This window comes from Leopardus geoffroyi, chromosome A1 (assembly GCF_018350155.1).
Source record: "Leopardus geoffroyi isolate Oge1 chromosome A1, O.geoffroyi_Oge1_pat1.0, whole genome shotgun sequence".
Classification (NCBI taxonomy): domain Eukaryota; kingdom Metazoa; phylum Chordata; class Mammalia; order Carnivora; family Felidae; genus Leopardus; species Leopardus geoffroyi.
This window is the reverse complement of record NC_059326.1, coordinates 231,183,023-231,304,432: the sequence shown is the minus strand read 5'-3', so window position 1 is coordinate 231,304,432 and position 121,410 is coordinate 231,183,023. Positions and strand designations below refer to the sequence as shown.

The 121,410-nt window shown below is 49.4% G+C and overlaps 1 protein-coding gene and 1 long non-coding RNA gene across 2 annotated transcripts; one reads left to right on the top strand and one right to left on the bottom strand.

Annotated features, from left to right (window-relative positions):
* Window positions 1-16,525: 16,525 nt before the first annotated feature.
* On the bottom strand, window positions 16,526-19,492 carry LOC123578802. The gene is made up of 2 exons (XR_006702516.1): window positions 17,956-19,492; window positions 16,526-17,507 (listed from the first exon to the last, which is right to left on the bottom strand). It is a non-coding gene; the product is annotated as an uncharacterized LOC123578802 (long non-coding RNA).
* Window position 19,493: 1 nt separating this feature from the next.
* Window positions 19,494-104,402, top strand: ANKRD33B (ankyrin repeat domain 33B). The gene is given in 5 exon segments (XM_045442002.1): window positions 19,494-20,049; window positions 71,440-71,569; window positions 89,457-89,597; window positions 98,400-98,552; window positions 98,555-104,402. Coding segments are annotated over 5 exon segments (1,455 nt in total). The 5' UTR covers window positions 19,494-19,695; the 3' UTR covers window positions 99,232-104,402.
* Window positions 104,403-121,410: the final 17,008 nt, after the last annotated feature.

Genomic DNA, 121,410 nt, shown 5'->3' with positions numbered 1-121,410 from the left:
CCGTCAGGGCACAGTGGAAGCGGGGGAAAGGTAGCGTTGTATGGGAAAAGCCTGGCCGATGCCACCTTGGCCAAACAATCAAGGTCAACACCAGCAGCGATGAGTCCCGTGGAAAATGTGGCCCCTCGATAGGGTGTGATGAATATGGAACTTAACCTCTATGGTCTTTCTGTCAAAACCGATCGTCTTCATCTATTTGTGAGAAAAACACCAGGCGTATTCCGATGGAAGAGCGTTCTACAATATTCCTGACACTCTCCTGAAGACTGTCAAGGTCATCGGAAGCAAGGAAAGCCTGAGAAACTGTCACAGCCAAGAGGAGCCTACAAAGACATGACGACTAAATGCCATGTGGAGTCCTGGATGGGATCCTGTGACAGAAGAGGAATATTAGGTAAAGGCTAAAGAAATCTGAATAATCTTTGGGCTTCAGTTAATAATAATGTATCCGTACTGCTTCATTATTTGTAGCAAATGTACCGCACTAATGATAGCTATTAATAATAGCAGAATCTAGGTGCAAGGCACGTAGGAACTCTCTGTACTACCCAAAATTGTTCTAAACACATAACATCTATTTAAAAATAAATTTAAAAATCCACCTGCGGCAGTGAGATTTGAGACGGCCGGCCCGAGAGCCAGAATCTCTAGTTCTCCATTTTGGCGAGTTATTCAATGTCTTTCCTACATCCATTTTCTGCTTAAGCCAGCTGCTGAGAGAGTTCTGCAGTCCTGTGCCTAGGCCAGGACGCGCAGCCCCATGTTTACATGCAACATTAAAAAAAAAAAGAGCGGCAAGAGATCTGGTGTCATTTTTGATTTCGAGTTACAGTCATTTTAGAAAGGCAGGATAATGTGTTTGAAGCATCTGGGGACAGAATCGGGGCTAATGAGATAATATCTGCAAAATGCTTTGGGTTCCCTGGAGCTACGGAAAGGCAAGGTACACGTATTATCATTATTAGAAAAAACATGCTTTGAAATTTTGGCAGGAAGGCGGATATAAGTGGAAATCCGTTCAATTACTCTTGCTTTTCAAAATAGAAAAGTTCTATAAAAGTTAAAGTGATTTTTTTTTTTTTTTTTTTTTTTTTTTTTTGTAAATCAAATTCCTCCTTCCTTCCTGTGTCAAACATTACTTTTCTACCATCTCTCAATTATTTTTGGTCGGGCACCCTTTGACAATATATCCAAGTAGCTTTAGCTTCTCTGCTTTCAGATTCTCTGGCTGGATATTCTCATACTTCAAAATCTATCCTCATTTTGAGAAAAAAAAAATCATATGCTTTCCTTGAACGTTATTTGAAATTTCAAAACAACACGATTACAAACAAAGCAATGCAATGGTAATAATAACAGAAAATGATTATTTCTTTTCCTTTAAAGATACATTTAGGGGTGCCTGGGTGGCTCGGTCAGTTAAACGTCCAACTTCAGCTCAGGTCATGATCTCACAGTTCAGGAGTTCAAGTCCTCCATGGGGCTGTCTGCTGTCAGTACAGAGCTGGCTTGGGATCCTGGGTCCACCACCCCCTCCCCTCCCTCTCTCTTTCTCTCTCTCAAAAATAAATAAACATTAAAAAAGTAAAGATACATGTAAAAATATTGTCAACTCATACAAAAACACTGGGTGAGCTTGGGGTTTACGTTTGACCCCCTGTATTAGAGGATGAAAATGGTCCCTCCCCTCAACATCAGCCCGATGTGCTGTTTGGTTTTCAGAGTCCATCATGAGGAAAAACCAAGCACATGTGGTTAAAAGTTGCATAACTCTAAGAATGCCTTCCTTCTCATTTGGTAGAGAGATATTTTACCTGGAAATTCTCCAAAGTGATTGTATCAGTTAAGACCCTGTTTGAATTAAGGAACTGTCAGTTCTGATCGCACTTCAACCCAAGCTAGGTTTTTGGGGTTTTGTTTTTAGTTTTTTGTTTTAAATCTTACAAAAGATCACAAGAATTAGCTAACACGTCTGGAACATTTTGTACCAAGACCTAATACTATCTTGGTAGACACATGGCCTATTTCCTAAGATGTAACTGAAGACAATTTAATTAACCATTTTGCAAACATGTAGCAAGATTTGCCAGTTTCAAAACTGCGCCAATGGTGTCCTCACTGTTCTCCAGGCACTTCAGAATTTTAGGGTTTTTTTTATTTGCCACACCCACGCCCTGGCCTCAAATTCAGTTCAGCAAAGATACCTGATGCGGCAAGTAATTAGAAATCCAATTTAAATGACAAAGGGGATTCGCTGGCTCCCATAACGGAAGCCAGAGGTGGGCAGATTTCCCAGAAGGCTGATGGATGGCTGAGTTATGCGATGTAGAAACTCGGGTTCCTTTTGTATAGGTACTTTTATTGTGGACCTGTAGAGGTCAAAGCCACCTACTTCCTCCTCAACATCCAGCAGGAGATAGACAGCTGGTCTGTCTACAAATCCCCAAGTGTGAGGGTCACTTGATTGGACAGTTCGCACCACATGGTCATCCCTGGACCAGTGATGTGAAGGCCACTGGGCACCAGTCAGCAGCAGCTCAGCCCCTGGAATAGGGAGGTGGTATCACCTTCCCCCCAAACTCTGGGCTTCCCCAGGCAGTGGGGGGTGCACCCAAAGGAAAATCTGGTTACCCTTAGGAAGGGGGAAATGTCAACAGATCCTTCCAGCAGACCCCCTATAGGAGGGACCTCTGCTCTGCAGTGATTTTCTGAAAGTTACCTTTGGTAAAAGTTCAATTGTCAAAATTTCTTCTTGGGCACAGCTGGAATATTAGGGAGAGAGGGGATTTATTGATAAGCTCTGAAAAGAGATTTTTCAGTCATGACATCTAGAAAATAGTTCCTAAATTCAGCCTATACACACACTAGATACAAATTTATTTTTTGAAATTCTTGAAATAAACGAAATTCTTTTTTTTTTTTTTAAGTTTTAATGTTTATTTTTGTGAGAAAGAGAGAGACAGAGCATGAGCGGGGGAGGGGCAGAGAGAGGGAGACACAGAATCCGAATTAGGCTCCAGGCTCTGAGCTGTCAGCACAGAGCCCAACAAGGGGATCGAACCCATGAACTGTGAGATCATGACCTGAGCCGAAGTCGGATGCTTAACCGACTGAGCCACCCAGGTCCCCCGAAATTCATGAAACTTGTTTCAAGACCTTTGTCCTTGAACGTTTCAATTAAAAAAAAAAAAGTATAAAATGACAATTTTAGCAAATGATTGCCAGCATCCATGGCTTGATTTGGGCGCTAAATGTCTTCGTAATAAGGGGAAGTGTATATTCAAACTTCCAAATATAGTTGTCAAATATGATAGGCTTTGCTGAAACACATAATTTTAAGAAATTTACAGCTGTAGATCTTTTCTCCAGTATTTCAAAAATAGGACACCTGCCTCTTGCAAGAAGAGAAGATGTTTATTTCACTTTGCCAGTCAACAAACCTCAGTGGAGCAGAAACTTCTGACTGGCGTTCAGATCTTCACGCAGAGCAGAGTGAATCATCTGGGGGCTGACGCATAGCTTTTCATGTAATTGATTACCGTTAGTTGTGGTTTTCTTATCAATTCCTGGACAGTGTGCTGAAAGGTATTGCTGATGATGCATGACACAATGTGTTCCAGAAATGAGTGTCTCCCTTTGATTTTCACTCGGTATCTGCAAAGCCCAGCATCTCTGGAGCGTCACCAGGGCAGAAACCCGTTATTACTTTTTTTTTCTATTTGGCCAATTTACTTTGAAGAATTTTCACACTGCTTCAAAAATATCATCAGCTTCCTCTAAGACCTGAGAAAACCACAGTTCTTTCCCAACAGTGTCTTGAGCCATTGTGCCTCATCGGATTATGAAGCTGCATTTCCTCCATGGGTCTCTTTATCACAAGTAGTCGGGAAAAGAGGGGCATTAAGTCAGTCTTTTGCAAATATGAAGTTTGATGTCCTAAGCAAATCCAGCTAATCATTATTTGATTGAAAAACTGGACTGGCTTAAACCACAATATCTAGTTTTTTTGTTTTTGTTTTTTAATTGTCTCTCAGGTTCTTCTCCAAAGAAAACTTTGGCAGTTTTCAGAATGCAAATGTTCACGTAAGTTTCTCCACCACGAAAGGGTGACTTTGCCGTTACTGCTGTTCCTCCAGTGTTGTGATGTTGCAAAAGCTGAATCATGCAAAACCTTCAGCACTTTGTAGATTCCTGATATGGTGTTCTAGTTCTGTCCAATCTTACGGGCAGCCGAAAATTCTCTTTTCCAGGAAAAAAACGAGTGTATAAACGTACAGAAAGTCCTCTTGAAAAATTTTGGCCAAAGTATCATTTAAATCAAGAATTTCTGACACAATTACGGATTTATGGAACTCCAACATACCGGGGCAAAAATACTGCATCTTTTCACCTGAATCCTTATAGGACGTTGCCAAACATTTGTGATGCCAGCTTCAACTACCCGAAAGAAAAAAAAAATGTGAGTCAAAATGAAAGGTTTGGACATACACTTCTGGTCCTGCATTTGTAGAGTGATGAAGGGTGTGGTGTGGTGGCTGGTCCAGACACCTGTGATGCTGAGACCGCCTTCGGTTTCCCAGTCCCGTCCTTGGCCCGAGCCCACCACGTCTAATGGCACTGTGGCAAGATGCAAATCCTCTCTCTCAGTAGTAGTCTAATGTCATCCTTGCAGGGTCAGGACACGTGCTAACCTGTACAGACCAAAGATGCTCCCAGCGTCTATTTTATAACTTTATTACAGTATATGATTATAATGATATAGTCCAATGTTATTTTAAGGATATATGTATCTTTGTATTTAAACAGAAAGCTCAAACACTGTGTAGTAGGAAACAGCAGAATGAGTTACATTTTATAGACCAGGTGAACACAACACGTTATATGAACACGTGAGTTTCCTCTAAAGGCTTTCTTGCTTGGTTTTCTGCTTATCCCCACCGTTCAGGAATCTTGTTATTTACCCTTTGTAGTTTCTATGTAAAATACATAGGCATCTTTGGGGCGCCGCGGTGGCTCAGTCAGTTAAGTGTCTCACTCTTGATTTCAGCTCAGGTCATGATCCCAGGGTTGTGAGATTAAGCCCCGTGTCAGGCTCGGCACTGAGCATGGGGCTTACTTAAGATTCTCTCTCTCAGGGCAACTGGGTGGCTTAGTTGGTTAAGTGTCTGACTCCCAATTTTGGCTCAGGTCATGATCTTGCAGTTTGTGGGATCAAGCCCCAAGTCGGGCTCTGCACTGACAGCTCAGAGTCTGCTTGGGATTCTCTCTCTCCCTCTCTCTCTGCCCCTCCCCATGCATGCTCTCTCTCTCTCAAAATAGGTAAATAAACTTAAAAAAAAAAAAAAAGATTCTCTCTCTCTGCCCCTTTCCCCTATTTGTGCGCTCTCTCAAATAAATAAATAAATAAATAAATAAGCAAGCATTTTTAATTTTCCAAATATAACTTTAGATTAGGATACTTACTGTGTTTCACTCCTGCCATCCATATTCTGACATCCTCTCCTACCAAATCCTTCCACACGAAGTACGTAACGTAAAATGACCCAGCAATGAATCTCCGAGAAGCAAGAGTGATTTTGTGAAACTCAACTACACTGAGTTGCTCGAGCGGGCGTGAAACCAAAACACTAAAGTAGGCAGTCCTCAGGTTACGAACGGAGGTGTGTATTAAAATGCCGCGTGTCAGTCATTTATTTGGAATCTGGAATCACGTCTCCATCAAACAAAATGTTCCAAATGGTGGCTCAGCCATGTCCCGTATCTGTAAATTGGACCAAGTGACTTACGACGGATGTCAACGTGCCACAAACCGAGCGGCTTAGAGCCACAAAAAATTTATTGTCTCATAGTTGTAGAGGCCAGTAGTCTGAAATCAGGGGGTCAACGGGGCTGTGCTCTCTCTAAGGTCCTCGAGGAGAGGATGCTTTCTCACCTCTGCCAGCTTTTGTAGGTGTATCAGCTGCGTGCTTACTGCTGGGCTTGTAGTTTCTCAGCCCAGTCCTCGTGTGGACTTCTCCCCGTGTCTGTGTCCAAATGTCCATCTTCCTATAGGGACACCAGTCACATTGGATTCAGGGCCCACCCTCGTCCAGGATGGATGACCTCATACAAAGATCCTACTTCCAAAGAAGGTCATATTCACAGGTTCTGGATGGACACAGATTTTTGGTGGTCACTACTCAGCCCAGTACAATAACTGATAACAACACAAAAGAATTCTGTCCTGTTCAGGAGAGGTCCAACTGACTTTCTCCTTCTGCCCTTGGCCTTTATTGGCACAGTGTGGCCTTTACTGGCACATTCATCTCAATATGTTTTTTTTTTTTTTTAATGTTTATTTATTCTGAGGGGTGGGGGAAAAGCAGAGAGAGAGGGGGACAGAGCATCCGAAGCAGGCTCCGTGCTGACAGCTGCGAGCCTGATGTGGGGCTCGTACCCACGAACCACAAGATCGTGACCTGAGCGGAAGTCGGACACTCAACCGACTGAGCCACCCAGGCGCCCCTACAAGTGTTCATTTTTATATCTGTATGAGAGTCATTATTTTACTTTAAAAAATAATTATCTTTGGACAGTGAAAAGGAAAACACAAGGAAAGAAAAGGAATGCACAGAGACTTCCCTTCCCCTTCCATGGGCCTTGGGTGAGCCCTGAGCAAACTGCTGAAGTAGGTCAAGGCTACCTTGAACCACCTCTGCCTTCCACTCAGCACCTGCCCGGTCTCCCAGGAGATGTCTTCTTAGGTTTGTCCTGCACCCCAAGTGGTTGGGAACCCTCACATGGGGCCGAGCACCTGATACAAATGTTTGCTCATAAACCCAACCCACCTTCCCCATCCAAAGGTCTACTGTCCTCAGTGGCTCCTGTGTGAGCTAGCTCCCAGGGAGTAACTAACCTCCTGTGCCCCCCAAACACCTCACCTTCTTCTGCTTTTTAATTTTTTTCTAATGTTTCTTTATTTTTGAGAGAGAGAGAAAGAGAAAACAAGCAGGGGAGGGGCAGAGAGAGAGAGGGAGACATGGAATGTGAAGCAGGCTCCAGGCTCTGAGCCGTCAGCACAGAGCCCGACATGGGGCTCGAACTCACAAACTGTGAGATCAAGACCTGAGCTGAAGTCGGTTGCCTAACCAACTGAGCCACCAAGGCGCCCCAAAACATTTTTTTTTTTAAATTTTTTTTTAATGTTTATTTCTGAGACAGAGAGAGACAGAGCATGAGCCGGGGAGGGGCAGAGAGCGAGGGAGACACAGAATCGGAAACAGGCTCCAGGCTCTGAGCTGTCAGCACGTGGCCTGACGCGGGGCTCAGACTCACGAACCGTGAGATCCTGACCTGAGCCGAAGTCGGTCGCTCAACCGACTGAGCCACCCAGGCGCCCCCCAAATCATTTCTTTTTAATCTTAACGTGCTTATTTTTTGGAAATGGGCAATTGCTTTAAAAAATTTTTTTATTTATAAATTTTTCTATTCCCCCCTTGGTAGGTGATTTAGTCTAAATTTTCAAAAGCGTAGAAACAAGCATATAAATAATTCCACTTATAGTAATAATTTAAGGATTTAAAGATATTTTTATGCAAGGGTGTGCATTGCACTCTCCCACAGGAGATAAATTAAGGGCTCATCAACATTGGATCGTTGACGTAAATTATGATGTGACTGTGTCATTCAATGCTATATAACCATTAAGGAATTTGTAGATTAGGGGATGCCTGGGTAGCTCAGTGGGTTAAGCATCGGCCTTCGGCTCAGGTCGTGACCTCATGAAACGTGAGCTCGAGCCCTGCTTAGGGTGAGCCCTAATTCTCTCTCCTTCTCTCCCTCTCTGCCCCTCATGGGACTCTCTCTCTCTGCCCCTGGCTCACCTGTGTCCTCTCTCTCTTAAAAAAAAAAAAAAAGACATTTGTAAATTAGATTAGTATTTGTTTCCATTTTGCTGTGGCTGGTATAACAAGGTACCACAAACCAAGTAGCTTAAAAGAACAAAAATTTGTTTTGTCACAGTTGGGAGGCTGGAAGTGTGAAGCCAGGGTGTCGGTCAGGCCGTGCTGTCTCTGAAACCTGAGGGAGAGGACCCTTTCTCACCTCTTCCAGCTTATGGTGGTTGCTGGCCAGTCTGCCTCCGTCTTCGCACGGCCTTCTCCGTGTTGTTTCTCTTCTTTTCATCCTTTTTTGTTTTTTGGGTTTTTTTTGTTTTTTGGTTCTTTGTTTCTCTTCTCTTCTTAAAAGGACACCAGCCGTACTGGATCAAGGTCCAGCCTACTCCAATACAACCTCATTTAATTTAACTAATTATATCTACAATGACCCTATTTCCAAATAAGGTCACATTCTGAGGCTCTGGGAGTTAGGACGGCAACATATCTCCTTGGGGGACGGAGCTCAACCCACAACAGCATGTGAAGATATCTACAACATATTCTTTTTTTTTTTTTTTTTTTTTTAATTTTTTTTTTTTCAACATTTATTTTTGGGACAGAGAGAGACAGAGCATGAACGGGGGAGGGGCAGAGAGAGAGGGAGACACAGAATCGGAAACAGGCGCCAGGCTCTGAGCCATCAGCCCAGAGCCCGACGCGGGGCTCAAACTCACGGACCGCGAGATCGTGACCTGGCTGAAGTCGGACGCTTAACCGACTGCGCCACCCAGGCGCCCCTACAACATATTCTTAAGTAGAAAGAACGGATGAAAAGATATCATGCATAGGACTGTCTCATTTAATTATGGAGCAGGTTCTGATGGAATTCCACAGGTTGGTAGGGAAGTATGTGTCAACTTCCAAGGTCAACCAGAAGCAAAGCTGTACTTTTTTGTCTTAAACAAATTTTTTTTCTAATGTTTATTTATTTTTGAGAGAGAGAGAGAGAGAGAGAGTGCAAGCGGGGAGGAACAGAGAGAGAGGGAGACACAGAATGCGAAGCAGGCTCCGGGCCCTGAGCTGTCAGACACGGCCCGACCTGGGGCTTGAACTCACGAACTGTGAGATCATGACCTGAGCTGAAGTTGGATGCTTAACTGACTGAGGCACTCAGGAGCCCCACACAGCTATACTTCTTAAGAACTGGTTCTGACTGAAGAGGAGCCATGAGCCATTGAAAGTTAGGTTTTCAACGTTTTGTGGCATTCACCCAAAAGAGTTGAAGTCAGATAAATGGATTTCAGGTTTGGCAGGTTTCAAAGATTTAAATAGTCACTCGAGACCAGGGAATATCCATGGCTGTACCTTGGTGGCTCTTCTAGCTTCAGGATTGGGAAGTAGCCCCTCTGGCAGGAAAGATTAGGCTTGTCCCAGGAAGGGATTGGCAGGGGGAAGAGGAAGATTCCAGGAGACCAAAGTGTCCTCCTAGAAGCCGAGTGTGAAAGTTCAGTGGAGCTTTGACATATCATGGCAGAAGGAAGTTGGCAATTCCAGATCAGGACAGTCTGTAAATTTCTGGGAGTTTTCTGTGCTTGTTATTCCCTCGTTCCTGTCCCAGGAGGGAAGGCAGGCTAATGGGCGGTGACCGTGTTTCACCGCATAACTGGAGAAGGGCCTTCGGCGCGGAAGGGCTACTAGTTGTTGTGTTAAAGGAGGACTTGCTCAAAGAAGAAGGACATGGTTGCCACAGCTGGTGGGAGGCTGGGCAGTGACCTGGGAGATGGCCCAGGATGGGTCCACCAATGCCTCGGCTTTGTGGCACCTAGTGGCCCTGGGGCTTTGGAGAGTATGACAATCATATCCTTGCCCGTCGTCTTTACCCTCTTCACTGCTTCACTTTTTAATCTTCCAGAGTGACACCAGGTCTCAGGTGGCTGGTAGTCTCCCGTGTTCCACCCTGCTTCTCCTGTGTGTTTTTCTGGAACCTGGTATAACCGGAGGCTAGTTAGAGCAGAGGAAGATGAGGGCTCAGACTTCAGGACAGTTAAACTGAAGAAACAGTGTGCTTGTGTTCTAAAGAACAACGGTGATGCCAATCCCAACACTTACGTAATGCGTATTATGTGCCAGGCTCTGTTTTAAGCATTTTACATAAACTAGCTCATTTAATCCTCATTAACAACACTGTGAGGAAGACACGATTACTATTGTCATCTTTATAGACAGAGAAAGTGGAGTGCAAAGAGGTTAAACAGTAGCTGAAAGACTATTCTACTCGTCAAGGAAAGCTCACGTCTTTCTGAGAATTACATTAATCATGTCCCCCAGAGAAGGCTGATCTTGAAGAATGGTGGGTATTCTGGTGAGCTAGTTGGGGACTGGGAGATCCTGGCACATTCTTCATCTTCAATGTCATTCTTTGGGTTAAAATGTGCAACCGTAGATCTGAGGGGCACACTGGGTAGCCATTCCAGTCGGTGATCTGGCCATTGGGAATTCGGGGGTAAACAATGACGTTAGTAATGGTTAATTAAGTTCCTGAGCCAACCAGAAATGTCTAAAACATGAGTAAGCCTAGAAAGGATCCCAGATTCCAGATCCTGAGGGGATCTGGAGCCTGGACAAGCCCCTCCTCGCTCCACTCGGTGGGGTGGGGGCAGAAATTCCATTCTCAGAGGGGGGTTGGAAAGGGGTGGGTGCCCCTCCAGAGGGTTTTCCTTTGTAGAAGCAGGGCCTCCAGCTACAGAGATGAAGAGAATTTTGGGGGTGGGGGGAGAGTTGGGCTTTTGTTTATCTTTCCCTCCAGGCAGGTTCACTGAGTGCTAATGAATAAGAATAGCTAATATTAATCCAGTGTTTATTCAGTTAGTTTCCATGTTAAACCTCTTTGTAAAGTTTTCCTGTCTTCCCTCATCCTTAGCGAGGGATATTTAGTATTAGAGGGGTTAAATAAGTTGCCCAAGCTAAAGAGAGTTTTAAGAAATTTATCGAAGTGTGGTCAACATTGGGAAAAATCGTAAGGGTATAGATTGATGAATCATCTGCAGTCATCTCTCAGGATTATGGATGGGACAGGACATTCCACATGCCCCGAACACCTCCCTGGCTCCTTTCCAATCACTGCCCCTCCTCCTCCCCAAAGGTAAACATTATTCGGATTTCTAGCAAAAGAGCTTAGTGTTCACAGAACAAAATCCAACCAAGTACATTTGAAGACCTAACTGGCTTCATTAAGTGGTTCATGAATCCAGAGGCCTTCCATGGAACAGGCAGAAGAGAGCTTTAGAAGTCCCGCAAAATGGAAGGTATTGTTTTTTTGAAGTTTATTTATTTTGAGGTGGGGGAGGGACACAGAGAGAGAGAATCCCAAGCAGGCTCTGCACAGTCAGCACGGAGCCCGAGGCAGGGCTTGAACCCACGAACCGTGAGATCATGACCTGAGCCGAAGTGGGGTGTCCAAATGACTGAGCCACACAGGCGCCCCCAAATGGAAGGTTTTTATAGAAAGTTATTAGCAAAAGGATAGAAAGGAGAAAGGATTGATTTAGGTAATATCACTTTACCTTAAGGGGGACTGCAGGGGTCTTATTATGCCAGATTATCTCATCTTCCTTGTGATGGGGGTGGGGGGTTGACCAATGGAGAAGACTCGGGTGACATATTCCTCATGGGTGCTGATCCGACGATTCCTAATTGACCCCATAAGACTGCATTTCAAGGCGAGGTTGAAACTACAAGGAGGCTAGGTATTAAGTCCGGATTTAGTGACTTGGCTTAAATGACACCACTTAGGGCCTGTGTGTGTGTGTGTGTGTGTGTGTGTGTGTGTGTGTGCATTTAAACATTAGTTTTGCCCTATGTTCAACTTCCTATAAATGGAACCATACACCGTGTGTTCTTTTGTGTTTGGCTTCCTTTGGTCAACATTCTGCTGGTGACATTTATCCCTGTTGCCCCGCGGAGCCAAGGTCATGCATTTCCACGGCACTGTGATGCTCCACTCCATGATTGGAGCGCCAAATAGGCCATAGCAAATGGATCCAATCCCTTCTTGGCCAACATTTGTTTCCTCTTCTTCTAGTTCTCGCTTTCTCTTTCTCTCCTCCTTCTTCCTCCTCTTCCCCATGATGAATGAAGCTCCTGGGAGTGGCCCGCCCCACATCTTACTGGACACGCATATACATTTGTGCGAATGACTGAGTCGTAAGGTTGGTGCCAAGTGGGATCTTGAACCACACGTGTCAACTTTACCCCTAACAGTTGTGCCATATGCCAACATGTGCCACGGTCGGCGTCAGGCTGGAGATGTGGAGGCAAAGCCGCAGACAGGCATCCTGGGGAGACACCTGATGTGGCAGTGGAAATTGACAGGGAATGGGGGGGAGTAGCAGAGCTAGGAGACCTGGAGGTGATGAGGAGAAGGATCTTGTCTCAGGGGTGATGCTGACGTCAATCAACTTAAGGAGGGCAGAGAGGGGAGCCAACTTGTAGGAGAAAAACGTGCGCTCCGTCTGGCCGACCGGAGTCCCAAGATGCTGGAGGGATCTTCAGGTGGCGTTGTCTCGGGCGCAGTATGGCTGTGCTCCTGACGCTTCCCTCAGGAGCCCTTGGTGTGGGGCCAGCCTGGGAGGTGAGCTTGCCAGGGGAGGGTGGTCACAGAGTGAAGAGCCTGGTGGCCCCTGACACTGGAGGGTCAGGTGGTCTTCTATGACCAAGTGTGGTCAGGGGAAGACAAAGTGGTAAGCGTCTGGATAGCAAGAACCAAGAATGGGCCCAAGAACTGGCCAGTGGCTCTGAGCACCTCCCAGGGTGGGGACCACACCCACTTTTTTAGGACCCTTCTCTTTTAGTAGGGTGGGCTGGAGTAGGGTACGTTGAGAGAACGCCTACAGCCGAGAGCCCTAGGAGTGCTGGTTCGGGGAAGAAAGAAACTCAGTTCGGTATGAGGTATTTTGGGGCTGATAGAGTTCAGAAATGGTGCCATTCCCCTGACGACCTGGAGAAGGGCCCAAGCATCTGGGGCTCAAAGAGCAGAGTCCGACATGGTGAGCGGTGACAGGCCGTTGGTAACAGAGAGCCAGAGAATTAGGTGACGTCGAAAAAGCCGCCATGCTATGTCCTCCTAGGTATGTGTTGGGGGACACGATCCTGCCAGGGAGAATGGGGACCACCGGAGCCGCTTGGCCCTACGTGACAAGACAACAGTGACACGGGCAACCTCACTGCACCTCTCACCCGACACACGCACCCCGTTAGGTTTGAGTGGCCGAACGTGCTGGCACATCCCCTCAGCTGACCACCCCGCGTAAGGACTCTGGTCAAGCTGCTCCCCTCAACAGAGGAAGCCTTTCAGCTTGCCTCCCCAAATTCAAGGACGTTGTCGCGGGCCTGCTCTCTGTGGGGACATCGTGCAACCCTCCGGCTGGAGTGACCCCCGGCCCCGGATGGTGGCTCTCGGGGACACTGACCGCCTATCTGGTGAGCACGTGGGCCGGCACCCGCGTCTCCTCCCCAAGTCTAGCGGCTGCTTCACAGAGGGGGACCAAGCTGGAGTGCTTTTCTATCTATCCCTCCCATTAAACCAGCGCTAAACTTACAAACACTGTCCTAGGATACCTGCTGAGGGACGGGAGTGTGTGCTAATAAGGAAGAAAGCAGAAGCCAGGTCTCAAAGGGGAGCCTCTCCCTGAAATGTCCTTGCAGTCCGGTGAGGGGGACCAGCTGCCACCGCAGGGAATGTGGGCATGAGTCACTGGTGGCGGGGGGGGGGGGCGGGGAGGGCTCCGTGGAGGAAATCTATGATGAAATGTGCATATTGAGACATTGATTGTACATCTGCTTTGCTCAGTAAACCAGTTGACTGAATAACTCCAGATTGGGGGGAGGGGGGGAAGAATAGAACTTTGCGATTTTATCATCTTAAACTGGGGGATATGTTTGGTCCAAGAATGGAATACCAGAGTGCTCTGGTGAACTCTGGAGGGAACTCAGTTCACTGTCCTTCAGCCTTGCCCCTCTCCCACTGCCTTCCCCTTCCTGGAGTCCTGGGGGCCGCGAGTAAGGGGCATCCCTGCTTCCCGGCTCTGCCTTGAGGAGCCGCGGGGACTACCCTGTGGGCAGCCAGAGGGAGTCCAGGCGACCCTGTCTGTGTCTCCTCTCGGGGGCCACTGTTCAGGCAAAGAGCCGTGTGGAGACGTTGACTTTGGGTCAGAGCTGGAAATGTCCATGAAGAAGCCTCTGCAGGTCCCTTGGGGAAGCAGGGGAGGGGAAGAAGCAGATGACAGACATTCAAACAGTAACAATGGCAACCGAGAGGGGAGACATCGTCCTCCCACTCTGTGGACTCAGAGTGCTTGGAGGCTTTTCCAAAACAACATGTGACTTTTGTAATCTTCAAAAACACGTTTTTAGGGCGGCTCGGTCGGTTGAGCTTCTGAGTCTGGCTCTTGATTTCAGCTCGGGTCATGATCCCAGGGTCGTGGGATAGAGCTCCTTGTCGGGCTCCCGTGCTGAGCATGGAGTCTGCTTAAGATTCTCTCTCCCGCCCTCTCTCTCTTTCTCTCTCTCTCTGTCTAAAAAACAAAGAAAAAAAGCCACATTTTTTAAACGAGTAACTGAAACATGAACACTGGGGCTTGGTGAAGATTTATCTTGCAGAAAGTTCGTTTGTGAAAACACAGCAGAATGGGGGAGGCGGAGGGGGAGCAGAATCTGTTTTCAGATGCAGATCCGAAACGGGTTGTTGATGGCCGGGGACAGGTGCCGCGTGACATACGAGGACCCTGACAGGGAGGTCTTAAGAGTCCCCAGGGAGGAGGGCGCTGGATCTGGCTGTGGGGGAGGGAGCCTCCTCCACTGGCAACTGAGAGGTGACAAAGGCCAGAGAGGCAGACGAGTGTCAGCGAAGGTGACTGTGAGTCCAGAGGAGATTGGTTTCATCTTCTGTGTGGAGCAGGAGGCGAGGGCTCTGAGGAGGGCGGTGGGTTGGGCTTGAGGGCAGTGAGGAAGGTCTGAGAAGGCCCCTCAGGTCAGGTTGTGGGTTTGAGCCCCACGTAGGACTCTGTGCTGACAGCATGGAACCTGCTTGGGATTCTCTCTCTCCCTCTCTTTCTGCCCCTCCACCGTTCCTTCTGTCTCTCACACACACACAAAATAAATAAATAAACGTAACAAAAATTCCTGATATTAATCTGGCTTTACGGGAAACCACAGAAGGTCAGAAGCTGGCACATTGCCCTGGACGTTGCTCAGGGTCCCAAGTCCTCCCACCCAGGTGGGAATCCCAAGTGCACTGTTTTTGTTTTTGTTTTTGTTTTTGAATTCCGGAAGAAACCGAGACTTGGAAGTAGAAACGGCTTAAGAAAGTTCCGGTTCCTGTGCTCGATCGCGTATAAATCCAGAACGTTCCCAGACACAGCTGGGGCTGGCCTAGCAGCCCTGCCTGCCCTCTCCTCTAACAAGGACCCATTGAGCATCACTCAAGACGGCGAGGTACCCGCTTAGCTGCCGGACATCAAAAATACTAAGACTTGATTTGAATTTGGTGAACCCTCGGGTTTTAAGGAGGAGAGTTCTGCAAAAATTACTTGAGAACGGGGCTGTAAGAGCTATTCCAGGGGCGTGAACAAAGAAGCAGTGATGGCAGAAGGGCAGGGGTGGGGGCTGGGGGGGCCTTTGCCCTGTACTTGGGGTGGGAGGCCAGGGGTCATGGAGAAGCCTTCTGTTGTGTAAGTTGCTTGACAGCTTTTGACATCAGACGTCACTCCTCGAATTGGCCTTCAGAATCATAACCTCGGTCTTAGAAAAGAACCAACTTTATTCAGATGAAGCCCCAAGGCCTTTTGTCCTTGAGTCAACATGGCGTCCCTCGCTATGCCCCGTTACTGCTAATTCCTTGTCAAGAGCAGGAAAAAGGAAGAACTGGTATGAGGTGCCCTTGCACAAACGTCTTCCACATATTTACCCTCCAAGGCAGAAATCCTCCCTAAAAGCAAACGAAGCTGTTAAACGGTTAGACCCACTCAGGTCACGGCGAGAGCGGGCTCTTGTGTCCGTCAGTTGAAAGGCGTTAGGGCCAAACAGCAGGTAATCTCTTCAATAAGGAGATCCAGAAATACACACAGAGACTCTTCTACTTCTAAGCAGCTCAGGAAGGTAAGCTGGTCTCGTCATTCTATAGATTGATTTCAGGATACTCTAGGTTGCTTCCCTCCTTGTCATCAACCCAGGGAAATTTCCCAAAACTCCAGATCAAAGGGTTCTGGTTTGCTTAAACTGTTTTCAAAAAACGACTGACTGAAAGGTGTCCTGTGTCCCGTCACTTCTTCCTCTTCCCACACAGGCAGAGGGGAGCTTGCTGGAGCCCGCTGCTGACCTTAGAAGGCCATGTGCATCTCCAAGCTCCGTCTGGAAGTTGCGTTCCGAGGGGAAGGCGGGAACAAGAACAGGCAGCTTCTCAGCCTTTTCGCGAAGCCAAGCCTATGGGCTCCTCCACGGCCCCAGACCCACCCCGAGACCCCGTTTTCTTCCTTTGACACCAACCACAGGGACTGGCCTTATTCCCCCTTTTCTTTTAACTGTGCCTGTCATTCAGTCCGGACCCCAAGAAAGCAAGACGCAGGCCAGCCCTCGAAGCTCCCTCCCAAAGCCCAAAGCCCAGCCAAGAAACGTTTTCATGTTAATGAGCTTTATTGCTACCGGCCCGGGGAGGGGGAAGGGCAACAGGGTTAACAAAATTGATAAACACACTGCTTTTTCTTCTTTATTTGCAAGCATCTCTCTCGATTCTAGTGGGGAATCGTTTGTAACGGGCAGCAAAATTAATGCGTTCCCTATAATTAGTGTTTTTCTCCCATTGGGTTTAAAAAACCTTCTCCCCCCCGAATTAAGGTTATACCCACAGTATGCCTGAGTATATCCACAGTAATACACATTCAAAATGTACAACCTTTGGCTTCCAATTCAGCAGTGGTGGAGTCATAACAAGAAGCCGGGTCTGGTATCAGAATCTGCTCTTTACCCCAAACCACAATGCCTTTCCTACGAGAAAATAAAAAATAAGAAGCATTTTTCATTCCCCTCACATGGGCTAGCTCTCTGTGCCCACGGGGCAACATATTTGGAGAAGCAGATCCTTCAGAGCCGTTTATATCATCAAGACTTACGGTTATCTTAATTTTAATAACAGGGTAACTTCACAGTAATTGTGTGCTGAATTCCAGACGGACGTGCAAAGGTTTAAAACCACTCTCCCAGTCCATCCTCCCTCCAGCCCTGGTTCTGAACGGTGGGGTGGGCTTCGTCGTGGATCCGATACAGTTTCTCAAAATGTTGATTTACAGTTATCCTGGGCGTGTTGGCAGTTTTCATAAGCCACTTTCTCCTTGCTCTGCAGATCTTGTACACGTAACTTGTAAGTGTTGACTTTATTAAAAATACATATGCCTCATTTTGTGTTCTTTTGGCGACACTGAGAATCCATTGTCTTTGTGGTAAAAGGGGTGCGTTTCTAAAAGGGTTTGAAAACGGTCAGCCCGGGTTTGGAGTCTGGTCACTGGCAAATGGCCAGATAGTTCTTATTTGGAGTAAACGGCTCCACAAATTTATCTTTCAAGGGAAAACCCCATCCCGGTGCTATTTGGATCCAAATTTCTAAGAAAAGGAGGAAGTGGTGAACTCTGAACACAGGGCCTAAGTTATGTTGCTCAGTAGTGGGGAGACGAGGGCCACGGGGCTGCCAGACTCCAGAAAAGGGTGCGTGGGTTCTGGGGCTCCTTCCATCAGGGACCCCGCCGCAGCCCGCTAGAGTTCTTTCTTTGAAACCACACGCTGCCTTACAAGGTTGGGAGGGGAGGGCTAGCCAACTCAACCCTGACCTGGGATGGGGGTGGGAGGGCGGCATTTCAACTTGTAAATCCCCTGACTGTATTTGACGGGCCTCTGGAAACGCTACCACCACCGGCGACCCTGAAAAGGGGGAAATTCCCAGTGGGAATTTATGTAAATTTGGCCAGTTACAGAAAAAGGTGAGAAGCAAACCATGACTTGGGTATTTTTGACGTCGGAAAGAAAGTCCCGAGTACAGAAGGGAGCAGGGCACCTGAGTTCACTGCTAGCTCAGGGAGCGCTCAGGCGTGGATGCGTCTTCGCCAGAAGTCGCTGTCCGCCGCCCCCCGCACCCTCGTGAGCCCTGCGGACGCTGGGTTCTGAGCCGGCTCCGATGACACTGGAGGTCCGCGTGATCGCCACGGAGGGTCTCGCCCAGTGAGACAGGCTCACGAGGTCTCGCAGGTCAACCTGGCTCCGGCCCCACCGCGCACCCAGGGCATTTTTGACCGTGTTCCCCTACTGAGCCCCTCCGCTCGCCCTCCCAAGCCAGGGGTCCTTAAGCTAGCCGCCCCCCCCCCCCCCCGCGTGGTTTCGTCTGCCTGGTCGCGTCCACCTTGGGACCCCGGGGGCCTTGCCCGGGCCGGCCCCGGGTGGGCACGCTGTCAACAGCGGTGGAAAGGGAAAGGAGGGAGCGGGGGCAGAGAGACGCGTGGTCGTGCCCCTCGCGGGACCCGCATCGCCCCCACGACCCAAACGGTTTCTTCTGTCAAAGGGGCAACTCTTCCAACCCGGGCTCACCGCAGCGCCCTCCGCGCACAGCCTCTTCCGCGAGGCTGTTGCCCGCCGCACACCGTCTTCCCCGAGGTCGGGGGCTCTCCGCGGCAGACCTCCACCCCCAGGCCGGGGCGGCGGCGCCGGACCGGACCGCGGCAGTCTCCCGCGGCCCCGCTCTCTGCGTTTGGCAGCCGGCCGCCGTGTCAGCGCCCGGTCGCGGCCTCACGCGGTTCTCTGTCTTGACTCCGCAGATCCAGGCGCGGTGACATTGGCTAGGAGTGGGGGAGGAGGGAAGCCTCACAGCCCCGGCCTGGAGCCCCCCCCCCCCGCCGCCCCCCAGTTTCCACCAAGGCCCTGAGACGCCGCCCTAGGGTGGCTCTTTTAGGAGCAGCCTGCCAGCCACAGTGGGCCCGGGGGCTGCGCGACCGGGGGACTCTGCGGCCCCTCCCCTCCGGGAGCTCCCAGTTCAGGGGGGCGCGACCCGCCGGGCAGCCCCGGCCCCGCCGCCCGTGCACCCACTAGTCCTCCGCGCCCCGCGGCGACTCCCCGCTTTGAGCTCGGAGGGGAGTCGGCCCCCACCCCGAGCCCCGGCTCCCGGGGACGCGGAAAAGCGAGCTCAGTGGCTCCGACGCCGGGAAACTTCCAACCCCGACCGGGAGGCCTGACGCCCCGGGCGGTGCCGGGCCACGGCGGGTGGGAGGGGGGGGGCGCGGGGGAGGGGTGTTGGAGGCTCCCGGGGCGGGAAGCAGGCTCGGCTCGCGGGGTCCCCCGGCCCCCACCCTCGCCCTCCTCCCCGGGGCCGCCGAAGGAGAGGGCGGGGCCGCTCGCCGCCCGAGGCGCCGGCGTCCGGGCTCCCGGGGCCTTGCCGCTAGTTGTCGGGCGCGTGCGTTGCCGCGCTCCGGCGCCGGGGAGCCCTCGCTGCGCTCCGAACTTTTGCCGGGCGCCGGGGCGGGGGACCCGGGGCGCGCGCCTCCGCCCGCGCGGCCGCCCCGCCCTCCTCCCCCCCGCGCGGTCCCCGCCCGCCGCGCCCGGAAAGCCCCCGCGGCTCCTCCCACCCCCGAGGGGCTTTTCTCCCGCCTGCGGCGACTTTAGTCTTCGAGCGCGGCCGCCGGGCGCTCGTTTCCGCCGGGCCGGGGCCCGCGGAGCACGGCTCTTCTGGGGCCGCGGGGGACGAGGGGCGGTGACCTCGGAGCACGCCCCGCGCCCCGGTCTCCCGGCCCGCGCCCCGGCCGCCGGCATGGTGTTGCTGGCCGGGCCCGGGCCGGAGGGCGGCGGGGCGCGCCGCGTATCTCCGCAGCCGCCGTCCCCACCCCGGGACGCTCAGGCCGGGGAGGACCCTGCCGACTACGAGGAGTACGAGGACTTCTCGTGTCTGCCCGACACCCGCAGCATCGCCTCGGACGACTCCTTCTACCCTTTCGGAGGCGAGGAGGAATACGGCACCGCGAGCGCGGAGAGCGTCCCAGAGGGCGTCCCGGAGGAGGCGACCCTCCTGCGCGCCGCCTGCGCCAACGACGTGGGGCTGCTGAGGGCGCTGGTGCGGCGGGGGCCGAGCGCCGAGGAGGTGCAGGAGACCGACCGCAACGGCCGGGTAAGTTGGCTTCTCCGCAGGGTTCGGATCCCTCCCTGCCATGCCGCGCCACCCCGATCCCGGCTCTGCCCAGGCTCCCGCGGCGCCTCTGCCGCCGCCTAGAGCGCCTCTTCGTCGCTCTCTGGGCGTGCGGCGCGTGCGGCGCCGGGGGTGGCCTGCGCATCCCGGGCCGGGGTCACGGGCGGGGGTGTGGGGGGCGCTGCCCGAGGTCACAGCGCCGCGGGAGACGCCGCTAATCTCGCGTCCTCGCCGCCTCCTGGTCGCTTCCCGCCCCCGGAGTCCTCCTGCCCTTGAATTCCCCCCCCCACCCCCGCCCCCGCCCCCGGGGGCCCGCGCTCGGATCCAGGTTGGACACCTCTCGTCGGGGCTGTTCGATCTGGGCTCCCCTCGACCGTTACCCTTCCTCGCCTGCAGGGAAAACGGTTCTGCCCGGAGCACCACTGGCGCCCCTCGGTGACCTTGCCCTTTCCCTTCTACGCCCGAGCACGGGCGGGCGCCTCCAGGCCCCAGGGATTCGGAGTTGCTTCCCGGAGTGCCTGCCGCCCACCTCCCCCGCACCCAGCCCCCGGCCCTGCTGCCCCTGGTGACCCGCGTGGCGACCTGCGAGCGTGATCTGCATGGTCACCGTCAGGAGCCAGGGCCAGCCGGGGTCCCCGGAGGCAGGTTCTGGAAGGGCAGTGGAGGGGCAGACACCCACCAAATAGGGCCGGCAGAGGTGGAGGTGGAGAGAGGCACGGGGTATCCATTAATCACGTCAAGACTCACAGATGGCAGGGCGCATCTAGAAATGGAAAGAAAAAGTTGGCTTTCCAAGACTTGAGAATGACTAGAACAACCCAACACACGGAGGGAAAAACCGCACAGCGACCAAGTGCCCGTTAGCCTGCGCTGGGTGGAGAGCCGCAGCTTCTCACCTGTCACAGTCTCCAGGGGCGTCTGCAGCCTCAGCCTCGCACAACTCTGGAGTGCAGGTGCACCTGCTCCCCTGCCCTAGCTGACAGAAAGGCCGCGATTGTACTTGTGAGCAGTGACCCTGTGTCTTTGGCTCATCTCTGGAGCAGGGTGGTTTGTCTCTGCCTGTGTTAGGGGCTCGGCTCAGTCAAGTTGGGACCCGCTGGTGTCACTTTCTGCCACTGGGGCGGCTCGCTTGACACAGCGTGTGAAATGGCAGAAGGGACTGTGCTTGGTGCAGCCCTGAGCCCTCCGTGGCCTTGTGACTCAGGACAGTGCCTGTATCCCAGCTTCCCTCCCCCCTCTCTGGGAAGGTGCGTGGGCCGCTGGGGCCCTTTCGGCACCTCTGCTTTTGCTATTACTCAGGTGAGTTTTCACACACAGATGTGTACAGGAGAACTCTCTTTCCTGAAGGAGGCATCAGGCCCTGCTTTTAAGGAAGCCCCACCGGGATCTGGAAGAACATGGTGGGGGGCCGGTAGGTCCTGTGTCCTGGGCAGCCTGGGGTCTCCAGTGGGCCCGGGTGGGCAGAGGCCCAGCCTGGCTTGTCCAGCCCCCACTTCGAGGCTCCCCTGGGCTCAGCTTTATTATGTTCCCTTCGAGGGCAAAAAATAAAAGTTTGGGAACGGCCGCCTTCAAGCCAACTGAGAACGATAAGCCGATGCCAGGGGAGTTGGGCCTGACCAACTGGGTTTCTGGGCTACTTTTGAAAGCCACTCCCTCAGCATAGAGTCGGGGGAGGACAGTAGAAATGGACAGCGGAACAGGGTCCAGCCTCTCTGCCTCGGTTTCCTAGTTGTACCTCCTGGCGTGGTGAGTACGCGACCCCCTCATGCGCACGACGCTCTGACATGGCCCTTGTTTATTTTTTTACTTATTAAAAAAATTTTTTTTAACGTTTATTCATTTTTTTTAGAGAAAGAGACAGAGCATGAGTGGGGAGGGATAGAGAGAGAGGGACACATAGAACCCGAAGCAGGCTCCAGGCTCGGAGCTGTCAGCACAGAGCCCGATGCGGGGCTCGGACCCACGAACTGTGAGATCATGACCTGAGCTGAAGTCGGATGCTCAACCGACTGAGCCACCCACGCGCCCCTGACATGGCCCTTGTTTAGCATCTTGTCTGTTTCTCGCCAGCCTCCTCCGGCACTTTTCTCTTCTGCCAGGCAAAGCTCTTTTTCTCTCGGCTTTTCCCCTTGATTACAGACTCTCTCTTTGTTCGTCTGCATTGAGTCTCCTCCTCTCTGCTCCCCTCCAAATCAGGATGGAGAAATGGTACCCGTCTGACAGACTGCAAGACCCCTGGGCCCCTGTATCTTCTCATCAGGACCAAGTCCTGCGTTAGGTGCTTTGGGGGAGGAGGGAGGCCAGAGCTTCTGTTCTTCCCAGTGGCTCCTGGATTCTGTTGATCAAACAGCCTCCCTCTTCCTGTGAAAACTGAGAATTAAGTGTTGTAAAGTGCCAATACACGACCAGTGGCAAATGGGGTAGCAAGTCACTGCATAGCGTTTCTTACAGATGTATTTTGTGCCAGGCAGTGGTTAGGTCCCGTAGGAGACGTGGAGAAAAATCAAACAGTGCTTGTCTTTATGAGGCCACCTTTTATTTGAGGAGAGAACCCAGAGAGTAATAGCTCCTGGTGCTTAGAGCCAGAGGCAGGGCCCCCAAAGGCAGTCTAAAGAGATGTGGGGCTAATGTCTCCAATGCAAGCAGCTTAGAGCATCCCGGGAGCCCAGGGGAGACTTGGGGGGAGTGGAGGGAAGATGTTCTGATCTGGCTGACCGAGCCAAGGGGGTGTTGGCAGGGGCAGTATGGTTGGTTGTGGGGTGGGACAGAGAGGGGGGGATATAGGAGCCCGAGCTGGAGAGGCCAACCTGGGTCAGGTGGTAAGAGGCTGGCCCAGGGCAGCTGGCTAAGAAACAGGAGATTGGGAAGCCAGCTGTTTTCAGCATGACAGCGGTCAGCCTTGGGGCTGAGGTGTGCCTCTCCAGATGGCCACATGACTCGCTCACCCACTGTCCTTCAGGTTCTCATCTCAGGGGCACCTTCGCAGGGATCTAGCCAGCAGCCTCTGGAGCTGGGTAAGCACAGTCTAGGGGTTCAGGGATTGAGGGTGGTCATTTGAGAGAGCAGGTGACATCTGACTAAGATGTAGAGAAGATAGGTGGGGGAAAGCACACTGGGCAGAGGGCAAAGCAGGCGCAAAGGCCCTGAGGCATGAGCCCTTTGGGCCCGATCTACGAGCTTATCACAATGAGTGACAGTAAAAACCTTACAGAAAGCCCTAGAGAGAGGTTTGGGAGTAGAGGGGTAATTGCGCGAACAGCAGAATGCACAGCTCAGAGTTATTGCCCACAGCCAGGTTTCTAGAAGAGAAATGTCTGTAAAGGCTCTGAAAGGTTTTCTGGGTATACTTGTTGAGCTAATAATCTCCTGTTAGTGAAGAAGGGCGTGCTTCCTGAGCTGACAGATGTTTCATTTGGTTTGAGTAACCAAGGATCAGATGTGTCTTGTTTAAAAACGTGCTCTCTCCTGGCTCCTGAGATGGGTTTTATCTTGGATGTGGGTCAGCATACGGTTTTCTTCTAAAATATTTATTGCTCTAAAAGGCTTGCATACTTTAATATGCAACACGTAAATATTTGTCAAATGAGTCTCCAGTAACATTCAAACTGTGTTCTTGCTGTCATTTAGATTTATGGTGGTTTTGTTCCCTCTGACTTGGGGACACTGCAAGCTGCCATAATGGGACACTGCAAGCTGCCATAATTCTCTTTCTTCATTCTTCTCTTCCACTTATTATCTCCTGAGTTCCACCTTTATGGCTGTGACAGCTCTGGAGACAGGACTGAAGCCAAAGGACGTGTTTGTGCTGCTTTCCTTGTTGCAGAACAGCACTTTGCGTGTCAGATAGCTCTTGAACCAAATTAGACCCAATTACGCTAAATTGAAAATGTTGCACTCCCTTTTTTTATTGTTTATAAAATTTTTTTTTTTAATTTTTTTTTTCAATGTTTATTTATTTTTGGGACAGAGAGAGACAGAGCATGAATGGGGGAGGTGCATAGAGAGAGGGAGACACAGAATCGGAAACAGGCTCCAGGCTCCGAGCCATCAGCCCAGAGCCCGACGCGGGGCTCGAACTCACGGACCGCGAGATCGTGACCTGGCTGAAGTCGGACGCTTAACCGACTGCGCCACCCAGGCGCCCCTATAAAATTTTTTTTTTTTTTTTTTTTTTTAATTTTTTTTTCAACGTTTATTTATTTTTGGGACAGAGAGAGACAGAGCATGAACAGGGGAGGGGCAGAGAGAGAGGGAGACACAGAATCGGAAACAGGCTCCAGGCTCCGAGCCATCAGCCCAGAGCCTGACGCGGGGCTCGAACTCACGGACCGCGAGATCGTGACCTGGCTGAAGTCGGACGCTTAACCGACTGCGCCACCCAGGCGCCCCTATAAAATTTTTTTTAATGTTTATTTTTTGAAAGACAGAGACAGAGCGTGAGCAGGGGAGGGGCAGAGAGAGAGGGAGACCCAGGCTCTGAAGCAGGCTCTAGGCTCCGAGCTGTCAGCACAGAGCCCGACGCGGGGCTCGAACTCACAGACCGTGAGATCGTGACCTGAGCCGAAGTTGGATGCTCAACTGACTGAGCCACCCAGGCGCCCCCTTTTTTTTAATGTTTTAAAAAATGTTTCTTTTTTAGAGAGAGAGAGCACGAGCAGGAGAGGGGCAGAGAGAGAGAGAGTGGGACAGAGGATCCAAAGCAGGCTCCGCCCTAACAGCAGACAGCGCCAAGCGGGGCTTGAACTCACAAAGGGTGAGATCAGGACCTGAGCTGAAGTCAGATGCTTAGCCAGCTGAGCCACCCACGCACCCCTGTTGCACTCCTTTCTTGCTGTAACTCTTCTCACATATGGTTAACTTCTAGGGACTCTCCAAAGGCCCCTCCGCCCCTTTGTCTCTTGTCTCTCGGTTCAGCAAAGCCCCAACTCGGCACGGGCGAACCTTTCCTTCACTCGCGTTTTATACATTTGCAGCAGTGACAGGGCCTTTTATCTTGACACACCCGTAAGGAAAAATTTGGGTTCGATTTTTGTTTTTTGTTTGCTTTTCGAATGCAGCAGGGAGATTTACAAACTTGGGAATCACCTTTCCCCAAACCGAGACTCAGGTGGTTTGGAATTCACACCCAGCCCTTCGGTGGCTCCCAGGCCTCATGCACTGAATGTGCCGAGAGTGGCCTCGCGTTGATGAAAAGTGACTTCTGGCCTCTGTGGAGTTGAGGGCCGGCAGGCAGTCAAGCGCGAGAGCTTGTGGGCAGGGAGCTTGACTTTGCTGTTGGGGATGTATGTTAGTGTGTTATCGTAGGTTCTGAAGTGTGGGGGAGGGGTGGGAAGGGAGAACAAGAGATTAGACCGGAGCCCAAGGGGCGGGAGCAGAGAGGCGGTCAGCTGAAACCGACACGTGCATGCGGCAGACAGGCTGACCGGTTTGTGTTTCTTCCTCCCCAGGGACCATGCAGGGGTGGGGGCTTTGCTCTGGGCCCAGCATCAGTGGGGAGGTCCGTGTGCTTTTCTGAATCTTTGCTTTTATTTTATTTTATTTTATTTTATTTTATTTTATTTTTATTTTATTTTATTTTATCTTATTTTATTTTATTTTATTTTATTTTTAAGTTTAAGTTTGTTTAGTTATTTTTAGAGAGAGAGAGAGAGGGAGAACACAAGCAGGGGAGGGGCAGAGAGAGAGGGAGAGAGATTCCCAAGCAGGCTCCACACTATCAGTGCAGAGCCCGCCGGGAGCTCAAACTCATGAACTGGGAGATCACGACCTGAGCCGAAATCGAGAGTCGGACGCTTAACCGACGGAGCCACCCAGGTGCCCCATCTCTGATTTTTCTTTTTTTAAGGGTGTACTTTTTTAAGAACAGTGTTAGATTCACAGCAAAATTAAAGGGAAGGTACAGAGATTTCCCATCGACCTCCTGTCCCAGCACATGCATAGGCTCCCCCGTTACCAACATCCGCAAGCAGAGTGTGTATTTGTTACAACTGATGAACCTGCATTGACCCATTAGGATCCCCCAAATCCATGGTTTACATTGGGGTTCATTCTTGGTGTTACACATTCTGTGGGTTTGGACGAATGTGCCCATTATTATACCATTAAGAGTCTCCCGTGTGTTTTTGATACAACTGTACCCGTTTTCCTGGGACACAAGAATGTGGAATAAGGAATAACTGTGACACCCCCAGGGCGTGTAGGACAGTAAACATTCTGCTAAGGACGGTCCAGCTCAGCTGATCTTGGCTGGACTTGAGAGCAGCGGGAGTCTGCTGAGGATGGCAGGACCAGGGAGGTCTTATCTGGGGTGACTCTGTCCGGTGGGTTTTCTCATCCTCCAGCAGGCTGGCCTGGGCTTGTTCTCCAGGGCAGGAGAGCGAAAAAGGATCAGCGTCCCTTCTGCTGAAGCAAGTCACAAGGCCAAGCGCTCTTAAGGGTGAATTTGCTTTTGTTTGTAAAAGATGTCATTCACTAACCCTGAGCATTTATTTGTTTATTTTAAACTTAGTTTTTTGAAAGAAAATTTCAGATAGACTCCCAAATAGAGGGTACTAAGAGCCTCTGCCTCCTAACCATCCAATATCAGTAAGCATCAGTTCCTGGGGCACCTGGGTGGCTCAGTTGGTTAAGCGTCTGACTCTGGATTTCAGCTCAGGTCACGATTTCACGGTTCATGAGTTCGAGCCCTGCATCAGGCTCTGCACTGTCAGTGGGATTTTCTCTCTCTCTCCTTTCTGTGCCCCTCTCTTGCTAGCCCCACCCCTCTCAAAATAAATACACATTAAAAAAAAAAAAAAAGCATCAGTTCCCAAAGTCCTGTTTTAATTTAATTTTTCTGAGTTTTTTTTACCCATTGTTTTAGATTTTTGAAAAACTCTTTAATGTCTGACTTTATAGTATAAGCTAAATTCTTATATTTGCTTCTATATTTAATCTACTATAAAATGGTCTTTTATTTTATTTATTTATTTATTTTAAAAAATAATTTATTGTCAAGTTAGCTAACATACAGGGTGCTCTTGGCTTCGGGATTAAATTCCCATGATTCATCACTTACGTACAACACCCAGTGCTCATCCCAACAAGTGCCCTCCTCAATGCCCGTCACCCTTTTTCCTCTCTCCCCCCAACCCATCAACCCTCAGTTTTGTTCTCTGTATTTCAGTTTCTTCTGGTTTGCCCCCCTCTCTATTTGAAACTAATTTTTTCCCTTTCCCTTCTTCCCCCATGGTCTTCTGTTAAGTTTCTCAAGTTCCACACGTGAGTTAAAACATATCTGCCTGTCTCTGACTAATTTCACTTAGTATAATACCCTCCAGTTCCATCCACATTGCTGCAGATGGCAAGAGTTCATTCTTTCTCATTGCCAAGTAGTATTCCATGGTATATAAAACCACATCTTCTGTATCTATTCATCAGTTGATGGACATTTGGGTTCTTTCCATAGTTTGGCTATTGTTGAAGGCGCTGCTATAAACATTGGTGTGCATGTGGCCCTATGCATCAGCACTCCTGTATCCTTTGGGTAAATTCCTAGTAGTGCAATTGCTGGGTCGTAGCTCGGGTGAAGGTTTTAGAAATTTAGAAAGACCCTAGTCCTGGGATTTTGGAGCTGGAAGAGATTTTAGAGGTTGTTTGTGCCCACCTTTTTGTAGTTGAAGAAAGTGAGGCTTAGGGGAGAAGGCATCTAGTACGTCAGGAGAGCCGGGTTCTAGAAGGACCCCAGGCTGCTCCCGCTGCTCCGTTGAGCCCCCCATGGGTCTCTCCACTGTGCCCTTGCCTCCTCTGGGTGTCCATGGGGAATGGGGTAGTGGTTGGGGTGATTTTGAACATCAGATTGCTTTTTCATCCTGTACTTGTAAGGGAAGACTAAGGCAGAGGCGTTCTAGAAATATGAAATAACAAGGTATACGAACTCCTGGAATACCATTTATTCGTCTGACATTTATATCAATATAATATGCAAGCTATTCAAAGCGATTTTGCATGAGAACTGCTACATATGGCTTTGAGATAGGAAACACTCTAAGTATTTAACTAATTGTTTAAGTTGCTAAAATCCAAGCCGTCCTGTCAGATGTTTAGGTCAGTAACTCTAATGGTTATGGGATAATTCAGATTTTCTCTTCTTCCTGAGTCCGTTATGGAAATGTCTGTTTTTCTGTGGAAGTCTCCTATGTTTTCTAAGTTTTGAAGGTCAATTGTCGGAAGTTTTTATAGAGTTTCCTTTTTAATGTTTGTTATAACTGTCTTATAGCTGTTTTAGTATATTTTTAAATTTGTGCTGTTTCTCTTTTGTGATGAATATCATACAAAATATCCATCCAATTACTTCTTTTAGAGAGTCAACTTTTGCTCTTTGTTCTTTTTTTAAAATTTTTTTTTAATGTTTTATTCATTTTTGAGACAGAGAGAGACAGAGCATGAACGGGGGAGGGGCAGAGAGAGAGGGAGACACAGAATTGGAAGCAGGCTCCAGGCTCTGAGCCATCAGCCCAGAGCCCGACGCGGGGCTCGAACTCACGGACCGCGAGATTGTGACCTGGCTGAAGTCGGACGCTTAACCGACTGCGCCACCCAGGCGCCCCTCTTTGTTCTTTTTTTAAGTAGGGCTTCCGGCTCAGTGCAGAGCCCAGTGTGGGGTTTGAACTCACGACCCAGATATCAAGACCTGAGCTGAGATCAAGAGTGGGATGCTTAACCAGTTGAGCCGTGCGGGCACCCCTCTGGATCTGTTTCCTCACTATTTCATCAGTTTCTGTCTGTAAAAATATTATTTCCTTCAGGTTTATTAAAGTAACAGTTTTGCTTTTCCTACAAATTGGATATACAGTATTTTCTTATTGTTCTAATTTACATTAGGATTTCTTTTCTTCTTCCTTTTTTATTTATTTCAGAGAGAGCGCATGGGGGAGGGGAAGAAGGAGAGGGAGAGAGAGAATCTTAAGCAGGCTCCAAGCTGTCAGCACAGCACATATAGACCATACTGAGAATATGGTCTATACGATACTTACTTGAAATTTCTTGAGACTAGCCTTACAGCCTATTGGGTCAGTTATTCTAAATGAAAACCAAGTGATAGTCTATGATTTCTCCAAATTAAGTAGTTCCATACATAAAATAGTATGTAATTCCTTTTTTTAAAAAAAATTTTAATGTTTATTTTTGAGAGAGAGAGAAAGGGAGAGGGCCAGAGAGAGAGGGAGACACAGAATACGAAGCAGGCTCCTGGCTCTGAGCTGTCAGCACAGAGCCCAACGCAGGGCTCGAACTCGTGAACTGCGAGATCATGACCTGAGCCAGAGTCAGACACTTAACCAACTGAGCCACCCAGGCGCCCCTGTAATTCCTTTTAATTAAAAGAAATAAGAAGGTTGTAGAGAAGTTGTTAACATATGTGAACAAGGAAAGTATGTTTCATTCAAGACAATTGGGAAGTAATTTTTTTAGACAGGCTGGTGGAATGATGGTGTAGGTATGGGTGTGTGTGTGTGTGTGTGTGTGTGTGTGTGTGTGTGTTCTTATGGAGTCAGATTTTAAGATGAAGTAGGATGTTAAGAATCCTTGATGTTATCCGTTGTGTGTGTACATAAACGAGACTGTTTTCAAGTGATGTTCTTATAATTTTTTTTAATGTTGATTTATTTTTGAGAGAGACAGTGCGAGCAGGGGAGGGGCAGAGAGAGAGGGAGACACAGAATCCGAAGCAGGCTCCAGGCTCTGAGCTGTCAGCACAGAGCCCGACGTGGGTCTCGAACTGATGAACCATGAGATCATGACCTGAGCTGAAGTCGGCCGCTCAACTGACTGAGCCACCCAGGTGCTCCTCAAGTGATGTTCTTAAGTTTGAAAGACAATTGAAGGTGAATTTTACTTATTTCTACCAAGTCAGAGATAGGAAATTACAGTAGACATGAAATCTCGAGTGACGGCTCAGTGGCAAAATTGGGTTGGAGTCGTGGGACTGAGAGCAATTTCAAAGTCACAAAAACAGATGTATGCTTCCCAAGGTGTATTCATGTCAGCTCCGAATAAGTTCAATCCGGAGTAGGCAAGTGATGGGATGTGGAGTCAAGCATTTCTCTCTTGCTTCTGTTTCTGGGATTTAACTGACTCCTGGATCAGATACAGCAGCTGCCGAGCAAGGGCCATTCCAGCGGAGAGAGGCCAGGCGGGGGGTGTAGAGGCGAGCCCCTTGAAGAGGCAGGAGCAGGGTGTTACATAAATTCAGCGTCGCACATTTCCTGAGACGACGGAAGGTGCAGGAAGTTGATTTAAACATAAAGGAAGGTGGGCAATTAGGCTGTGTAATTCCATTTGTGTAACATTCTTGAAATAATGCAGTTGTAGCAATGAAGACCAGCTTATGGGTTGCCGGGGCTAGGGTTTCTGAGAGAGGAGGAGTGAGGGGCTCCCTAACGGGGTGGCAGGCGGGGGCCTGTGGTGACGGCCTGGCCTGCATCTGGACTGTGGTGGTCGACACGTGGGTTGAAATGGCAGAGAATCACCCCACCCACCCCACAGCTGAGCAAGCTCTGTGGATGGTGGCCATGTGCATTTCATGGTGGTGCCCCTGCCCCGTAATTCTGTCACATGTCGACACCGGGGCGGGGGGTGGGGGGGGAGGGGGCGGTTTCTGTGAATCTATCATTCTTTTTTTTTTTTTTTTTTAAGTATTTATTTTGAGAGTGAGAGAGAGCAGAGGAGGGACAGAGAAAGGGGGGCAGTGAGAGGGAGAGGGAGAGAGAGGGAGACAATCCTAAGCAGGTTCCTCACTGTCAGCACATGGAGCTCGAACCCACAAACCATGACCTGAGTCAAAATCAAGAGTCAGACGCTTAACCAACTGAGCCACCCAGATGGCCCGTGTCATTATTTCACGATCACCAGTATAATAATGAAGGAAGGCAGCCCTTAAAAGTGGTTAAGGTAGAGATATTTTATGTCAATTTTACCACCATATAAAAATTGGAAAATAAAATGAAGGCACGCATTACCTTTTATCTGTAGCCTTACCACCATGAATAGATCAGTTTTAGATATATAGTTTTTAGAAAAGCAAAGCAGTGTCAGACCTGGTTAATGTGTGGGAATGGCACCCCCTGGGAATATTAGATGTATGAGCCATTGCCACCGTGCACTGGCATCACATGAGAGCTTTTCCCAAATACAGGATCCCAGGCCCTCCTGAGACCTACTGGACCAGAATCAGTACTTTACTCAGGCCTTGATGTGATTGGCACGTACACCCGTTTGAAGAGCTCTGGGACTTTTCTTAGAGCAGGTTGGTGGCCAAAGATGGCGGGCTCAGGTTGGTTACATGACCGTGGACAAGTCACGCGATCTTTTCGTCTTGAGTTTCCTCTAGATCCCCAGCCGTAAAATGGGGATGCTTATTATAGAAATAACAACACGTTACTGAGGCTCGAGGCAGAATGCACATCACAGGCACTCAGTAAGTGGAACTGTTGTTTCCATGGCGAGTTAATCTCAAGATGGTTTCCAGTACGGCTGTTCCAATTTTAGCCAAGAGAAAAGGAGGAAGCAAGATAATGGCATGTCTAGTTGGTGATGACTCTTCTGTAACCACAAGAATGTTGAGGGTGGAGCCCATGTTGAGCGTTTATACTCAGCGAGCGGCAGTTGGTGCCATGGGTGCAAATGAAGCCAGGTGTCAGGGTAGATGGGAGGGAGAGAAGGGTGTGGCGCCCCATCTTGGTGCATCTTGGGAGCGCCTGTGATTCCAGATGGGTGGAGACTGAGACGCTGCCTCAGGAAGTGGAGGGGAAGCAGTCTGAGGCTTGGAGGAGAACGAGAAGGGTTTAGACTCCCAACTGATGAGGAAGGAGAGCACTTCGAGGAGGGGAAAGATGGCATATATGTGCTGGGGGATCATTACAAGCCTTTCTCGTTCTTCAGCATTGTCCTCGAGTGCAGGTTAGTGCGGAGAGCCCTGGAATCGAAGCCCTGGTCCATCCGGAGACTCTCACGGTCTGATGCCACTGCAGCGGGTTTCCAGAGTTTCCTTCCGTTTCTACTTTTCCTTGACATGGTCGAGCCAGGCATTCCAAAGGGCCTGGCCCTGCCCCTTCTGTCAAGTTGGTCGGTCTGTATGGCTTCCTCCCAGACCTTCCAACTTTTGTATTTGAAAACACGAGGGACAGTAGTCATGTGCTAAAAACAGCAGTGGTGACTCAGCTCCTCGGTCAGTTTTACCAGCGCTGTGAGTTCCGTCTTTTCTCTTTCGGGTTAGATAATGGGTGGGTTTCTAGGAAATCACGTCCATTTATAGCAGTGCCAAGCTGCACCGGACTCAGCCGAGGAGACTTTGAAGCCAGGTTGCTGCGCGGTGGGGTCCTTTTGTTACCAGGAGATGCGTCTCCCTGCTGACTGTCCTGCCTCACGGGATCCAGATCTTTGGGGGACCTGTTTCGTCCACAGTGGAAAGAGACATAGGCACCGAGGAGTGGGGAAGGAGCGACCCTGGTGCATCTTGTCACCGCACATCCTCCTTTGTTGAAGGGTGGGCTGGGACAAGCCACCTCGGATGTCTCTGGCACATCTTCCCTGCGTTGTGATGGAGTGGGGAGGCCGCCTTCAGCGGGCTCACGATGGCCCTGCGGGGTTATCATCCTGCTCCGTTGCATCTGGGAGTTTCCTGCGGCAGCCCTGAAAGTCCTACCTCCTGGGTGGGAAACCCCCGTGCCCTGGCAGATCCAGGTGGTCCGTCACCTGTTGGGGCCACATACGAAGCGTCCCCAAGAGAAGCTGAAAGACCTGCTGACCACAGATTTCCTCCTTTAGTGGCACCTGGACTTCTTATCTTGGAGGAAAGCTGTTGTGTTAACTTGTATTGGTGGTGGTGGTGGGGGGGGGGGGTTGTCCCTGGGAGGGAAGCATTGACCTAAATTTAGTTGCTCAGACTGTGTTTTTGTTTTACGTTTATTTATTTTTGAGAGGCAGAGAGAGCACGAATGGGGGAGGGGCGGAGAGAGAGGGAGACACAAACTCTGAAGCAGGCTTCAGGCTCTGAGCCGTCAGCACAGAGCCCCACGTGGGGCTCGAGCCCACGAACTGAGAGGTCATGACTTGAGCCAAAGTCGGATGCTCAACCGACTGAGCCACCCAGGCGCCCCTGTTGTGTTTTGTTTTAAAATAGATTCTATGCCCAATGTGGGGCTTGAACTCATGACCCCAGATCAAGAGTTGTATGCTTTACCGACTGAGACAGCCGGGCACCTCTGGGCTGTCTTTTGTTTTGTTTTGTTTTGTTTTGTTTTATCATGCTACAGCACCCACGTGGGACACATGACAGGTGTAGCTTCTTGAGGGTACTTTTGGGGGGCAGGGGAGCCCTTGATCAGGAAGGGCCCTCGGGTGGGTCCTGGAGAGGAGGGTTGAGTCTCCATTGCCACATGTGAAAAGTAGGATAAATACGTTTCCCTAAAATGCACCAGGAACTCTGAGGTGAATTTGAAATTTTCTTTGGTGTCGACACATCTAAATCCATTGGTTTTAGAATGAGGTATGAGTGAATTGAGTTATTTTTTTTAAAAAAACCAGAACTGGGGTGCCTGGGCGGCTCAGTCAGTTGAGCGTCTGACTCTAGATTTCCACTCAGGTCATGATCCCAGGGTCATGGGGTCGAGCCCTGTGTGGGGCTCTGTGCTAAGCATGGAGGCTGCTAAAGATTCTCTCTCCCTGTGCCCCTTTCCCCTGATTGTGCGCTCTCTCTCTCTCTCTCTCTCTCTCTTTCTCTCTCTCCCCCTCCCGTTCTCAGTAAGATGCTGAGTAAGATGCTGTTAACTTATTTTGATCGTGCTCAGTAAGATGCTGTTAACTTATTTTGAAAGGATTCCCAGTGGGAGTGCCTGGGTGGCTCAGTTGGTGGAGTGTCCATCTCCTGACTTCAGCTCAAGTTATGATCTCATGGTTTGTGAATTCGACCCCAGAGTCCAGCTCTGTGCTGACAGCGTGGAGCCTGCTTGAGATTCTCTCTCTCCCTCTCTCTCTGCCTCCCGGTCACTCGTGTTTGCTCTCTCTCTCTCTCCCTTTCTCAAAAATAAATAAATAAATAAACATTTTAAAAATAAAAAAATAAAGGGTTCCTAATGTTAAATCAATGGAGGGGCCCTTTGAAAAGAGCTAAAAACTCCGTTTGTTTGCATTGGGCTGTTTCCAGGTACCATTTTGCAAATGACTTGATTTCGACCTAAGAGCTTTGGCAAATACGTGGGGCCTGTATTTCCTTATCAGCAACATGTGTACTTTAGCAAAAAGTTTCTGTAAAAAAGAAAAAAGCTCTTTTTTTCAAAGGAGTGGCTGTTCCTGAATGTTGGCTGTTTCAAACATGTTTTTACCCCATTCCAGAGTTCTCTGGGGTCTCTTTTATCGGGGAACTAATCTCATCATGCAACTCCACCCTCCTGACCTCATCACACTCCAGAGGCCCCACCTCCTAATACATCAAGTGCTGAAGAACTTTTTAAAAATGATTTAAAATATTTTTCTACTTGCAGAGGAGGTACGTAGTTTATTTGTATAATATGTGGAGAGAACCACAGGTGCCCGCCTTTCTTTTTCTTTGTTTTTTTTTTTTAATTTTTTTTTTTTAACGTGTATTTATTTTTAAGACAGGGAGAGACAGAGCATGAATGGGGGAGGGTCAGAGAGAGAGGGAGACACAGAATCTGAAACAGGCTCCAGGCTCTGAGCTGTCAGCACAGAGCCCGACGCGGGGCTCGAACTCACGGACCGCGAGATCGTGACCTGAGCCGAAGTCGGCCGCTTAACCGACTGAGCCACCCAGGCGCCCTGGTGCCCGCCTTTCAAAAAACCCAAGGGGGTCCACCTGGAGATTTGGATGGGTTCACATGAAGACGGTCTCTGTGTCTGAAAGGGTAGAATTCTATTGTTCTGTGATTAAAAAAAAATGTTTACATGAGTAAAATTAAGTCGTCATAGGATGTCCAGGAATAGAAAAACCATTTTTGTTCACAGGACAGCTAATGTAAGTCTTTAAGGTTCGGAGTGATGGGGAATCCCCCAAAGGCAAACTCGAAGGAAGTAATGCGAAGGGGAAAGTGAAGGAAAATGAGTGTGTTAACAGCAGCCGCATTGGTACAGTTGAGAGGACTTGGGGACATTCACAGACGAATGTCAGCATCCCCTCTGAGAAAACCTTGTACCTCCAACTGTGACCCTCTATCCCAGCTGCCCCTTTAGCCACAGGCAGCCACTAATCCGCTTTAACCATTTACATTATTTACGAAAGGAAATTTATGAAGGAAGAACCAGATCCCTGTCACTTTATGGCAAGACATCATGACATTTGACTCAATGAAAGAACGCAGCCTTCGCTCGGCTGCAGGAAACACCGGCCGCGGGCGCGATGGGGTTAACATGATGGGGTAACGTGCTGGTCCCGCCTTCACGCGTCTTAACCATAAACTTCCTAGAAGTTGCGATGTATGAACAGGACTGAAGTCTTCACAAAAGCGTGCCCAGCCCCAAACCTGACCCGTTTCACACGGAGCATCAGGCCGAACTGCCCTCTCGGGCATCCCTCCGTCGTCTTGCTGACTGGTCACTGAGGTCCTCAAAGTGCCCAGCAGCGTCAGCAGCAGCTGGGGATGCACTCCTGACTTGTTGGATCCGAAATTCTGGGGTGGGGTTGGCGCCCTGTGGTCAGCAAACCCTCCAGGACATTCTGACCCTCAGCTCTGAGAAGCCTGATGGGTTGCACGTGTATCTCCTGGTCAGTGTTTCAGTTCAACCTGGGAGGCTTTCTGTCCCTCCCAGGCGCATCCTGGCTTTCTGTTTTGAAGAGAGGAGGGAGGGAGTGTTCTTCAAGCTTGTTACCCCCACCCCCTTTTCCTTGATCCTGCATCAAGGGATAGCAGTGTTTCCTTGGGCTGGCCAAGCTGGTTTTGCCCTTGACCTGTGTCGCGACAGGGACGGGAGCAGGGGAAGTGCTCAGTCAAGGCCAAGGACACACAGCTGCACTGCCGTCACCCCTGCCCTCGGAGCACGAAGCCCCTCCCCGAGTGGGTCTGGACCCCCTCAAGCCCTCGCTCCTATCCACTCATTGCTGTCTGCCCAGCCCCTTCCATCCTGCCCTCTCTCTTTCCCTTCTTGTTACAATAGACTCGGAACCCTTCTAAACAAGGGAAAAAAAAATCCAAAACCAAACAAACCCTAATCTCACCTGCCCCAGTGGGTTGGCTCTGATGGGATCCTGAAGTCCTCTGCTTTCCAAGGCCAAAGGCATGTGGGGCGGGCGGGTCTGTGCCCAGTGCTTGGTGCCCAGCCGTGACCGTGGGGGCTCTCTCAGGACCTCTGCCTTCTCTGGCTTTGCAACTCTCCTCGTGGCTCTGTGGTTGGGTGTTATGAAAGCATCTGTTCTGGGGGCCCAGACTGACTATTGTCAGTACTGGAAAATGACATCCCCTTCTGCACGGAGGGTGGGGGATAACGCAGCTTGGCTGGGCTTTGGAGCCCCTTCCGTCCCCTTCGGCCGGGTGCCCTTGGTCTGAACAGTCTGCTGCATGATCCTAACAGTGGCCTGACCTCGGGGCACCCCCAACCCCCCCGAGCCCCTGTGAAATGCTCTGCAGCTGGGGTCACACACACTGAAGCCACCTCCTTGGACCCCATAGGCTTCTTGTCCCCTGCTCACTTTCTGGTTTCACCTGGACTTTCTGGTGTCCATTTCTTTGCCCATTTCCTGAGCCTCTTGCCATGGGTTTGTCCCTCCCCTCCCTGTGGTGGCTGTTTTTAGACATCAGCTTGGGCGAGGCTATAGCACCAAGTTACTCAGTCACACACTGGTCTCTGAGTGCTGTGAGGGTACTTTGTGGATGTGGTTACAGCTACAGTGACTCAAGGAGATTGCCACCACTAATGTGGGTGGGCCTGGTCTAATCAGTCGAAGGCCTTAAGAACAAAAACTGACTTTTCCGGGCGAAGGAGGAATTCTGCGTCAAGACTAACATCAGCCCCTGCCTGAGTCTCCAGCCTGCCAGCTCTCCTGCTCGTATGACCCATTCCTTAAAATACATCTCTCTCTGTCTACATCTCCTGCTGGCTGTGTCTCTCTGGAGAGCCCTGACTCACACATTCCCTTAGGAAGACTGGCTGCTGGAAGAGCCCCCTCAAGGCCTGTTCTGCCGTTGCCAGCCCTCAGCCCTGCACAGCACTCCCGGAGTCATACCCGCATTCGGATCGGCCGCGGGATTTCTTGCGCCAAACCTCCCAACGTCTCCTACTTTACGTGTTTGCAACACGGCTCGTTGCCACCCTCCAACATTTGGCATTATCGCCTCTGCCTCCAGGGCTGGTGTCGTGGGTGTGCAACCTGTGCCACGCTCCGGGCCTTGTGCTTAAAAAAGGCCCCCTGTGTGGTGCCATGCTCTGCTGTCGCTTTCTGGAAATTCTTAATGATTTTGAACCAGGGCCTGGCGTTTTCATTTTGCATGGGGGCCGCAAATCACAGGGCCGGCCCTGGTGGTCCGCATCCTGGGGCAGGCCCGGCCTCCCCCATCACGTCACTTTCTAAGTTCCGGACGGGCCTGGGACGGCCTCCCCCTTGCCTTTGGGGTTTCACACCGCTGCTCTAATTCGGGGCTCTGCGACATCTCCCTGAAATAGATGCCGAGCTTCCTCTCTGGTCTCCGCCCGCCTGTCCTTGCCACTTGCCACTCTGTTCTGCCGCTACTTCTGGGTTTGTTTTCACACACGTGGCTTTCAGTACAGGAGCAGCATCTCCGGAAGCACTTCCTTCAAGGCCCCCTGCAGGAAAGCTCCAAATGCCTGAGTTTCGACTGCTGCCCTTGCTGTCGGTAAGGCGACAGCACCGGGTGACTTGGTGTCCCCCCAGCCGCGTGCCGTGCCCCCTCCATGCCACGGCAGATCCTTACTGTCCCTGGACCCACGCCCGTCCCCTCTCTCTACTGCAGGGCAGTCTTAGATACCACTTTTTTAAAAAAATGTTTTTATTCACTTTTGAGAGACAGGAAGAGACAGAGTGTGCGTGAGCAAGGGAAGGGCAGAGAGAGAGGGAGACACAGAATCCGAAGCAGGCTCCAGGCTGTGAGCTGTCAGCACAGAGCCCAACGCGGGGCTCGAACTCACAGACTGCGAGATCATGACCTGAGCCAAAGTCGGACGCTTCACCGACTGAGCCACCCAGGCGCCCCTAAAATTTTTTTGTTTTAATGTTTGTTTATTCTTTGAGAGAGAAAGAGAGAGCACGAGCAGGGGAGGGGCAGAGAGAGAGGGAGACACAGAATCCGAAACAGGCTCCAGGCTCTGAGCTGTCAGCACAGAGCCCGACGTGGGGCTCGAACTCACGAACCACAAGATCGTGACCCCAGCCGAAGTCGGACGCTTCACCGACGGAGCCACCCAGATGCCCTCAGATGTCACTTTTGCAGGGATCTTTCTCCGACACCTCCTCACACGCTGGCTTCTCTCTGGGGTTCCCAGCACGGTTTGCAACTTGTTTACAAAACTCCTCTGGCTTTGCTTGATAATGCTGGGTCAATATTTTCTGTCTAGGCTTGGTCAGCTCCATGAGGGAGGGCGTCAGCACCATTCAGTTTATGTCCCCTTCAGTCAGGCAGAGTTGGCCGCACATAGTAGGCGGTTTGTATCTGCTTGTTGAATAAAATTGGGTGCCGTGTCTGGCTGTCAGTTATATGCCTTGATTTTGAAATACATAAAACTGGGGCGCCTGGGTGGCACAGTCGGTTGAGCGTCCGACTTCAGCCAGGTCACGATCTCGCAGTCCGTGAGTTCGAGCCCCGCGTCAGGCTCTGGGCTGATGGCTCAGAGCCTGGAGCCTGTTTCCGATTCTGTGTCTCCCTCTCTCTCTGCCCCTCCCCCGTTCATGCTCTGTCTCTCTCTGTCCCAAAAATAAATAAACATTGAAAAAAAAAATTAAAAAAAAAAAAAAAGAAATACATAAAACTAAGGTTTCAGGGTCATATATTTCAGTTTTTTAATCCACTTCGAGTTGATTTTCGTGGCCGGTGTGAGATAAGGATCTAATGTCATTCTTTTGCTGGTGCATATGCAGTGTTCCTGGTACCACTCGTTGAGGAGACCATTCTTTCCCTGCCGCGTGTTCTCGGAGCCCTTGTCGAAAATCAGTTGACTTTACATGCTTGGAACCTTTTCTGGGCTCTATTCTAGTCCGTTGATCTGGGTGTCTGCTTTCGTGCTGGTACTATACTGTTTTCACGACTACAGCTTTGTGATATCATTTGAAACCAGGGAGGGTGATGTCTTCAGCATTGTTCTTTCTCAAGGTTGCTTCAGCTCTTTTGTGGTTCCATACAAATTTTCGATTCTTATTTTCCTATTTCTGTTAAAAATGCCGTTGGAATTGTGATGGGGATTGCACTCAATCTGTGTGTTGCTTTGGGTAGTGTGACTATTTTAACAATATTAATTCTTCCAACCCGTGAACACAAGATATCTTTCCATCTTTTTTTTTTTTTTGTACTTTCTTCAGTTTCTTCCATTAATATTTTACAGTTTTCAGTGTACAGATCTTTCGCTTCCTTGGTTAAATTTATTCCTAAGTATTTTATTCTTTTTTGATGGTATCATCAATGGAATTGTTTTCTCGATTTCCTTTTCAGATAGATCTTGATTGGTGTAAAGAAATGTGACTGATTTTTGCATGTTGATTTTGTATCCAACAACTTCACTGAAACTCGTTATATTATTTCTAATAGTTTTTTGTGCCGTTTTTAGGGCTTTCTATATATAGGGTTACATCATCTGCAGCGATAATCTTCTTTCTTTCTTTCTGATTTGGATGCATTTCATTTCTTTTTCTTATCTGATTGCTCTTTCTAGTTCTTCTAGTACTGCGTTGCGTAGAAATGGTGACAGTGGGCATTCTTGTCTTATTCCTGATTTTAAAGGAAAACTTTCAGTTTTTTCCTCATTGATGAGGGTGTTACCTGTGGGCTTTTCATAAATGGCCTTTATTATATTGAGGCTTCTCCACCTTGGCATTAATGGCGGTTGGGACCAGGTAATTCTTTGTTGTGGGGATCGTCCTGTGCCCTCGGGGGTTGAACAGCATCCCTGGCCTCAGCCCAGGAGCATCTCTCCACCCCCCACAGTTGTGACAACGAAAAATGTCTCCAGACATTGACTAATGTCCCCTCAGGGAACAAAAGCACTCCCCAGGGGACGATCACTGAAATAGAGGACAAAAGGAAGCGAAATTGTTTTGAGTTGTGAATGCTGGTACCTATTTACATGGAGAAATTCCTGAGGTCTGACACAGAAAAGTCTATAGCATTTGGCACATCTGGCCGCTCTCTCCTGCCTCTTACTGACCAAACGTTTCATGAGGCGCTTTTAAAACATCCACGGCTTCTTTGGAAAGTTGTGTTTACCAGCTCCTGTGCAAGGCTTCTGGTCCACAAAATGAGCTGGTGTCCTCAGTGCAGTAGACACGCCTCAGTGTCTCAGGCGGACTGTTTGTTGTTGTTAGAATCTGAATGTTATACTTCATTTTCCTCTTGGAAAATACTCATAATAGGACAAGTTGTGCTTTTGAAAATGTAATACGAGGAGATGAGCCTCAAGAGGCATGACGCATCCACTCAGATTTCCCAGAGTTTGTCTTCAGTGATGATCATTCCGGCTTCATCCGGTGCTCGGAGAACGTGTGACGTGTGGAGGCGGCCACCACATGCTCGTGGATATTTAATTGATCATGAAGCTAATGAGTAGCCAGAGACGACCCACATCACACCTGGCAAGACTGTGATGTGCCTTCTAGCACGTAAAGCCCACATTTGGTTTTGATTTCAAAGGGATTTGTGTTAACCAGTCGCACTCCAAGCAAACCCCGGGCTGCAGTGCTTCCTTTAAAAAGAAACACCACAAACGCCGTTTGCATTAAATATGCTTCTTGGTTTTGGCTCCTGAGCTTTGAAGTGACTTTCTTCTCAGTTCGAGGAATGCGTTGAGTTAGCACATGTTTATTGAGCAGGTGCACCTGTAGCAGGCGCTGTTCTCGGGACCAGGGTGCTGAACAAAGTCTGAAATCCCCACTCGGATGGGGCTCGTGGGCTCTTGGGGGAGAGAAGCAATAACCTAGGCATTTCAGTAAACGGCATGAGACCGCTAGCATGGGTTGGAGCACGGGGTGCCGAGGAGAAACGGTAAAGCGGGCGGGGTGTGAGCGGACGGTGCGGGGCAAATCTGAACCTTGGAGCAAAGGCAGGAGAGAAGTCAAAGTCTTGGCTGTGCTGTTGTCTAGGGGAAGGGCAGTCCAGATGCAGCAGCAAGGGCAAAGGGCTGTGTGGTGGGAACACAAGGAATGTTCTGAAACAGCCGGAAGCCCGGAGAGGCAAATGCTGAATGGAGAGAGGGAGCTGGCAGGAGAGGTCAGAAGGGACTGATGAGATCACTTAATGAGCAAAGACCAGTCTTGGGCAATGAGAGTTAGAGGGGAAGGAAAAATACCCGGTTCCGCTCTGTAGGGAAAGTTTCAGTAATGTCCCATTGAAACACGGTGCCGTTTCCAGTGGACAGAACAGGTATTTGGGGCCACGGGTCTGTAAGGACTGGTGGTGGTGAGCTGGTCTGTTACATCACACTTAACTGGATTAATGTCTTTTCAGCAGTCATGTAACTGAATCGGGTGTTTCATGGATGCACGTTGGGTTGGCCGCCGAGGTCCCCAGACGTTGCCCTTGGTTCACAAAGCTGTATTTGGGCTGCTCATATAGTGTCCTTAAACTTCAGCTTTTTTAGGACTGACTTCAAGTCCGCGTGGCCATTTCCCTTTGATGCAGCTTGTTTGAGAATGTGCTTGTGCGAGTCCGTAGGAGCTCTGAGGCTTCACTCTTGGGAAAGGAGACCCTGAAAGAAATCCTAGAACTGGAAAGCACTTTTGGGGTGCTTGTGGCTTCCTCTGTCAGCCCCCGTGGCCTGGCTGCCCAGGCACCTGCTGCAGGCAGGTGTGCGGGGCTCCCTCCCACGGAGAGGTAGCTGTGCTGTGGTGTTTGATGGGTTTCCATGTGAGGTTGAGGGCATCGAGCGGGACATGCATGAAGCAGAGCCAGAGTTCTGGGGTGAAAGACAGAGGACTGAGCCTCACTGCCACGTCCAGCACAGGGCCCAATGCAGGGCTCTATCATAGGAACCTTGAGATCCTGGCCTGAGCCGAAATCAAGAGTTGGGTGCTTAACTGACTGAGCCACCCAGGTGCCCCTGGACGTTATCTTCATGTGTAATTGAGGAAGTTGCTGTTGGCCTCCCAGTGTCACAGTGGATTCAGATGAGGAGAGATCTTTCTAGTGCAAATGTGGGCCTTTTGCAATACATTTACAGTTACCAAGGCTTTATTCTTGTGTTTCCTGGGTCTCAGCAGCAGTATATGCTTGGAGTTGGGGGAATCTTTTGCTTGCTGACGTTCCAGGTGCGGTGGAGTTGGAGCACATGAATTTTCATTGCGGCCGAACGTTTTTGATTTTAGTGACTCATGAAGATCCTTCTGGGTGGAGTCTGACTTCCCCCGTCAACGATCATAGCACCCTCCGATCCTTATTCCGATACTCTGACATGTAGCAGTAATATTTATTAGATATTCCTTCTGCTTCCAATGTAAGTATTCAGGTGCGGAAAATGAAAACAAAACAACAGCAAGACAAGAAAGAGCCACGTACAGGGGCGCCTGGGTGGCTCGGTCAGTTAAGTGTTCAATTCGGCTCAGGTCATGATCTTGTGATTCGTGGGTTCGAGCCCCGGATCTGGCTCTGTGCTGACAACTCAGAGCACGGAGCCTGCTTCGGATTCTGTGTCTCCCTCTCTCTCTGCTCCTCCCCAACTCAGGCTCCGTCTGTCTCTTTCTCTCTCAAAAATAAATAAACATTCAAAAAAATTTAAAAAAAAATAGAGCCACGTACAAAGAAGAAAATACAAACACGTCTCATTGGTACCCGGAGATAACGAAGTCAACGTGATCTGTCCATCTGTTTATCTGTCTCTAAAGTTTATCCTGTAAATACAGGATATCCTTCTTTTTTCACTTATAAGCATAGTCTGAGCTCATTTCTCTATTATTATTATTTTTAAAGATTTTATTTTTAAGCAATCTGTACACCCAATGTCAGGCTCAAGCTCAACCCCGAGATCAAGAGTCACGCGCTCTACCAACTGTGCCAGCCAGGCACCCCCATTTCTATGATTTTTAAAATCATAGAATCTTGATTTTTAAATCTTGATTTTTCAAAACCTGTTACTGCGTTTATCATTGTTTATTTAATCATCTGTTGGACATTTTCCTTGTTTCTGAAATTTTTCTATTTAAATAATGCTCTGATGAATGGATGTCTTAGTATATCTTTTATTGGCACTTGGAACGTTGCTTTTTATGTCAAGTTGTAGGAGGCATAGTATAGGGTTTAAGGCTTTGAGCCTTTTCCGGGACACCTGGGTGACTCAGTCAGTTAAGTGTCCAGCTCTTGGTTTTGGCTCCCGTCATGATCTTGCAGTTTCGTGAGTTCGAGTCCCACGGCTGGCAGGGTGGAGCCTGCTTGGGGATTTTTCTCTCTCTCTCTCTCTGTCTCTCTCTCCCTCTCTCTCTGCCCCTCCCCTGGTCGTGCTGTCTCCGTATCTCTCAAAATAAATAAATAAACTTAAGAAAGGAAAAAAAAGAAGAGTATGAGCCTTTTAAAGGCTATTTTGCTTTCTAGGAAGACTACTGATTTCTCCTTCCACCCGCATGTTTATGACATTGCCTGTTTTGCTGGATCCCCATGACACCGAGCATTTGTTGTTAAAAATATTGAAAGGGGTTTGTTGGTTTCTGAAGGATTGAAGTCATGCAGTCTTATTGTGAAATGTTCAGATAAATAGAAAGGCAAAATGCCAAATCTGAAAATCTCTGATCTAGAGATAATTACACGTTTTAGGTTTAACTTCAGTCATTTAATATAATATGGGACATATGATCTGCTTTCCTTAGTAACTTATTGAGGACATCTTTTCATTCATCAAGTAACACACCATTATTTTATTATTATTATTTTTTTATAAGTAGGCTTCTGATCCAGCGCAGGGCCCAACTCGGGGCCTGAACTCATGACCCTGAGATCAAAACCTGAGCTGAGATCAAGAGTCAGGTGCTTAACCAACCAACTGAGCCACCCGGGCACCCCACACGTCATTATTTTTAACTACAGCAATATAATCTATTTTCTGTATGTTTTCAGTGATTTAGCTTATGACGTCCTGGTGGACACTGAGATTATTTCTAGTTTGTCCTTTATGAGCGATATGGCGGTTTACATATACGTTTGCATTTCGATCCAGTTTTTTTTTTTTTTTTTTAAAGGAAATTGTTAGGTCTTGAGTTTGGATGCCCATGCTGGGTCCTATTGTTTCCCCCGCAAATTCCGCCTCTCCCTGGAGCACGAGTGGGCTTCTCTCTCCGTAGCATTACGCTTGGCCATCCCACTTACTCTGGCAAAATCGGTGTCATATTTGGCCATCAGTTTAAGACCCATGGCATATGGTTTGCCATACCCACTTGTCCCTCTGCGGTGAGACTCGAAATATTCTAGGTAGAGCCTCCTCCACGAACCCAAGTCCTGGAGGGAAGACAGCATCAAAGAGCCACGGCCCACCTTCAGTGGATGTGTCATGTGAGCAAGTAGACATTTGTCATAAGCCACTGAAATTTTGGGATTGCTTGTTACTGCTGCACAACGTAGCTTAACCTGACTGATACTAACAAATTGCCCACTAGAATCGGCTCATGGTTTTAGCAAGATAGAAAAGTACCTTTCCTTTCACTCACCCTTCTAAATCTTTTCTAACTCGTGGTAAGAAAATGACACCTCACTTTAACATGAGTGTCTGATGATTAGCAGGGTCAAAGCATGTTTCATATAACATCAGCTTCTTCATATGTATCCTTTGCCCATTTTTTTATGAGTCTGTGTTTTCTTCTTGAGTTCTAAGAATTTTGAAAATATGCTAAAGATGTTATTTGTCTAGCATATGTTCCACATTCTTCTTCCAGTTTGTATTTATTTTTTAACTATTTTAAAAAATTTATTTATTTTGATAGAGAGAGGGAAAGAGAGAATCCCAAACAGGCTCTGTGCTGTCAGTGCAAAGCCTGATGTCGGGCTTGATCCCACAAACCGTGAGATCATGATCTGAGCCGAGACCAAGAGCCAGATGCTTAACCGACCGAGCCACCCAGGTGCCCTTGTGTTTATTTATTTAAAAAATATTTATTTATTTTTGAGAGAGAGAGAGTGAGAGAGGAGAGAGTGAGCACACAGGGTAGGAGCAGGGAGAGAAGGAGACCCAGAATCCAAAGCAGGCTCCAGGCTCTGAGCTGTCAGCACAGAATCCGATGCGGGACTTGAACTCATGAACTGTGAGATCATGAGCTGAGCTGAAGTTGGATGTTTAACCAACTGAGCCACCCAGGCGCCCTCCCTGTATTGATTCTGTAAATCTTCTTTGGAGTTTATAGAATTGCTTGAATTTATGGCTTGATATCTTTGGTCAGTTCTGGAAAATCTTCAGCCACTATTTTGCCACATATTGTTTTGTCCCATTCTCTTCTTCTTCCCATTGTGTGACACCAGATTCACACATATTAGACCTTTTCCACCATCCTTCATGTGACTCGTATGTGTTTTTTTTCTTATCTTCTCCATCCTTTTTTTTTCCTGTCCGGGCATTTTCAGTTCACCCATCTTTCAGTTCACTAATTCTCTATGTGGCCTAATCTGCTTCTTTACTCCTTTTTAAATTCTAAGTCTCAGTTACTTTATATTTTATTGCCAAAGTTTTAATCTCTTTACATATTCTAGTCCTCTGCTGAAACTCTCCATTTGTCATTATTTTCTGTTACATATTAATCACACAGTTACTGTAAAGCCTCATAACTCCAATATCTGTATCTACCTGGAGATGGTTTTTTTTTTTTTTTTTTTGGTCTCTTTTTCTTTTGGTCCTGTCTCCTGATATCTTTGGTAAGTTTTTATTTACTTTTTATTTATTTTATTTAAATTTTTTTTTTTTTTTTTTTTTTTTTTTTTTTTTACTTTAGAGAGAGAACGGCAGAGAGGGGCAGAGGGAGAGAGAGGAGAGAATCCCAAGCAGGCTTCATGCTCAGTGGGGAGCCGGACGCGGAGCTCCATCCCACAGCCGTGAGATCATGACCTGAGTGGAAACCAAAAGTTGAAGGCTCAACCAACTGAACCACCCAGGCGCCCCAGTAATTTTCTTTTTAAATTTTTTTTTCAACGTTTTTATTTATTTTTGGGACAGAGAGAGACAGAGCATGAACGGGGGAGGGGCAGAGAGAGAGAGGGAGACAAAGAATCGGAAACAGGCTCCAGGCTCTGAGCCATCAGCCCAGAGCCCGATGCGGGGCTCGAACTCACGGACCACGAGATCGTGATCTGGCTGAAGTTGGACGCCCAACCGACTGCGCCACCCAGGCGCCCCAGTAATTTTCTTTTTAAATGGTAGACGTGGTACGTGAAAAACTGAAGTAGTATCTTCCTCCAGAATAGATTTAATTTACTTCCAGCACAGTGGGGCAGAGATGATCGCAGAGGCTAGGTTGTGGTCTCTGTGAGGTCTGGCTTGGCTTACTCCCAGGGGCCAGACTTGGCGCTTGCTACAGGAAATGTGGACTGTGTAACAGGCCTGTCTTCCTTGGCAGCCCATGAACTCCAGCTTTGTGTCCTTAACGCCCGAGACTGATAGACTTTGCCTCATGCCCTTGACCTTTAGCTCCCGTTCCCTCCTGGGTTTCTCAGTCTCTCAGCCTTACGAATCTGCAGGTACCACGGGCAGAGCGCGGGTTGGGGGGTGGGGGCGGGAATGGAAGCTTGTCTCAGGGCTTCTGCATTCTTTCTGGGATACTGAGCCTGCAGGTCCTGGTTGTTTCGGAAGTCCGATGCTTCCAAATAGATTTTTTTTTTTTTTGAATTCAATTTCACTCGTGTTCTCGGCGGCAGAGGAGATGCGATTGAATCTAGCTTTTTGTCGCTGAAGGGGGACGTTCTCATCGTTTGTCTTTTTACTTTGTTTATTCTGTGGTTTTGCTGAAGAGGTGTAGATTTTTGAATAGTCAGATGTATCTGTCTTTTTCTTTATGGTTTCTGGCTCTGCTGTTATGCTTCAAAATGCGTTTTTAAAGCCAAGTTTATAGAAATCGTCATCTCAATTTCCTTCCAGTGTTTTTTTGGTTGTATATTTAATGATTCATTCTGGCATAAGCCATGAGGTAAAGATCCAATCTTATTTTTCCCATATGGCTAAGGCATTTGTCCAACACCATTAACTGAGTAATACATCTTCTGTGAATAACTGAAATCTAATCTTTTTTGTTAAGTACATGGTGTCTCATTAATATTTTAATTTTCACTTCTTTCTTATTAGTGAGGTTATATGTATTTCACATTTATTTATTGATTCCTTGTTTGTCTTCTGATTTTTCTGTTCTTTATCCATTTAAAAAATTGTACTATTGGTGTGTTTAATGCTGATATTTAATATATTTCTGTTGATATTTAAATAATCCTGCCATTAATTTTGGTTGTTGTTTTTAAACTTCTATTAAATTTGCTTGTGCTTTTTGAAATGTAGATCAATATTATGTTTTCGTGCAAAGTAAATTTATATTTTTATTTGTTATTTTATTCATTATTATTATGCTTTTGAAGCCCTTCCTTGTCTTATGATCAGTTAGCTGTTTTAGGACATAAGTATATGTATATATATTTTTTGCTCTTAATTTTTTAATCCTTTTGATCTGTATTTTGATATATGGTGCATGTGTATAAACTTTTCCTGCTTAATAATCAACTTTCCCAGCAAGGTTGGTTAAATAATCCATCCACTTTCCATATTATTCCTTTAACATGCCTCGGCCTTTAAAGACAAGATTCTTATTCTGTGCCATCTGTTCTATTTGTTCCCATTAATGTACCTTTTTTTTTTTTTTTTTTAACGTTTATTTATTTTTGAGAGACAGAGAGAGACAGAGTGTGAGCTGAGAGGGGCAAAGAGAGAGGGAGACACAGAATCAAAAGCAGGCTCCAGGCTGTGAGCTGTCAGCACAGAGCCCGACACAGGGCTCGAACCCACTGACCACGAGTTCATGACCTGAGCCAAAGTCGGACGCTCAACCGACTGAGCCACCCAAGTGCCCCTATTAATGTACTTTTTAATTCTTGTTAGTATTCTATTCTCTTCCTCCTGTTTTTTTTTCTTAAATGGAGATATAACTGACATGTCATATTATGTTAGTTTTAGGTGTGCGGTGTAATGATTTGATATTTACGTGTATTGCAAAGTGATCACTGTAATAACTGCAGTCAACATCCATCATCACCATCATCCATCACGAGAGTTAACAGCTTTTTCTCTTGTGATGAGAACTTTTGAAATCTACTCTTAACAACTGACAACTTTCGAATAATGCAACAGGATATCATTGACTATAGGCACCATGCTGGACGTGACATCCCCCTGGCTCATTTTATAACTGGAAGTTTGTACCTTTTAACCCCCTTCACCCATTTTTTTTTTAAAAGTAGTGCACCTACTTATATGCTAGAAGATAGATTCTTGCTGGTGAGCTCGTACTGAATGCACCCCAGACCTTTTCTTCTCTGTTTGCTTTCCAGAAGGGGTCACTTTGAATCATTCCCACTTTCTTCTGATGGTCACCTGCTGGCTGATGGACAGCTTGCTCATAATGGGTGTCTTGATTTATCCATTTGGGACGATACTAATGACTCCTGCAATGACGGATGGATGCTGACAAGACTACTTCCCTGCCCTCTCCAATCAGTATTTCATGTTTATTCTAGTCCCTAGTGGTTTTGTGTTCTCAGCCTATCAGAGGTGACTCTACCAGCTAGAACAGCTTGGGGCACTCACCTGGGCATTTCCCCAACCAGAGCCCATGTTGTGGTTGGATCGGCCCTTGTGGTTCTCTTTAGGATTGCAAGATGCCCTCAGCAATAATCATCAGGAAACTGAAAAAACAAGGTTTATTACTGACAGATCTGGAGGATACACAGCCTGTCTGAGGTCATGGGACTGGGTGGGGGGAGGGAGGGACGGAAGGAAGGGAGAGAGAGGCGGGGAGGGAGAACACTCAGGAGCCTGGGGTTCTGCCTTTATTGGGGTTGAGGGTGGAGCCTAGGGTGAACTGGTGAATTCAAAACCTAAAGTGGGAGTTAACCTGTGGGAAGAGGAAAGCAAGCAGTCCATCAGTCCACTGTGAGGTATGTAGGTCACCCAGGGCTTTCTAGAAAGGGGAGCGTCAGGGGTGGGGCTGCCTGGTCCCTTATCTGGTTGAATAACTGGCCCCGTGTCTGTTCATTCAAGATGGAGTCTCTGAAATGGAGGCCTCAAGAATCAAGACTTAATGTCAGGCACTTACAATTGTATAAGCCAATCATTGGGTGCCTACACTACACTATATATCGTATTTCAACCTTGATTTCTTTTCCATAGTTGCGGTCAATATTTCTGGGCTTCTGTGTTAGAGAAGAGCATTCCCCACCTTTCCCTCCTTCCTCTCCCCACACCCTCCTCTCATTTTTGTTCTCATTATGTGTTCACGGACAAGATGAACATCATTTTCTCTGCTCTGTAATTATGCCTGTGTCTATCTCGACTTTGTCTGTTCTTTGATTCCAGCGCTTGAAAACCATAACTTTCATATCACTCTAACCAGATGGCTGCCATCAGTTGAAGAATCAGCCAGTGTGCTGGTCCACCCTTCCTTTTCTACGCAGTGACACATTTTTAAGCATTGTGCACAAGTGGGGGAGAGGGAGAGAGAGAATCTTAAGCAGGCTCCATGCTCTCTGTGCGGAGCCCGACATGGGGCTCAATCCCATGAACTGTGAGATCATGACCAGAGCTGAAATCAAGAAGTCGGTGCTCAACCGACTGAGTGACCCAGATGCCCCCTTTTCTTTTTGTAAAGCTTTAGCTATTAACCCAGTAAGTAAGTTCTTAAACAAAAATAACGGGTCTTAGCTCAAATGGCTCCACTGTTGAAATGTGAGTGTAACAAATTGTGCTGGACATGATTTGAGGCATTAAAACTTCGCAGGTGAAGAAGCCCCTAGTCTTCCATTCAGTTTTGCTGTGAACCTGAAACCACTTTAAGAAATAAGGCCTGGGGCGCCTGGGTGGCGCAGTCGGTTGGGCGTCCGACTTCAGCCAGGTCACGATCTCGCGGTCCGTGAGTTCGAGCCCCGCGTCGGGCTCTGGGCTGATGGCTCAGAGCCTGGAGCCTGTTTCCGATTCTGTGTCTCCCTCTCTCTCTGCCCCTCCCCTGTTCATGCTCTGTCTCTCTGTCCCAAAAATAAATAAACGTTGAAAAAAAAAAAAAAGAAAGAAAGAAGGCCTGCTAAAACAACGATAATAACGTTCTGCAGTTGGATGTTTGGAGCATTCGGTCAGCCAATGATTGGCTGCTGATTTGGGAAAGACCGAGAGGCACCCGTAACTCTACATAACAGACCTGAGAATCGAAGGGACTTGTGGTGGCTGTGGTACAAGCAGTGGCCTGAGCCACGGCCCCATCTCCCCGTGGGCTTAGGAATACCCTGCATTCCTGATATTCCTGTAGGGAATTAGATGATGGATGTTTTAGGGAACGAATGGGAAGCCTAGCGTCCCCTGTTACTGGTATGGGATGGTCTCTGATGACGTCAGTTGCCCAGATTGTGTCTTTTGGAGGAACAGCATTTATGTCACAAGGCTCTGTTGGCACAGTCCTTGTCCTGTTCATTTGCCTAATCAGCCATATTTTGGCATTCAGTAAAAGCTGAGGTTGCTGGTGGCTGGAGGAATGAAAGCTAAGCAGGTCGCCCTGCATTTCGAGTATTTTGGTGCGTGGCACGGTGGGATCTTATGTTTGCAAATGCACCAAACAATTCCTGTTACTTTGGCAGTAGGTGTGACAGACGCGATGCCTGCTCAGGCCAGGGATGGGGGCGGGGGCCAGCCCCGGGCTTTTCCTCCTGAGGACAACTGGGAATTGCGGGAATGGACCCTTCTAAGCAGGGAGAACAGAACACATGAGTGGGAAGAATGGACGGGAGCCAAGCCAGGAGGCAGGTGACCGGAGGGGGACTTTCGCTGCCTTCGTGGATGAGCGAGGGCCTTATCCAAGAGTGGTATCTGAGCAAGAAAGGAGAGGGAAGGTCAGGTGGGGGAGACGCTTGGAGGACACAGGCCAGATGCGGTGCTAGAGTGTTGATGTATTAGCTTTCTCGGGCTGTTGTAACAAATTAACATAAAGTTGGTGGCTTAAACAACAGAAATTTTTCCTCTCACGGTTCCAAAGGCTAGAAATCCCAAATCAGGGTGACATCAGGTTTGTACTCTCTCTGAAGACCCTAGGAGGGGTCCTTCCTGCCTCTTCCAGCGTCTGGTGGCCCCAGACATTGTTGGCTTGTGTCTGTACCACTGTACCCTCTGCCTCCGTTTTCACATGGCCTCTCTGTGTGTCTGTGTCTCATCCCCAGGACGAAGTCATCTCAAGATCCTTAACTTGAGCATGTCTGCAAAGACTCTTTCCAAATAAGGTCGCAGTCACAGGTACCAGGGGTTGGGGGTGGGGGGGCACAGTTCAACCCAGGACAGGTGGTTAGCAGGCAGGTGAGGGAGAGAGGGTCATGGCTCAGAGGCCCGAGTGAAGGGAGCCTTCTCAGAAGTGGGCTCTGGGGAGGCAGGGTGTGGTAGGGGGAGGCCCTGAGCGCCCCTCCAGAGAGGAAACGGATCCTCAGAGATTCATCATTGCCTGCGATGCGTCTTTCTGGGCTCATCCCTGCACCCCAACTGGACATTTTTGTCCCATCTTTTTTAGTCACCGCCATCTGGATGATTTTGACTCTGGAAATCTCTGTCCTTTTTTTTTTTTTCTTTCTTAGTGCACAGGCAGATGTGACGATATGAACGAAGAGGGAGGCACTTCTGCTAATGCTGTTATTTGGACAAAAGATACCACCACTCACCGACTCAGGGGAAAGTTTGAGGACGTGCTGTCTTGCACGTGCTTTGGGGACATACTGTTTTTCGCATAAGCCAGGCAGACTCTCTCCAGCCAGAAACAAAACAAAACAAAACAACAAATGACTTACATACCCTTTAAAATTGACCGTGCTTGGGGCGCCTGGGTGGCGCAGTCGGTTAGGCGTCCGACTTCAGCCAGGTCACGATCTCGCGGTCCGTGAGTTCGAGCCCCACATCAGGCTCTGGGCTGATGGCTCAGAGCCTGGAGCCTGTTTCCGATTCTGTGTCTCCCTCTCTCTCTGCCCCTCCCCCGTTCATGCTCTGTCTCTCTCTGTCCCAAAAATGAATAAACGTTAAAAAAAAAAAAATAAAAAAAATAAAATAAAATAAAATAAAAAATAAAATTGACCGTGCTTTCCACTGTGAACCTTTTGATTCAAATTGAACGTATCTTTTAAGTTTGTGAGATTCTTCTTTTCGTTGGTGTTAGGTTTCTGGGCCTTCGTTTGTTTCCCAAGAGCACTGGAGTTTTCTTGCTGTCTTTCTTTCCTGGGCAGAGAGATGACTTTGATATTCTCTTAGGGGCCCAGGTCAGAAGCCAATCACCTCCTACCTCTCGCCTCACGTCCACATGTTTGTTTTCCTGCCCCACAGCTTCTGGCTTTGCTTCCTTTACCCTCCGCCAAGCTGCCCCCTTACTCGGTGACACTGCCTCCTTCTGACAGGAGGCTTCTAATTGCATTCCCGCCTCTGACCCTGCTTTTCCCCGTGCCCTCCATAGCACTGTCAATACCATATTTTATAATAACTGTGGTTCAGCGAGGTGTAATTTACATACAGTAAAGTGCCCAAGTTCGGAATGAACAGCTGCGTGATTTTTGACAAACTCATGCACCTGTGCTTCATCCCCCAGCTTGAAATAGAATTTCCTCTATTTTCTACTCAACCCCCGCCCATCAGAGGCCACCACTGCTCAGATTTCTGTCCCCACGGGTTAGTTCAGCCAGCACTGGGACTTGGGTGGAATCACACAGTGCGAGCCCTGGTGCCTGGCTTCTTTCCTGCGACATCATGGTTTTGAGATCTGTCCGTGCTATGTATGTGTCTCAAAGTTGCTTTTATTTCTTTTTTTCATTTTTAACAGCTTTATGGAGGTATAATTCAATATATGCGTGTACACACACACACACACACACACATACACACCATATTCTTTGTCCATTTAAAGTATAGATGTAAATGGTTTTGGGTGCACCCAGTTATGACTTTATTTAGTCGTATATATACATATATATCTATATATATATTTACTTATTTATAGTGTGTGTATATATATATATGTTTATATTTATAGTGTGGTATATATATGTATATATATACACACATATATAGTGTGGTGTATATATATATATATATGTTTATATTTATAGTGTGGTATATATATACATATATATATAACATAAAACTTCCCCTTTTAGCCATCGTAACGAACACACAGTTCAGTAGCATGACTTACTCTCACACTGTTGTGCAAGTGTCACTGCCATCTATTTTTATCATCCCGAACAGGCACCCTGTAGCCACGAAGCAATAACTCCCCATTCCTTCCCCTCCTCCCCCCCCCCCCCCCCCCACCCGCCTTGGTTCTGGGAGCCTGTAACCTACTTTCTGTGTCTGAGTTTGCCTCTTCGAGATGGCACATAGATGGAATCATAGAGTGTCTTTTTGCGCCTGGCTCCTTGCACACAGCATAATGCCTCCACGGTTCATCTGTGTTGCAGCACGTGCTAGAGTTTCATTCCTTAACTTAAAGAGATAGTACCCCATTGTACGTGGCTGCATCTCTCTCATCCACTCATCTGTTGACGGACACATCTGTTGACACCTCTTGTCGCTCTCGTGAATCATGGCGCCAGGAACAGGGCTGTACAAAGATCTGTTGAGTCCCTACGTTAAATTCCTTCGGGTACATCCCTAGGAGGAGAATTGTTGGGTCATGTGGTCACCCCGTGTTTAGCTTTCTGAGGAGCCACCAAACTGTTCCACAGTGTGGCACTATTTTACCTTCGGACCAGTGGTGCCCACGGGGTCCAGTTTCCCCACATCCTCGCCAACACTTGATGTTTTCTGTTTTTCTTGATTATAGGCATCCTAGCAGATGTGGGCTATCTCACTGTGGTTTTGGCCATTTGGCTATCTCACTGTGGTTTTGGCCATTTGTATATCTTTGGCTCAGTTTTTTTTTTGGTGCCATCAGTCCTTCATGAGATATAATTTACACACAGAGAAATGCATAACTCTTAAAGGTACAGTGAGTGAATTCTGACAAATATATGCATATAAATATTACCCCAATTGAGATGTAGGATGTTTCCATTACCCTGAAAAGTTCTCTCCTACTCCTTCCAATAATCCCCTTTACTGTTTTTTTATCACCATCGATTAATTTTGCCTGTCCTTGGGTTTCATTAAATGGAATCAAACAGCATGTGTTTTGTTACGTCTGACGTTATTTCATTGGACGCAGTGTGTTTGAGACCTATTGCTGGTGTTGCACGTGTCAGAATTTTGTTCTTTTTTGCTGAGTGGTATTCCTAAACTTGAGTATAGCAGTTTCCTTATCCAGTCTTTTGAGGATGAATATTTGGGTTGTTTGCAATTTTTGGCTATTATGAATAAAACTGCTCCAAACATTCTTATGCATGTCTTTATGTGGATATAGACTTTCTCCCGGGAATAAACCTGTGAGTGGAATTGCTAGGTCATAAGGTAGGCGTGTGGTGAGTTTTATTAGAAACTGCCAGTTTTCAAATACGGTTTTTCCATTTTACACGCCCACCTGCTGGGAACACGAGAGTTCCGCACCCTCACCAGCATTTGGTATTGTCTTTTTAATTTTAGCCGTTCTGGTGGGTGTATGGTGGTGTTTCAGTGTGGGTTTGATTTGCATTTCCCTGATGACTAATGATATCAAGAACCTTCACATTTGGAAAAGGTTATAATTTAAATTTTTACATAAAAAAAAAAAAGTCAAGTTAGAAGACATTAATGAACACCTGGAGAACAGGCATCCCAGAGCCCGGAACGTTCTGTTGAAGCCAGCAGCCCTGACAGATACGAGTCAGACAGACAGATGTCAGTTTCAATTACATCTTAAATCATGAAGGAGTTGCCAAATCAGTTTGAAAAGTCGGGGTGGGGGGCGCACATATTTAACGAATATTTTGAAAATAGAAGAAAATGGCAAAGCTCTCCTCTTCCACCCTACCTCTCACCTGAGAGGTAGGTTTTCGGGAGGCACATCTGTTCCTGATGCACCCTGCCTCAGACCTTGCTTGGTTCTCCCTAGCTTCGGACATGACTCCGGCTCTTTGGCCCTCTACGCCAGCCCTTCATGATTTCCCGAATGCCCCAGGCGCTGTCAGCCCCCAGCCTTTTGCACATGCTTGTCCAGCACTTGGGACATCTTCCCCACCCTCCCTGGCACCCCACTGGGCCCCCTGCCTTTGTTTGGCTCAGCCGGGGGGATGCTAACGTCCTTCCCCCAACTGGTTCTAGTCCCTTGTCCTCTTGCAGCCCACTGGGCAGGCCCCAGAACTGTTGTTTACTTCCCTGTATGCGTCCCTAGACTGGCTGTCCCCTTGGGGAAGGACTGTCTGATTTCAGAGTTCACCTTTGCCTTCTCAACACCCAGCCAGGCATATGCGATCATTAGTATCAGCTTGTCGGATGGTGACCAAGTACTCACGGGTCGACGAAAGAGTGTTCTGAAAGCAGGGTGACCCACTGGATTTGTTTCGTTATACCATTGTAGGTCTCGTGCCACTAGATCTATAAGGCAAACAGAAACCATAAAATCTTGCAATCTCAGCTTCTGTCTGTGACCCCTCCATCTCAGCCTGTGACCAGGGATGGCTCAGAGTGAAGGATCAAGGACCAGGGGTTGGGGGGGGGGGGCGGGGATGGGGCAGGCAGGATCAATTAGGTGGCGTGTGAGAAGATGCTGGAGGCACCCGGGCCAGGAGGAGGTAAAATCAGAATCAGATCCATGAAAGTTGAATTAAAAAATAAGATAAAAATTGGGGCGCCTTGGTGGCGCAGTCGGTTAAGCGTCCGACTTCAGCCAGGTCACGATCTCGCGGTCCTTGAGTTCGAGCCCCGCGTCGGGCTCTGGGCTGATGGCTCGGAGCCTGGAGCCTGTTTCTGATTCTGTGTCTCCCTCTCTCTCTGCCCCTCCCCCGTTCATGCTCTGTCTCTCTCTGTCCCAAAAAAATAAATAAACGTTGAAAAAAAAATTAAAAAAAAAAAAAGATAAAAATTAACGGGAAATCAGAATAAAATAAAATCAATCGAAACAAAAATGCACGGGAAAAGCAAGCTGAGCTATATTTCCGGCCACCCAAGAGGGGTGACCGAAGTCTGTATCTTGGGTTCCCAGGTGCAGTGACGGCCATCATCATGTCCATGTGAGAACCACGTGCTGCTTTCTGGAAGCCTCACACTTTTTGTCCTATGGCCCAGCTGGGGGCTTGTGAAATGCGCGCTCTGATTCACCAGGTCTGGACTGGTGCCTAAGGTTCTGCGATCCTGACCGGCCATCCAGATGCTGCTGCTGGTCCCGGAACCCCCTTCTGAGTGGCCAGGGTTGAACCTAAACCAATCAGAACACAGTAAATAGGTTGTCTGGGGGAATAATTAGCCAAGGTGTTTATTCTCCATTGGTTGGTTGGCACTGTACCGTGTTATGCCACACTCTGTGTGACCCAAGCCAGTATTTGTACATTACAGACTCAGTATTTGTGAACGAAATTGCCCCCCACAAAGCGTAGAGTTTTATTTATCACGAGGAGAACGCAGTGCTGTCCGGGCGCCCACCGCAGGCCAGCTGGGTAGAGCTTTGGAGGGAGGAATGCTTGGCAGACTAGGCTGAATGCCCAGCAAGCGTTTCAGCTGAGGATGGAATGGGCAACTTGGATTCCTTTCTTGAAACTTAATGGAGTGTTTTTGCGAGAAAGTAAGCTGACGGTGACCCATAGGTCCTGAAAGTGTCGATTCGTTTTTCATTTATGGATTGCTTGCTTGATTGCAAATGTATTTCTACCCCTTTTCACCTCTTCCCAGAAAGGGATAAGCACCAGGTCTCTTTCATACCAGTTTCTCCCAGTCCACAGGTTTGCTTATGAAATCGAATAAGCAGGAGACTGGGAAGATATATCAGAATTTTTTCTTCATTAAACATTTTTCATTTTCTGATGAGTAAATAGAAGTAAGTGTTCACTGTAGTAAAAATGGGCTTTTTTCCTACAGAAGAGTCTAAGGAAAAAGAAATCACCTATAACGTCTAGATCTAGAACAATCTAGAATCAATCACGATGGAAATTTCAGTGCATTTGCTTTTAATTTTCTTTTCATGCATTGCTGATCATTTTATAGACCGTTGTATTAATCTTATTAAAAGTATATGATAAAACATATACCTTATTAAAGTATGTATTTTTTTCATTTTTACGTTATGATTTAAGACTTTCTTCATGGCAAAAATCCTTCATATACCCCAGTTTTATTGATCTTGATAACGTGTAAGATTATATAATAGAAAAATTTTCTTTAACTCTTTTTTCCCCCCTAATTTCAAAAGGAGAACATTAAAAAAATTTTTTTTAATGTTTATTTATTTTTGAGAGAGACAGAGACAGAATGCGAGTGGGTTAGGGGCAGAGAGGGAGACACAGAATCCGAAGCAGGCTCCAGGCTCTGAGCTGTCAACACAGAGCCCGACGTGGGGCTCGAACTCACGAGCCATGAGATCATGACCTGAGCCCTGAGCCGAAGTCGGATGCTCAACTGACTGAGCCACCCAGCCCCAAAAGGAGAACATTTTTGAGAAAAGGAAGAAATAGCATTGTGTTCATGTCTTCTGAGAATATAGTGAGTTCTGATGTAAGCCCAGATTTACTTAGCTGGTTTGTGGCATTAATTATATCTCCCCGTACCTAGCATAATATCGAGTAGACTTTAATGGTTATTAAGGAAGTCCTAGTATAATGATACACTTCTTTGTATAAATGTATATTCAACCTTGGTTCAAGAATCCAGGTCTTATGGTGGGGAAACATAAGTTGTTCGTGTGTGCGGGCCGCAGAAGGTTATGCATGTGTGTGTGTGTAGAGCCTCCCCCTGTGACTCACCAGTGTTCATCTAATGCCACGTAACATCATCTCAAAATACAGTGGCCGGAAGAACAATCGGCATTCGCATCCGCTGCCAGTGTCTGTGGCTCAGGTATTGAGCGGTTCTGACTCAGGATCGTGCATGAGGCTGCAGCTGGGCCTGGGCTGTGGTCTGACGGCCCGACGGGGGCTTGGGGGGCCCGCTTCTGTGGGGTTGCGGTGCACAGAACCCTTCCCCGCTGGCAGGGTGGTCTCTGTGCCATTCTGTTTTGTGTATGTTGCCCTTGTAGTTCTTCTCCCTCCTTAAAGTTCTCTCTGGAGCTTTGTGGATCTGTCATAAAAACTTGGGGATAAGTGGCGAGAGGAACACGTCATTATGGTGGGAGGTCGCTGCCGGCAGGGCATCTCTAGGGAACCGGGCCTGGTTTTCTCTCACGGAATGTAAGATGATTGTGTGAAAACCATTGCCATTATTGGGGAAATTAGACAAGCCTGATACATATATAATGTATAATACATATACTGGGCATGATATGTGCATAGTGGATTTAAAGAAAGGCTTGAGTTGAACAAAGTCATTTCCTAAAATGACTACCGTACTAAAATTATAAGTCCAAACTAGAGATTTGGAGTGGTAATAATTCACATGGTTCGCAAAATTTAGTCTAAAGGGAAATTGTTTTGAACTATGACAACTTTGGATTTGTCTATTCCTCATCCCAAGGCATGAGCCCTGACTCTGAAAGAATTTTCCGGTTATATTTTATCCATTTGAGACACAGTAATGTTCGTTTTGGTTTCCTGATTTAAAACAATTTATTAGGCATCTCTTTAGTTGATGCAAGAAAGCATGAATAAAAATATAAACATAACCTGGAACCCGATTGCCAGAATAACTTTATTTGTGTACTTAAAAAATATGTGTGTGCCTTGAGAGGACTTTGACCCAAATCCAAAATATGTCATAAAACGTCTAAGCCTCCTTCTTACAATATGTGCCTTCAAGGAGGCCAGTTAAATTTCTTTTATCTCCTCTCAGAAAAGTAAAAGATCTCTCTTTTTTTTAAATTTTTTTTTTTTCAACGTTTATTTATTTTTGGGACAGAGAGAGACAGAGCATGAACGGGGGAGGGGCAGAGAGAGAGGGAGACACAGAATCGGAAACAGGCTCCAGGCTCTGAGCCATCAGCCCAGAGCCCGACGCGGGGCTCGAACTCATGGACTGCGAGATCGTGACCTGGCTGAAGTCGGACGCTTAACCGACTGTGCCACCCAGGCGCCCCTCTTTTTTTTAAAGTTTATTCGTTTTTGAGAGACAGAGAGAGCATGGGAGTGGGGGAGGGGCAGAGAGAGAGGGAGACACAGAATCCGAAGCAGGCTCCAGGCTCTGAGCTGTCAGCACAGGGCCTGATGCGGGGCTCGAACTCACGAGCCTTTAGATCATGACCTGAGCCAAAGTCGGACGCTCAACTGACTGAGCCACCCAGGCGCCCCCAAAATAAAAGATCTGTAATGAACATAGACATTCCAGGAGTCACGTCCACGTTTTAGCAGGTCCCCCCGGAAGAGGTTGTATCACATGCCCTGTCCTGACCCGTGCTTACTGTTACTTTTCACCAGTGCCTTCCCTTGAGGCTCCTGCATTCCAGCCTCATTCCTGTTGGGGGCGACAGAGTGTCCCACAGCCGGTGTCAAATTAGCCCATCGTCCCTTGATGTGGATTTGGGCCGTTTTCAGGCTTTTGTAGTTACAGATCTTTATGCAGAGCTCCTGACAGACCGTTGTTCCCCTTGAAGTGAGTTCCTCACGGTGGAATTCTTGAACCTGCTTTCGACTTCTTTGCGTTCGGCTGTTGCTTTCACGGCTGGGTTACTCAGCTCCAGATCTGGCGGCATCGGCCTAGAGTGCTATTTACCACTCTAAAGGGAACTGGGTTCTTTGAGGTTCCCTGGGACCTCAGGTAATTTCCTTGTTTGGATGCGTTAGTAAGTTAAAAAGCTCAGGAGCTTGTCACCATGTGTGAGTGCCTCAGTTGAGAGTCAGATGAGCATATGTGAGCTGGGAGGTACTGAAACAATCCAGGGGCGTTTCATTCATTCCACACATGCTTTCTGAGTGTCTTGTGGACGTCGGGCACTGGGGAAACAGAGTCAGAAGGATGCGGTGCTTCTCGGCTTGGAGCTCGCTTCTGGTGGGGAGTGCTGTGTGCCAGGCAGCCCAGTGAGAGCACGAGCAGATGGGTGTGGGGGGGGGGGGCTGGCCCAAGACGGGCAGAGGATCGGACGTGTGCCTGGGAGACCAGGCGACGGTGGCTGTGAGCGGGAGGAAGGTGTCCCAGGTGGAGGCCACCGCAGGTGCAAAGGCTTGGAGGCATGGCGAACTGAGTCAAGGTAGTGGCGAAGGTCGGCCCTGGGGACTTTGTGTGGCCGCGTGAGACGTCAGAAGCCCAGGTAGCGGCACGCACAGGCGCTCAGGTACCATTTATGGCACCGCGTGGACCAGTGGTTAAAGGTGGGAGGACGGGCGTTGTGTAAGTGGTTTTGGATCATGTGGCACAACGTAGTTACCCGGCTTTTATTCTGCAAGCTAAGAAAGAAATTAAACATATAAACTCTATCTCCATCATATTGGAAGTGAAAGTACGTCTTATACCCAGTCAAGTAGCAAAGATAATCTGACAATAAAGGACGGTTTTTCCCAAGGAAAAAATAAATAGCAAAACTACTGACACATGTATAAGTGTACATATGGACATGTTCACTGTGCATGGGTTTGTAGGTCATGTTTGGATATGGTGTGTTTGCTGTGGTAAAGAACAACCCCGAGTCTCTGGGATTTAAAATAACAAAGGTTCGGGGCGCCCGGGTGGCTCAGTTGGCTGAGTGTCTGACTTCAGCTCAGGTCGTGATCTCACGGTTCATGAGTTCGAGCCCTGTGTCGGGCTCTGTGCTCTCAGCCTGCTTCGAGTTCTGTGTCTCCCTCTCTCTCTGCCCTTCCCCCCCTCACACTCGCAGGCACGGGCTCTCTGTCTCTCTCTCAAAAAAATAAACGGTAAAAAAATTAAAATAACAAAGATTCGCTTCTCATTCGCTCATTCGTGCTCTTGTGGGTTGGCTGGAGGTGGCGGTGGGACTCAGCTCTCCAAGCCCTCTCCCAGGCCCAGGCTGAGAGACGTCCCGTGTCTGAATTTCAGGGAGTGTCAACACAGAAAGAAGGGGATGTGGCCCCTGATACCCTGTGTCCTGAAACTTCTGTCTGGAAGTAACAAATGCATTTCACTTACGCCTTGTTACCTAAAGCAAGATCCGTTGAGTCGGACTTCTAGAACCATGGGTACATGCAGTTCTACCAAAATGGTTCTGGCAGGACGAGGAGACAGTGTGGGGACAGCTCCAGGGACTCCCACAACTGGATTGCCCTTGTTTTGTGTTTTGTTTTGTTTTTCAAGGTTTTGTTGTGTACCTTACCAATTCCCTCATGGACTGTCACCCACACGTGGGTGAGTGTGGGCCCTCCGCGTGTAGATGACAGGAAAAGAGGATGAAAGATGCCCATCAGGGCGTTTTGTGTTTTTATTTTATTTTTTAAATGTTTGTTTATTTTGGGGGAGAGAGAGACAGAGTGCAAACAGGGGAGGAGCAGGGAGAAAGGGAGACACAGAATCCCAAGCAGGCTCCAGGCTCCGAGCTGTCCACACAGAGCCCGACGCGGGGCTCGAACTCACGGACCGCGAGATCATGACCCGAGCCGAAGTCGGACGCTCAACTGACTGAGCCACCTAAGTGCCCCCATCAGGACATTTTGAGGAATGCTGAGGGTTACTTGGGACAGCAAAACACCCTAGGTGGCAAGCTTCCAACCACTCGTTTTTCTGCCAGACTCTCATTGCATTCACCTTATTATTGATAGCGCTGACAATGTTGAGTCAACAACTGTTAACGACAATTCCCTTTGCCCCTTTCTAGGAGATGCAGCAAAAAGCTCATTTCTGGCAATTTCAGTGTGACTCGGGGCTTCCCGTCAAGACTTAGGTCTCATTAATATCTCATCAAAATTTTTAATGTTGATAATGTGTTAAACGCGTAATGTATTTGGGATATGTTCGGTTAAGTAAAATGCATATTTAAGATGAATATCCCCTGTCTCTTTTTGCCTTTCTGAATGTGGCCACCAGGACATTTACAATTAATATGTGGCTTATATTTGTGGATCCTGTTATATTTCTCTTGGACAGTGCTGACTCTGAATCTGTAAAGAACTCAGACTGATCAATAAGGAAGAGAAGCCAGTAGGAAATGGCCAAGAGTACAAATCAGTCCTTCACTGGAGAGGAAAAGCAGATGACCAATAAACGTGTGGAAGACCTTCAATCTGGCAGTTGGGAACCCAAGCTAAAATTGGTGAAGAAGAAAAGTTGGGGGGAACCTGGGTGACTCATTCAGTTGACCACCCGACTCTTGGTTTTAGCTCAGGTCTTGATCTCATGGTTCGTGAGTTCGAGCCCCATATCGGGCTCTACGCTGGCATCATGGAGCCTGCTTGGTATTTTTCTGTCCCTCTCTGTCTGCCCCTTCCCCTCCCCCCTTTCAAAATAAATAAGTAAACTTAGAAAAAAAGAAAAAGAAAAAAAGAAAAGTTGGTATCGCTTACAGTATTGGATATTGGTGAGAATGAAGATTGTAACTTGGCTATACCAGTGGCGGCATTTAAGTAATTACAACCACTTTGGGGAGAATTTTGGCAGATTCTGCCCATGTATATAGGTATTTCTTGCCTGGGGATGATTTTACCCTCCCCTCCCCGGGCTGGGGGGTATTCGGCCATGTCTGGAGACATTTGGGGTTGTCATTAATTGGGGGCGAAGGATGCTACTGGCATTCAGTGAGCAGTGGCCAGGGATGCAGTTACACATCCTTCAGTACATGGCTCACCTCTCACAATAACCAGCTACAGGGCCTGAATATAAGTGGTGCTGTAGTCGAGAAACCCTGACTTCTAGATGCCGATTCCAAGGTAGAGCTCTAGCTGGTGTGCCTGAGGAGATACAGACCGAGGTTTTCACTCAGTGCTCCATATTCACAGTTGAGGAACTTTGGAACCACTTTAAACGTCCGCCAGTTTGGGGGTCTGCATGACCGGCGAGAGACCCACGTCTGGAGATGATACATCTCACATCTAGCGCCGAGGAAATCAGGGTGCGTGCTCGTATATCCCTGGAAATGCAACTTTTCTGTAAATGTTTAAAATACAAACTAACAACTCTATATTTAACCAATGGCTTATGGACACGTGCATTGGTAATGAAAATTCAAAAGGCAAGTCAGGATACATATCAGCGCAGAAACTGGTTGCCTCTGGGGAGGAAGGATACAAAAGGAATGCCAGCTCCTCCTGGAATGTTGACTTCTCACAGGAATGTGAAGCCATTATGACAGAATATGAGCCTTTGTTCATGTAGCTGAGTGACGAGGGTGTTTGTTACATTACTGACTTTCTACTTTACTTTTCTCCGTATTTGGAATTAGTCTACAAGGGACACTCTTGCATACATCCCGGAGATTGCTGCTGGGTGTAGGGGCTGTCTGTGCACAAGTGGATTGTCAGGGGCTATGCTGATTTCTGCCTGGTTCCCTTGCGTCCCCCAGCGTTGAACTGTGCCTGACACAAGTAGGCCCTCAGGAAGCGTGTGTTTGCACGCGCTGTACCCGGAATGTTCCATGGTGCTCGTTCCTGTGAACTGCCTTCTGAGAGGTGCTGGGGTTACATACTGCAGTGGGAGGTGCCCTTGGGACCTGCCTGCTGGCCAGGTGGTCACCCCCAACCCCTTTCCACCAGACCTGGACATCTCTTTACCCTCCAAACTGCTGACAACACATCGGAGGAAGTAATCCGGCTCCAGATACTAAAAAAATCACACCTAGGAAGTCTTACAAGTGTGTGTCTTTAAAGGCAAATAGATGTTGTATCTTAGAAATCGCACGCTAACGTGCATTCTTGGGGAGACGCTTCAGAGAGGAAGTTTGCTGCCTGGGCGGTTGAGTTCATGCAACTCCCCTAACACAGGCGGGCAGGGTTTGCCTCGAGCCACAACCGTTTCTTAGTTTAATGAAGAATTTAAGAGGAGCGGTGTCATTTGACGTGCACCATCGGGCGTCTCTACAAGATGGCTCAGGTCAAGGATTCCCTGCCGTGCCGGTGCACAGACCTCTTCCACGCCCCTTCCGTGTTCCGGGCATGGAAAGCATTCCTGCCTGTGGGGCTGGGCTTGTCGCTTCATCACTCACTTTCTCTCCATAATATATGGAAATAATGGACTGGTGTCAGGGGAAGATTTTTATAGAATACCCAGCCCCTTCCTTTGGGAACCTCGTGGAGAGAATAGGTTAATTAGATGGGAAGGAGGTGTTTTCACAAGACTCTCAGAGTAGATCGTCTGTGTCAGTCTTCTGCTTGCACACGTCCGAGTGTGCCTGCTCTACTGTGTGGGGCTGAACCAGGAACCCGTCCCTCGCAGGGACCTCTCTTTTCTCGGGCCATTGTCTTTGCTGCAACCAGTGGTCTGATTTATTTTTATCCTGGATTCCCACCTCCACCCTGCAGTGGACTATTCTGAGGCCCCTGATTTTAATTCACATCATCTTGGACGTTAACAGAGGAACACTTTGCCGTGATTTTAGTTCTAGACGGCCAGCCTAGCATCTGTTTTATTAACGTCTGTCTGACAGACTTCCAGGCGTGCAAACAGCGCTTCCCCGAGATTATGGATTTTCTGACCATCCCCCAACTGCTCCCTTGACCTAATCAGCCATCCCAATTGTGAGCATGTCTCAAGGGAGCAGGAACCGCTTCTTAGAGTGAAACATCTCCTCACGGAAGCTGCAAATGTTTTACGAGGTGCGAAACACAAAAGCAACATTTTACAAAGTGATAGTTTGGTGAGAAATATTTAAAGCCTGCAGGCTCAGGCAATGTGAGGGTGATCGTAGTTGCTGGATTTTTTTGCCTTCCAAGCGCGTGTGTAAGGGCATGGGCCAAGGTGGGAGCAGCAGAAGACTGATGGTAGACACTACCCGCCGTCCAGAGGGTCCTGGCCATGCCCTTGCCATCAAAATGTGGTAGCACAAAGGCCACATCCATTTACCCTCCGGGAAGAAGCTGTTTACTAAAGTTCCTAGTATTCATTTATTTGTGCCACAAGTACGTAACAGCTCGGCATCGTTCTTAGAGCTGAGGACACGGCAGTGACCGACGTAGATCAAATTCCCATCCTGGGATTTACTTTTTCAACATGGCGCCCATTAATCATAAATAAGATTGTTGAAACTGTGCCAAACACAGTATGGCCAACAAATCACACCCATGCTAGCCATAACTCATGGCATCTTCTAGAAATAACAGCATATCTTTAGACGACTGAGTTTCTTAAGTTTATTCCTAAAGCTGCATAAACATTTCCTGCTTCCTGCCGGTGGTATCGTGATAGAGAACGGAGAGAGGTGTTTTATAGACACGGGTTTTCGAGTAACTCTAGCTAATTCTTTAAACGGTTGTACTATGAATGATGGAATTTTGTTCTTGCATCAGAACATGGGCAATACCCTTTTCCTTCTGGATGATCAGGATAATTACTGTACCAACTTTTGTGCCATATGGCTGTGGGATTTCTATGGGCTTCTTGGTGTCCCGGTCCCTTCACTTGGCTGTTTGTCATCTCCTGCTTCGTCTGCCCGCTGCCCCTCCTCCCCTCCTCACAGATGGTTCTTTCCTTGACTGTTTACAGTGGTGGTTATAAAACTGTATTTCCTAATGAGAATGTTATGAATGTAAACATCATTACCTGTACTTGTTTTTCATTGTGAATTAAAATCGTGTAAGTTCCTCACAAATACAACTTTGTTTTAAAGAATGTGAGCTGTGCAAACATAACAAAAAAGAGGAGGGGGGTGCCTGGGTGGCTCAGTTGGTTAAATGTTAAACGTTCAGCTCTTGATTTTGGCTCAGGTCACGACCTCACGGTTTGTGGGTTTGAGCCCAGCATCGGGCTCTGTGCTGACAGCACAGAGCCTGCTTGGGATTCTCTGTCTCCCTGTCTCTCTGTCCCTCCCCTGCTCGTGCTCTCTTTCTCTCTTAAATAAAGAATAAATGTAAACAAAATAAAATAAAATAAAGAATGTGAACTGCGCAGAAAAATAAAGAATAAAAAGAATAAAAAGCAGTTCTTTCAAAGTGTTCCTTTCCCACACCTACCTTGAGTTATTCTGGAGTCTCCAGAGAAATAGACCAACAGAATCTCTGTGTGTACCTGGAGATCTCTATATATCTATGTGTGTCTCTCTATATGTACTTATAGCTAGATACACACACACAGATATATATCTATTTAGCTACATATAATTATATAACAATTACATATAACTATGTAGATGTGTGTATATTTGTGTGTTTAAATGTTAGTCTCATTAAAAACAAAGAAACAAACAAACAAAAAACCCCAAAAAACAAAAAACCTCCTTCACAGAAATACCTAGAATAATGTTTGACCAGATACCTGGGTACAATGTAAATTTATGACACATCAACTTAACCATCACATGCACTCTATTCCCATTCCTTCTACACAGGGCATTAATACGTTGGTGTAATTCATCTAGATGTTTCCTGTGCATTTTCTGGATGCTTGTGTGTGTGTGTTGATCACCTTTCTTCTTCCTGCCTCCCTCTGTTTGTCAATATAATAAATGATGCTGCTAATATCCTGGTGTTAGATCCTCCTTTCTTCCTGCAAGGAATGGGGTCTGCATTTGTTTATTTGTTTTTTTTCGATGTACTAACCCTTACAATTTTTAAGCAGAAGCATCTCAGCCCATTTTGTTGTTGTCCTTCCAACTTTTCTGTGGTGTGTTGGCTTCAAAATTAAGCTTCTGTTTGGAGGGGCTAGAATTTCCTGCTGATGTCCAAATGGGAACTTCCACTTGTAGGTAGTTTACTTATTTTTTTTCTTAATAATATTATTTTATTCTCATGGACAGTTTGCTTATAATTAAAAAAAAATCCTATATGTGGCTTTAGGAACCATCCACAAATGGGCTTCTGTCATTAGAGCAAGTGGTTAATATTTATCTGCCTTCTTTAAAAAAAAAAATGTTTATTTATTTTTGAGAGAGAGAGAGAGAGCGTGAACTGGGGAGGGGCAGAGAGAGAGGGAGACACGGAATCCGAAGCAGGCTCCAGGCTCTGAGCTGTCAGCACAGAGCCCGATGCAGGGCTCGAACCCACGAACCGCGAGATCGTGACCTGAGCCGAAGTCGGATGCTCCATCGACTGAGCCACCCAGGTGCTCCAATATTTATTTGCCTTTGTGATGAGACTTTTGTTGCGGTTGGTCTTGGGAAACCATGGTCTGAGGTGGCCAAAGACTCTACCTCCAACGTTCCTGTCAAGGGGCACCAAGGGGCCCCAGTTTAAACAGAGTTCAACCTGTAGTTAAACACTAATCTTACACAGGGAAATATCAGACTTATGCGATAGACTCCCAGGGGGCAGGGAACAAAGACAATTGTCTTTAATAGTAATGTAAGTCAGTCTCTGTTGGGAGACTAGATATATCCCTTCTGCTTCTGATACCATTTTATCCTGAGCCTTCCAAGTTAGTTGTCTATTTTTCCCCCTGATACTCTTCATTTTTGACCTAAGGTCTTGCCAGGATTTCCCCAAGGCTACTGCCAGCAGCAGCGTGCTGCACGTTTTGGGAAGTCTTACATTAGGTGGCTGGAAGGGGCTGTGGGTCCAGAGTGGACCCTCCCAGTGGTTGTGGTAACAAGGAATGGAGGTGAGCATCTCAAAAGAGAGAGCTGAACCGAGAGGCAGGTGCACAGGAGCACTGGAGAACATTCCTTGCTTTGTTACCTGCCGACGGAAATTCCTCCTTTTAACCCAGAGTCCTGAGGTAACCATTGGATGGCCAGACTGGCAAAGGTGGACGCCCTTTGGGAGATTTCTGAAGGGCAGGTTTTCAATATGTGGTGAAAACTTTCAAGATACCTCTTTACTACAGGCCAGAAATACTACTTCTGAGAATGAAGGTGTGGTTCGGGGGACTTCCACTGCAAATTTTACTCATTATAGCGAGAAATAGGAATCAATCTCAGTATCTAGGAGTGAGGATTCATTAAATAACTATGAATAGTTATTATATAGTAGATACTATTGTAGATATATAATGGCTATTGTATACTAGATACTACCACGCGGTGTTCTAGAATATAATGTTCCGTGTCTGCTGGAGATGTTGACACGGAGTGTTTTTATTGATTTGAAAAGATGTTGCTCATATATTCCTCATTGAAACATAATAGCAGATAATCCTATTTTGGCATAGAAAAAATGTGTGTGTGTGTGTGTGTGTGTGTGTGTGTGTAAGATTGTGTATGGGTAATTTTTTTCTTCTCTGTTTTCAGATTTTTTTTTCTGTAATAAATATGAGCCTCTTGTGTAATCATGTAGAAAGGAACAGGTTACATTGTGTCCAGCATGCCTTGTTTATAAGTCTGCAAATTGTAGACCACTTGAGAAATACCTCCATCCAAAGAAGTTCAAAATGAGATTTTGGCACTTGCCAAATGGAGTCACAAGTTTTCCAGACCCTTTATGCAGCAGTGAGCTGACAAGGTGGGTGGGAGGATGTGGATGTTGGTGGCAGTGAACTCTAGTTATCAGAGAAGCTGAAAGCTTCAGCAGCTGGTAAGCCTGGGATCACTTGTGCTCTCTTCTCTTTAAATTTTTCTTTAATGTTTATTTATTTTTGAGAGAGAGACAGAGTAATGTTTATTTATTTTTGAGAGAGAGAGAGACAGAGAGCGAGGAAGGGAGAGAGAAAGAACGAGACATAGAATCTGAAGCAGGCTCCAGGCTCCGAGCTGTCAACACAGAGCCCGGTGCGGGGCTCGAGCTCACAAACCGTGAGATCATGACCTGAGCCGAAGTCAGATGCTTAACCGACTGAGCCACCCAGGCTCTCTCTTCTCTTTAAAATTATTGTGAAACGTTTCACTCTGTAGACAGAATGACTTAGTGCAAAGAATGTAATAAGCCGGGGCATATTAAATAGCCTTTCTTATAGTCCCAACATTATAGAGATCCGGGCATTGCAGAACGGGTGTCAGTATTTAAAAAATCTGCGGTAGCCTCTAAGACGAAAGATGCTAACATTTGTGATTCGCTCTTCTCTTTTGGGACAGCAACTAGGACCTTATTGAGATAAGCCGGTGGGAGCGCCCGTGCCTTCTCCTTGTTCCGTGAAGAACTGCGTTCTTGTTACAAGTCTGGCAACAGTAGAGCTGGGTCACCGTGGAGTGGCTCCAGACTTAAGCTCTGCATCCCCCGTGGGGTGGTTGTGTGTGGCTGGTGGGGCTCAGATCACGCGATCCTTAACTCCGGATTGACACGTCTTTCCCTGGGCTGAGTTTTTGCACACGCCGCCGAATCCACGTGTGTGAGGAGGCTTCGATCGTTTTCCTTTGTTACGAAGCGTTGGGTCAGCTCAGCTCAGCTGCTGCTGTAGCAAAACCCTGTAAAGTGGATGGCTTGTCAACAGCGGGAATTTGTTTCTCACAGTTCCGGAGCCTTGGCCGTCTGAGACCAGGGTGCCGGCACGGCCGGGTTCTGGTGGGGGCATGCTTCCTGGCTCACGGATGACCGCCGTCACCACTTGCCCAGCATGCGAGGGAATCCCCTGGGATGTCTTTTTTTCTGACACCGGATCTGTGTCGTTTCTGCATCCCAGTTCTCCAGCTCTCTGACCCCAACAGGGTCTCCAACAATTAATTCTGACACAGAGTTAGCACAGACCCCACAGGTTTTGGGCGCAGGCCCACAAGACTGCCCCCACTTTCAGACTCCGGTGTCCACCCACGGGCTATAAAATTTGGGGATTCCCCCGCCCTCCACCTTCATGTTCGATAATTTGCTGGAATAACTCTCAGAACTCAGGAAGGCCCTTGACTGACTATCCCTGGCTTATCATAAAGGGTGAAAGTCGGAAACAGCCGAATGGAAGGGGTGCTCAGGGCAGGGTGTGGGAAAGGGTGTAGAGATCGCATGCCCTTCCTGGTGTGCCACCCGCCCAGCACCCCAGCCCCTCGATGTGTCCACCCACCCGGAAGCTCCCCAAACCCTGTCGTTCAGGAGTTTTTATGAAACTTACATTAAGCAGACATGGTTTGCTCTAGCCGTTCAATCATTGGCTACCGGTGATGACACTTGGTCTGCAGCCCTGCTCCCCCCACAGAGGTAGGGTTGGGTGATGGAGCAGCGGCGAGATCCAACCTCCAACGTACGTGGTGGGTGGTCTTTCTAGAGACTGGCTGTCCCCGATGTGCGTCATCTCTTCTGCGTGTAAGAAACAGTCGTTTCTGAGGGTTTTAAGAGCTGTGCACCAGGAACTGGGGACAAAAGCCAAATCATTTAATTTTTATTACACACCCCCTCCCAACTGGTCTCCCCGCTTCTACTCTGGTCTCCTAGTGTATCTCCATCCAGCGGCCGGCCGGGATGCTGGTACTCGGTCTGAGCACTTGTGCGGTGGCCTCTGTGGTCCTGATGCGTCCTTGACTTCCTCCTTCTGGTTCTCACTGCTCCAGCCTGTGGGCCTCCCAGCTGGATGTTCCCCCTCCACAGCCCCCTTCCCTCACCTCCTTCCCGTCTGTGTCCAATGACATCTTCCCAGGGAGGCCCCCGCCCCCGACCTCTGAGCATCCTACCTGAGACCGAGCCACGTCCCCCCTGCACTCACAGCCTCTCTTACCCTAATCTACCTTCTAACCGTCATTACCCGTATGTTAGGTATAGAGTTTGCTGTTTTTCCTCCCGCTAGAAGGCGAACCACGTAGGGCCGGAGTCTTGGGTCCCTGGTGTTTTCCAGGCACTGTGCCTCCCTCGCGGTCAGCACTCGATATTAACGCTGGAGGACGAGAACATGGCTGGCTTGTTCTAAACTGCTGCCCAGAACCTGGACTCAGGGTTCTCTGTTCCCACCACTGCTCGCCCAGCACCCCCCTCCCTGCCCCCAGGGGATGGTACACACACATGGGGCCTGCAGGGGTGATGCTTGGGCTCTGCCCCTCTGACCCGCTTCCCTCTTCACTTCTAGACCGGCCTTATTGTCGCCTGCTACCACGGCTTTGTGGATACTGTTGTGGTCTTAGCAGAGTGCCCCCACGTTGACGTCAACTGGCAGGACAGCGAGGGGAACACGGCCCTAATCACGGCTGCGCAGGCAGGTAAGACCCAGCTCTTCCCTCCCAGAGCCGAGGCTGGGGAGCAGCTACCCGGTGGTGGGGTTGAGGGCCCTCCCCCCCCCCGCACATGAACCCAGCTCTCGAGATTATTGTAAAGACGGGAATCGATCAGAAATCCGTTCTCCGAGTAAGAGGTGCGAGCAACTGCTGCTCAGTATGCAAACACATCATCGTAGTGCATTCGGGACGATGCAGAGTTTACTTGTGCAGAGCTCAGCGGTGGGCGGACCTCACCCTGACGCCCGAACGTGACGCTGCACCGGCCACCCGGCCTTGTCATCCTTCACCTTAGAGCCTCGCGCCCCACCCGGTGCTTGGAGCTGGGGGCCGGGAGAGGCTGGTGGACTCCTAGCTGAAAGAGACACAAGTGAGAGTTACTGTATCAAATCGGCGTATTTACAAGGTCACCTGACACTTGCCTGCAGCGTGAAGACGAGCCAGGAGCTGCCTGCTGAGGGTGTGTCAGGGCAACGAGGCGGGACTGTTGGGGAGACAGCTCGGCAGGTGTGCGTCCCACGGAGTGTCCTCCGGCCCAAGACGGTCATCGCCGGGAGTGGCACTTCTGCCCACACCGCCAAGTGCCTTGTGGCTGTCCTCTTCTAGCATCATTTGTGGGAGACAGACGCACAGCTGTGCTCATCCCTTCAGAACCACGCGTCATTTGTAACTGTGGCCTTGAGTGGGCTTATCACTCGACCACTTTGAAAACTCTTGGCTTCCGAGAGTAATCTCTTCCGTCAGTCGGGCTGTCAGTGGCAAAGAAGCCGCTTCCCGCTGAGTCGGAAAGCAAAGGCGTTCGCTTATTACAGGAATGTAGGACCCCTCACCGTGTCGCTGGGAGCTGCCGAGTGTCGGACTCGGGGCTGGGAGGCTGGCAGAGATGCCCCAAGCCATGCCGCACATTGATTCTGGAAACACAGCGTCTGCTGCTACCACCGTAGCGAGACCTCTCAGTCCCATATTTTGCATCACGAGCGCCTGGGTCAGAGCCAGCGTGGGTGACTCGGACCCAGGGAGCCCAGGGAGCCCGCAAAGCCAGCATCTGGCAGTTCTGTTCCCCGTAATGTAGCAGGAAGTTGTCTGTACGTGCTGCTTTTCGGTCGAGGTGGGTGAGCGGAGAATTCCCCAAACGTAGGCGCCAGGCTGTGCGAACACCCGTTCGCCTCAGCAGGTTTCAGGGTATGAAGCTTTGCCCTCGTAGAGGCACCCCACGCTTTGTAAAGCCCAGGTCCACAGTGTCCTGAACGGCAAAGGTGTAAGAGGCTATCGTGAGGCATTCAGTGATCGTGGCTCCTTATTTAACCCCTCCCCCTGGCCGGGAACCAGGGATGCCAAAGTCAAGGGCAGTTCTGCCCTCAAGTAATTCTCCAGCTCGGTAGGCATCTGATGGAGCCCTGATGGCAGGTGCACTGGGTGGTGTGGGCGGAATGGGCCTGGGGTTTCAGGATAGGGGTCGTGCAAGAGGGGGGCTTGAACTGAGTGCCAGGGAACTCAGAGGGAGGCCGTGGCAGGCGAGGCATCCAAAGGCGCGGGGCCAGGAGGGAGCCCGGCGCTACTCAGGCACTGTATGTGGCAGTAGGATTGAGTGTGACCAGGAGAGGTGAGGGGTGGTCCCGTGAGGAGATGGGGACCAGATCATTAAGGGTCTAGGTACCAACTCCGTTTGGGTGCCATGAGGCTGGGTGTGTGAAGCCAGGGGCTGACCAATCCTGGGAGTCCAGAAGCAGTTTCAGAGGCAGAGAAGGAGCAAAAAAGCTGCCTGGCGGAAAGTGACGTGTGATGTGGATGGTGGAGGGGAGGTGGCAGCTGGGATGGCCTCTAGCCTCGGGACAGGGGATGACTGATGCAAAGGGGTACACGGAGAGCAGTAGGTGGGGAAGCACCGGCCCCATCTGGTGCGCAGGCCTTTGAGACGTGACACGGGCAAGAGGTCCCCACGGCAGGTGGACGGTCTGGAGCTCCAAACTCCAGTGCTCCCATGGGGGACAGATCGGGGCGTCAGGGGTGGGTGGAGAGTGGGGCCCACGGCACAGACCAGGCGTGAACACTAGGAGAGCGTGCAGTAGGAAGAGATTTCCTTTCTTGCTGATTGGCAAGAACTCTGTGTGTGTTAAGGATCTTGGTTGTGGTTTAATACCCGTGAGACACCTTCTGAATTCTTGCCTTTTCAAAATGTCGCATTGGGACGTCTGGGTGGCTCAGTCAGATAGGCGTCCGACTTCGGCTCAGGTCATGATCTCGTGGTCTGTGGGTTTGAGCCCCACGTGGGGCTCTGTGCTGACAGCTCGGAGCCTGGAGCTGCTTCGGATTCTGTGTCTCCCTCTCTGCTCCTCCCCCGCTCACACTTGTGTGTGCACTCTCTCTCTCTCAAAAATAAACATCAAAAAAAATTTTTCTAATTGAAAAAAGAAAATGCATTTTGTGTCCACGTAAGAGCAACAATGTGTCCTTTGCCCTTTTTTTCCCTCATTGAGTGTTGCAGGGGAATCAGTGGGAGTCCAGCCTGTGTTTGTGTCTTTGTTGATAACCTGGGTGTTGCTGAGACTTGGAAATATCTCCCGTCTCATCCTTGACATTGAAAACACCCCCTCCCCAACTATCCTACATCTCAGCTCCTCTGTGTGCTTGTTTTGACTTGTATTAGGTATATTTTCACTGCAGGAAACACTTTTCTGTTAATCGCTTTGAAACACTACCCGCCTTTTGTTCTTTCTTCCGGAGATTCCCTCTTAAGGGGAGAATAAGTCACCTGGTCCTGCCGTCACGGCTTTCTCTCCCTTTTTTTTTTCTTTTCCCTACCCTTTTAAGCACTGGGTAAATTCTGCATATTACTTCAGTAGTTTATTTTCTGCCATTCACTGGGTTACATTTACTTTATTCGTCTTGAACATGTGTAGGGTCAGTCTGTTCAGCCGTCTGTAACAAAAGTCCCAGAAACTGGGGGTGCGGATTAAACAACAGAAGTTTGTTTCTCCGAGTTCTGGAGGCTGGGAATCCAGGATCAAGATGTCAGGGGATTTGGTTCCTGGTAAGGACTCTCTTCCTGGCTTCTTGTACATGGTGCCTCCCTGCTGTGTCCTCACTCCGTGGAGAGAGAGCGTGAGGTCTCTGGTGTCTCCTCCTATTTATTTACTTGTTTGTTTGTTTACTTATTTTGAGAGAGAGAGAAAGCAAGTGAGCAGGGGAGAGAGGCAGAGGGAGAGAGAGAATCCTATGCAGGCTTTGTGCTCAGCACAGAGCTCGACTCGGGGCTTGATCCCATGACCCTGAGATCATGACCTGAGCCCAAATCAAGAGTCGGACACTCAACTGACTGAGCCAGCCAGCCGCCCCGTGGCGTCTCCTCTTACAAGGACACCTGTCCAATTGGATCAGGGCTCCCCTGTGACCACATGGAACTTTAATTATTTCCACAATGGCCCTATCTCCAAATGTAGTCACACTGGGTCTTGGGGTTTCAACATATGAATTGTGGGGGGGGGGGCATGAACATTCATTCTGTAACACCCATCCTTATGCAGGACCATGCTTTTCCTGAATTGATGTATTTTAAGTCGAAGATGACGTAGGCCCTCTCAGGGTTAGAGAGAGGCCCAGCAAAGGGGGGGCCGCTGAACCTAGGCTCAGGGCCCATGGCCCTGCGGTACAGGCGGAGGAATCGGGGGCTACACGCAGCCCTGGTTCGTCCCTGTGGTTTCACTTCCAGGCTGCGCGTGGTGGGGCAGCAGCCTGTGTTATGAGGACGAGCCCCCACCGTCGCGTGCTTGCTCTGCGCTGGGACCACCAGGGACTTCCTGTCCAGCCTCGTGTGCTGGGTGGGTCTTGGTGCCCCCCCCTGCCGCCCACCTTTCTTTCTGGCCCCACCCTTCTTGTTTGGGCCGCTGCTGACTTTCCCAAGGTCTTGATGGGCTGCTTGGGGCCTCCCCTGCGTCCCACATCCGTCTCCACCTCCAGCGGTCCCTTTATGGTTCCCCGAAGCTCTGCTGCCTTCTCTCTACTCCTTTGGTCACCCGTGGGAGGCAGGGAAGGGGACGAGACTCGTGTGTTCATGGTCCCCCACTCTGACCTCAAGAGAGCTGGGGGTCCCCGCTGGAGCCTCTCCTCGGCTTGGGTCAGGTTGCGGTGTGGTTACATCACTAGGGATGATCCAAGCGTGGCCGGGGTGTATTTAGTTACTTGGGCACCACGGGTAGACGAGTAGTGGGCAGGTGCCCGGGCCGTGGCCCGGACTGGCTGGTCCAGCAGGATGGCTGTCCTGGGCGTTTTCTCCGCCTGGCACCGGGGGTGTGCCACTCAGTTGAGTATAAAATAGAACACACAGTGTTTGGAAGAAAACCACATAAGCAGCTAAAGGTCAACACAGAAAGCCAGCAGAGTTCAGGGTGAAAATCTCCTAGCTCCTCCCTCGCTCCCAGGGCTCCAGCTCTGTTGTCTGGAGGTAGCCGTGGTTAATTTGGCTTTTCTTCTATCTTCTTAAACAATAGGTATATCATTATAATCTATTTTCTTTTCTTGTTTTTTTTTTTTTAATGTTTATTTGGTTGGAGAGAGAGAGTGAGAGAGAGAGAGAAAATGAGCAGGGGAGGGGCAGAGAGGGAGAGAGAGGATCTCAAGCAGTCTCGGAGCTGTTGGCACAGAGCCTGACACGGGGGCTTGATCTCCTGGTCCGTGAAATCATGACCTGAGCCAAAATCAAGAGTTGGACGCTCAGCTGAGCCACCCAGGGGCCCCGCTTTCCTTGTTTTTAAGTTTTCTCTTTCTGCTGGTGTCCGTGATCCTTAACTTGCTTACTGAGTTGCTCAAGCTGGGAATGAGGCCACTTCTCCGGCCCCACCCTCTTCTCCAGCTGGCTCCCCCTCCCTGTTCCTGGGCTCTGATGCCTGGGACATCCGCCCCAAGCCTGCTTTAGAACTGACTAGTTTGGGGGGTGCTGGGAGGGGCGGGGTTTTTTTTTGCCACCTTAAAAAATCTGACTGAAAAGCATTTCCTTGTTTGTCTTAATTGCCTCAAAGGAGGAAGTGATTTGTCCCTAATTTGTTTCTGAAGGTGGTGACAGGACTCCCAGGGGTTGCCCCTCTCCCTGTGAACATTGGGACCTTACAACACAGCCTGGTTCTCACCACCAGCCTGGGGTGGGTAATCTGTGTTTTGATGCAGGTTTGGTTAAAACAAGGATTGCCTAGCTCTGCCCCCAGAGTTTCAGATTGAAAAAGTCTGGGGAGGGGCCTGAGAATGTGCATCTCACTAAGTTCCCAGCCCATGCTGCTGCTGCTGCTGCTGCTGGTCTGGGGATCCCACGGGGAGAAGGGCAGAGAGAGGGAGACACAGAATCTGAAGCACGCTCTGGCCTCTGAGCTATCACCACAAAATCCGATGCGAGGCTCGAACCCCCAAACCGCGAGATCATGACCCAGATGCTTAACTGACTGAGCCACCCAGGCGCCCCGGGGAGTTGAGGTCGTGGAGGCTGTCATAGCTTGCAGTGACTGGGGACGTCTCTCGGTGGGCATTCAAGGCTGGTGAGATGTCAGAGGGACGCAGAGGCGTCATTAAAGCGAGAATAAAGGAAAGCAGCGGAGAATCTGTTCGTGCCTTTCCCCGCTGTTTTAGGAAAGCGGCTATTTGAGCTTTCAGCTGAGACATGGTCGTGTCCCATTTTACCCCAATTGCATAACCAGTTTTAGTTACTTGGTGAGTTCTTAATTCCAAAAGATGCCTAGTGACACGTGCTTACAGTAGAAAATCACCACGGAAGTATTCTTTTTTTTTTTTTTTTTCTTAAAAAGGTCGTGTTCCCCTCTCTCACATTCTCTGTCTCACAAATCGACCAGCCGCCTACACTTCCAGACCTCAGCGTCTCCCTTTCAGACCCACACGTGTGTGCGTGTGCGTTTTATTTACGTGCGTAGGATAATTCCATAGAGACGTTGGCTTTAGTTTTTTCCACTTCGTAGATCAGGAGATCTCTTCACATCGACCCGTGGACGCAAGACTTACCTTGTTCTCATTGCAGCACGCTCCTGAGTACGATTGTGCGTCTACGGCCGTGTCCCCCGTGTCCAGTAACTGTGAGGCAGTTCAGGAGACTGTAACTCACCCATTCTCTAGCAGATCCGCTCTTAAAACAAATATTTATTGGGGCGCCTGGGTGGCGCAGTCGGTTAAGCGTCCGACTTCAGCCAGGTCATGATCTCGCGGTCCGTGAGTTCGAGCCCCGCGTCGGGCTCTGGGCTGATGGCTCAGAGCCTGGAGCCTGTTTCCGATTCTGTGTCTCCCTCTCTCTCTGCCCCTCCCCCGTTCATGCTCTGTCTCTCTCTGTCCCAAAAATAAATAAACGTTGAAAAAAAAAAAAACCAAATATTTATTTAGCAATTACTTGACATCCAAGGGCTACCCACAGTGAGCCAAAGCACGCAGAATCCAGCCTCCCAAACTTTGAGTGTAGTGCACGTGGGGATCTCAATTACAGACAGTGCTGTAGTGAAGTCGTTTGTGTCTGGGGGCGCATTTAAACAATATATACATATATATATATTTTAATGTTTATTTTTGAGAGAGAGAGCATGAGCAGGGGAGGGGCAGGGAGAGGGAGGGGGACAGAGGATCTGAAGCAGGCTCTGTGCTGACGGCCGCAAGCCCGATGCGGGGCTTGAACTCTGGAACGGTGAGATCACGACCTGAGCTGAAGTCAGATGCTAAACCGGTGAAGCCACCCAGGCGGCCCTGGGGGTGCATTTCTGGAGAGGGTGTATTGGGCAACAGATGTTGTCAGATGGCTGCAGGGAGGAATTGTAAGGGGACTATCTGCAGGGGCGGGGCCCCGGGAGAGTGACCCGGGCAGAGGCCTGCCCCTCAGTTCATTCACCTGACACTGCGAAGGGGAAGCTGGCAGTCTGTGGGGTGGGAGGGGGGTGGGAGGCAGGGGTGAGTACCCCCGTCTCTCCTTCTGCCGCAGCCCCTGCTGAGCCACACCAGAGACCTCAGGGCTGAGAATGGGCAGGTGCCCTTTCTGGAGGCCAGCCTCTGCGCCCGAAAGCAGGGGCAGAGAAGGAAGGGGAAGAAATGCGCGGGTAGATTCTTAGAACTCAACTGCTCGGTCAAAGGACACGCACATTTCCGTAGCTGCTGCCCAGGGGCCTTTAGAAAAAAACTGCAACAATTTATACTTTCCACCGAGTTCCCAAGGGCATTCTTGCCAACCCTGGGAAAGATCAATCTTTAGTGTTTGCCAGTCCCTGAATTATGGTTTGCACTTGTGTTTGCCTGATTCTCACGGCAGCCCAGGATCTGCTATGATGTTTCTGGGCGCAGTTGACCGAGCACCCAGTGAAACAGGGCTTCGATGACGAAGAAGCTGCCTTCTCTTGCAAGACGATGTTTCTGAAGGCCACGGTGATGCGGTTGCTTCATTGAGCAGCTCCGAGAGGCCAGGATCGGGGAGCCAGCTTCTCAGAAGTGCTGTTGACCTTTCCCTCATGCTGCCAAGACTAACACAGGGAGACTTTGGGAGGGGGGAGCAAATCCCTGTCTGTGTCCTATTCTCTAGGGCAGGAAAACATTTCCAGATGCCTCCAACAGAGTTTTGTTTACATCTCACTGCCAGGGTTGTGTTACATGCCCCGTGCCAAAGCAAGTCACTGGCAAGGGTGACAGAATGACCCCAGATGACTTGGTCTGGTCAACGTTGGCCCCAGCAGGATCCGTGTGGTTAAGGAAAACTTTAAAGCAACCAAATGCTTATATTATTTGATATCACAACTGAACTGAATGTCGGGGGTCTTGGCTTTCTACCGCACTCACTCAGCATTCATGCGTATAAATTAAGACGCAATTACCTTTGATCTGCCTGTCGAATGGTTCTCTAAGAAGTCTAACCTCTTCAGATACTTAATGCATAATAAAAATCCCACTGAATCTGTGTTAGGCCTTTACAATGGAGAGAGTGTATGAAAATAAATCCTCAAATAATCCCTAAATCTCATTTAGCCAGCAATTTCAACCTCTATCCCGCCCCAACAACAACAAAAAAATGCGAAGTGAGGTAACCAAAGAAATGAGTTAGTCTCAGGAATGGAGTTGGGCATTTCCTTTCTCCGTTTCTCGTTCCTCTTTGACAGGAGTGTGACAACGTGAGGAAGTAGCAGGCGTCTTTTTGAGCTGGCGACACTATAGAGTTGGTTGGGTCTAAGTAACCTCTGGCGTCCTTGAAACTCGTTATTCCTTGAACCCGTTTTTACAGTTCTGAAGGAAATGCACTGAGAGCTGGCCCGACATTCTGTATGCCGCTTACTGCAGAGGACAGGGTGGCAGTGAGGACTGGGGCTGGGGGTGTGTGGGGGGGATGCTCAGGCTGCCCGTGCAAGGCCTGGCTCATGAACCGGATCTGGGGAGGGCCCCTTTCAGAGGAGAATGCATGACTCGGCTCGAAACCGGGAATAAATGCCTCTTCAGTTTATTTATTCTGTTATCACCTCCCACAGTCATGATTTTAGTCTGACTTCATTCTGATTTTTCTTTTTAGTTTTTTGAAGTGTTTTCCTTTTTCTTGGTTTCTGTGTGTTTTGATTAAGAAAGTAGAGGTTGGCAGGTTTCTGGGTTTTCCTAGCATTGCCCTGCCTTTTCCTGTAAACTCCCGTTTCCTGAGCCCTTCTCTCTGGCCACTGCAATGCCTCTCCAGGCAACAGCTCACCCTGCTGTTCATTCAGACACCTGCCTGCCCCGCAGACTGAGAGGAAGCCCGTCAATGACTTTCTCACACTCCCTTCTCGGTATCTCCCCACCCCCCACCCCACTTGGGGAGCATCTATTTGCGCTTGTAGCTGTGGTTGGATGTGACATTTCCAAAGTCAGCAGTTCCCTCTACTGGCCTGATTTGGAAATTTGGAAAAGTACATTTCAAGTACCTGGAGTCAAACTAGTCAAATCTTTGGACAACTCAAACCCTGTAACATTTTCCCATTTTTAGAGGAGCACGGGTTTATTGTCTGTTTCCTTCCCTCGAATAAAGGAGTAAACAAGACTCTTAGCCCAAAACTGGTATTCAATAAAATGTTGAGTTAATCAGCAATTAATACTTGTGATGTCCATGTAATTCTTACACAATGTAATTCCATGTCCTTATAATTCTTTTTTTTTTTTTTTTTAAGTTTATTTATTTTTGGGACAGAGAGAGACAGAGCATGAACGGGGGAGGGGCAGAGAGAGAGGGAGACACAGAATCGGAAACAGGCTCCAGGCTCTGAGCCATCAGCCCAGAGCCCGACGCGGGGCTCGAACTCACGGACCGCGAGATCGTGACCTGGCTGAAGTTGGACGCTTAACCGACTGCGCCACCCAGGCGCCCCAATGTCCTTATAATTCTTATGTGGGTTACAGCTTGGTGATTAACTTTTTTGATAAGTGAATTTTTGCCAAGAGAGAGATAGTAATCCTTGAGCCATATCACTTTCCAGATATATATTTATTTTGCTGTCAGTTGGAAGTTTTGGATGTATGAGCACGGTCATGAGGGTTGTAGTGGTGGTGGGAATCCACAGCCACATGGAAATGTGGGTCCGGGATACAAGGATGGTTCATGTGCCTAATTCAGGCTTGGAGGACCAGCAAAGAGCTTCCATTGGAAGAGATGGCTTATCAAGTAGCTGGGTAACAGAAGAAAAACAAGTTTATAAACATGTATATTTCATGTACATACAGGAGATAACCAGGGAAAAATGAGTAACTCAAAGAGGTGACTTAGAACTCCAGCTTCTGTGGGATCTTGAGCAAAGAACAAATATGCGGAAAAATAACAGGACAAAACAAAGTAGTTTTAGGCTTCCAGGGATGGTCCTCTGTGGGAAGGTAAACTAATGGTAGCTAAAGACTAGAAAGTTTGTCATGTAGATTTCTCTGGGGCCTCTCCAAGCTGATAGGATCTGTAGCTGCCTCAGCAATTAACTTTTCTCTTCCTGGTACCAAGAGAAGGAGGGACTCTTTTGGAAATTTGTGTCCTGCTTTTAAGCAAATGGGAGAGGGCAGGGAGCTTTCCTTGTGTCTGCCTTCAGTTTAAAATAATATATGTCAAAGTAGCATAATTTGGGGTGGCATCTTCTGCTACCTTTTAGGGAGCAGGGCCAGATTAAAAGGAGCTAGGTGTTTATTGTATTTGTTTTTAAAGTTTTTGTTTATTTATTTTGAGAGAGAAAGGGCGAGCAAGGGAGGGGCAGAGAGAGAGGGAGAGAGAGAGAGAATCCCAAGCAGTCCCCGCACTGTCAGCACAGAGCCTGGTGCAGGTGAACTCACAGAACCCTGAGATCATGACCTGAGCTGAACTCAAGAGTCAGATGCTTAACCAGCTGAGCCACCCAGGTGCCCCAAAAGGAGCTAGCTTTCTAAAGAGTTGTGAAGTAGTAGAGACCATTAAGCGTTTTGAGTAGTAGTTTTCCTGATCAGAACAATTTCTTCTTGGAGTTATCATATTGGTAATGTGGAGAATTGATGAGAAGGCAGAAATGGAACTAAGGAGGACAGTTAGGAGATGGGCTGTAGCCCTTGGGGATGTGATGGTCCAGATCAGGGAGTACTTATGGGGATGGGGAGACAAGAATAAACTTGCAAGATATTTTAAGAGATGGGGTTGGCAGAATTGCATGATACTTTGGATGGGGGAAAAAGTGAGGGAGGGCTGAAGACGAAGCCCAGATTTCTGGCTTGGACACCTAGGTGATTGGTGATGTTCATCACTGAATAAGGAATGTGAGAGAGAGGAACAGGTTTCGAAGAAACCTGTTTTGGGTTTGATTTGTTTGTGGGACACTCAAGATGAAATATCCATTAGACAGATATTTAACTAAGAAAGTCACGAAGAGAGACAGAGCTAGAGATAAGCAGTCTGGGAGTTCTAGAGTGATATCTGGATCCAGGAGAATGGATAGGTCGTCGAGGAAGAGTGTATGGATAAGAGGAGGGCTTAGTCTTGCATCTGAGGCACAACAGCATTTCAGGAAGAAGAGAACAGAGACTGTCATAAAGGAAATTGAGGAGTGGCTGGAGAGATAGGAGGAAAATCAGAAGGGTGAACTATCAGGATATCCATGGAAAAAGAGTGTTTCGAAAGAGTGGAACAAGACAAGGGGTAAACTATGAAGACGTCAAGGAAGAGGAAAACTGACTGATAGCCATTGGGTTCCCCTACAACATGGTCATTGGGGACTGATGGAAAGTACTTTCAGGAGGATTTGGGGAGTGTAAGTAGCAAGAGTGAGAGTGGATGACTCAGGAAGTTGAACTTAGATGACTGAGGGTCGGGGCTGGAATGGGGAGACAGGTTTACAGGATTATTACTGGTCATTGCAATGGACTGGATGTTTGTGTTCCTTCCAAACTTGTGTTAAATCCTGACCCCCAAGATGATGGTATTATGAGGTGGGCTTTTGGGAGATGATGAGGTCATGATGGTGGAGCCCTCATGAATAGCATTAGTGTTTTTAGAAAAGAGACTCCAGAAAGTTCCCTCCCCCATTCTGCCATGTGGGGACACAACAAGAAGACAGCTGTCTATGAACCAAGAATCCGTTCTTACCAGAGACCGAATCTGCTGGTATCTTGATCTTGGACTCCTAGACAATAGAACTGTGAACTATAAATATTTGTTGTTTGAGCCACCCATTCTATGGCAGTTTGTTACAGCAGCCTGAATGGACTAAGACATTCATATGTATGTATGAAATTTTTTTAAGATGGGAGACCCGTTCACATGAACATCCAGTTAGCTATTGCTGCGTAACAAGCAACCCCAAACTCTAGTTTAAGATATATTTGTTGTTCATGCATCATTGAATGGACTGGGGATCAGATAATCTAGATTACTTTTGCTCACATGTGTGTGAGTGAGCTGGACCCTGTTCTAGAGTGTGCTTGTGTACTCCAGCTATGGCAGGTCTGTTCCATGGACTTCCTGTCCTCTTCCTGGGACCATCAGGCTGGCTTGGGCATGTTTTTCTTATGAAGATAGCTAAGGCACAAGTGCGAGAAGGAGTTTAGCCAAGTAAGTGCGTTTCGAGCTTCTGCTTGCATTATGCCTTTTATTTTATTTTATTTTATTTTATTTTATTATTTATTTATTTTAACATACTTGGATTTTTAAAAATATTTTATTCATTTTTGGGAGACAAAGAAAGAGAGAGAGAGAGAGAGACCATGAGTGGGGAATGGGTAGAGAGAGAGGGAGACACAGACTCTGAAGCAGGCTTCAGGCTCCGCACTGTCAGCACAGAGCCTGACGTGGTGCTCGAACTCACCAGCTGTGAGATCATGACCTGAGCAGAAGTCAGTCACTCAACTGACTGAGCCACCCAGGCGGCCCAGCCAATGTTTTTCTTAATAGAAGAACTGTGAAGTCATGTGACAAAGGACAAAGTGAAACATTTGAGCCATCAGTGCAATCTGATCAGAGTGGATTTGCTAGGAGGGAGAGGTTGAAGAGAGAGGAGGTCATCAGTAGCACAGATATTCCACAGAAGTGGGCAGAGAGTGTTTTTAAAGCACTGGAAGGGGAGGAGAGATTGGCATCTTTAAATAGAAGAGTCACCCTTCTTTTTTCCTAAGGAGGGAAGGACGAGAGACTGCTTGTGGATGTGGGGAAGTTTGTGGGGGTGGTGAGGGAAAGTCGGGGGGTTCCCTTCTTGTGGTTTCTGTTCCCTCTGTGAGGTAGAGGGTGTGTCATCTCCTGAGAGTGGGGTTGGCTGGGAGGTAGGTGGTTTAAGAGTGGGAAAGTTTGTGCTCGCTTTGGCAGCCACGTGCTCAAAGTGGAGCGATACAGAGATCGCCTTGCCTCTGTGCAAGGATGGCATGCGAATTCATGAAGTTCCACGTTAAAAAAAAGAAGAAAGAAAAAAAGCAGTGGGAGAGTTAAAAATTTCCCACATGGGACTTGGGGGATAGTCAGCTGGGAAACAGCATAGGTGGGCTGGGTGGGGGGTCCAGGCGACCTTTTCCATCCATGGGCACCACGGCTGTCACGGATTTCCACCCTCATACACTCACTCAGCAATGATGCTGTTGGCCATCCACATTGGAGCCAGAAACCTGGCGGCAGGGAGATACCAGAACTCAGCTTCAGCTTTTTAGTCTCTGCTCCTGGCTCAGCCAGTCATCAAGGCCTGTCCGGTCAGGTCTTCAGGGGCCCTCAAAGTCAGCCACGCCTCTCCACCCGCCTGCCCTCCCAGGGCTCATTGCCCACCCACCGCCCAGGAAGGCTTGGGCGCAGCGGGGAGAGGATCCACACCCAGCTGCCCACCCAGAATCATTGTCCTGACCTTGTATTCTTGTCGAGTGGCCCCATGCTAGATCCCCCTTTTTGAAAACACACTTTTGATTTTACAACAGTTGGACTCACGGAAGAGCTCCAGAGGTGGTAGAGAGAGTCTCTTATACCCACACCCGGTTCCCCTGTGGTTAGATCTGACATTAGTGACATACGTTTGACACAGTGAATGAACAGTATCGATGCTTTATTAGCACTCACTCACGTCCGTTCTTTACTCGGACTTTATCAGCTTTTCTCCGATGCCCTTCTTCTGTTCCAGGTCCCGTGTGGGGTTCCACGTTGCATTTAGTTGTCATGTGAGGCTTCTCTTGTCTGTGATGGTTTCTCATACTTTCCTTGTTTTTGTGACCTTGACGGTGTGGGGAGTACGGGTCAGGTAGTTTGTAGAGTATCCCTCAGTTTGGGCGTGCCTTATGTTTCCTCGTGGTTAGACTAGGGTTGTAACTTTTGACGGGGAGGACCACGGAGGAAAGTACTGTTCTCGTCACATCTTACCAAAGGTCCTGTTTAAAAAAAAAAAATGCAGTGACAGTTGTTAAAGATGGCGAAAGACTTCATTCAGGTGAAGACTATCTTCATTGAGTGAAAGACTATCTTCATTGAGATAGGTACAGGGACCGCTGCCATGGGATTTTGCAGATGGTGGAGGGGGTTTGGCTCCGCTCCCAGTACAGCATGGGCAAGTGGGAATTTATAGTCAAGGAACAGGGTGAGGGACAGCAGGTGGAAAATCACTCAGAAGAATATCTGGGGAAAAGGGAGTTCTGGCTAAACTGAGGTAACAGGATTCTTGCTGAAGACGGGACAGGGTGATCTGTCATTCCCGGGGCAGGGGGGCGGTATGGAGGGTGAGGACCGTGATCAGATATGGAGGGTGGGGTGCTGGTCAAACTGAACGGAGTTCTTGCTAAAACTAGATTTTCTAAGGAAATGCACAGAGGGGCCAGGGAGAGGGTTCAGGAGCCCAACCGAAGTTTGGTCAAGCACAGAATCTTTGTCAGTACAGCTGTCAACATGACTTACCACCATGGATGTTCACCTTGGTCACCTGGCTGAGGCTGTTCTGTTTGTCAAGTGTCTCAGCTGTCCCCTCCCTGCTCACCATAGTCTCCTTGAAAGGAAGTCGCTCTGCAGAGCTGCGCGTAAGGAGTGGGTTGTTACGTTCCACCGCCTTCAGAGTGTAGACCTGCATGAATTATCTGGAATTTTTCTGCAAGGCACTTTTTTTTACACACACTGTCTGTAATTTTCAAAAACGGTGAGGTCGATATTATCTCCCATTTTCTAGAAGTGGAAACAGAGACTCAGTGAAGTTGGCTCACCTTCCCAACGTCACCCACCTTCTCAGTGGCAGGCTGGGACTTGAACTTGGGTGTTCTCGCAGTCAGCTCTTCTAAGCACTAAGTTCTCTTGTCTACGCTGTTGCTTAATCATACCACTGAAGTTAATTCATCCAGAATTCACTTAGCCCCTGGGTCACTTGTGCCCTTCTCTTAGGCAGGGTAAAGCTCATGGGGGTTGCTTTGGGGGTCTCAATGGAGAGCCCATCTTTTGAAAGGGTTTCATCCAAGGACTTCAGGAACTAAATGTAATCCCAGAAGGTTGGACGGGGCTCAAACTAGATTTCAGTACGGTGCATGTTCTGGTTATGTAAGCAAGGCTGTGTGTGTTTGTCCTCTGTGTCTATCTATCTCTATTACTCCAACTCTTGATTCCAGCTCAGGTCATGATCTCACGCTTTGTGGGATTGCGTCCTGCATTGGACTCTGCCCTGACAGCATACAGCCTGCTTGGGATTCTCTCTCTCCCTCTCTCTCTCTGCCCCTCTCCTGTTTGCTCTAAGATTACATTTCTGGGAGAGCCAAACTGTGATTAAAAACTGTTTGGTGACTGAGGACTTAGCATGGTGATTCCATTTTGGACCTATTGTCTTGTTATTTACAGAAGACAGGTTAATATCTCTATGTCCTTAGAAGCATCTTGTCCACTGTTGATTTCATTGAACAAGACCATCTGTGTTAAAGAGGGATTATTCTGATATCCTGAGAAAGCCAGCGGGGAGGCGGGATGGATTTCCTGGGTCATTGGAAGCTCCGGCCTGGATGTCAGAAGGCGTCAGCCACACGTTGATTTTTCTGAGCTCAACATAACAAGCAGAACAGTTCTGTATAATGGGCTGTTTGCAGTGTGGATTTTCAAATTTTCCTCTCTCCGCCTGTTCAAAGCGTTGAGGATATATTGGTGCAAAGGACATCCTGGTGCAAATCACGACAGACACGCATTTTAGAAGAAATGGCTCTGAACGAATTGCAATTCGTTTCACTTCGACCCTGGCTAAATCTAAGTGACAGGTGCCGCTGAGCGTTCAGCTGGGTGACAAACCTGACTGAGATCAAAGGACCCTCCCGTCCCTGACAGTTTAGAGCAATTAAGCTGCTCTGGGCACCTGGCGGCCGGCATCATACCCTCCCCGGCACCTTTGATGACAACGGAGGGCACAGTGAGTCGAAGCACGAGCTGGTCGGAAACCGTGAGTCACGGCTGGTGTGTGGCACCCGTGTGTTTCTGGCTTGTTCCCGGCAAGGTCGTGCTCTTACTCAGTGTTTCTCTCTCAGAAAGCTTCACGGTTCACCTTTCAGTTTTTGCCATGAGTTCAGGAGATGGGCTGAGGTCTGTGGTAAGCGGCCAGTAATGCTTCTAGAAGAGTCCGCACCCCAACTTTTGTCGAGAGTGGGCAGCCGTGAGGCCTCACCTCCTCTGCCACATCCCAGATCTCACGTAGGGACTGTTCTAGAGTCAGCCAGGGCGGGGAGGGAAGTGGCCTCATGGGTCTGGCATCTCCATGGTGCAGACGCCTCCCTTGGGGGAGGAGGTGATACCTACTTAACCTCAGAGAGCACTGGAGTGTCCACGAGGCCCCATGGCTGCAGCCTGACTGACAGTGGGGGTTCCCCAGGAGCACGTGTGCGCTGGAAAGAATGGGGGGGTTCGGAGAGCCGGAGGCCCAGGAGATGGTGTCCCGCAGGCTCTTGCCGTCTCCAGCGTAGGTAAGCTGAGTCAGCAGGGGCCGGGGTGTAGATGGCAGCTGCGGGGAGGGTCTGCGGGTGCAGGGAAGGGTCTGGGGGTGCAGGGGCCCAGCTGAAGGGGAGGTGGAGAGAAAGCCATCTCCCACCTCCATGCGTTTGGTCCTCAAACTGTGAAATCTGAGCCCCTAGGGCAAGAGTTCTGAACAGGGGGGATTTGTCCAACACCGGGGACATTTGGCAATATTTGGCCACTTCCCCCCCGCCGCCCTCCAACCCTAGCTGACTCTAGGACAGTCGCTGCATGAGATCTGGGATGTGGCAGAGGAGGTGAGGCCTCATGGCTGCCCTCTGTCAACAAAAATTCGGGTGCAGACTCTTCCAGTCTTGGTTGTCATACCTGGGCAGGAGGAGAGATGTGGATGCCCCCGGCATCTAAGGGTGGAGACCAGGGATGCTGCTAACCATCCTACAATGCCCAGGGCAGTCCTACAACAAGAATAATCTGGCTCCAAATGTCACTAGCCCCAAGCTTGGGACCCTGCCCTAGGTGACCGAAGTGGAGGGACGCAGGGTGTCATTTCACACTAGGACTTCAGTATAGCGGCAGGCATCGGGCAGCATGTTTATTTGACCCGAGAATCTCTTAATGTGGCCCTGGTAGCTGTATTTGAGGAGCTCCCCCCTCCATTTTGGTTTTCTGGGGTTGAGCCAGGAGAATCCTGGGAATAATGCGTTTTACCTGGCATTCTCCTTATTCACCCAGATCCAAGAACTTGTGGGCTTTTGATGAACCCCTTTGGGAATGAGCAGAAAATCGGGTCCTTTTTGGAGGTGCAAGGTGATAAAGGGGAGAATCTATATTCTTTTTTTGGGGTGGGAGTGGAAAATCTGTATTCTGAAATGAATGTTCTTACCAGCTTAGGTTATGGCTGGGTCCGGGTAGCAATCTTTCCCAGTTCCCCATCTGCCTGTTCGTGTGTGTGTGAGAGACAGGCAGACGGACAGATAGACAGACACGTCTGAGTGGTAATGGACAGTGACAGCATGAACGGGCGTATCCTATTGGTGTGATGGTGACCTTCTCTTTGGGAGCACTGAGAAATGGCTCTGAGGTTCCTTTTTCGTTCTGCATCTGTTTGCCTTGGCATCTCCTGCTGGGAGCTGACAGCATCTGGAACCTTCCCCCGACCAGCCAGTGTCGCTGGAGGCTAGTTCAGCTCAGTTTCCACCCCCACCCCCACAGCTCACTGACTCCCCACGTTCCTCCTTACCAGTTTGACGGACAGCTGAGCCCTCAAGGGGGTGGGCCAAAGAGAACCAGAGTGAACCAGGCTGGCTCCCTGTGTCCTCCTGTTTACCAGACTTCATGAGAATTATTTCTTGTGTCTAAGAGGCAACCCCCACCCCCACCCCCCACAAGCGGGCTGGCCCGGGAGGTCGACCATGGGACCTTCTCTCTCTAGGAAGAATGCTTCACTGGGGTGCACACTCCTTGTGGAAGGTGGTCAGTAAACGTGTGTAATTCTCTTTGCAGGACATGCCACCATCACCAACTACTTGTTGAACTATTTTCCCGGCCTTGACCTTGAAAGGAGGAACGTGTTTGGGTTCACGGCCCTGATGAAAGCCGCCATGCAGGGCCGGACGGAATGCATCCGAGCCCTGATGTTGGCAGGTATGTCTCTACCTGCCCTGTGCGGTCCCAGGGGTCTCAGGAAGTGCTGATTTTGGCCCTTGAAAGAATGCGTGTTGACGGGGCACCTGGGTGGCTCAGTCGGTTAAGTGTCCGACTCTTCCTTTCCGCTCAGGTAATGATCTCATGGGTTCGTGAGTTTAAGCCCCACGTCAGGCTCTGTGCTGACAGATTCACTGTCTCTCCCTCTTTCTCTGGCCCTCCCCTGCTTGTGTTCTCTCTCTCTCTCTCTCTCTCTCTCTCAAAATAAATAAGCTTATATAAAAAAAGAATAGGTATCGAGAGGAATCAGTTCCATAGAGACTAAGCCTAGCAGATGTAGCGAAGAATGGTTTCTTTGAGGTGTGCAGCTGTCATCCTCTGAGCTGAAACAAACAAAAAGGAAAGCAAACCCCTCAGGGTGGGGCGGGAGGTCACAGCACTTGTCACCCCATAGCAAACCCCTCCCTGCTCCCCGATGAGCTGTCCTTCACCCTTAGCTCCTTCCTGCCCATATTTGTTCGTCTTTGTTTATTTTATTTATTTTGAGAAAGGGTGGGGAGGGGCAGAGCCAGAAGGAAAGAGAATCCCCAGCAGGCTCTGTATGGTCAGCGCAGAGCCCCATGCGGGGCTCGAACTCCCGAACCATGAGATCATGACCTGAGCTGAAATCAAGAGTCAGACGCTTAATGGACTGACTTTTTTTTTTCAAGTTAACTTTTTATTGGAATAATTTAGATGAATGGAGAGTGACAAAGATAGTACAGAGTCCCACCTGGTCCTCACTTGTTTCCTGCACATTAACGTCTTACTGGGGGGCCAACGTTGGTTCAGGACTCTTAGCTAAACCCCAGACTTTACTCAGATTCCACCCGTTCTCCCATTGCTGTCCCCTTTCTGTTCCAGGATCCCATCCAGGCTCCCACATGTAACTGCCACGTGTCCCCAGTGTCCTGTGGTCGGTGACAGTTCTCAGTCTTACCTCCCTGCTCATGACCTGCCTGGCTCCAAACTGGCCCGTATGGTGTCCTCGGCCTGTCATTTTCCTTGTGATTGGATTGGGGTTATACGAGTCACAGCTTGCTTTGGATTGTTTTTTTTTTTTTTTTTTTTCCTCCTGCTTTACCCTGAGGGTTTAGGAGAAACTGGAAGAAAAATAAATCCTGTAAGTGATGGCAGGCTTCGAAGAGGAAAACTTTCATGGAAATAAAAAAGATCATAATTAGAATTTAGTCCCGTTGATTGTGCTTTTGACTCTGACAGTTTCGTTTTTGAAAGGCGAGATACAGCAGTTTCGGACGAGTTTAGGCCTTGCCTGTCCTATAGCAGCAAAGAGACGCTTCCTCCTAATTAACCGGTGTTTGTGATGCTCTTGTATTTGGGGGAGGCTTCGTCTGCTTTTACTGCTTCTGGAGCTTAGTTATAATTGAGTGTAGGTTTTTAGTAATTTCCTTTCCTACCCAAGCATTTATGGTGTTAATCACATCACTTCATTTTTCCTGATGAATTAATTTGAATTACAGGCCCTTTTGTTCTTAGGTCAATTGCCTTGCCATCACTCCGGAAAATGCCCAGGTGTTGGCTGTCATTTGGCTTTTTTTCTGGGTCTGATGGAAGTTTCAGGCGTTCGCTAAGCATTTACAGGATTGCAGAAATGCCTCTGGGGCCTCTTGAGGGATGGGCTTGCTTCAGGGCAGCGCGTCCAGGGCCTCGGTTATGGATAATGAATTTGGCATTAGGTTTCATGGCTTTAGGTTTCCTCCCCCTTGCCCGTGCCCTCCTCCTGGGCCCTGCGCATCGGAGTCCAGCACGGTTCTCACGGGTGCAGCCCTGTGGTCCACCCACCCTGAACTGTTCCTTGTCCGAGCAGAATGGTCAGCAGAACTGACTTGGAAGCCAGGACCCCTGGTTCTTGATTCCAGTCCCTTCGTTTATCGTCTCTACACCTGGGCCAGTCACCGAACGCCCTGGGCCTCTGCTGGGACGGGAGGTGAACGACTGTAGGAAGTCGTAATGGGGACTGAATGAACTCCCATGTGGAAAGCCCTTGGGTGTATGTCCAGCGTGGAGGAAGCCTCTGGTCAATGGCGGTTGTTACTATTATTGTTACTTGTGAATTCATGTGCTCAGTAATTGTTTGTCACATGAATGAAAAGCAGTGGTCTATTTTTCCCCCTTGAAAAATATCCCTGTGGTGAAATACTTAAACATTCCTGCCGAGGGTCGTGGGCACATAGCTCGCAGCTTCTGAATCTTTTTACTGCTTGTCATTTGGTGCTGGATAATTCTTTGTGGTGGTGGGGGGTGGGGGGCATCCCCGGAACTGTAGGATATTCAGCACCTGCCCTGGCCTCTCCCCACCAGGTGATGCTAGCACCCTCCCAGTCAACCAAAAATGTCTCCAGACATTGCTAAAAGTCCCCTGGGCGTGTAAAACGGCCTCTTGCTGAGAAACAGTGATGTCAGTAATTTAAATGGGAAAGGACAGAAAAAAAGAAGAGAATCTTTTCCTTCTTATATGCATTCCTCCTTCCAGCTTGTTCTATAGTCCTTCTTAAAATAAAAACCTGACAGCTCTTCAGAGGGGTTTCTGAACTGCCCTCTAAGGTTTTGGCGTTTCACTTCTCGAAGATCTTAATTTTCTACTGTTACCTCTGAGGTGGCTCACACTTCTCTTCCCCAGGAAAGTGTGTTACACTTTCCTTTTACAGTAGATGTACGCGTGTGTTTTAAAAGAAGAAAGGGGCGCCTGGGTGGCGCAGTCGGTTGAGCGTCCGACTTCAGCCAGGTCACGATCTCGCGGTCCGTGAGTTCGAGCCCCGCGTCAGGCTCTGGGCTGATGGCTCAGAGCCTGGAGCCTGTTTCCGATTCTGTGTCTCCCTCTCTCTCTGCCCCTCCCCCGTTCATGCTCTGTCTCTCTCTGTCCCAAAAATAAATAAACGTTAAAAAAAAAAAAAATTTTAAAAGAAGAAAAAGTGAGGAGCACCTGGGTGGCTCAGTCAGTTGAGCGTTTGACTCTTGGTTTCAGCTCAGGTCCCAATCTCACTCTTTGTGGGTTTCAGCCCCGCATTGGGCTCTGCACTGACAGTGAGGAGCCTGCTTGGGATTCTGTCTCTCTCTCCCTCTCTTTCTGCACCTCTCTCTCAAAATAAATAAACTTTTTTAAAAACAAAAGAGAAAAAGGGACGCCTGGGTGGCTCAGTCGGTTGAGTGTCCAACTTCGGCTCAGGTCACGATCTCACGGCTCGTGAGTTCGAGCCCCGTGTCGGGCTCTGTGCTGACGGCTCAGAGCCTGGAGCCTGCTTCGGATTCTGTGCTTCCCTGTCTCTCTGCCCCAGCCCACTCGCATTCTGTCTCTGTCTCCCTCAAAAATAAATAAACGTCAAAAAAGATTTTTTTAAAGAAAGAAAAAAAATGTGTGATCGAATGTCTTTCCTGGGTTGGATGGAGAGCAGTGAGGATACTTGTTGGGATGCCTAAAAATTCGCACAGGTAGTTTTAAGTCTTCTTTCCATTTAATATGTCAATATTAAGAAAGCCTTTAAAGATACTAACGCATGCATGTTTCTTGGGATTGACACTTGAACACAGAGCATGTTTAGTGTAGCTGTGGAAAGTCCCTTGAGAGATAATCAGTGGTCATCATGTGATCATTTCAAAAGCAAAAGGCACGCGCACTGTTATGCGTTAACGGGTAGAAATGCATATATCATCCCTCTTGTTCCAAGTGCAGACTTTCTCCTGCACCTGAGTTGAATTTCCCAGTTGCAATTTCATTATATTCAGTAGGAAGCGTCTCCTTTGAGAAACGATGGATCATCGAATTGGATGCCCTGCCAGCACTGTTTAGATTTCCCAGTAGTTCATAACATACAGACACACGTCAGCTCTTATCTTACCCCGTCAGGCAGAACGAAATAACGTGGGAATTATCAAAACTTTGGATTTTATTAAAAATGTAACCGGGGTCTGGGAAGCTGATTTATCGGCTCTTTGGTTTTCGGCTTCCCCAGGAATAGCGTCAGCTCTGCTGATAAGAATCCCAAGTGGGGCTGTGGATTCTCGTTAATTCAGTGGAATATTAATGCCCCGAAGTGACAGGTCTATTTAAATAAGTGGCCCTGAGAAGCCATAATGAGGATGCGACTTTCTCTGCAGAGAAGCAGAACTCAGTGGAGGTTGGCAAGCTCTAGACCTGCTTAGGCTTTTGTACCTGAAGTGTGGTGTGATTTCTGTGGCATTCGGCCTTCCGGAAGCGGAAACAGGCAACACCTTCACGCGTCTGTGATCCCCAGCAACGACGCAGACATCCGGGAAGGTGTCGGAGGCTTGCTTAACGAGGGCCACTCTCCTCGTTGGTCCTGTGGTCATTCGTGTCCTAGGCGAGCCCCGACTGTGTGTGCTTCTGCAAAGCCAAGTGACACAACATCACAGCAGAGGTTTCTTTATTGTTTATAAGGATAACAGGAATCTCTTGTGAGCTGAGAATTTGCCAAGCTGGAATGATTTCAGATTAATTTGTAGAGAAAGGGCTAAAAATCAGGCATTCCATGTCACCACAGACAGTGTCTTAGCTTGGGCGCTTAGCTTGACGCAAAAGGAAACCTTGAGACAGGACGTGGGGACAACTAGTTTCTCTGGAAGGTGAGGGAGCCGGGTGAAGGATAGAAAGGGGAGACCCTGTGGGCAACTGGGACTCAGCCCTGCTGAGACTCCCTGAAGGACCAAGTACAAGGTATCTCAGAAATGCCTTTGGGGGTGGGGCAGGCTAGAAGGAGGTGCCCCATCCCCCACCCACCAAATCAGGGCTCTTTCCTGAGACCCTGTGTCCTGACTGATCGTATTGATTGATCCCCAAGATACAAGCCGGGATGGCACATGGGAGGAAAGCTGTAGGAGCTGGTCCACAGGCTCCTGTGTCAGGAGAGAGGCCTCTTGCTGGGAGGGGACCAGAGACAGGCTTAGAAGGGTAGGTAATGTTGGGGGGCTGGCAGAGAATTTGGAAAGGAAGTGATGTGCCCAGGCTCTGTCTGCCTTCTTCTAGTCTGGCCATGACTCCTGGGGGGACAGTATCTGAGAATGAATGACGGAAGGTAGCTTCTTTTCCTTTGGCACCTGTTTGGGATGCTTTCTGCTTCCAGGAACAGACATCCTGACTTGATGGGGGCTGAAAGCAAACAAGCCTCTGTTCCCCCCTCTCACCAGAAGTCTCAAGGCAGGCAGTAGCTGTGCAGAGCTGGCCCTGGGCTCCATGAGGACATCCCAGAACTGGGTTCCCTTTTCTGTTCACCCAGCACCCCTGACTCACCCAGCACCCCCATTCTCCCGGCACCTCCCACCCTCCCCACCAAGTACCCCCTCCCTTCCCACACAGCAGCACCCCTTCCTCCATCCAGCACCCCCTCCCCAGCACCTCCCATCCCCTCCCCCAGCACCCCCTTTCACACAGCACCTCCTATCCCCCACCCAGCACCTCCCCTCCCCCCCCAGCATCCCCCCTCCCCCAACACCTCCCCCCCACAACCAGCACCCCCCTCCCCCAAGCACTTCCTATCCTCCCTCACCCAGTACCCCCTCCCCCCCATAGCACCTCTTTTTGCCCCCCAGCACCCTCCTTCCCCCACCCAGCACCCCCCTCCCCCCCACATGTTGGCTGGTTACTTCACATTGCACCAGAACTCTAGGCTTCAGATCTGTGTTTTAGACAGAAAGCGGCACTACCCACAGTCATCACTTTTATCAGGGTGCAAGAGCCTTCTCTTTGGGGCTCACTGACCCTTGCAAGAGAGGCTAAGGAAAAGGGGAACAGGACTGAAGTTACTGGGTTAGACCAGTATCCTCAACTGGGGGTGGGTGTTGCCCCCCCCCCCCCCACCAGGGAACACGTGCTAATATCTGGGGAAATTTTTGGTTGTCACAACTGTGGAATGCTACTTGGCCCCACTGGGTAGAGACTGGGGTTGCTGTTAAAAGTCTTAACGATGCACAGGACGGCCCCCACAACAAAATGATCTGGCCCAAAATGTCAGTAGTACTGACATGGCAAAACCCTGGTCTACGCCAGTCATGATGCATTGCCCAGAACTAAGTATGTTGCTGCCTTGAGTAAAATCGAGGACTTTGTGTAGACAACTCACAGCACTCAACATGGCAGCAAACGGACACGTGGGTAGGAGCCCAACTTCTGTCTGCATGGCTGGAGCACTGGGTGAGACAGCAGGGGTAGGGAGTGAGGGTGCCAGCAGGTCCCGGGGAGAAGATGCACACACCGGCCTTTCAGAATCCTCTGTTCTCCGAAACGTTCACTTATAGAGTGTTGACCATCGGTGCTGGCCTCCCACGGTTTCATCGCTCTGTCTAGGCCATTAATGTTGCCCTTCTTAACGACATGAATCCCAGATGTGTAGCATGGCTCAAGTCCTCAGGCTACATTACCATCAGAGTGGCCTTTGTTCTGTAAAAGTGTGTGGTTTCCGAGATCATTTTGAAGGGGTTTTTTTTTTTTTTTCTGTTTATTTATTTAGAGAGGGACAGGAGGGGGTCAGAGAGGGAGGGAAAGAGAGAATCCCAAATAGGCTCTGTGACGTCAGCGCTAGAACCCAGTGCAGGGCTCGAACCCAGGAACCGTGAGATCACCACCTGAGCCAAAATCAAGAGTCAGACACTGAACTGACTGAGCCACCCAGGCGCCCCTTCCAAGATCATTTGGGAAAGGCACGAAAACAGCAGGAAGCGCTGAACTACCCTTTGGACAGCTGCTCCTTTAGTTTTCTATTAGCTTTTGAAAAATGTCTCTCTCAAGCCACGTTCATTAAGATTTTAATTTTGCAGTTTGTTCCTTTTTAAGTGACGTGCAATTAATTAAGGCTTAATGTGTCATCTATTTTTTGCGATGACATTTTTACTGCCCCCTTTTCATTTTTGTCAGTTTATAAATTGTACTCTGGCTAATGAGTTCCATCCCGATTTCCAGTTCCAAATAATTATCACTTTCCGAGTACGTCTATTCTTTAATGTGCCACAGAATTAAGCACATTATGAGGCAAGCCCAGGTGAGCGGGCCTGCCTGTGCCAGGGGGCCGCTGGAGGGGCGCCAGGCCCGGGAGACTGCTGAGCCCCTCCTCGCCTCCGTTCAGCACGTACTGAGCCGCCACCACATGTCAAACACCTGGGTCCGCGTGAGACATAAATGCAGAAGCCTCTGCCGGTCCCGGTCCCTGGAGAGCTCACAGACTAGATAATTGCCCTAGTTCTCCACACTGCTTTGCCAGTCAAAGTATGACTAATGGGACCTGAAATCCTGAATGATTTTTAACTGTGTATGGGGCTGAGATTGGACCAAGATTAATTGAACAGCAATTCCTTCTTAATTTCTCTTATACGACTGCGCTGAAATTTATGAACATCTCATCAAGTTGAGCTGAAGTTTAAATTTGCAATATTAGGAGGGGGCGGTGGGTGGGACGGGGGAGATTTATTAAGGAAGTGACTAGTATAAGGGAGACTGAGGATATAGGAGTCAGGATTCTCCAGAAACACAGAACCACTGGGAGATACATGTTAAGAGATTTATTTTAAAGAATTAGCTCATGACCTTGGGGGTTAGCAAGCCCCAGATCTGCCAGGTCATCAGGCTGGAAACTTGGGCAGATGTTAATGCTGCAGTCTTGAGGCTGAATTCCTTTTTCCCGAGAAGTCTTTAGCTTTTGTTCTTGAGGCCTTCAACCGATTGGATGATGCCCACTCACATTATTGAGGGTAATCTCCTTTACTCAGACAACTGATTGTGGATGCTAATGGCGTCTACAAAATAGTTTCACAGGGCACCTAGATTAGTGTTTGTTTAAATCCCTGGGGTGCCATAGTCTGGCCACGTTGACACAGAGCACTCAGTGTCATAGAGGAAGTGACCCTCCCTGACGGGTGGGCAGGAAACACACACAGATGAGACCTTCTGTTGGCAACTTCGATGCCTCAGGTAGGTCCCTTGGCCGCTGTGACTACCATCCATTTTGTAGCAAACCTTTATGAAATGCATGCCTCCCACCAGCCAGGATGATATGTGTCGAGGAAACCAAAATGAGTAAGATGGGGGCTCTGTCCTGGAGAAGCCCACGGTCTGGTAAAGACGATAGACCCAGGACCGACCAACTCAGTACAAGAAGTGAAGGGCCACACGTTTCCTGCACAATGGGACCCTCACAAGTGATTATTCCTTTTAGCGTTCTAGAACATTCTGGTGACATCATTGAAGTGTTCACACGTCTGTCTAGTCATCTCTTCGTTGCCGGAAAGCCATGAAATCTTATTTCTTTAAAAATCCCATGATTTAGGGGTGCCTGTCGGTTAAGCGTCCGACTTCGGCTCAGGTCATGATCTCGTGGTTCACGGGTTCAAGCCCCACGCTGCACTCTGTGCTGACAGCTCAGAGCCTGGAGCCTGCTTCCGATACTGTGTTTCCCTCTCTCTTTGCCCCTCCCCCACTTGCACTTTGTCCTTCCCTCTCAAAAATAAACATTTTTAAAAAATTCCATGACTTAGGTGCTGAGTTCAGGTGGTTTTATTTAGGAAAGGCAAGTGATCAAATTAGGAGCACTTAAAGCTGGGTTGTGTTACAGTCGTACACACAGTAAGTAGTTCATGGTCAGATGCAGGCTCATCCGGGTGGCACAGTGCCAGGGAGTCTGTTACTAGGTTGTGGAAATTCTGCCTTTGATCCATTTCACTGTCTTTCATTTTCTGCCATTGGACGGGAAAAGTTCTCGAGGCATTCTCCCATTACTGTTTGCATTTGGTTTTTTTCAGGGGCCGATGTCCATGCCCGGGACCCCCGCCGTGGGATGTCCTCCCAGGAGTGGGCTGCTTACACGGGACGGATGGAGGCCGTCCGCCTCATCCAGAGGCTGCTGGAGCGACCCAGCCCCGAGCAGTTTGGGGAAAAGTACAAGCCAGAGCTGCCGCTCCCCCGGAGGCCGTTCTGAAGCCCACGGGCTCCAAAAACTGCTTGCAGAGGCTCGCCGAGTTTGTGCGGTCCACGCTGACGCCCCGCTCACGCCAGGGCCTGGAGGATGGGGGCGTCCTGGACCATATGGTCAGGATGACCACGAGCCTCTACAGCCCCGCCGTGGCCATCGTCTGCCAGACTGTGTGCCCCGAGAACCCGCCCTGTGTGGGGAAAAGGCGGCTGGCGGTGCAGGAAATCCTGGAGGCCCGGGGGAACCCGGACACGCACGCCCCGGAGGGCGATCAGGTAGAGGGCGCCGAGCGGCAATCCCGGACCCTCCAGGCCGCGGGGGTCTCCAGAGAGGGGGCCCCGAGAGCCAGCCTCCCGTCTCCGCAGCTGCCAGGCGCCCCGCGGAGGGCCAGCCTCCTGCCCCTGCAGCTGCTGAGGAGGACCAGCGTGCGGCCCGGCGTGGTCATCCCCAGGGTGCGCATCAGCAAGGCGCCCGCGCCCACCTTCCACCCGGAGCGGGCGGCCGCCAAGGGCAGCACCAAGGACAGCGCCCACCTTCAGCTCCCCAAGTGGAGGTACAAGGAGGCCAAGGAGGAAAAGAGGAAGGCGGAAGAGGCGGAGAAGCAGCGGGCGGCGGCCGCGCAGAAGGAAAGGCGGGCGCCGTCCTGGAGGAAAAGGACGTGAGGGGTTAGGGTCGGCTGCCTGGAAGCGTGTTCGGCGGGGGAGGAGGCGGCGGGGCTCGGCGCCGGGAAGGATGCGCCCCCCCCCCCGCCCCCCGCCCTCGCCCTCGCCCCTTCCGCCGCGCTGCACAGCCCCGCACGTCGCCGCACATCCCCTGCAGACAGGCTCTCCCGGGGGGGGGGGGGGGGGCCAGAACGCGCTCCATATTTATTCAGGCAGCACCCTAGAGTGAGTTGGGCAGGGCACAAGAAGATTAGCCTAAAACCAGTTCCCTTGGCAGTCAGTACACCTAGCGGGCAATTTGCCAAAAAGCCTACCTTTAGAACCTCACTTGAGAAATTTGTAAGACCAATGTATCAAAGGGCCTTTTCGGAATAATTTTGTATTTTAATCATGATCAAATCTGCCTTTTACTGGTCTTTGTATTTAAGACGTCATGAATACATTTGCCCGAAGGCCTTTTGTTTAAAATACTGTTTCTAGCAATAATTATTTGTGATATCTCTATGATTTCATACAGAATTTGCGGAAGCCTCCCCTTTCCTTGATGTTTGCTCCGGTCTTTGCCTTTCCTTCTCATCGTAGGTGTGCACGAGCTCCGTACGTTCTTATTGATTTGATTAAGCGATGCTGAATATTTGTTTCTATTTGATGGAGGCATTCACTTTTACAGCAAAATGATGAAGTGAGACGGGGATCAGAGTTCCTTGTATCTTATTTTTAAAGCTCTTATTTATACAGTAATAATAATGAAGAAAAACCTGTTGTCGAAGTACGAAACCGCGCATAGAGAAGCATGTATTTATTGCTAGAACTAAACATTTTAAGCAAGGGACTTCAGATAAACTGGATGCAAAGCCTTTAACATATTCAAAAATAGATAGGAGAAAAGCCTATTGCTTAATAAAATGGGGGCAAATGTAATAAATTTTTAGTAGAAATACAAAGTTAAGTTCTATGTACTCTTACAGAAATTGAATTCAGATATCCTTAAAACGTAAAAAAGATGCAAAAGAGTAAGGCGCCAGAGTGATACAAACCACTGAAAAGGGGGAGAGGGGCTAGCGGAACAGGGATCAGGACTAAACATTAAACAAACTCATCTAAGGCAAATTGTCCTGGCGTGGGCTGGGCCGCTCCCTCCTCCAGACTCCGTTCCAAAGATTCCCTGGTGTGGAATTACTTTTATTTTTCCTTTGATGACTCCCTGTGATGTTCAGTTCATTCTCATGCTGACTTTGTAGGATTTCCAAGATATGGGGACTTCGGCAGAGCATGTATGCGATTTGCCCTGGGCTCTGAGCTCTCACTGGGAGTTTCCGTCCATACTTTTTATCTCTGAAGCACTGAGAAATTCTAATGACTCTCTGGCCATCTGGGTTGCAGAGTATCTGTCATATATATGCACTACTGACGGCACTTTATTTAAAAATTACCCTACTTGGAAGCCATAGATTGAAACTCGTAGAGACCGACCCTGGATTCACATGTCAGATCGTGCTGCTCCCTGGCTGTGTCGTGATGTGCACCTGTCTCATGATGTGGGCTGGGATGGCGCTGGCCTCTGCCTATCCTCCTGTGATGCTCGGCACCATCGGGCATTGAGCAATCTGGGGTCTCAGACTCGCCTCTCCAAAAACCTCAACCAATAGTCTGTTGGGCAGCACCAGACTGATGGGAGAAGGTGCGATGCTAATGCTTTCTTTCAGCATCACTGATATTAGGGGGCTGCAGGCCACCCTTGTGTGTGAGTCGGGATTGGCCAAGTGCCCTCGGATGAGATGGGGACTGGTCCCCAAGGTGAAGAGAAACACACCTGAGCTCCCTGACAGTCCAGTCCGGCATTCTTTGAGATAATTTTCACGTTCATGTATTTTCATTGCTCTGAATGGCTGGCTGCATTTTCTAGCTGAGGGTCCCTCTTTGTCACCTGGCTTCCGCTGTAGTTTGGGGGCAGGGGCACTGACGGGCAGTGACCTCCTTCTGCTCTCCACATGTCCTCACATTTGTTCCCTGCCATCTCCTTTGCCTTCTCTCTTCCTTGGCCTGTTTTCTTCTCTACTTTTGGCTAAATGCCCTGATCCTCCGTGGCACCACCACTCTGAGGTCTAGAAAGGGCAGAAAAGCAAGGCGATCGTGAGAGGCAGTGCAGTGTCCCTCTTGAATTATCATGTAGTGACCTCCACCTGCCCAGTGAATGAGCTACAGATTTCCCCAGCTTCTTTGCAGTCGGTTTAGGATTTTGGCACGGTCCGCTATGCCCTTTTAAGGGCAAGAGACCTCGTCTGCTCTCCTGACAGAGGATAACAGCACCACCCTGCTGTGCGGAGCAGGGAGGACCCGGTGTCTGCTTGCGCCCCTGATGCTTATTAACTGTAAATAGTGAATTTCGAGTTGACAGGTACCTTCTCAGGGATTTATATATAAATGTAGTTAGAGGAAAAGATGAAGTATATTTTAATACTTTCTAGCATTTGAGTGAATCATGATCACACTAGACAGAAGAAATATTTCTAAGATGATATCAGTGCGGCTGTTTTCCAGGGAGCTGTCCAGAGGCTCCCTCTGTTGAGATTTTCTGGTTCCTGGAGACCCGGGACTTTGGCAGCTGAAACGGCTCTGGGGGTAGATGTGAGGTCACCTCGGCACCTCTCAGTTACCTCTCGTGGATGTGAACCCTTGTATTTAAAACAGAGTCCGCCTGTAGGTAAGCAGCGGTGGCTGGGATAACAGAGACGGGCCATTCGTCACTTTTACCTCTAGAACTGGTTCCTCCGTGTCTGCTGTCGGGGTGCATGCCGTGGCAATGACAGTTTCTTGTCCTGGCTCATGTGGACCCATGTTCCACGGTCCTCCCGGTGTGCTGCTCACCACCGGGGAGGCAGAGGGAGAATCTGGGAAGCCGAGGGAAGTCCGTCTGGAATGGCCTCAGTGTTAAGAGGCATAAGCTGTCGCGTCTTTGGCCACACTAGGGACACACGGCCCATAGCATCACGGACCTTCGTCACTGTCTCTGAAGCATCTCCCAACGGGCTCCCGGCAGCACGTCAGAAACACGGAGGTGGGAAATCGCAGCTGGTTCCTTGTCTCAGCGTCGGGTCCTCCCGAGACACCAGGCTCATTCTGCAGGGGACAGAGGTTCATGATGTCCGCCGGGACGCGGGGCCTGCATGCGCAGAGAGGAGGTTCCAGACGCCTCTGCCCACTTCCTTCCACGCTGTCAGTGGGGAGCGGGTCTCCGGGGGCCCGGTGTCTGCGTGGTGTGCGAGATAGAATCCCACGAGGCGAGGCCGGACCCCGTCCTGACGGGGATGCCAAGCCCGTGTTCCGCAGGGAAGAATCATGGTACCACGTTAGGAAGAAAGGCCTCCCTGAGAGTTAACTTAATGAGCCAAGACTCAGAAGGGGGCACGATTTGTCCCTTGTAGCCTCTGGCAAGAGCACTGCCTTTTCCCCCTCATCCACACTACAGTCAGAGAGGAGCCTGTCTCTCCCTAATTTACCTAAGTTTGCTCTAGGGAAGGCGCTCTGATGGAAGGCAGGGGGGTTCCTCCTCCCCCAGGCTCCCCTGGACGTTCCTGCTTGCTCCTTTCCTGTCTCCTACAACACCTGTCCGCCCCGCAGCGTGGAGGCTCATCATGACCTACTGTGAGCTCCAAGTCGCCATCTTTCATGCGATCAAGTGCAAGCATTTGTTCTTCTTTACAGTATTTGGGGAAGTTCTGACACGCTGCCCGGGTATTTGCTCAGCGCCCTTTCTGGCCCACGTGGGCGACTGGGCTCTGCACTGTCTGTGGGTACTCCGCGTGCCGGGTCCTCGTTTCCCGCCACGGCAGCCTCGCACCAGCCCCCTTGAGCCAGGCCAACGGCCTAGAGGACCACTATCCTTCAGGGAAGGGAAGGCAGGAGGGCCGTCACAACCGGCCCACGCAGAACGATGAGGTCGCGTTCGTGATGGCAACTGGAATCTGGCAAATAATCCTCACCGTGGGGGTGCTGTTACCCACAGAGAACTTAGGACAAAACCGGTCTCCCTGAAGTGCTGATTGCCGTTTTCTCAGCTTGACACGTGGATGCATCTAGAACTTGTTTCTTTCATCTGTGTAACTCTTGAGTCAGCTGCCCATTTCTGTGGCCTCGAATTCACCTGTTTCTTCATTAACGTTGAAAACAAGCGGCTAAAAAAATTCCTCTGGAGGCTGGTCTTGGGGGGGAAAAAAACCCGAGACAAACAGAAAAACACGAAACACAAAACTTCACCACTACCTGAATTGATTTAACTGGTTTTCGAGCGACTCGGTCGAATGCCCGTGCCGTGCGCACAATTTCTGCATTGTGTCCCAGCCTGAAACAAGACTTCTGAGAGAGGCACGGTCCCTGCAGCGCTCTGATGGCCCTCGGCTGCAGGCCGAGCCGGAGTGCGCGGTGTGTGATAAGGTGTGAGTGTGCCCACACGCACGTGCACGTGCAAATGAACAACTAAAGGAAGAGCAGGTCCTGCGTTTGCAAAGGTGACGGCCGCGGTGGCTCCCGGGGAGCGTCAGGCGTGACCTTCATCGATGTGTGTGTTCAGGAGGGTTGGACGGTCCAAGACCTACTGGAGACACTTCATCCAGTGGGGCGTGGAACACAGATGCGTGTCGTAACCCGGATCTTCTCGAAGTGGAGTGTTGGGCCGGGCGCCTCATGTAGGACAAGGTCCAGTCGCCGAATCGGGGACATCTCTCTGCCTTTGACGCGCGTCCTCTGCCTTGAGAAGCAAAAGCCGGAGAGGACTCTGCTTGGGGAGCTCCAGCAGACTTTCAGCTGTGGCCACAGGGTGGGGACTGAACTTCGAATTTGGTGTCAGGTTAGCCCATAAATCAGCATCTTACCCCAAGGAAGCACTAGCATTTTCCCAAATCCCAAGTATGAAGTACTCTAATCAAAGCTAACACAACTTGGGTTTTGAGAGGCATCGATTCTTCATAGTATTATAGCTTTATATTGTTTTTAGAGGAGATGTAGGTGAGAAACAAAAATGAAGCTGGTAGGGCAGTGACCTGTGTTGACCTGACGCCGTATAATGTTTTGGGAGCTTGCGTTGAAGCACTTTATTAACACCAGCTCTTGAGCAGAAGTTCTCGAAGCTGGTTTGGAACTGCACAATTATGGACGACTGGATGAAAACCAAACCAAAACAAAACAAAACAAAAAGATGCTGTAAACCTGGAAATGTTACCAGCAGCTCTCCGAGCCTGTGGGGGCGTCCTCAGGAATTTGAATGATACACCCCTGGTCAGTTGAACAGAAAAAGGTTTCTTTGGAATTCTCTTCATTGAAATCATTGTCCTGCCTTGTCATGTTTTGGGTGTCTGAGGATATGTGTTTAATGATGGCAACTTTATGGCAGTCTGAGAATCGAACAGACTTCTGCAAGGGGGACCAGATTTCAAATTCTGTCATCTTGGGATAAGCTCTGTTTTCTGAATGTAAAGTTATTTCCATTGTCATTTCTGAAAACGGCTGTTTTGAAAATGTTGACCGGGGATAGCATTGGGTACATTTCATAGCTTTTTATTTTGAAGGTGAGTTTTGTTACGGTTTATAAAAGATATTTTCCTATTTAGACCTCAGGGCTATTTTGGGACCTACAAATAAATGTGACTCCCAGCAGCGTCCAATTCTTGATATCCAAAACGTTAATAATCTTTACGTTAAATATGATACATTATTCAGCATAAAGAATGTGTCTGTTCCCTGTCACCTTCTAATAAATTCTGTATCTAATATTTAAAAAGTCTAGACAAAAGCAATGTAAAAATATGGGGGGATTGTGGCTACAGGATTAAAAAGCTCTTGTGAAATAAACTGTACAGGGGTGTGATATTTGACGTGTGTAGGAAATGAGACAATTAAATATGTCACGTATTTTTAATGTCACTTCTTTTGATCGGGATAGATGTGCACTTTCTTTTTCTGACACACTGTTACCTGAACACGCTTTACTTTTACTTTCAATGGTAAGGTTTTTAAATTAATGGTTTATCCAAGAATATTTTCACTTACGTTAAAATAACATCGCTGCAGCCCACCCACTAGGAGGTGGGCACCCTTCAGTCGTGTGTCCATGTATCTGCATACATGTGTCAAAACAAAAATACGGTTTTTATTTTAGGTTTATTTATTTTGAGAGAGGGAGGGAGCACGAGCGGGGGAGGGGCAGAGAGAGAGGGGGAGAGAGAGAATCTCAAGGGTCTTGATCCCTAGAACTCCAAGGTCATGACCTGAGCTGAAATCAGGAGTCCGAGGCTTAATTGACTGAGTCCCCCTGGCGCCCTAGGTTTTGTTTTTCTGTGTATTCTTTTACCTAGCTGATACAATGTAAATGTTGTTCTTTGGTTTCTTTATTTAAAGCATGCTTTTTTTTAAAGCATGTCCTTGAAAAGCTTTTTAAAAACTCTAAAACTAATTTGATTTTCTTTTAATGGCTAAAAAAGGAATGTAGAAACACAGAAAAAATGAACCAAATGCCGTGAAAGGGTTTCAGATGAAAAGTCCCTGACCCTCCCTCGGGGCAGTCTCTCAGATGAATTACTTAGGCATCCTTCTAGAAATATATGTGTGTGTGTATGTATATATATATATTTAAAAAAATTTTAGGATGGGGCGCCTGGGTGGCTCAGTCGGTTAAGCGTCCGACTTCAGCTCAGGTCATGATCTCGCGGTTTGTGGGTTCAAGCCCCACGTTGGGCTCTGTGCTGACAGCTCAGAGCCTGGAGCCTCCTTCGGATTCTGTGTCTCTCTCCCTCTCTCTGCCCCTCTCCCACTCACACTCTCTCTCTCCTTCAAACATAAATAAACATTAAAAAATTTTTTTAAAAAATGAAAAAATTGTAGGTTTTATGTAAGTAATCTCTCCACCCCACGTGGGGCTTGAACTCGCAAGCCTGAGATCAAGAGTCGCATGGTCTTCTGACTGAGCGGCTGGGTGCCCCCTAGAAGTATATTTTAAATGTCTTCTCCCCTTCCTGTGTCATCCAGAGGAGTTCCTGTAGTACGTACAGCTTCTTTCCCGTGTTTTGGGGAGAGTGCGCTTGGCCCCTTCGCTCGTGTCGGTCGGTGGCACCCAGAATTGTTGGACACAGGCGTGCCGTGGCTCACTTAACCGTTTCCTGGTCCCGGCTCATTGCGGTGGTTTCGGCTCCTACCATACGCAAGTCGTGAGGAGCCTTGACCTGACCTGTGTGCACAAGTGAACGTTTCTCCGGAACAGGCGCGTAGACGGGAGTTGCCGGATCGAAGGGAAGGCCGATGTAAATTTCGGTAGGCACGGCTGTGTTGTCCTTTCCAAAGATGCCCGAGAGAGCGAGTGAGGGGATTGGCCCACCCGCAGTGGACGAGAGAGGCTGTGCCCCTCCCGCAGCAACACCGGCTGCTCATCAGACTTTCCGATGTTTGCAGTCTGATGGTTACAAAGTTGTATCTCATTTTAATTTTCGTTTCCCCAATTATGGGCGAGGGAGAGCCTCTTTTGATGTGTCTTTTGACCATTTTCTTTAAAAGAAAAATTTTTTTTTATGTTTTATTTTTTATATTTGAGAGACAGAGCACGTGCAGGGGAGGGGCAGAGAGAGGGAGACAGAATCCGAAGCAGGTTCCAGGCTCTGAGCTGTCAGCACAGAGCCTGATGCGAGCTCGAACCTATGAACCGTGAGATCATGACCTGAGCCGAAGTTGGCCGTTTAACCGACTGAGCCACTCACGTGCCACCACCCCAAAATTTTTTTAGTGTTTATTTTTGAGAGAGAGAGAGACAGAGCACGAGGAGGGGAGGGGCAGACGGAGAAGGAGACAGAACGTGAAACAGGTTCCAGGCTCTGAGCTGTCCGCACGGAGCCCGAAGCGGGGCTCAAACCCACAAACCACAAGATCACAACCCGAGGCAAAGTCCGACGCTTAACCGACTGAGTCACCCAGGTGCCTCAAATTTTATTTTTTTAAAAGTAATCTCTACCCCCAACATGGGGCTCAAACTCCTGACTCCAAGATCAAGACTCTCACACTCCACTGACTGAGCCAGCCAGGTGCCCCTGGGTTATTTTCGATGAGACCGAAAACAACTCCTATTTATTTGGGAAATTCAGCCCTGTCTTTAGGAAGTCTGAAGTCTGACACATTAAAAGATCATAATTCTACTCCCCGAAAATCATAATTATTAAGGAAGGACCTAACTGGGAAGTCACATTTTAAATAAAATTGTCCAGGCCACGACGGTGATTGGAGACTATTTGTATTTGTTGTTTGTGGAAACACAAATGAGGTGTGCATGTGTTGGGTAGAAATATTAGTAAATAGGAATATGTACGAGGGATAGTCCTTTCGCACAGTGAAAACCGGGGCGTGAAAAGTGAGGGGGGTGGTCTTGCCCCGCTGTTTTCCTGACTGAATCTGCTGGGAGACGGTGAAGCCCCAGGTCCCCGCCCACTGAGGCTAAGGGTGCAGTGGGACAGGCCTCGGGAGGGTGCACCCCGGGGTGCCCTCCCCCATCTGCTGGCTTCCGGAGCAGCGTCTCCACACGGGGCAGTCGTGTGGTCAAGTACGTCATCCCCCGAGGATCTCAGGACGGCCACCTGCCTGTAGCCCCGGTTCCCCTTCACCAGGAGGGGTCGCTGGCTCCCCAGGGTCACTCCTGCCCTCTCCCTTGGTGACGTGTTAGTTGGTTTCCAGCCGGGGGGCAGGACAGGTGGCCTAGGTGGCCTGAAAGCCCCCGGTCTGCCGACAAAACAAAGTTCGATATGCAGACGGCTCAGGTCCTTGGTGAGCTGGCCAGCAGCATCCGATCCCAGGGGTCACCACCTCCCCCCCCCCCCACATCAGGGTTGGTGAGGTCACAGCCATGGGCGGCCGCCACCCAGCACCGCCCACCTCAAGACCTGTTATCCTGCCTGAGCTCATTCTTGGTCTCACTTAAAAAAACAAGCAAACAAACAAAAACCTACAAAATGTTAATACATTTTCCTGGCAAATAAATAAATAAATAAATGAAACGTGTAAATCAGACTCTAACCTGCCTTGATATTTTAAGAGCGGTATTTACAAAACAACACCAAGAAATTCAATCGCAGGGATATGATTTCAACTTTTCTCTAGCTCTTACTGAAAAAAAGAAAAAAAAGGGAAATTTGTCAGCGTCGAGAGCCTAGGTGAGAAGAATCTGGACCCCGGGAGCCGGGGGGCTCTCTCTGGGCCACCAGAGAGACAGGGGGGTTCCGGATTGTCGGGGGGGGGGGGAAGTTAGCTTGTAGCGGGAAAGGTTGCAAAGTGTCTTCCCTCCCTGGGCAAAGGAGCCTGGGGATCCCGTCCCCCTAAACTCTGCACACTGAGGGACCCCTTCCCGACACTCGCTGTCCAGCTGTCTCCCACCTTGCTGGCCACTGGTGTCACCAGCCCCTTCTCCTCGCTCGACCCCCGAAGGCGAGAAGCCATGAGTGTAGAGGCCACGTCTTTGGGGTTGAGTGCCGTCTCACAGCATCTGGAACAGAACTTGGCCCATGGCAGCTGCCCCAGGAGTATCTGTGGACTGGCGAGCTGGCCTCTGGCCTCCTGACTCGGGACCGAGGCCACGAGCAGAGTTCCGCTCTGTCCCTTGGGCGGCGGCACAGTGGACCCAGGAGCGCGTGGACCCGGGGTCCACCCTACGCCCTTCTGGCTGCAGGGCTCCGGGCAAGGAGCCTGCCTCGTGCTTCCGCGTCCGCGTTTTTGAAGTGGGGATCTTCCTGGCTTGTAGGGTTTTCAGGAAGATTTAATTAAACGACACAAATTGTACCGAGCTCTTTATCAGGGTGGACACAGAACTGGCAGCCAGTAAAAAGTTGTCTCCTTCCTTTCTCCGCTTGAGTCCTCCAGACTCAAGCCCGGGGACAGTCCCAGCGACATCTGCTTTCTAACTTGAGACCAGACTCCCAGGCGGGTGAGTGGAGCTCTCCACCCCGCCCTCCCCCCACCGTCTCCCACATACGTCTGCTCACTTTCCCCGGCTCTGAAAGGTCCTTGACTTCACGGAGGCCACATCCGTGACCTACTGGACCTTTCCATCCTGACGCTGGAAGGATGGCCGGCCGCAGCCGGCACCTGCACCAAAGGCACTTGGGGTCCCCCAGACAGAACCCCTGCATCCCCACAGAGGCAGGAGGAAAGAGAAGAAGGCCTCGCTTCCCTCTCTGTGCCTGGCCCTGGGGCAGCCTCGAGGGCTGAGCTGGGGCCCCCATCCCGGAGTCATTCCGGGCTCTTCCCCGTCTGGGCTGTGCTGCCCTCTGAGCTGCTCTCCGTGTGCCTCTCCAGAGGTCATTCACAGGGCTGGGGCTGTGTTCCCGGGGGGCGGGGGGGGGGCGGTGAGCAGAAGCTGGGGGCGGTCCCACGCACACCTCGGGGAGCCACCAGCCTCCTGATCTCGTCTGCCCAACGGTCAAAAATCTGACCTGCCAGCAGCCGCTTCCTGCCGGCGGAGGGAGCAGCGGTACCGCCTCTGGGGATCCGGCTGATGAGGCCGCGTTGACGAGGGTACTGGCATCCGACAAGGACCGTGTTCAGTGAAAATGGAAACCAGTGAGATGGGCTCAGCAGTAACCTCGCTGGGGAAAATACCCAGCTTTATTAGATCCCGCCTGGCTTTTCTCCCAGAGGAGCAGACGGGGAAGAAGATGCTTGGCTTGCTTAATGAAACGGAGTGATGACATGCAGATTCTAGGCGGTGCGGGGAAAGGTCTTTGGAGACGGACAGACGGGTCCAGTCCCGGCTTCACTACACGTTCTCGTTGTGAGCCCGGCAGCGCTAGTCATTTCCGTAAAGAAGAGTGAATCTCTGAAGGAAGTTTGCACACCTGACCTGTTGCCTGGACAGAGTCTGGGGGCCACTCTGAGCGCAGGCTGTGCACCAGTTGCCTTGACAGACTGTCCTCAAGGGTTGGCCCTCACTTCTCTGCCTCCACGGCCCCCAGGTGACCGGGAATGCCTCTGGAGAACCCTTGCGAATCCCAGCGGAAGGTAGGCCAGTGCAATCATGGCCTGCGGCGGGGATGCGGTCAGGCACGTTTGAAAGGCCTTCTGCGTCCTAACAAGCTCCATTAGGAGAGAGAGAATCCGGCCACAGCTCTTCAGCCCCAGGCCCTGTGTGAGTCCCTGCAATGGTGAGCTGCCTTGGACTGTGCATGGTTTCCAAGCGGCTGGAGAGGGGCCCCAGCTCCTCGATCTTAGGGCCGCACCGCCAACTGTGGGTAGTCGGCCCCGATCGGTGCTCGGCTCAGCTGCTGCGGTATCCTCAGGGCCAGGAGCAGCATCCCCGGCCATCTGGGTCAAGATCTTTCCAACCACCGTGAGAAGGAAGGAGGAACGGGGTAGGAGGGTGCCCCCCCCCCCCGAGAAGTGCATCATTTCTCCCCAGAGCTTGCAGGGGAGCCCCGCTAACAGGCCCATCCTCGGGCCTTCTGGGAGCAGGGGGTGCCCCCCAAGGTGGATGGTTGCTGCCAACCTGCCCTCCGACCATCCAACCACCTGGGATTAGAAAAGCAGGCAGAGAGAGAAGCGGGCCTCTGCTCTCAGTCCCAGGTCCGCACGTCAGCACCCAGCGGTCCTGGCTCTGGCCCGTGCTGGCATCCGCAGGGTTAGAACTCAGGACGGTGGAGTCTGCCCCTGCCCTGAGAACCGGAGAACACAGCCAACAAGGTGTTTAATTACTGTGAGCTTCTCTTCTCTCTGCTATAAGCAGGTAGAAATTATGCTGCTTTCCTGAAGGACTTATGGACACAGGATGCTTCAGGAAATCAGGACAGGAGGCACACGAGGAGCCTGGCTGGTGGTCTTACTGTAGGTGTCGGAGAGGGTGGAAGGGGGGCCGGCCTCATCGAGCGTCATCCCGGACAACCTTACCCACTCTCCCCAGTTCGGATGTGCTCCCTGCCCCGTCGTCTCTGGATGGTCTCGCCCCCTTCCTTCCCTCACGCAACCTTGATATTCTATTGCGTCCTGCTTGTATGCCGACCCAGCAAATATGAGCCTGGTCGTGGGCTGGACGAGTCATTTACCAGGCTTGCCATGACTGCCCCAGGGTGCTCCTTCCCGGGAACTGGCCTCTGGTTTTCTGACCTCATGGTTTCCTGGAGCAGCTGCTGATGGAGGTTGAGGAGTGATGTCTCCTCCTTTGTTCCAGGGAAAACGCACTCCCGCTCGGCCACGGTGAGCATTTGTATCAAACAGGATTAGGTTCAGCTGCACGTGTGAGAAAACTCAAGAATGATCATCGTCGGTGTCACTAGTATCAATGACCATCATCGTCATTATGATTCATATCACTGTCAAAGCTTACTATGCTACTGTGGGCCAGGCACCTAAAAACCCTGGAATAAGAAGCTCTAATTAGCCTCATTTTACATATGGGGAAACTGAGATAAGGAGAGGTCAAGAAACCTATCCAAGGTCTCAGGGCTAGTGAGAGGAGGCGCTGAGATATACTCAGTGTGTGCTCTGAACTTTGCTGTTGTGGCCAAAAAATAGTGGCTTAAACACTCGAGTGTTTGTTTTTCTCTAAGCGAAGTCTAGAGGCAGGTTGGGGCTGGCATGGTGGTTCCATTGTCATAGGGATCCAGGCTCTTTCTGTCTTTCTGCTCCGTCATCCTTGGCAACAGCGTCCGTTCCCTTGGTTGCCTCATAATCCAAAGTGGCTGCTGGAGCACAAGCCATCATACCTGTTTTCCACATAGGAGAAAGAGGTGAGGGGCAACAACAGGCAAATCTTCTGGATGATCCAACTCCCTTAAGACACCCCCCACTTGTATCACATTCGCCAGAACTCTGTCCTGCGCCACGTGTAACTGTCAGGTTGCAAAACGGAGCTGTTAGAAGTGGGCTCGTTGCCTGTACATCTATAATGGGCTCCATTCCCAGGAAGACGGGGGGAAAGGGCCCTGGGGAGAAGCTGTTATCCCTGCAGCAAAGCAGAAAGGTCAGTGTTTTTCTTTGTATTTTCCGCTCTCGGTCAACTCCCAAAGGGCAAGCAGGGGGTGGCCCCATCCTCTTGTCCATCTGATTTGGGGGGATGCTCACCACTGTAGACCAGCTCTCCCCATCGGCTCTCCTTTCGAGCTCTCTGCTCCAGCCCTGCTGGAGATGAGGACCCTCAGCATGTCCATAGGGGGGTCCCATTGACTGCTGGAGGAGACGGGGTCTTGAACTTGGAGTTGGAAGCTGGACTTTAATCTAGTCTCTCATGATTTCCTCCCTTTCGTTCTCTGGCTCAGGAGGAATGGGGTCCAAATTTCTCCTAGGTTTACCCATCCCGGGAGCAGGACCCAGCACCTGTCGGGCTCCGATCCAGATGTTTGGCAACCAGAGGACCTCACTGTTGTTCCTCCCACTACTGATGCCTACCACCCCTGGGATGACTTCTGTGCATTGGCAGAGCAACGTCTGCCCTCTTCTGTGGGGTGACAGAGGAGCCTGGCAACGGTCCGGGTTGTCAGAGGGTAGGGGATGGATGCAATGTGGAAACGGCAGTGGAGCGTTCTGCTCTTCAAAGATCGGTGATGAAGGGGCGCCCAGGTGGCTCGGTCGGTTAAGCGTCCGACTTCGGCTCTGGTCACGATCTCATGGTTTATGGGTTCGAGCCCCCTTGCGGGCTCTGTGCTGACAGCTCGGAGCCTGGAGCCTGCTTCGGATTCTGTGTCCCCGCCCCCCCCTCTGTCCCTCCCCCGCTGACGCTCTCTTTCTTTCTCAAGAATAAATACACGTTAAAAAAAAAATAAAGACGGGTGGTGAACAGCCTAGAGCTTGGTGGTCGGATCAATGTCACTTTGCCACCTTCTAGCTGTGTGAGTGAAGCAAGTGACCTACCGCCCTGTGCTTATGGAATATCAACAGTGACAGCATCTACCAGGTAAGGTTGCCGTGAGTCCCTGGCACATGGTGAGTGCTCAGTAGATGCGAGGAGGAAGGTGATGGTGGTGGTGATGGTGAAGATAATGGTGGTGGAGGTAGTGGTGGGAAATAGGTCTTGGATGCCTTTGTGATTCCTGAAACACAGTGTAACTCTGGTTAAGTCTCTAGAGTTGAGACAAAGCACAAGTGCTCCGTTATCATTTTCTCATTCTGTTCAGATTACCCAATTGTCCTTGAGGAAAATACTTGTTTATCAAACTGATGCTGGTTCTCTTTCTTAGACGTTGTGATGGTTTCTGCCTCCGAGGTAATAATCTTCTGGTTGTGGTGGTGTTTCCTAGGATGACTTTTGGGGGGATCCTTTTAAGATGCTAAGGGGCTCTATGAGGATAGTTCAAGAACCTATTAAGTTGACAAAAATTTGTTTTAAGGCAGGAAAAAAGCTTCAGCTGTGAAACCCACACACTAAGTACATGAAGGGCTTCATTAGTTATCTTAACTCACTTAGCATCCTCCCGGGGCCGTTAGAGGTATATGACGTGACGTTATATGTCGTCTGAGGGGGGTTCCTGATTATGCTTTAAGGAAATCTGATTTAGGATTATTCCAAACATGGTTTCCTAGGTCCGTTGGTTTGTTTGGGTTGTGATTTTTGTTCACAGGTCCTTTCTCCTCCAAAATCTGCTCAATCTACACGAGTCTGAGAGCTGGTGCTGGCCAGGATGTGGGTTTCTCACATGGGTCCTACGGGCAAGGATGGGTGTTCACACACCGTGCTCTGCTTTCCAGGTTGCAGGTGCAGAAGATCCAGGGACCACAAACCCTTGGGCTGCCTTTCTGGCTCTGGCCTGACACCAACTCTGATGTTGGGTAATTCTAGGGACTGGAATTAGGATGAGTCTTAACATAACCGAAAAAGCTGCTCATTTGTGCCAAATGACTTCCGCAGTCACACAGGGCTTCCCCGGTTAGTGATGTCACCCTGGCAGATAGGGTTTCTAGAAGTGACTGAACCTGAAAGTCTCTAATCAACCGATGTACAGAGGCTGAGGCATCATTGGCACCGAAGGTGGAGACTTTTGTGGTCAAGCACGTGACTTTTGCAAATGCCTGTTCCGTCTGGCGCCCTGAAACGTGTTTTCCAGCCACCTTGTGATGTCATCCAGCTGTGCTGTGCATGTTGCGGCTTAAGAGTAGAACCAACTCACTGGACATCCTCACATCTGAGGGGAAGAAAGGATGTCAGCATCGCACGCATGGAGTTGTGGGTCAGAAGCGGCCGCCTCCCCACGAGGTCACGGCTGGTCTTAGTCCTTCTGTGACAGAGACAAGGGCTTGTGGAGGGTTGCTGGTGGGTGTGGAGGGTAGGGACTCTGCCAGGAGACAGGGACATAAGGTGTGGCCGAAGTCCCCGGCTGAAGGAGAGCTTCACCTACACAGCTTTCTCTTCCCTCCACCTTATGCTCCGAGGCTGGCTCCATAGACAGAGGCCGTCTTCCAAGTTCACCCTTCACCCCTCTGCCGTGTGTACGAACTCCGAGGCTCATCAGCTTGAGCCATACGAGGTCCATTTTGGAAAATAGGCTGCAGTCATTCGGAAAGAGGTTTCTAGACCTTCTTATGAGAATCTTTAAGTAGCTGAGCCAAAAGCCTGTGTGTCTGTCCTGCCTGTTCTAGGTGAGTGTGCTGAGGGAGCCACGGGGGACATTAATCTCTGCTGTCCTTTGTATCGGTGACTGAGAAAACAGCCGTTATGCTGTGCGCGCTCCCTGAAGGAAAGGGCTTGCTTTATCTAAAATTTTCCATTGCATCCAGGAGCGGATCTGAATCAGGGTGGTTTGCTATTTTCTGCTCCAGGGACGGAAAAGCACACAGAAGCTCCAGCTACACTAGCTGCCTGTACCAAGCATGCCCTTGTCACTGAAACACATATATTTCTTTTTCAAGAGTCCAGGATGAGGGAAATTTGCCTTTAATTATGTAATTTCATTGTGAGAAGTCATGGACTTCTAGAACAGGACCATTGGGGTTTCTCAACCTTGGTATTGGTGACATTTTGGTCTGGATGATTCTTTGTGGTCGGGGCTGCCCTGTGCATTGTAGGAGTTTGGGTTGCACCCCCCGCCTCCACTCGCTGGATGCCACCCCTAGTGTCCCTCTCTTCCTCCCCGGTCCCCGGCATTGCCAAAGGTTCTCTGGGGGTAAGATGGCCCCCCCGAGTGAGGACCACAGCCCTAGAGATAATGAAGACTTCGTTAGTATCCAAGTATGTTCTCTGTTCTCACTACATAGAGTCAGGATGGTTCGTTTTTGTCTGTCCTCTTGGCTGGGCCACGGGGCCTAGATATTTGGTCGAACGTTATCTTGGATGTTTCTGTGAGGTTTTGGTTGAGATTCACATTGAAATCGGTGGACTTTGAGGGAAGCAGAGTGTCCTCCACAATGTGGGTGGGCCTCATCCAGTCGTGGGAAGGCCTGAGAACAACGAAAGACGTGTCCCTCAGCAAGAAGGAATTCTGCCAGCAGATGGCCTTTGAACTTGAACTGCACTGGCTCTTCTCTGGGTCTCGCACCTGCTGGCCTACCCCGCAGATTTTGGACTTGCTGGCCTCCATAATCATGTGAGCCAATTCCTTAAAACAAATCTCTTTATTTCTCTGGCTAGCTATTCTATCTATCTATCTATCTATCTATCTATCATCTATCAATCTATCCTCTATCTATCATCTCTATCTATCTATGTATCTATTACCTATCATCTATTATCTATCATCTATTACCTATCATCTATCTATCTATTACCTATCATCTTCTATCTATCTATCTATCTATCATCTATCAATCTATCATCTATCATCTCTATCTATGTATCTATTACCTATCATCTATCATCTACTATCTATCTATCATCTATTATCTATCTATCATCTATCATCTATCTATCATCTATCTATTACCTATCATATATCTATCATCTATCTATCTATCTATCATCTATTACCTATCATCTATCTATTACCTATCATCTTCTATCTATCTATCTATCTATCTATCTATCATCTATCAATCTATCATCTATCTATCATCTCTATCTATGTATCTATTACCTATCATCTATCATCTACTATCTATCTATCTATCATCTATTATCTATCTATCATCTATCATCTATCTATCATCTATCTATTACCTATCATATATCTATCATCTATCTATCTATCTATCTATCTATCTATCTATCTATCTATCTTCTGTCTATCTATGTATCTATTACCTATCATCTATCATCTACTATCTATCTACTATCTATCATTTATCATCTTCTATCTATCTATTACCTATCTATCTATTACCTATCATCTTCTATCTATCTATCTATCTATCTATCATCTACCTATCAATCTATCATCTATCTATTACCTATCATATATCTATCATCTACTATCTATCTATCTATCTATCTATCTTCTGTCTATATATCTATGTATCTATTACCTATCATCTATCATCTACTATCTATCTACTATCTATCATCTATCTATCTATCTATCTATCTATCATCTATCATCTTCTATCTATCTATATATCTATCAATCATCTATTACCTATCATCTATCTATCATCTATCTATCTATCTATCTATCTATCTATCTATTTATCTATCTATCATCTTCTATCTATCTATCTATCTATTACCTATCATCTATTATCTATCTATCATCTGTCATCTTCTATCTATCTATCTATCTATCTATCTATTACCTATCATCTATCTATCATCTATCTATCTATCTATCTATCTATCTATCTATCATCTTCTACCTATCCATCTATCATATCCATCTATCATTATATCTATGGTCATCTACCATTGTCTCCTGTTCTGTTTCTCTGGGGAACTCTAGCTAATACAACTATTGAGGAAATTTCAAGTCCTCGGAGTTTCACAGCTCACCACCACCACCACCCACTCGCCCCCTCTCGACTTCAGGAGCATATGGCCGCAGACGCCTCCTGGGACAGTTATGAAATGCCTGGGATTTTTTGGTTTGGTTTTGCTTTTGTTTTGTATACTGCAGAGGCCAGCAGGATACAAAGTCTTGGGGGGAAAAAAAAGTTTACTTTGGGGTTTGTAGAAAGAAGCATGTAACCAGCATGGCAGCTGTGACGTTCGAAAAAGCTGGAGAACAGCAGAAGGGCACCGCCGGCCGCTGAGGCAGGAGGCAGATGTTTTCGAGCTAATTCGTTAATTAAAAGCCTGCTGGGTCTGGCGATCTCTTTCGTCTCCTTCCAGGTCCTCCCTCCAGCCCTGCCCTTTCTTGGGGTGCCTGAAGGCCGTATCTGCCCGGGCCGGGCAGCGCCCTCCACTTTGCCGGTGGTCGTTCCACTGTCTCCAGTGGTTTCCACTGTTTCCGGCCGCTTTTGTTCCCACCACGGGCCTGCCGCACCCTGAAGCTTGGCTCCCTGCGCCCGTGCCTGGCTTGTGAAAGAACCCGGATCAAGGATGGGGAGAGTGTTGTTCGGGTTTGGGCCTGTGCTCGTGCACCCCTGAGTCGGCATTGGGGGGTCACAGAGCATGGGGTTCTCGAGAGGCCTACAGCAGGGCCCCACCGCCTTCGCCCTGTCTCTTCGGCCTCTTAGTGGTGTTTGCTTTAACCGGGCAGGGTCTCGTGGTGTCTCTAGTCCTGCGTCCTAAGTAACAGCCATCGTGATAATGATGACAAGTTAAGATCGACTGAGTGCGCACCCCTGTCACACGCACACAGCCTCATCTGGGAAGTTCAGGAAGGTTCCCTTTGGCAGTGATGAAGCCGAGGCCCAGAGAAGAAAAGTGAACTGCGCAGGTGCGGAGTGGAGAGTGGCACATGACCTCAGAGGGCCCACGCCTGCTCTGGGCTCTGATGGCGGCCGGCACAGCTCCATCAGGGGCGGACCGTGGTTTGAAGAGTGGAGTCGAGGCGGGCCCCCGAGTGGATGGGCATTGGTGCCACCGGCATGCACCTGAGGACGGGACAGGGTGTAATATGGCCCCTGTCTTCCTCCCTGGACCCAGAGAGGGACTGGCACAGGAGGGGATGTGTTGAGAGTGGGGAGCTGGTCTCACCAGACCAAGCCAGGGCCTCGCAGGTGATCCAGAAGGGCCCAGAGATGGGGTGGGGGGTGGGCGGGGGTCTGCTTCTCTACACCAGGGGAGAGCGCAGGACTCTGGCTCCATGGGTGCCCCCCCATAACCTCGTGTGTCTTGAATCAACCCAATAACACTTGTGAAAGTCACAGGGGGATTTCTTGCCGAAACCAGTCAAGGGGCTGAGCTCTGTACTAGGGAGACATGAGCCCAAACAGAGCACCGTGCACCGCAGCAGGAGCTAGGGGCCAATGCAAGCCTCGTTGACCTCTGGGTCACGTCTGTCCTAGGGGGTCCTCAGGGCCCTGAGGCTCTACCCCTCCCTGCTGTGCTGATCATTAACCGAGCCTCTCTGGCCTCCTCTCTAATCCCAGACTCCGCCTGGATTGGCACCGATCCGGCCCTCCTTTTCTGCAGTCTTCTGTCCCTGCTCCCCAAAACCCCCACGCCCTCGCCCTGCCAGCACCGTCTGCCCATGTTGGGGGCTCTGTTCTTTTGAAACTGGTATTAGCCAGCTATCTAATGAAACTGGTATCTAATACGACCATAGATGTACCAGTATCAATGATTTTTTCGTATTCTTGCAAAATTGCAAAACCCCTTTCTCTGCGTACACAGCGGCCCAATTAGATAGCTGGAGACCTGAGGACCAGAGATGCTAACTGGAGAACTGGATTTGGCAGGGGCAGCACTGGAACCACCGAGTGTGAGCTCTCCCCCCACCTCCACCCCCCCCCCCCCGCCCCAGTGCATGGCCTGGCACCCCAAGCCTGCCTCAAGGGCCCCTCACCATCTCTTCATCTCATCATGGGCATGTCTGGGCGTGTCTGCTCCAGACCCGCCTCCTTTAAGGCTCAGCTCAGCACAGGACAGCCGCCCTGCCCTCCCCTTTTAAAAAGGGCAGCAGCGGGGCGCCTGGGTGGCGCAGTCGGTTAAGCGTCCGACTTCAGCCAGGTCACGATCTCGCGGTCCGTGAGTTTGAGCCCCGCGTCGGGCTCTGGGCTGATGGCTCGGAGCCTGGAGCCTGTTTCCGATTCTGTGTCTCCCTCTCTCTCTGCCCCTCCCCCGTTCATGCTCTGTCTCTCTCTGTCCCCAAAATAAATAAACATTGAAAAAAAAAATTTAAAAAGGGCAGCAGCTAAGCGAAGCTTCTTGTCCCTGTGGGGTTTTTAGATCAGCATTTGCCCTCCTCACAGCCTTTCTTTCTCTGTGGTTTGCATCTTCTGCTTACAGTCACCCTGTGCCTATCCCAACTGCTGGCACCCAGTAACCCCTGGGGGTTCCCCGTCTCCCCAAGGATTTCAGCACCCAAGTCACAATCCTTGGGGACTCAGCATCCAGACTGCCCCCTCTAGGCCATCTCATCCTCTCCACTTTCCTCACTTGGATCTTTGCCATCCCGCTGCCTGGCTCCCTCGAATTCCTCTGCCTGCCAGTCCCTCCGGCCATCCTCAGACCCCCAAGGAAGCCCCTCCATGGCGTCCGCCCCTCGGGGCTAGCAGGCGGTGGGGTGTGTTACTGAACTTACCCTCTGTGCTAAAACTTCCCACGTCCACGTCTGAGTGTTCCTGGGGTCTCGCCTTGTCTGGCGATCGGTGCGATGCTGCGGTCCGCCTCCGAGGCGGTCCAGAGGGTGCTGGTGGACAGTGCGTGGGAAGTGCTTACTTAGCACAGTAACGAACACCCAGCTTGAGTCAGTGGCGACCTTCCCTGGGCAGAGCCCACGCTCGTCTAGCTGGCTGGCTCGTGGGGTAGGAAAGCACCTGCATCCTGTAACACGTCCTTGGCCTTGGCCCCCATCTCCATCTTGAGGGCAGGCAGCCCCTTCTTTCTCCAGTTCCTCCCCTTCAGGGCTGGAGGAAGCCCTAAGTTGGGATGGAATAATTCCACTACAGACCCACACGTGTGTGTGTGTGTGTCTGTGTCTGTGTGTGTGAACCATTCTTTCTGTGGCTCGGAAACAGGTTTCATTACCTTTAACCCTGTGCATCAGCCACCCCGCCCTTCACTGCCCTATTCGGCACACGACATCCTCGCAGGCTTTCCTGGTGGCCGAGTGCCCGCGTGTGCAGTGTGAGCTTCAGCTGTCCCCCCGACTCCGCGTATTCTGCTGGGTCCGCGTGGGTTCTGTTCCCTGCTCCCACCCCTTCCCGAGCCTGAGCCTCCTGCTCCGGCCCTTGCCTGCACTCCAGCACCTGTGCCATCGGCCCCCGTGCGCCCCACTGGGGCTTCCTCCGCAAGCACATTCCAGTAAGTCCCCTGGTCGCCGGTGCCGAACGACTCCTTCCCCGTCAAACCTGCTCTCCCGCCAGCTGGGCTCCTCAAAGGCTGCTCCTCTCTGATTCCTGTGAAATCTGGCCTCTGTCTCTCCTCCTCCCAGACACCCCTGCTCTCGGGTCAGTGAGGGTGATGGAATCAGTCACCTGCTGACGTAGCTCCTCATCCTCCTCAGTCTCCGTGTCCTGCCAGCAGAACTCTCCAGAACCCACGCCCACACGGCCCCTGGCTTGCCTCTCTCCACCTGCCTGGCACCTTGGGCTCACATCTCCATTGTGTCCCCAGCGGCCCGTGCCCACTGTCTCCGTCCCCAGGCCCCACTGTCACCCCCACCCTGGCACCACCACACGCCTCGGCCCCTCCTTGTCGAAGCCCTGCTCAGCAGCTCTGCGCGGAGGCCCCACACGGTCTGACGCCCCCCTCACCTCTTCTCCATGATGACACCTGCCCCATCATGCCGTCCAGGCCCCCGACGGCAGCACGGTCCCCTCCTCGTGCCCTCGGCATCCAGCCACGTCTGCGGTCCTGTCTTGGCAGCTCCCTTTCTGCGTGGGATTTCTGTTCCTCGGTCCAGCGAGCACCTCAGAGTGGGGCCCGATGCTGAGGAGGCCGTGGCCCTGGGGTCAGAAGGATCTGGAGTCCAGCCTTAGCTCTGCCACCTGTTAACACGGACTTAAAAAAAAATAATTATCGAGATACACTTCCCAGGCCAACAATCTGTCCACTGAAAAAAGTGCACAATTCGAGGGGCGCCCGGGTGGCTTAGTTGGTTAAGCGTCCAACTCTTGGTTTCGGCTCATGAAACCAAGGTTGTGATCTCACAGTTTCGTGGGTTTGAGCCCCGCATCGGGCTCTTTGCTGACAATGCG